Source organism: Humulus lupulus, chromosome 1 (assembly GCF_963169125.1).
Source record: "Humulus lupulus chromosome 1, drHumLupu1.1, whole genome shotgun sequence".
NCBI classification, from domain to species: Eukaryota; Viridiplantae; Streptophyta; class Magnoliopsida; order Rosales; family Cannabaceae; genus Humulus; species Humulus lupulus.
Window position 1 is genome coordinate 21,932,137 of NC_084793.1, and position 144,179 is coordinate 22,076,315.

At 38.6% G+C, this 144,179-nt stretch overlaps 5 protein-coding genes across 10 annotated transcripts; 4 read left to right on the forward strand and 1 right to left on the reverse strand.

The window, feature by feature from the left end:
* The first annotated feature begins 9,201 nt into the window (after positions 1-9,201).
* Positions 9,202-12,688, forward strand: LOC133788870 (receptor-like protein kinase 7). The gene is made up of 2 exons (XM_062226499.1): positions 9,202-11,965; positions 12,115-12,688. Exons 1-2 carry the CDS (start codon positions 9,376-9,378, stop codon positions 12,522-12,524), a joined length of 3,000 nt encoding a protein of 999 aa, XP_062082483.1. The 5' UTR covers positions 9,202-9,375; the 3' UTR covers positions 12,525-12,688.
* A 2,241-nt stretch (positions 12,689-14,929) lies between these two features.
* Positions 14,930-94,880, forward strand: LOC133788891 (proline iminopeptidase-like). Of its 4 annotated transcripts, XR_009873404.1 has the most exons (13): positions 14,931-15,228; positions 15,437-15,648; positions 16,156-16,254; positions 16,358-16,468; positions 16,573-16,635; positions 16,748-16,841; positions 17,199-17,296; positions 17,656-17,757; positions 17,959-18,072; positions 18,237-18,311; positions 18,456-18,624; positions 19,092-19,354; positions 19,786-20,471. XR_009873404.1 is itself a non-coding variant. In XM_062226548.1 (11 exons), exons 1-11 carry the CDS (start codon positions 15,102-15,104, stop codon positions 18,555-18,557), a joined length of 1,191 nt encoding a protein of 396 aa, XP_062082532.1. In that variant the 5' UTR covers positions 14,930-15,101; the 3' UTR covers positions 18,558-18,855. The 4 variants fall into 4 exon arrangements, 2 of the variants coding, with proteins under 2 accessions (XP_062082532.1, XP_062082518.1); XR_009873405.1 differs by lacking the exons at positions 19,092-19,354; positions 19,786-20,471 and adding an exon at positions 94,301-94,880; XM_062226548.1 differs by lacking the exons at positions 19,092-19,354; positions 19,786-20,471 and having other exon boundaries at positions 14,930-15,228; positions 15,443-15,648; positions 18,456-18,855.
* Positions 74,943-76,649, forward strand: LOC133796232 (uncharacterized). The gene is made up of 3 exons (XM_062233725.1): positions 74,943-75,716; positions 76,208-76,478; positions 76,549-76,649. The coding sequence occupies exons 1-3, from the start codon at positions 74,943-74,945 to the stop codon at positions 76,647-76,649; spliced, it is 1,146 nt and encodes a 381-aa protein (XP_062089709.1).
* Positions 87,496-94,032, forward strand: LOC133788908 (proline iminopeptidase). 2 transcript variants are annotated; one of them, XM_062226560.1, is made up of 11 exons: positions 87,496-87,684; positions 87,910-88,118; positions 88,603-88,701; positions 88,812-88,922; positions 89,020-89,082; positions 89,194-89,287; positions 89,636-89,733; positions 90,090-90,191; positions 90,391-90,504; positions 93,572-93,646; positions 93,790-94,032. In XM_062226560.1, the coding sequence occupies exons 1-11, from the start codon at positions 87,561-87,563 to the stop codon at positions 93,889-93,891; spliced, it is 1,191 nt and encodes a 396-aa protein (XP_062082544.1). In that variant the 5' UTR covers positions 87,496-87,560; the 3' UTR covers positions 93,892-94,032. The 2 variants fall into 2 exon arrangements, with proteins under 2 accessions (XP_062082544.1, XP_062082553.1); XM_062226569.1 differs by having other exon boundaries at positions 87,543-87,565.
* LOC133788876 (uncharacterized) lies at positions 94,154-98,324 on the reverse strand. 2 transcript variants are annotated; one of them, XM_062226521.1, is made up of 10 exons: positions 97,657-98,324; positions 97,051-97,115; positions 96,899-96,963; positions 95,562-96,809; positions 95,419-95,473; positions 95,213-95,332; positions 94,995-95,114; positions 94,828-94,920; positions 94,626-94,729; positions 94,154-94,513 (listed from the first exon to the last, which is right to left on the reverse strand). In XM_062226521.1, exons 1-10 carry the CDS (start codon positions 97,802-97,804, stop codon positions 94,276-94,278), a joined length of 2,256 nt encoding a protein of 751 aa, XP_062082505.1. In that variant the 5' UTR covers positions 97,805-98,324; the 3' UTR covers positions 94,154-94,275. The 2 variants fall into 2 exon arrangements, with proteins under 2 accessions (XP_062082505.1, XP_062082496.1); XM_062226512.1 differs by having other exon boundaries at positions 94,154-94,528; positions 97,657-98,319.
* Positions 98,325-144,179: the final 45,855 nt, after the last annotated feature.

Here is a 144,179-nt window from a genome sequence, read left to right on the forward strand (position 1 = left end):
AAACCTAATTAATACAAAATTAATTTTTAGAACCTAAATATTACAAATAGGAATTGCAACTGAAAAAAAAACTTTATTTTGTTCAAAAATATATTTAGGGAACTATTTCAATATTTATGAAAACTACAAGACATAATTAGTATTTTGTATAAACCTAGGAGAGCAAAAATAGTGTATTCTCTTTTTCTTTTAATATTATTGTTGAACTGATAAGATGCACTGCATTTGTAATAGACCTTCAACGTCAAGCATGCCCTCAGCTTTGACTCCAGGATTATCATCACATATGCAATTCAGTGTGCTCTAATTTATCCTTTTTTTTTTAATTCTCTTCAAAATCTTTGTAAAATATATATATATAGAGAAATATATTAGACTATTGTGTCTCACATGGAATAAGTGTAAGAATATTAAACCATTAATAAGAACATGTGTAACTCCACTAATCACTAACTAATTTTTAGATGGATTTTTATAATTCTTGTCAAAGTACAGATAAAATTGATATTTGTTTGAGGCTCGAATGTTAGAAGTGGCAAAAGTAAATTATTTTTAAAAATGAGTATGAACACGTACAATAATATATTTATATAAGATCTCACACTGTTAATAGGAATATAATTGAGTGGAAATGATACAATAGCACAAGGTAACATAAATACGACATGCGATTCATGTACGTAAATATAGAACACAACACATGATTTATATATTGGAATAAGCTTTAACTTTGAATTTATAAAGTTCAATCATTTTGAAAATTTACATTTTAAATTATCAAATTTCTAAATTTTATTAAATACTTAAAGTTTAATGATTATAATTTAATTATTACATGTTAAATGATTAAATTTTTAACGTTTGTTACTTAGTGTCCATACATTTCAAAATTATATATATGTTAAATCATCAAAATTTTAATTTTAGGTGTTTAAAGTTAAAAAAAAACACAAACAAAAAAATTGTTAAATGCTAAATTGATAATTTTGGGTGTTTAAATTGGCATTTCAATCCATAACTATCTGTGTTGTCACCACTAACGCCAGCCTCACAAATTAAAATTAATTTTTAAAGTTAAAAAAATTTGCATTGTTGAATGTTATAATATTTATTTTTCAAGCTAAATTTTTCTAATTGAAATTATTCATACAATAATAATCTTTTAAAAAAACACATACAAATTAGTTTGCTTGAACTTATTTATGTATTTATAGATAAATTTAATTGAAATAAAATAAAATAAAAAGTTGATGGGGGGCTTGACACATGCCTACTTATATGCGGAATAATATATTATTTGGACATGACTAATTATTGAACAATGATTCAATGAAAGTCATTTGTACATCATTAAGTTATTAATAATAATGTATACAATTATTATAATGCCCCTCAAGTGATTTGTATATACTTACTTTTTTTATGTACCCTTTTCCTAATTATATAATTAAATTCTTGACTTGAATGAATGCAGCTGCCCAAAAAGAAGAAAAAAATTGCTGATTAGTGCTGTACAGCTGAGTCCCAGTACTATATATGGAATATATTGATAGAGTTAGTACTGGTATTTTAAAGAAGAATCGTAATCTTTCTAGATGTTAATTATATATATATACATATATTTATACTATAGATGAATTCATTCTACAATTTTGAGAACCATAGACAATATCCTACAAATCAATAATGACCTTATAATCCAAAAAAAATAAAAAAATAATCACCTTATAATTTGTCAATATATGATTGGGTTTTTTTCAGCTGAAGTCTTTATTCTTTACACTTTGTAATACTTAAGTTTCGAAAGTTTATGTTGTATTAGTTGGGTCCTCAACTTATTCAAATGGTATCATTTAGGTCCCTAAATGCTATTTTTATATATTTTTTCTTTCAAAATACATAAATAAAATATAAAAAAAGGTGAATCATTCTTAAAAAAAAATGAACCACTTAATTTTTGACAAAACCAAACATGACATTGAAAAAAAAAATTATTTTCATGACATTTCAAAAAATATTTAATAGTTTTACAAATTAAATTAATTTTTCATTAAAAAAATCTTACCTATATTTTTTTAATATTAATAACTGAACTAACTTGATATTATCAATATTTATCATGTACATATTTATTTTTATTTTGTAATTTTTTTCTATAATGTAACTTATAACAAATCATATATATATTGGATACAAACAACGTTCAATGCACGTTTGCTTAGTTTTATTTATAGAATATATTAATTGTATTTATTAAATTTATATAATTTTCATATAAATTTCAAATGAATCTATTAATTGTATTATAAGAATCGCAATGAGTGTCTTAAAAAGTCCAAAAGTTGTTTTTAAGACTCGCATCTAGGTGAGTGCTTTAAAAAAGTATCATAAAATGGTGTTTTTGTAATAGTATAACTACCTGCGAGAAGAAAGAGATATTTCCCTATCAATTATGCTCAGGCATAACCCGGGGGCAAGGGGGACAGTATAAATACAATCCCTCCACCACAGTGGAGGGGGTTCAGAAGAATAGCCTACCGAACAACATTAGGGGTATACCGAGCAGTTTCACTCAGTATTTAGCAGGGACTCTGCCACATTGTATTTCTTTTTACACATAGAAATCTACTTGTAATCTCTAGTGATCTTGTGTAAGCCTTCAAGATTAATGTAAAACTAAGAGGACGTAGGTCTTTACCGATCTTTGGGGCCGAACTTCTATAAATCATGTTGCTCTTCATTATTTATTGCCCACCATTACTAGGTTCTTTGCTCATTTATTGCTCATTAATTGTCTAATTGAAAACTCTCTAATTAATTATTTGACTCTGCGTCAGTTGGCTAAAAAACAAGTCAACATATATATAATATAATAACTTTTTTAAACATAAATGATAATTTTTTTAAATCAAAATTAAGATTATGTATTATATATTAGGATTTTTACCGGGAAAATACCCAATGTTTATACGTTGTTCCACTTTTACACCAAATCTTTATTTTTCGCGGTGAATATACCCAAACTCACATGAACTGTGTCTCTGTCACTACTTAACCCCTAACAGCGTTAAAAACGCTTACGTGGTCAATTGTGTGTACAAACCCAGACACAAATACGTGTTATTAGACATTGAAGTGAACCAAAGCTATAAGTTGACAAGGGTATAACTATCCAAACTAACACAAATAGCAGCACTATTATTATTTGGCTACTTGAGAGACTGAGAAAAACAAATCAATGGAAGTCAGTGGCTGTGGTTGGTGGTGGCTCAGCCTCATCATTATCCTTCTCTTCCTTCTCAAATTCATTTCTGGAAGAAGCCCAACCCTCCCTCCGGGACCCTTCACCCTTCCCATAATCGGCACCATCTTATCCCTCCGCAAATTCATCTCTGACCTCGAGCTCATCCTCTGCAACCTCCACGCCAAGTACGGCCCCATTGTCTCTCTCCGCATCGGCTCCCACCCCGCTGTCTTCATCGCCGACCATCACCTTGCCCACCAAGCCCTCATCCACAACGGCGCCATATTCGCCGACCGCGCTTCCGCTCTCCCCACCACTAAAATCTTCAACAGCAACCAACACAACATCAGCTCCGCCAGGTACGACCCAACCTGGCGCCTCCTTCGCCGCAGCATCACTTCCGAGATCCTCCACCCTTCGCGGGTCTAGCTCGCAAATGGGTTCTCGATATTCTCCTCAAACGCCTCAAATCCGATGCTCAAAGCGCCGCCGTTGGTGTTCGCCTTCAAGATTAATGTAAAACTAAGAGGACATAGGTCTTTACCGATCTTTGGGGCCGAACTTCTATAAATCATGTTGTTCTTCATTATTTATTGCCCACTATTACTAAGTTCTTTGCTCATTTATTGCTCATTGATTGTCTAATTGAAAACTCCCTAATTAATTATTTGACTCTGCGTCAGTTGGCTAAAAAACCAGTCAACATATATATAATATAATAACTTTTTTAAACATAAATGATAATTTTTTTAAATAAAAATTAAGATTATGTATATTATTATTATTATTATTATAATGATATTTTATAATATTTAAATATATATTAATATAGGTATTAAATATCTAGTTTTGTATTAAATATTATTATAATAATAATATTTTATAGTATTTAAATTTATATTAATATAATTAGTAAAAAATTAGGATTATAATAATATTTTATAACATTTAAATTTATATTAATATAATTATTAAATATCTAGTTTTGCATTATATATTATTATAATAATGATATTTTATAACATTCGAATTTGAAATTAAATTTAAATTTATATTAATATACTTATTGTATATGTAGTCTTAAATTAAATATTAATATACTAATAATATTTTATAATATTTGAATTTATATTAATATAATTAATAAATATCTATTTTTAGTTAGTTTTAAAAGTATATTCTGTTAAATATTTAGAGTATTCTATTAAAGTTAACAAAATAAATCGTTAAAACCAAGAATTTATGTTATTTACACATTTTTTATATAGATGAGATATGCACATAAATAACTTTATATACACTATTAAGTTAAAAAAAAAAATGAAATAAACAAGAATAAACTATATAGAAATTGATAATATCATGATAATCGAGATAATATAGTTATTAGTATTAATTATAAAACAAAAATGCAGGTAATAATATTTTTTTAATGAAACTTTAATTTAATTTTAAAAAATATTGTGTAATTTTAAAAATGTCATGAAAATATATTTTTTCTCATGTTATGTTTGATTTTGTCATAAATTAATTGTCTAAATATTTTAAGAATAATTCATTATTTATTTTGTATTTTTTATATATTTAAAAAAATATATTTATATTTAAGGATTCAAACGATACAATTTAAAAAATTTAGAAAGATACAAAATTAATATTTGAAACTTAAGTATTACGAAGTGTAAAACATAAGTGCTGCAAAAACCCCATTATGAAATTACTTTAGAGAATAAAATCCCGAGAAGCAATTTGCTTCCAATAGACAAAACCATCGTCAAAATCGTCTATATCGGTAGCATAAGATAGGTTTGATCAAATATTATATATATTATACCTTCCAATTTCTAAGTTCCAACCTCATTAATACTTATAATAATTACACGAATCTAAAAACAAAGATTCTCATTAACATGGATGCCAGTTTGTGATATAACTTATTAATTATATATATATATATTCATAAATAATTATTTACAACCTCAACACAGCTACTATATGTACTTTCTATTTTATTTTAATATGGTTGGTTTGTGAAAACCTTGTGTAAACACGACATAAATATATACTTACGAGTAAAAAAAAAACAAATTAACAAAATCGTGGCATTACTTTTCATTATTGTGTAATTTTGTCTTCTTCTCATCATCTTACCAAATAATACTAATAGTATTCATAGATTATATTGCAAAATCATAATACATATATATTGCAAACTATTTTTTTAATATAAAAATGTTTTGCAATAGTACATTCTTGTTAAAGTATATGACAACACACAATTGAATATCATATATGAAGAGAATATTATTTTAGTAAAATTTATTAAGATGATATTTTAAATAGTTTATTTTCATTAATAACTTTAATCTGATCAATAGAATTAAACTAAATAACAATTTTCCATTAATAATATTATGTTGGTAAATTTTAATTTGGTGTAATTTGGAATTTTTTTTTTAGCATTTCTCACTAATCAAACAATTATATGTACTATATGATTTGTAAAATATGTCATTTTCAAATTAATTACATCAAACTACTAAAATTTAAATACATTATTTAACATTGCAATGAAAAGGTATTTAAAAAAGTTGTATCTTTTCTTCTTTTTTTTTTTTCTCTTTGTGTCAAATTTTTTTTATGCAAACTTTATAAATGGATACAATTTATGACAATATTATCTTTTGGGAAAAGGAAAAAAAAGAGCATTCATGATATCATGATTTATAACATAATGCGGACTTTTTTTTAAGGATAAAATTAGTTGGAAACTTGGAATAGCAACAAGAGTATAAATAATTTATTATTATTTTTTAATGATATAAACCACTCTAAGCAACAATAAAGTTATAAATTAATTTAAAGTTATTTATGATTTTTATCTTTGAATTAAGATATATATATTTCCGTCTAATTTATCTAATGTGACTAACGATATACTCACGTAACTCTTTGTTTATTAATGTGTCTTACCATATCAGCATTACATGAGTATTTTTTTTTAATTAATTTAAAAATATTAAAAATATTTCTTTCTTAATTAAAATTAATAAATTTAAAATAAAATATTACACTAAAAATGAAACATAGTTTATAAAAAGAATTAATTTGTAAAATTTGATTTAATTTAAATTATTTTTAGTATAATATTTTATTTTAAATTTATTCATTTTTAATTAGAAATAAATTTTTAATTATACATCGTAACTAATACACATTAATAACTAAAGAATCATGTCAATATACTATTAGCCACGTTAGATAAAATTGTACAGAAATCTTATTTATATGAATAATTTAAGGAGAAATTTTATCTGCTTGAAAAAAAGAGTAATCAAAATAATATAATATCTTGGTCACAGGCACAAAAATCATAAATAGCTTTAATTTAATGGTACAAAATCGCAATAAGAGTGTTCACACGTAAGTGAGGAACATAAGAGGCCGCCGGTCTTGTCACAGAGTTTCGTGGCAAATACCGCTTTTGTTCTTTGATGACGTGGCAAGAGTGGATGTAAACGTGGCATCCTGAGAAGCCTTAGTCAAAGTAGGCGGCTCAATCCTGGTCTCTGATTGGATGAACCTAGTCAACTCTCATGCTGTAAAATACGACCACCTGCATTTAAATTAAATAACACTGTATCAGTCTCATTATAACTTTGGGATTGGGGTGGTGAGATTCTGACTCAAAAGCTCTATTTTTCTTTGCTTTCTTTTTGGACTCTGAATCTGATTGTGGAAAAAGCTGTTCCAGTTGTTTTGTCTCAATGTGAAACGACACATTTATGTCGTCGTTTATGGGCCATTGAAAGAAACATGTGGCTTGAAATTGATATCGAAAAGAGAATGATGTACACATTTATGTCGTCCTTTACGAGCTGCTGCAGCAAAATATTTGTATTGAAAGCACTGTACACTTACGTGGATTTGATATTAAAAAAACAAAGTGATGAATCATGAATGCATTATATTGATACGTGCATATAAATTATAAATAATTATATTCATTTAAAGTGAGCGTAAAAAGACATGTTATCTTATTGTTTATGCTTGATGAATGTGATTATGTGATACTTTTTTAATATATGATTTTTTTTTTAAGATAAGACAATTTTTTTTTTTTTTGGCTAAATAGAAAGCTTAAACTAGTTGGAAGGAGGGTTTTCTTTCTGTGACCTTATGTTATTTCATTTGATTGACCTCTTCATTATTTTTTATTGTTTTGTGGTGTTTGTAATCTTCCTAAAAAAATATCATATGAATGTATGTGTTTGGATTATTAGTATTAGAAAACAAAATTTTTATAATAAATATTGAAAACTTTGATTGAAAATGATCAACTTAATAAGAAAAAATATCATTTTAACCCTTATATTTTTCTCAAATACGTAATCGACTCTTGTGTTTTGTTCAATGACAATTCGAATTTTGTATTTTACAAAATTGATCAAAATAGTACCCTAAACTCAATTTTTGCTAAAATGTTTTTAATTATAAAATCAATTCTTAAATCGTTGGATATGAGATAGATTCACAATAATAGAGAAAGTAGTTAAATGAGCTAAAAAAAAAATATTATATTTGAAAATATTTTGATCAAAATCGGGTCTAAGGTATTATTTTGATCTGTTTTGTAAAACACATACTTTGAATTATTATTTAGCAAAACATAATAGCCGATCGCAGTAAAAATACAATGACTAAATTAATATTTTTCCACTTAATAATAATAATAAAAATAATATTGTAAAGTTCTGACTTTCATGTTAAAATCTATATTTATATGAGAAATGATATTATGAAAAAAGTTTATAATAATTCTCATATTTTATAAAAGTATTTTATTTTTTATTTTTTACTTTTGCTTAATATATTTCCATATATATAATTAAAATAAAATAAAAAAGTGTAAGAGGAAGGAAGAGATAAAATAAGCTACAGTTGGTAGTGACCGCGACATGAGAGTCCTAAGTGGACTATACGAGTACAAAACATTGGCTCAATTGAAAATACTTCATTCTCACCTTCGCCGTCTGACGTTTGAGTTCCACAATTTCACAACTTTTTATGACCTTTTTACATTCAACAATTTTGACTTGTATTGCATGAAATCAATTCAAGGAATAATAATTATAGAGAATCTAGCACACACTCTTTATCACTCGTTTACCAATTTTTTTTTTTTTTTAAGAGTAATGTTATTTGATATTTTAAGATGTCATTTTATAACGATGGGTTAGCGATATTTTATAATATTTATTAAATTTAAATAAGTAGGACCTAATATTGGATTGCACCAATAGCAGTATAACACATACTTGTGGTATTGGGCACCAATAATGTTCTTTAGCGATTCTCTTTTTTCAACTTATTATTTTTACAAAAATAATTATTTATCACATGTTTATTTCTCAAAAAGTCCAATATTGGCATAATTACAAGAACATTAATATAATTAAAAAATCATAATTTACTTCCCATCACTAACCATAAATTAGCTCCAAGATTTAGCTAAAATAAGCAATTAATCTTGATGAAATGGTCAATATTGTTGTAACGGTTTCTTTATTATTTATTTGTACTTGAACATCAGTATAAGTTTGTTTTCACTGTTATTATATTTTAAGAATTAGCTTCTCTTACTTTGTTCATAATATAATATGTACTCTATAAATATTCAATAATACCAATGAAAACGATACATGCAATATAATTCATGTATGCATCTCTATCACTCCATAGGTTTTCTTTTTCTTAATCCAAGAATTTCTTTCTTTCTTTTTTTATTTTGAAAAATTACCATTATTTAACAACTTTACAACAATTTTAAACAAATTATTTCTCCCACTTAACACATATATAGTATTTTTTATTTATTTATTTATTTTTAAAATGAAGCAAATATAGGCGCACACCACCACCATGCATATTTGCATGACTGTGTGTGAAAGAGCTCAACAACCTTGCGTGGCTCAATTTTCTTTCTCTCTTTTTCTCCTCAAACACGTGAAATTTCAAAACCATAATGTGAATTCATGAACTCACATTCATAGCCGCCATATCAACACTACTACTCTTCTCCTTCTTCTTCTTCATCTCACAAAACTTGGGCTCAAGAGCTCAGTCTTGACATGTCTTTAGCCCAACTGGGTTGCCGATCATGGCTCGAGAGGTCACCAATGGTGGTGACGATGACGATGACTCTGTTCTATCTTTCGTTATTAGTCTCTCTTACTAAGGGAGCTGACTATAACGAGCTTCAGCCACTCTTGAAATTCAAATCCGTATTCGAAAAATCAAACACTGCCCTTTTCAGTTCTTGGATTGAAGATGCTAATTCCATCTGTAACTTCACCGGAATTCGGTGCAACTCGAATGGACTCGTCTCTGAAATCAATCTCCCTGCTAAAAACCTTTCTGGGGTTCTTCCTTTCGACTCGATATGTTCGCTTCGATCGTTGGAAAAGATTTCTCTCGGCTCAAACTCTCTGCATGGAATTGTCAGCGATGCTTTGAAGAACTGTACTCGTTTGAAGCACTTGGACTTGGGTGTGAACTCGTTTTCTGGTAAAGTTCCTGACTTGTCCACTTTAAAAGAGCTAACGTACTTGAATTTGAATCTTAGTGGGTTTTCGGGGCTATTTCCATGGAAGTCACTTGAAAATCTTACCAATCTAAGTTTTTTGAGCATTGGTGATAATCCATTTGATTCAACTCCTTTCCCTTCAGAGATTCTAAAGCTTGAAAAATTGTACTTTTTATATCTCACAAATTCAAGTCTTTATGGTAAGTTTCCTGAGGACATTGGCAATCTAACTCTGCTTATAAATCTCGAGCTTTCTGATAATAGAATCAGTGGTGAAATCCCAGCTAGTATTTCAAAGCTTCAAAATCTATGGCAACTCGAGCTTTACAACAACTCATTGAGTGGGAAACTACCGAAAGGTTTTGGAAACCTTACGAATCTTGTGAATTTCGATGCTTCAACGAACATGCTCGAAGGTGATCTTTCTGAGCTGAGATCTTTGACCAAGCTTGAGTCTCTTCAACTTTTCGAAAACCAATTGGAGGGAACGATTCCTGAGGAGCTTGGGGAGTTCAAGAACCTTCATGGACTGTCATTATACCGAAACAAGTTGACGGGAATGATTCCTCAAAAGATTGGCTCTTGGTCAGGAATGGACTTCATCGATGTGTCTGAGAATTCTCTCACGGGTCCGATTCCACCTGACATGTGCAAAAATGGGTATATGTTCGATCTTCTTGTTTTACAGAACAAACTCACAGGTGGGATTCCTGAAAGTTACGGGAATTGCAAGTCTTTAAGTCGATTGCTCGTAAATAACAATTCGCTTTCGGGAATGATTCCGGATGGAATATGGAGTTTGCCGAACCTTGAAAGAATTGACCTTTCCATGAATCAGTTTGAAGGCTCTATGGGATCGGGTATAGCTCAGGCAAAGTCTTTGGGGCAGTTAGTTTTGGCGAATAATCGATTTTCAGGTGAATTACCTGATGAGATCTCTGAAGCTTCTTCCCTGGTAGAAATTCAGCTGAGTGGGAATCAGTTTTCCGGGAAAATCCCGGAACCAATCGGAAAATTGAGTAAGTTGAGCAATCTTTATTTAGACAACAACCATTTTTCTGGTTCTATTCCCGAATCATTAGGCTCATGTCGTTTCATCTCTCAAATAAACCTTGCCCATAATTCACTTTCCGGGAATATCCCAGATAGTATTGGCTATTTACCTAATCTAAACGCCTTAAACCTCTCGGAGAATCAACTCTCCGGTGAAATCCCAAATACTCTGTCTTCGCTTAAGCTCAGCCTTCTTGACCTGTCAAATAACAAATTGACCGGTCAAGTTCCGGAATCCCTCTCCGTCGGAGCCTTTAAAGACAGTTTTAACGGAAACCCAGGTTTGTGCTTCGATAATTGTTCGTCGAACCATAGAGATTCCGGCCATTTCCGTACGTACATGACATGTTTAATCGCCGTAGTACTAGTCCTGCTCATATCGTTAGCTTGTTTTTTGGTCCACAAGCTAAGAAAGAACCAAAAAACCCTTTCGCGCCCATTAAAGCAGAACTCATGGAACATGAAGCCGTACCACGTTCTGAGCTTCACGGAGAAAGAAATCATCGACTCAGTCAAGCCGGAGAATCTGATCGGAAAAGGAGGGTCAGGAACGGTGTACAAGGTTTCTTTAAAGGATGGGAAAGAAGTCGCAGTGAAGCACATATGGGCTGCCACGTCTGATCCCAACGAACGGAGGAGCTACCGGAGCACGGCTGCGATGTTGAAGAAGAGTAAGTCCCGGTCGCCGGAGTACGACGCCGAGGTGGCGGCGCTGAGCTCGGTGAGGCATGTGAACGTGGTGAAGCTGTACTGTAGCATCAGTAGTGAGGACAGTAACTTGCTGGTGTACGAGTACTTGCCTAATGGGAGCTTGTGGGACCGGCTGCACACGTGTCAGAAGATGAAGATGGAGATGGGTTGGGAGGTTCGGTACGAGGTGGCGGTCGGAGCTGCCAAAGGGTTGGAGTATCTCCACCATGGCTGTCAGAGGCCAGTTATTCATAGAGATGTTAAGAGCAGTAACATTCTGTTGGACCAGAATTGGAAGCCTAGGATTGCTGATTTTGGACTGGCTAAGATTGTTCAAACCGGTGGGGATTGGACTCATGTCATTGCTGGGACACTTGGCTACATTGCTCCAGGTACTAATTAACTTTTTTTTTTTCTATTGAATTGGGGAAAATAAATTATTTTGCAGAGTCCATTTTTACCAATTGTTTTATATATACAAGTGTAGAAGTATGTTATGTTATGTCATTGATAAGTTTGTTTTTATTTTGGTGTTTTTCAGAGTACGCATACACCTACAAAATCAACGAGAAGAGTGATGTTTATAGCTTTGGAGTGGTATTAATGGAGTTGGTCACAGGAAAGAGGCCAGTGGAGCCAGAGTTTGGAGAGAACAAGGACATAGTTCATTGGGTTTATAGCAAATTCAAGAGCCAAGAGAGTGTGATTGATTTGGTGGACTCAACCATATCAGATGCTCAAAAAGAAGATGCCCTTAAAGTGCTGAAAATTGCAGTGCATTGTGCATCACAGGTTCCAACTCTAAGGCCCTCCATGAGAGCGGTAGTTCAAATGTTGGAAGAGGCCCAACCTTGCCAACTCACTTCCATAAGTGTTGTTAAAGAAGGTGAAAATAGTCATGGCCAATTGAACAATGGCACCAAGATGATGTTAGAGAAGCCAAACTACTAATCAGCTTTGGATTTTTTTCTTCTCAATTAGAGAGTTTGTATGTACCATTATGCAACGGCTTAAACAATAGGTATCATAGTCGTTTGCCCTGTTTTTATAGGCTCAGCTGTATATGAACTATTTTGGAAGATGATAATAATATTTGTAGCAAAGCATTCTATGAACTTGTTTCTATGAACAGCACAAGGCTTACTAGTCTTTTTTTGATCTGTTGAATAAAGGGTCTACAAGAGATAAAAATTACGGGCAAAGAAAATGCCTTAAAAACAGAAGGCCAACAAGTTAATTTGCAAGAGTTTTTGGGCCTTTTAGATAGGTCAACAATTTCAAGTGTATGAGAGAATATAATTACTTTGTATTGAATGTCTGTTGAATATCCAAATCAGTAGTCACGAGAGTTTTATTTTGGTTTAATTAGAACTTATTATTATCTTAATTAAAGTCACTTAATTAATCGAGTATTCAATTGTGTTAGTTCATAGATATTCTTGTGATCATGACACGAGTCACGGAGTAAGTAAGATAAGCTAATAATATATGTAAAACTAAAACTATTAAGATTCATTTTTTATGTCTCTTATTATTCGTTATTTGATAAGTGTTTTTATAATGATTTATGTTGCTACTATTTCTTTATTCTTTTTTATAATTTTCTAGTTTACTGGTTGATATGCATTTTCCTAAAATGTTTAAATGTATTATCATATGTACTTGTGAAATAATAAAAATTTGAAATGAAATTAAAATGTGAGATAAATTTGGTATGAGATCAAAATGGCATGCAAAGAGAATTGAACAACACTAGAATGAACAGAAGTAACTTACTAAAATGTTATACATAATAACATAATATATATTTTAATATAGTGCATTCTATTTAAAACAAATATAATTAATTGAAAAAATATATTATGGGTAATATTTTTGTACATATTTTGAATGCATATCATTAGACATTTATATTATGTGCTAAGATTTATAAATTGAAAACTTACTGCTTAACTAGTGGAAGTTGTAAAAATCATGTAGATGTGTAATTATATTTTATTTAGTCATTCATAAAGAATAAGAAGTTTGCAACTTTCTGTTATAGCAATGCCGGCATTTTTAAGAGCAAGGAAGAGCTACTCGAAACTTAGAAAATAAGAGCTAAAAAAGAATAAACAATTTGAGAGATAAAACTATATTTGAGCTGAATTATTATATTGACCATAAGTCTGCATGTTCATCACATTTGATTAATCACATACTTTGTTTAACTAACATCCAATTATTACCTCAGAAGTTGTTTCACTCATACATACTTTTATTCTGTTAAAAAAATTTATGTACACAAACACCACTACAAAAAAAAAAAAGCTTTCTCGTTACTTTGTAAGTTGAATTTCTCGTTACTTTCTGTGATTTTCACAAGTGACATCTATTTGAATAATGAGAAAAGATCTATAAAAAACAACGAGAAATGAGAAAACTCCTTCAAGAAAAGAGAGAAGAACTTTCTTGTCACTTTTCATATTGAAGATTACCACCACTTATCGAATACCCAAAATCTATCATACATATCCAATATAAGAGATCTTGAGTTTCTATTTGTGTTTGCAAGAAAGATTCAAGAATTTCAAGCAAAAAAATAATAGAGAAATATTCAAAATCACTCTTCAAAAACTTGGAATGGGCAGTATGGAGATTTTGGAAAAAAAAAAAAAAGAATTGTAAATGATTATCATTGGTGCCCAACACTACAAGGAAGTGACATACTAATATTGGTGCAATTCAATATCGGGTCTCACTTATTTAAATTTAATAAATATTATAAGATATCGCTAACCAATCATGAATAACTAACTTATTTGGTGTTGAACATTTTAAAGTACTGTATCAACACTAAAACAATTGTGAGAAAGAGATTTTAACTTCCCGTTTTTAGAAAGGAGGAGAAAATCTCGCGCGACCTCTCTTGTAAGCAACACCAGAGGCTGGCCCCTTCTGGGAAGGAACGAGAGAGTGGCCTCTCTGCCTCTCCTTGGGAATTCTTTGGTGACCAGAAACATTCTATGTTTTTTATTATGTCAAATTTTTTTCTTATACTCATTATAAAGAGTGACAGGATAACTCCCTTTTGTAAAAGTGAAATCCAATAAAGATTAACAATAAAAAAATTATCTGTTAACATTAGATTCCTAATTTTCGAGGACAAGTACTCTCTCATTTGGTTATCAATTTCATATATAAATAATTTGTGTGTCTATATATATAGATAAATATTTATATATTTAAATAACAACATAAATAATTTATACATAATTATAATCATAAGACTAAATTATCATCTTGTCACTCTTTATAATAGACATTTTGAATATTTTTATTTTCAATTATAGTGTGTCTTTGATTCTTGTCTTTTTTGTGGAGAGAATATCATATAGTTTTGAATAGACATTTTGTCGTTGTGATAAGAGAGAATCAATCCATTGATCGAAAGAGAATCAGTAACCTTATAAGAAGAAAAATAATGACCCGAATAGATTTCCTAGTACGATGATTAAGAATCATGAGTAGTGTAGCTTAGTGAGAAGAATGAGGTGCTTCACTTCTTGTTCTAGCTCCTTAATACCCCTATTCTCTTCTACCATTTCCATCCCCACATCTTCTTCGTCTTCCTACGCTCTCTCTCTGCTTACTAATTCAACCTTCGCTGCTTCTGGTATCTCTCTCTCTCTCTCTCTCTCTCTCTCTTGTTACCATCTGGGTTTTAGTTTTTGTATATTTTTTTTCCAATTTTGTATTCAAATTTTAGTTGGGTATTCACCTATTTAATTCTACATTATTAAAGTTTTGATTTTTAGGATTATTAAGCCAATATTTCATTTGTATTTACATAAAGTTTTGGGTTTTCCGCTTTTGTTTCGAAGTGCCAGAGAAAAGGTGTCCAGTTTTACGTGCCCAATATCTCGATTACAAGAGCACTGAGCGGAAATTAATCGATTCGATGGAGTCGGGAAAGGAAGGTTCGGGTTTGAAAAGAGAGCTTTACTCAGTTATAGAGCCTTACAGTTCAGGGTTTTTGAAGGTTTCGGATCTTCATACTATTTATTGGGAGCAATCTGGGAATCCAGATGGGCATGTGAGTAGCTTTAAACCATAAGGTTTATTTGTTAATTTAAGTCATGTCTGGAATATATAATTAAATTAGATTAGATTGGATTGAAAAATATATGAGAAAAATAAGTGAGTTGATCATTTCCTCCTTACCATTGATATTGATATACATTAGATGAAGATGGAGATTGATACTGATCATTTCCTCCATACCATTGATATGATATACATTAGATGAAGATGGAGATTAAAGATGATAAAATTATACTAAAATTATCAATTGGGTTAATTTATCTTATGCCAGAGGATTAATTGGGTTTTTGGATTAAGCTTTTAATATTCTTTCTAATTTATAACAAAATCACATTATAAGAAACATCCAATTCTACTTTCCAAATACAATCTAAAGACATTGTTTTTTTTTTGTTAAATTAGCTAAAGGGTTTTATGTTACTACTCGATAAACTATCTTTTTCTTATATTTATTAGTTTGTTGTTTAAGATTAATGATTATATGAACCTTACTTTGCAGCCTGTTGTATTTCTTCATGGGGGTCCTGGAGGAGGAACTTCACCTACCAATAGAAGATTTTTTGATCCTGAGTTTTATCGAATCATTTTGTTTGATCAAGTTAGTATTTGAATCATTGTATTTGTAATAACTAAGATGATTATTAACTTATTTCTCCATTTTAATAAGAAATAGCTAAAATTTCCTTTTCTTTTTTCTTCAGCGTGGTGCAGGAAAGAGTACACCCCATGCTTGTCTGAAAGAAAACACCACATGGGATCTCATTGATGATATTGAAAAGCTTAGGGAACACTTGAAAATCCCAGAATGGCAGGTTACAATATGATGTTTGAAGTGAAGAATTCGTCATTATTATTATTGTTATTTTTAAAAAAATGGTTCTTTTTGTAAGGGAATATCTTCTCTGTGTTTATGCAGGTTTTTGGTGGGTCATGGGGAAGCACACTTGCCCTTGCTTATAGTCAATCACACCCGGACAAGGTGCATAACATATTTCAGCTAATAGATCCTTGGATGAGGTTTTTGATTGTATTTTATTTTCACCTTCTATTGTAGATTTGGTTTTTGACAGTATTGCATGTTCTGATTTAAGATTACTGGACTGGTCCTTAGAGGGATTTTTCTTCTGAGAAAGAAAGAGATTGATTGGTTTTATGAGGGTGGTACTGCTGCTATTTATCCTGAAGGTGAGTACTGCTTAGTGAATACTTTGCTGTAACTGCAATAGCTGTAATTTCACAATACATTCTGAGTTCACATTTCATCTTGCGTTATTTTGTTTGTTCTGATTTTGCTTATAAAATTTTACATTTGATGTAAAATTCTTGAGTTTTGATGTTAGGATGCTCAAAATAACTGATGGATCACTTTTATACAAATGATTTTCTTGTCTGCACTATTTGATCGAATCATCAAAGCCAGACGATGTTGTGAAATTGTGTTTGGCATGTTTTATTGTGTTACCAATACAAACTACCTTGTGCTGTTTAATTGCACAATTGAATTTAAAGTGTCTAATATTGCGAATATCTTCTTGATTGTAGCTTGGGAACCATTTAGAGATCTTATTCCAGAGAACGAGAGAGAATGTTTTATAGATGCTTACAGCAAGAGACTAAACTCTGATGACTTGGAAACACAAGTAAGACATGGCTGGTTTTGTACATTAGCCATTGTTTTTCACTTCACCTTCAAACATAATGATTTCTTCGATCTTTCTTGCATGATTCTTTTTAGGGTACAGATTTTACACGAAGTCACAATTTTTTAGAACGATGCCCTTATATTATCGATCAGAATAAAAATTTTATAAGTGATGATGCAAACACTTGAAGCACGATTTTAGGTTTATGATATAAAGAAGGCAGTTTGTGGTTTATTATTAGTCTCTTAAAGTTGGAAATAATAAGTCCATTGCAAAAATAATAATTGTGTTTAGGATGGCATTTACTTTTAAATTTGAGTTTACATGATTTTCATTACACGCTTCCAATTTCATAGTATGCAGCTGCTAGGGCATGGACCAAATGGGAAATGATGACTGCCCATCTTATTCCAAATGATGACAACATCAAGAAAGGAGATGATGATTATTTTTCATTGGTAAATCATTTTTAAACCTGTTATCTTTTCATGATCTTTGATCCCTTTTAGTTGGGAAATCTTTTCTGTTCTAGATAGCTATAGATTCAAGTTTTCATATGTATGCTGTTGCTTCCGTTTCTGATTATAGGTTTTGTAATTTAATTTGGTCTGATGACTGAAGTTACTCATGGTTTTATATGTTTGATTTGCTCTATCCAGGCATTTGCAAGGATTGAAAATCATTATTTTACCAACAAGGGATTCTTTCCTTCAGATTCATACCTGTTGGATAACATTGATAAGATACGGCATATAGATGCCACAATTGTTCAGGTTCATGTTTACTTTTTTCATCCATGCACTGTTGACATGCTCTTCTGAAATTTTCAAGATTATTGTTTTACTTAATACTTCTAATTATAATTTCAATTGTTGGTTCAAGTTTGTGTAATTTACCTCAGGCAAGGTAGTCTAACTAGTAACAATTATCTTTTCAGGGAAGATATGATGTGTGCTGTCCTATGATGTCAGCTTGGGATCTCCACAAAGTGTGGCCAGAGGCAGATTTTAAGGTAAATTGAACTAAAGGACATTTACCCTTTCTTTTTCAGACATGTGCAAAATCAACTTTAGACCGATCTGAGTACCCCGGTCAAAATGTGCTGTTATAATTAGATTGGACAAAACAAACTACTGAATTCTACTATTTTTAACAGGTTGTGCAAGATGCTGGTCACTCTGCTAATGAACCGGGAATAGCTGCAGAACTTGTAGCTGCCAACGAAAGGTTGAAAAATGCAATCAAGGGTGGAAGATGAAAGGATCAATGCCTTAATGCAAGTGCATCATGCCATGTCCGTCGAGTCAAGCTTTGACAACCCCAAGGTTGGAGGTTTCTTGTGAATAATAAGTTGAAGCTAGTTGTTATTGAGTATGTGATAATTTTGTCAATGGTTAGCTATAATCAACTTAGCTACTGCACCCTTTGGCTTTGGCTTTGGCTTTGGCTTTGGCAATGCCAATTGAAAAAACAATGCACTAAATGTCGTTTTTTATCGAAATTGTCGTTTCCTTTTCTTTGTGTCATTAGAAATGAAGTTTCTCATTGTGAACTCATCCTTTTCTCATGTATATAAATAAAAAACTGACTAATATTAACACATGATAATTGACTAAATCAAATACATGTGGGAAAAAAAAAGGCAACACTGAATTTTAATGGTACAATTGAAAAAGAATCAATGATATTATTGATAAAAAATAATAATTCGATGATATGATTGAACAAGAACAAGAAGATATATCTATCATTCAACGATCCAGGAACAACTTAAGCCACCTTCCTTGTGCAGCTCTTTGGAACATGAAGACTGAAAATTTGGCTCCTTGGGTATGGTACTCGGCCTTCTTCCTCTTGACACTGATCTTGGGGCGACAGGACCAGATGCCCCATGGCTGTCAAGGGCCAGTTATTCATAAATATGTTTAGAGAAATAACACTCAATTGGACCAGAATTGGAAGCCTAGGATTGCTGATTTTGAACTGGCTAAAATTGTTCAGGCTGGTGGGGATTGGACTCAGTCATTGCTGGGACACTTGGCTACATAACTCCAGGTAAATATTAACTTTTATTATTGAATTGGTTAAAATAATTTTTTGATAAAAATGGTAATCTATGACCGACATTTTTTACATCATGGTGAGTATGTTAAACAAAATATTGAGTGTTGACATCATGTTGACTATGTTAAGCAGAATATCGAGTGTGTACGTATTAAATAGATAGAAATAGAACATTTGACAAAATAATATAAAATTGTGTATTTTAAAAAAAAAAATAGGAGGTAGGTTTTTCTATATACTTAACATTTTGTCAAACACCACACATTTTGTCCAAAAAAGTTGCTTTTTAAAGAAGTATCAAAAAAATATATATGATTTTACAATGTGATACTAAAATATGTGTATTTTTACTGATTATTTTATATACAAGTGTAGAAGTATGTTATATCATTGATAAGTTTGTTTTGTCTTGGTGTTTTCAGAGCATGCATACACATACAAAATAAATTAGAAGAGTGATGTTTATAGCTCTGGAGTGGTGTTGATGGAGTTGGTCACAGGAAAGAGGCCAGTGGTGCCAGAGTTCGGAGAGAATAAGGACATAGTTTATTGGGTTTACAGCAAATTCAAGAGACGAGAATGTGATTGATTTGGTAGACTCAACCATATCAGAAGCTCTAAAAGAAGATAAGTGTTGAAAATTGCAGTGCATTGTACATCACAGGTTCCGGCTCTTAGCCCTCCATGAGAATGGTAGTTCCTATGTTGGAAGTGGCCGAGCCTTGCCAAAATTCACTTCCACAAGTGTTGTTAAAGAAGGTGAAAATAGCCATGGCCAATTGAACAATGGCACCATGATGATGTTAGAGAAGCCAAACTACTAGTCAGCTTTGGATTTTTTTCTTCTCAATTAGAGAGTTAGTATGTACCATTATGCAACGGCTTAAACAAAAGATAAAATAGTCATTTGCCCTTTTTTATAGGCTCATCTATATATGACTATTTTGGAAGAATTAGACCTTATTATTATCTTATTTAAAGTCACCTAATCAATCTAGTATTCGATTGTATTAGTTCATAGATATTCTTATGATCTCGAGTCACAGAGGCATTAAGATAAGCTAATAGTATATGTCAAACTAAAATTATTAAGATTCATTTTTGTCTAGTATTATTCGTTATTTGATTAGTGTTTTTATAATGATTTATGTTACCTACTATTTTGTTTTTCACAAATAGCATTTTTCCCTCTTGAATTTTTCCTTTGTAGAGTTTTGCCCTCTGAAATTTGGCGTAGCAAAAATCCCTAATGTGGCAAGATTCAAGAGTCTAGGTGGAAAATACATGCATAAATAGTGGTATAATGATAACTTTTTGGAACATGTTTCCACATTCTTAGAACTAATGTTGGTATGTTTGATACCAATAAACTTGATTTCGACTAACTTCAATGAGTCAATGGACTTTTATACTGCAACTATGCATGTGATTTGTTATCACATCAGCAAACCGTTCAAAAAATAAATAGAATGCAATAAAAGAGGCACATTTTTAATGGTTTCTATGGTTCGGAGGAGATTTTTGCTACGCAAAAAAGTTCGAGGGGCAAAATTCTACAAGGATCATAGTTTGGCATGGATCCTATTTGTCCATTTTTTTTATTCTATCATATTATTTTGAGATATTTGCAGTGAAAGTATCAAATTCATTACTTGTGTAGCACTTAATTTTTTTATGGCGAAATTACCTTTTGTCTATATTTTGATATAGATTGGTGTTGTCGTCTATTCCCACTATTAAGTTCGTTTGCGACACGTAGGTAAAAGTACTCAATTAAAGGGGTATTTGTAGTGAAAGTACACAAGTTATAAGCAAATTTGACGCCACATAGGAGGACTTAACGACATTATAGACTACTGCACCAAATTGCATCAAAACATGGACAAAAGGTACATTCGCCGCAAAAAAAAAACTTTGGTATTCAAGTACTGCATACATTAAAACTTAGGTATTTTTGCCACAAATATCTCTATAATTTTCTAGTTTAGTAGTAGATATGCATTTTACTAAAATGTTTTAATATATTATCATACATATTTATATTTATGATATAATAAAAATTTGAATGAAATTTAAATGTGCATTTTTAAGGGCAAGGAATAGCTCCTTGAAATTTATAAAATAAGAAAAATAGAGGTAAAAAGGATAAACAATTTGAGAGATAAAACTATGTTTGAGCTGAATTATTATGTTCACCATAACTTTACGTGTTCATTACTTTTGATTAATCACCTACTTTGTTACTTGAGAATTCGTATCTCTCATGCATACTTTTATTTCGTTAACAAAACTTCTGTGAACAAACAATACAACACAAATAGGCCTTTTAGCCACATTTTAAGTTGGTTTTTGGATTCTTATAACTTCTTGCGATTTTCACAAACGACATATATTCGAACATCGAGAAATGATCTATTAAAAGTGTTATCATTGATTAAATACATGATGAAATTGGTTAGACATGAAGAGGTGCAAAAATCATAATGGTTTCACTAAAGTCAATATGTGAGAGTTGACTTTTGGTATATTCATTTGAGGATAAGAGTACCCAAAAAATTTGGGAGCATTTGAGGATGTTTTAAGACAAGTTTTGAAGTGTCGAGTCAGAGGGACAGGCGTTGTGTCGCCTCTAAGAGGCAACGCGTCGTTCGTCTTTGAAGAGACTAACCAGGCAACGCATCGTCTCTAGGCGAAGCATCGCCTGGGTGTAGGCGACGTGTCGCTTGGGCCGTCCGTCCGGGTCTGTACAGTGACGTGTTTTGGCTTCAAAATTCAAATTAAAATGCTCTAATCTCATTGGTTGAGTCTAATGAGGGTTCCTATACTATATAAATGGGTCATTTGAGTTAATTGGTGAATTGATCATTCACATCTCTCTCTCTCTCTCTCTCTACCTTTCAAGATTACTAGTTTTCTCCAAGATCTTCATCAAGAAAGCTTGACTTGTATGAAGATTCAAGACTTGTAAAACCCATTCTCATTCCATTGTTGTAGCTTTAAGCACTCTCAATGAGGAGGCTAGGAATAGAGATTTTTGGACAAAAAATCTTCATTTGTGTCAAGTCTTGGTAATATTTTGTAGTTCACATATAATCATAGACTTATGATTTTATGTATCAAGGTTCTTCAACAACAAATGTCAATTCTACTACTTGTTTATTTGTGTTATGTACTTTGTAATCTTCTTCCATTAGAGTTTAGATTATCATTGTTTATTGCTTTGAGTTGTAACATACAAAACTAAGGTTGTAGCCTCAAATCCCCAACAAAAAGTGACGAGAAAAGGTTAACATTTTCCATCTATTATGTGAGGAAAGCGACGAGAAATCTCCTTCACGCGAAGAGGGAAGAGCATTCTCGTCAGTTTTGTGAGAAAAGTGATGAGAAATGTCTCTTTTCAACAATTTTCATATATAAGTGTAACACCACTTTTAAAATGTCCAAAACCAATCATAAAAATCCAATACAATATTTTTTGTAACGCCTCAATTCTGCTAATAAGGCTTAGTACCTTGATTAGTGTGCAGGGAGAGCAATAAATGATTTAATCATATTATTACATGATTAATTGTGATATATGTGTATTAGTACGTGATTAATCGAATTATATTATTATATGACTAGATATGCATGTTTAGGTGAATTAAATATGCATGTGGGTCCGTTCATGATAATAATGGCATATTTGTAATTTTAGCCCGTTGATGACATAAATGTAAATTTGTATGTGTTATGATTGAGACCACAGTATTGTGGAGATATATTTGAGATGTGTGATCCGAGGCGATCCTAGGGAGCAGATTAGCAGAATAGTCACAACGGGGTCAAATACCCGGCTCAGGGTGAGCCTAGGGGTATTTTGGGGAGCTAGTGTGTATTCTGTAATGACCTGACTAACTTAAAGACATCAGACCATTAAAAACTATTAAGCATAACTACTATTTTGGAATACATGTATTGTAATGCCCCGAATTCTCCGATGTGGTTTAATGGCGGGATTAGTAGGCTGGGAGGGCCATACTTGTTTAATTAAGCCATTAAATGATATTATGCATGTATGTGTGAATTATATTATAATATGATGTTAAATGCATGCATGTGGGTCCACATTTTTAATTACAGGGGTGTGATGGTAATTTGGCCCGTTGAGAGTATAATTGCATAATTGTATGCATGTCGATGATATGTGTTGAGACCACATTATAATGTGGGTTGGTTCGAGTTATTCGGCATGAGACGATATTAGATTATTGATTAGCGGTTTAGTCACAACAGGTTTAAGACCGGGGCTCAGGTTGAGTCTCGGGGTGACTTTAATGATTAGAGCGTTACCGGGAATTAAAGGGCAACGGGATGTGAATTATTGGTGTTTGAGATTATCAAGAACAACGGGAATTGGAGAGCGTTAATTATGATTAATGAGATATGAGGAAAATACCAATTTTGCCCTTGGGAACCTTTAGAAACTATTAATTGATCTAGGGGTAAAATGGACATTTCACCCCTAGGATAGATATATTTAGTGTTGGTTGAAAGAAGATAGTAAAAACAGAGTAAGTTTCTGAGTTCTCCCGTACCTTCTTCTCTTCACTTTTCTTTGTGATTTTTGAACCAATCTTGAGGATTCTAGATTGGGAAGCAAGCCTTGGGAGCTTAGGAGTGTGTTCCACCATTGAAGAGCATCATAAGCTGAGCTTTAGGTAAGTTTCTAACCATAGATTTCTCTGGTTTGCCCTGTTTTAGTTTTGTTTTGCAGCTGAGATTTCTAGGGTGAATTCTTGGTTTTGTTGGGAGTTTTGGCTAGGGTTCCCATGCTTGTGATGTTTGGGGTGTGTTAGGATGGTTTTTGGGTTCATTTGGCATCAAGAATGGGATTTGGAAGCTTGGGAATCAGGTTAGAATCGAAGGAGTTGAAGAAGGTCAGTTCAGGGCAGTGCTGGTCTGGAGGTAGCGCTATAGCGCCCACCCTAGGGCGCTATAGCGCTCCTCAGGAGGCTTTTTGGCATGTTGGTGGTTCTGAGTATAGCGCTGGGGCGCTAGGGGTTGAGCGCTGTAGTGCTACCTTGTTCCTTCAAAGTCCTGTTTTGAGTGTTTTAAGGGTTTTTGACTTGGGGTTTCAATCCTTAAGGCCCGGGATCGAATCTACTCACCGTGTGGGCATGTTTCAAGGTCCTGAGAGTGGTGCTTAGGTTAAGACCCTATTATTGTGGATTCTCATTAATGGAGGTTATAATTGGTTGTGATTAGGTAACCGCTAAGGAACTAAAAGATCGATCGTTCTCAGGGGTCGTCCTTATTATACTACTCACTCGAACCTGAGGTAAGAAAATTGCACCCTGTGTATATGTGACATGCGAGTTTGGTATTGAGGCATGTTGATTGATAAATGTGGACATGGATTGCATATTAAATGCTAGTGAATATCGATTATCTGTATGTGGCACTGACTTATTAGTCAGAATCGGCAACGGTGTTAGATCCATCTGTGAAGCTGTGATTTATTAGTCAAGTTCATAATGAATTGAACACTGGTCGTGTTTTACTAACCTAAGAGTCAGAAATGGCATAGCATCGTGAACGCCGAGCCAAATGAAGATTAGATCTAATCGATATCAGCGTTGAATGACTCATATGGGGTATTAACACTGGACTGACTCTAAGGTCGATGAACTTATAAGCGCTTGGCTAGTCTAAGACTAGTTATTCAGAGCCAGGGCATATGGCCCCTGTGACTGTTTGTCACATGGCTGGGAAATGCTGTTCCATAGTTATGGCTCTAGAGTCATGAGGAAGGTTATGTTGGTGACTAATCACCATGCACCTATCCTGTCAAAGCTAGTGAAATGCTCACTTATCTGTTAAGCCCTGGTGATCCTATTGTCACATGGCTAAAGGGTGTTGTCCCCACTTTTGTGACTTTTGCGATTGTCACCTATTTGTTTGGACCGTTGGTCCTGAACGAGTATTACGATCATTGTTGATATTATATCATGCTTTTCTTGCTGGGCCTTGCCTCATGGGTGCTATGTGGTACAGGTAAAGGGAAAGAAAAGCTCACCCAGCCTTGAGTGGAGAGCTTAGGTGGTGATGTGTACATATGTGGCCGCTTGACCACCACGACCAAGGCATTCTCAGAGGAACTAGGGGGTTTACCCTATTTTTGCCGCTTAGGTCGGCGAAGTTGTAAATTTGAAACAGTAATGACTATTTTGTACTGAGAACAACTTGTAAATGTTTTGAATAGCTCTGCAGAGCAGTTTGTAATGAAAAATATCCATTTCTTTTTGTTAGTTTTCTACTTTAACCTGTTAATCACATTTAGAGCACGTTTTTAACCAAAGGACTCGGGTTGCGGGCCAAATTTCTGGTTCACCGTAACTGTTCTGGGGTAACCACGGCGTTACATGTATAAAATAATAAAACTTTATTATAAAAAAAATCCAAAATACAGGATCCCATTGTTATTACATAAGGAAAACAAAACATTTAATTAATTGTTCAAATACTAAATGCGGAAATAAAACATACATACATAATTAAAAAGACTTGAAACAAAACGTCATCCTCGATCTTTCCCATCAATCCATTCATTCAGTTCTCGCCCAATACACATGCCAAAGCTGCCACGAATATGTCCCGCCTTCCAAGCTCATTTTCCTGCACCATCTAAAATAAAAAGGAATTAGCCTAATGCCCAGTAAGGAAAAACTACTAAAACATATCATAAATCATAAAACGTAAAACATAAATCATAAAACGTATGACGTAAAAACATAAATCATAAAACATAGGACTACAATATAATGGCCATTAACTCATTACCGTAGTATGTGATAGAATCCATCTAGGTCATCTTGCTACTATTTGAGGTAGGTTCACAATATAGTATATGATAAACCATCTAGGCCCTCTTGCTACTATTCGAGGTAGGTTAAATCATAACTATAGTCTACGATAATGATAAAAATCTTGGGATTTTCTTATTTGCTATCTAAGCAACTACATTTCCCAAGCGACTACAACATAAAATATATACATACATACTTACATACACATATACCACATAAACATAATCATAGCACATAAAATCTAACCTATTTTCCTTACTAAAAACTAGGATATTGGAGATAAGAATGGGATTGAAAACTCCTAAAACCAACTAGTAAAAATCATAAGTTTTCTAAAGAAAAGAAGATGAAAAGAAGATCTAAACCGTCAAGATAAGAACTTACTGAAAAACCTTAAGTTTCAAGAAACTCAAACACCTAACCAAAAGCCATTATAATAAGTTAGGATTTGGAAAAAAATGAAAAGAATAAGAGGAACTATAATGAACTAAACCCGAGGATAAAGAATACCTTGGATAGATTAGAACTTCGATCTACACCTCAATACCGAAATATCACTCTATCTTACTTCCCAAGTGTTTAGAAAAGCTTAGATTGGAAAGCTTTTAACCCCAAAACCCTAGTGTTTCTCTCTAGAATGAACTTAGCAGCTTGGATGCTCTGAATAATGCTTGAATGATGAAGCAAATGGCTGAGTGAAAGGTCTTATTTATAGAGTTCAAGGAGTGAAACTAACTCCTTTTAAAATGAATAAATAATTGAATTTTATGCTCAACAAATGCCCAAAACTCGGTCAAAAACGTTCAAGAGCAAGTCCAAGTTGTTGAGGGCTGTTTCTAGCTCGGATTCCACAGACTTTCAAAACATACAAGTGGAGCCGATATTTAGCCCCTATAGGCGATATATTGCCTGCCCCATATTCCCGAGCCTTCGTGGTTTCGTTCGTGTGAAGTCAACGGGTTTTCTATATCAATCATAGGCGATATATTGGCTCCGATAGCTGCGATATATCGGCATACGCTGATATATCAAACACGATTTTGCACACTTTCAACACACTTGAATTTGTTTAAACCACTTTGACTGAGTAAAACGTGATCCTAACAGCTGAGGGAAGGTTCTAGACTTCCTAGGTTTATCCTTTATTAAATTTATTCATCTAATATCCTTAATAAATCTACATGTGACAAATGTCACGTTCTTAATTGTTCTATATAAACCTTAGGTTATAGTAAATATCATTTCTAGGACCAGCTATATTAATCAAACCTTATGTTAAAATTAATATTTCTAAACTATAGGCTAAACTTATAAAACCCATAACTATCTCAATGAGTTTCCAACTAAATCCCAATTTGAACCAATAACCACGAAAACTAACATTCTACAACACTAGCTACTACTATCTAGCTAAGTAAAATTCCAAGATGCTAAAATTCTCCCCTACTTAAAAGAATTTCGTCCCTGAAATTTACTTACCAAACAATTCCGGATACTGTGTTGGATGTCTCCCTCCAACTCCCACGTTGCCTCCCGTTCTGTACTATTACTCCATAAGACCTTGACTACCGGAACACTCTTAGACCGTAATTCCTTCATCCCCTTCTCTAGGATGCTAAACGGTCGTTCCTCGTAACTCAGGTCTCTCTGCAGTGCTAACGTATCATACTTGAGAACGTGGGATGGGTCTGACACATATCTACGCAACATCGAAATGTGAAACACATTGTGGCTATTTGCTAGAGCTGGCGGTTGGGCTAATCTATACTCTACTGGTCCCACCTTGTCCAATATCTCAAAAGAACCTGTAAACCGAGGACTAAGTTTGCCTTTCTTCCCAAACCGCTTCACTCCTTTCATTGGAGATATTCTTAAGAAGACTTGATCTCCGACTTTAAATTCCACATCTCGTCGCTTGGCTTCCGCATAACTCTTTTGCCGACTCTGAGCTGCGAGCATATGTTTTCTAATCAGTTCCACTGCGTCTTAAGACTCTCTAATAGCTTCGGATCCAAGAAGTTGTCTTTCTCCTACCTCATCCCAATGTAACGGCGACCGGCACTTCCTTCCATAAAGTAGCTCATAGGGTGCCATACCGATAGTTTCCTGGTAGCTATTATTGTAGGGAAACTCTATAAGTGGCAAATACTTACTCCACGATCCTCCGAAGTCTAGTACACAAGTGCGCAACATATATTGTAAAATTTGTATGGTACGCTCGGACTGTCCGCTGGTCTGAGGATGAAATATTGTACTGAGACTTAGCTTGGTACCCATGGCTTGCTGTAAGCTTCCCCAAAATCTCGATGTAAACACCGATCCTCTATCAGATACTATGGTCTTAGGGATTCCATGCAGTCGTACAATTTCTCGAACATAAAAGTTTGCGTACTGGTCTGCAATGTACGTAGTATTGACAAGCATGAAGTGAGCTGACTTGGTGAGTCTATCTACCATAACCCAAGTTGAGTCGTGTTGATTATTTGTTCGTGGTAAACCTGTCACGAAGTCCATGGCTATGTCTTCCCACTTCCATTCCAGAATACTAAGCGGTTGCAATAAGCCTGCGGGTCGTTGATGTTCTGCCTTTACATGTTGGCATATTAGGCATTTGGATACATATTCTGCTACATCTTTCTTCATTCCCGGCCACCAATATAGTGCCTTTAGGTCGTGAGTCATCTTGGTAGACCCCGGGTGAACTAAGTATGGGGTAGTGTGTGCCTCTTCTAAAATCTTCATCTTAATTCCATAGTCATTCGGAATGCACACTTGGCCTTTATATCTCAAGAACCCATGTCCTGATATAGAGAAATATGTAGTCTTGCCTTCTTTGACTGTGTCCATATGCGATACTAACGTGTTGTCATGCTCTTGTCCGATTCGTATATCATCTAGTAAACTTGAATGGATGGACAAGTTAGCCAGTTGACCCATGACTATTTATATCCCGATATTAATCAGCTCTTGTTGTAGCGGCTTTTCAATTCTGGATAATACTGCCAAATTTCCGTAACTCTTCAGGCTTAACGCATATGCAACTACATTTGCCTTTCCTGGGTGGTATAGGATTTCACAGTCATAGTCCTTTACTAGTTATAACCACCTGCGCTGCCTTATGTTGAGCTCCTTCTGTGTGAAGAAATATTTTAAGCTCTTGTGGTCCGTATAAATCTCACACCATTCACCATAAAGATAGTGGCGCCAGATTTTCAATGCGAAGACCACTGCTTCGAACTCCATATCGTGTGTTGGATAGCATTGCTCATATTCCTTCAACTGCCTTGAGGCGTAGGCTATCACCTTGTCATTTTGCATCAACACAAAGCATAAACCTTGTTTGGACATGTTATCCCTGTTTTCCCCCTGGACATGTGGTGCGACGCAATGGGCTTATGGGCTCCCTTTAAGAGATTCGGGCCCATCCTGAGCTCGATGAACAAGGAAGTAGAAATTTATAAAGGCCCAATCATCAGTAAGCCCAACAACGTCTGACAGGCGCAACCATGACAAGGGAATCGGGACCAAGATGCAGGCCCAACTCATCTTCCCGGTCCCAATCTGTCCGCATCCTCCTGGATGCCAATAGAAGTGGCCGGCTCGCTAGTCTGCGGATAGACCATGCCGCGGATGAACCCATCCTGGTGAGCGAACCAGGACTCTAGCAAATGAACCGAGATATTAGTAAAGGAACCCGGACCAGACGTCCGAATAGGGCAAGATTGATCTTCCCTGACCCTGACATATCCCCAAGAAAGATGGAAGTTGGTCTCCTCAACTGACTTGCAGAAGAGGTTACATACGAAATGTACACTGCTACTAGGAAATAGTACTACCACTACTCTGACAGATCCTGTTCCCAGGATCCCCTTAGAAGCCCACGCGGACCAGTCTGAGGTTATGTACGATTGATAGTTGTAAGGCTTGGCCATGCCCAAGCTGGTCAATGGGCCTTGATTAATATGTATTATTTAGCAATATTCTTTGTATTAAGCCTCCATTAGCGAGTAAACCATGATTGCATCCTTATTGGGCCCGGATTAGTCTGGCCCAAGCCCATTGCACCTAACTGCCTATAAATAGGACCAATTGTGCACTATAGCGGGGATCCGAGATTTTCTCTTGTAAGCAATTACTCTACTCAAACTTGTAGAAAACTCTATTGTCAAAAGCTCGCTAAAAATCTAATACAATAGACTCATGGACTAAGGTTCATTAGCGGCCCAACCACGTAAAAATCCTGCTTGTTTATCTTCAATCCAATCTTTTTAGCTCTCTTTTCTTATTATATTTCTAGTTTCCAAAAAACTCAGTAAACATTTTGGTGCTTTCATTGAGAGCTGAAGGAAGCTTGAATCAATCTTGAATGTTTGCAATAATGGTGAACACCAGGCATAACATGTTTGATCCTGCTCACTAGCAATAACAAGGCAATGAAGAACCATTGCCCAATCAACCATCTCTTCAGGACCAACCTGAGGATACGCCTTATCATGGGCCATTGCCTGACGACTCCCAAAATTTTGGGGACGGGGCTTACTATGACGAAAGTTACTACGAAGAAGATGAAGAAGAGGAAGGGGAATATCATGATTACGAGGTTGAAAACCCTATTGACCCTGAAGAAGAAAATATGAACCCCAAATAGGAGGATCGAGAAGTGGTCTGCTTGAGACAACAAGTCCTGGATCAAGAAGCCAGGATAGCTGAACAAAAAAAGGCAACCCGCCAGATGCAAGAGTCCCTTCTGGCTCTTCAAGCCTTCATCGCTGCCCAAGGATTGGCAGCCAATCCTCCAACTGTTCCACCTCAAGGAACACAGCCGCCAGTCCCACCAATCAAGACTGGCGTACCTAAGAACACCAGCCCGATCCCTCTTCCGGGACCACATCCCGGAGCTGAACCGTCGAATCTTGCTCTGGAAAAAGGAAAAGCCAAATGGCTGATCTTGTGGGAAAAGCAAACCCCCAAAAGAAAGCTCATCCCGTTCCTAAAACTGGGGCTAACCCAGGGTAATTCCCTAGGAAAGAACGGATGCATCCTATCCCAGGACGGGATCATTCGAACGATCCACAGGGGAAGCACCCGCAGGGTGTCAGGCCCCAGAATGTCCCTAGACAGAATGAACGAGAATGACACTTCTATCCCAGTGCTTCCATGAACAAAGATTATGGAGGACACAAGCGCGAGGAATAGCCGGAAGCCATTAATTTGGGAGACAATACTTCCCGGATAGACTTGCGCGATGACCTTAATGCCCAGAAGGAACGATCCCGGAAGGAAAAGATTCACCCCCGAGGAGGCAACTTGAGGAATAACCTCAACGATAGGAGGAACGAGAGAGTCCCCTTGGATGATGGAATGGCCAAACAGTTCATGGAACAGTTGGTCGCTCTTAAGAAAGTGACAAACCGCATGGTCAGGAAACAAGAAGGTGGAGGCTCTGATTCCGAAGAGGAAGAAAATGAGCCATGCGCCAAGCACATACTGGATGTTGTACTACCGAAGGGGTTCAAGATGCCAAACCTCCCTGCCTATACTGGAAACGCAGACCCCATGAACCACTTGTCTCGCTATAACCACCTGATGACCATAGCTCACGTATGCGACAACGAAAAGTGCTTGTGTTTCTCGATCACTCTGGCCGGACCCGCGGAAGAATGGCGGAAGAGACTTAAACCGGGATCAATCCAATCCTGGTCTAGATTGCAATCATCATTCCGTAAAAAATTTGTGGCTGCCATGAAGATGGACATGCAAATCAGTGCGCTGGCCAATGTCAAACAGCATCCCACGGAGACCCTCAGAGCCTATATCCAGCGCTTCACGGAGGAAGCCTCGAAAACTAAGGTAGACGACGGACAGCGCCTGGTGGCTCTCTAGTCTAAGATCAGAGTTGGATCCCCTCTGTGGGACGACATGTAGCGCAGCAAGGCAGCCACCCTTGAATAGTATATCAGGAGGACACAAGGGTTTATCAACTGGAAGGAGGCCCGAATCCAAGCTTTTGGGTGGCAGCTGGCAACCCAGTCGAGTGCCCAAACCTTCCCCGGATACAGGATGCAGCATCTTGTGAGCCTCTATCCGGCAACCCCGGCGACGTCCGGATCGGCTAGTACCCATGGGATAATGTTCATGACCCCGATGGTCTATGGTCTCACTTCAACGGGGTATGCTCCGGCTCAGTCAGCTCCATTTTCTGGGTACGGGGTGGCACCAGTCGGGTATAGTGTCGCCACCAGTGGAGCCCAACCGTCTCAAGCTAGAGGAACTAAAGCAAGCGTGAATCCCTCCCGAGGAAAGAGATCGGGCAAGGGACAGGACTGATCCGAACTCTCCAAAAAGGGAAAAAGGGGTTACGAAGCCCAATACACAGAATATACCAACCTGGTGGACACCAGGGAGAATATCTATCTGGCGACGAGCAATACGGTCCATTACCAGAAGCCAACCCCCATGTTCAAAGGGGGAAAGAATTCGAGGGACACCAGCAAAAGGTGCGTCTATCACAAGGATGTGGGTCATACGACCGAAGAGTGTCATCAACTGAAGGATGAGATCGAAAACCTAATTGTAATGCCCCAAATTTCCTAATAAGGTTTAGGACCTTGATTAGGAGGGCGGGAGGGCCATAATTGCTTTATTATGCTATTTAATGATAATATGCATGTTTAGGTGTATTAAATATGCATGTGAACCCATTTGTGATTGATTGGGTGATTTTCATATTTTGGCCATTTCGGGCATTTTTGGCATATATGTGAAATGGGCGTGGTGCTTTGTTATTATCTGGTTATGCCAGGGTTACCCATCACAAGACGATCCTAGGAGGTAAGCTAGTGGGAAAGTCACAACGGGATTTAAGCTTGACTTGGAGTAAGTCAAGGGGTATTTATAGCATTACCGGGTTATTGGGTAATGGGAATTAACATTTGGTGATAAATTGGGAGTTAGTAAGACCAGGGGGAAGTTCTGGAAGTTTTGACTATAATGTCCCCGGGGGTGTTTTCGGGACCCCGAGCATTAGGTTTTATTGGAAGCTACTTAAGCTTGAAGTAACCTTTTAAGGAAATAAAAAGAACGATCTGTACGTTCTCTCTCCCTAAAGTTCCCTTTTCGTTCCCGATCGCATTTTCGAAGGTATCTTGAGTTCTAGGACTCGGAATCAAGCGAGGATCGAGGCATAGCAATCCTAAGGAGAATTAGAAGCTTATTAGCCGGAGGATTTAGTTGGAAACAACTCAATCGGAGGTAATTCAAGTTTAAGTTTTAATTTTTTAAAAGTTTTTAAGCTTGAATTGAGCTTTGTGAATCGTTGAGCTTTTAGGTTGTTTGAACCTCGGGTTTTGGTGGTTTTGGACCATTGGGGAGTTTGGGAACTTTGATTTGATGATTTGGGAATGTTTAGACATGTTTTTGGGAGGTTTTAACAGGTTAAAACGAAGGAAAAATGGCTGCCCCGAAGTTGGGCCGCGGCCCTTGCTCGAAGAAGCAGGTGTCAGAATTTGGCCTTGCTGGGCGCCGCGGCCCTTGATGGAGGGCGTCGTGGCCCTTGCCTCAGAGAACCCTGGGGGCCGTGGCCCAAGGTGCTAGGGCTGCAGCCCTTGCCCTCTTTTGACCCCGTTTGCTCGTTTTGACCCCGGAAACATGGTTTTAGGCCTCGGGATCATTCCTACTACCCGGATTAGTGAGGATTGATGTCTTGGAGGCTAAGTTTTAGTTCAAGGGTTGGTTTTAGAACTTGAACTCATTGGATCATCATTTGTGGTTGTGACTAGGTTATCACTAGAGGCTTGGATCAGGATCGTGCTTGTGGCTCATTTGTTGGTAACCTGTGCTTGGACCCAAGGTAAGAAAACTGCACCCCATATGTGACATGCATGGTTATGATTGATGCATGTTGAATGTTTAAATGTAAACATTGATAGCATAATGAATGCTTGGCAATCTTGCCCATTTGCATATGATTATTGTTGAGGCATGCTGGATGGTTAAGTGTGATGCATGTGATGCACGAGAAACATGTGATTAGGGCATGCCATGAATGATGAATATGGGATTGGTCAGAGCTTGAGTCTCTGTGTTTGTGCATGATCATTATTATGCTCGCAACTGTTAAGTAAGCATGTTGAATGCCTCATCTTTGGATAATTGGCATATGATACACATTGATAGCATTGCTTACTTGTGCATGGTACTGACTAATTAGTCAGATTTGGCAAAGGTGCTGGTATCAGCTGCGAAGCTGTGACTCATTAGTCAGGTTCGGCAGTGGTACTGGGCACTGGTCACACAGGGCTGACTCATTAGTCAGAATTGGCAAAGGTGTTAGTATCAACTGTGAAGCTGTGACTCATTAGTCAGGTTCGGCAGTGGTACTGGGCACTGGTCACATTGTGCTAACTCACTAGTCATGACAACCCTAGTGTGTAGTGCAAGCTTTGTCGATTGGATCTAATCGACCCTCTGCATTTAATGACTCAAAGAGCATTAATGCAGGACCGAACTCAAGTTCGATGAATATAAACAAGCATTTATCTAGCCAAGGGCTAGCCATGTAGAGCCATTGCGGGAAATGGGCACTGGGCCCCTAGTGACCTGGTTGTCAGTCACTCAGTATGGTTTACCAGAACCTCAAGTGATATTCACTCATCTGATCAGAGCTATGGGCTCTGCATGATCATTTCGATCATCATATGCATGGCTTGGGCACTGAGGCCCTAGTGGCTTGCTTGTTGGGAAATGGGCACTGGGCCCCTAGTGACCTGGTTGTCAGTCACTCAGCATGGTTTATCGGAACCTTTAGTGTTACGACACTCATCTGATTAGGATTGACTTGATAGTCCTCCAATCAGAAGGCCAGGATTTCTTATCCTGGATACCCCAGCATCTGTTTGAATTCATTTGCATGCTGAGTAGAGCTATGAATGCTAGGCATGCCAGATATGATTTGATATCATGATATGACTGTTTATGAGCATATGAGTTTTCTTGCTGGGCTTCGGCTCACGGGTGCTCTGTGGTGCAGGTAAAGGCAAAAGGAAGCTGGACCATCCTTGAGTTGGAGAGCTTAGGTGATGATGTGTACATATGCAGCTGCTCGACCAATACTTGGGCGAGGTTTGAAAGTGGAACTAGGACTGAACCCTGTTTTGCCGCTTAGTACGGCTTGTTGTAAATAATCTTTTGTAATAAACTCTGAAATTATATTTTTGGGATCCCAATGTATACACTAAACGTTCTAGTGAAACGTTACATCTTAACCAAAGTTTTTAACCCCTAAACCGCTAATCACACTTAGTTACACGTTTATGGCCAAATGACTCGATTAGCGAGTTTAGCACTGTTTGCAATGTGCACTGTAGCGATCCCTGGAGTTGGGGTGTTACACTAATTAAGCTAGGGCATCTCCACCAATGGGTCAGAATGCCAGTGGGGGTTCTGGAACTGCCAATAGTTCCCAGACAACCTACGGCCCCAAGTGCACCTGGATTGTACCGACCTCCCTAGGGAGGGTACGCACAGGCCCCTCACGGGGCCCCAATTGTGCAGTCATTTGGACCCGGAATGCCTTATCCTCCCAGAACCGCGCCTCTGTGAGTAGATGATCACGTGGGCACCATATCAGGAGGCCCGCATCTGGAAGGACCATCCCAGAACGATCAGAAATGCTACCTCAGCGAACTCGATCACGACCACGAGGTATGCGCCTTGGTCCAAACTCTGGCCCAACGCTAGTAGTTAATGAACCTACCCATCATGTTCATGGAAGAGGATGCCTAGAACGTTCATTTCCCGCATCATGATCCCTTGGTCATCGATGCCCAAATCGCCAACAAAATGGTATCCAGAGTGTTGGTGGATGACAGCACCGTCAATGTGCTGTTCAAGCTGGCCTTCACCACAATCGGTTTGACCGAGGAAAATTTGGCCTCATGCCCAACGCAGATTATGACTTTAATGGGGATTCATTGCTCCCGATGGGTAAGATTCAACTACCCGTGATGTTGGGGAATGAGGTTCAGGGCTCGTTCAAATTTTGCACGTTTGTAGTGGTGGATTGCCCCATCGTTTACAACATTATCTTTGGCCGGCCCAAGTTGGTCAATTTCAGCGCCATCACCTCCATCTGCCACCTCTGCATGAAATTCCCATGCGATAATGGAGGGGTGGGGACTGTCCGGGGAGATCAGAAGAGCACCCAAAAGTGCTATCATATCTCTGCCCGACCAATTTAGATGGTCCGTGAAGAGCCTTTTGAAGAGGAGATTGCTGATCCAACTCTACCCCCACATCCAACACAGAGGGTAATCCGGGAGGAGGATGAGTTGGATACGCTTGTAGGAGCAGACAGGGCATTAGAACCCATGGAGGAGGTGGAAGAGGTGTGCATTTGTGACAGCGATCCGACCAGAGTAATCCGGGTCAGGAGGAACCTGAATTCGGAGGTTAGGGCTGCCATAATTGCCCAGGTAAAAGAGAACCAAGATGTCTTGGCCTGGTCTCACTCGGATATGACCGGAATCGACTGCAACATCATATGTCACTCCTTGATCATTGATGTAAATGAAACTCCAATCTGGCAGAAGCGGAGACCTCTAGGGGCAGAGAGGGCAGAGGCCCTCAAATTAGAAGTTGAGAAGTTGTCCTCAATCAACTTCATTCGGGAGGCCTTGTATCCTGTCTAGCTGGCCAATCTGGTGTTGGTCCCAAAGCCGAACGGGATGTGGAAAACTTGCATCGACTTCACCAACCTTAACAAGGCTTGTCCGAAAGATTGCTTCCCTCTGCTCTGAATCAACAAGATGGTAGATGCTACATCCGGGTACAAGATATTGAGTTTCATAGATGCCTACTCTGGCTACGACCAGATCTCAATGCACGTAGCAGATTAGGAACACACTAGCTTCCAGACAGACAACGGTGTGTACTGCTACATTTTCGTGCCCTTCGGGATTAAAAACGTCAGAGCCACTTATCAGAGGTTGGTCAACAGGATGCTCCGGATCCAAGTGGGAAGGAACATGGAGGTCTACATAGACGACATGCTGGTCAAATCCAAGACCTCGGAGGGACACGCAGATGATCTAGCAGAAGCCTTCGCCATCATTCGGAAATATGGGATGAAGCTGAACCCCAAAAAAATGCACCTTTCGTGTGGCATCCGGGAAGTTCCTAGGCTTCATAGTAAGCTCAAGGGGAATAGAAGCCAACTTGGACAAGATCAAAGCGTTGATCGAGATACCTTCGCCACGGAAGCACAAAGACGTTCAAAGATTGACGAGAAGAATTGTAACGCTCTACTACCCAGGGAGCGTTACGTTGTGCATTTTAGCAGTGCTAAACTCACTGTAATGCCCCAAAATCCCTAATGTGGTTTAATGGTTGGATTAGTAGGCCGGGAGGGATATACTTGTTTTATTATGCTATTAAACTATTATATGCATGTTTATGTGAATTATATTATAATATGATGTTAAATGCATGCATGTGGGTCCATATTTCATCATAGGGGTATTTTGGTAATTTGGCCTGTTGAGGGCGTAATTGTATATTTGTGTGCATGTCGGTGACCTATTTTGAGGCCACATTATAATGTGGATTTGTTCGAGCCATTCGGCATGAGACGATCTTTGAGTGCAGATTAGCGGTTTGGTCATAACGGGATTAAGTTCGAGGCTCGGGGTGAGTCTCGAGGTAATTTGGAGATTAAAGCGTTGTCGGGAATTAAGGGTAACGGGATATGAATTATTGGTATATGAGAATATCGAGAATAACAAAAATTGGAGGGTGTTAATTATGATTAATGAAATAGGCGGGAAATGACGGTTTTACCCTTGGGAGTCCTTAGAAACCTTTATTTGACCTAGGGGCAAAAAGGTCTTTTCACCTTAAGATTGATATAAGCCATTGAAGGTTGTTCCATCAGATTCCTGTTTTGGGCATTGTTAAGGGTTTTTGGCTCAGGGTTTCAATCCTTAAGGCTCGGGATCGAATCTACTCACCGTTTGGGTACAATTTGAGGTCTCGGGAGTGAGGTGTAGGTCAAGACCCTTTCATTGTTGATTTTCATTAATGGAGGTTATAATTGGTTATGATTAGGTAACCACTAAGGAATCAAAAGGTCGATCGTTCTCAAGGGTCGTTCTGTTATTATCTCTCGCTCGAACCAGAGGTAAGAAAACTGTACCCCATATGTGACATGCATGGTTATTCTTGAGGCATGTTAAATGTTTAAATGTGGACATTGATTGCATATTGAATGCTTAGAAAATCTTGCTCACTTGTGCATGGCACTGACTAAATAGTCAGATTTGGCAATGGTGTTAGTATTAACTGTGAAGCTGTGACTCATTAGTCAAGTTCGGCAGTAGTATTGAGCACTGATCATATGGTATTGACTAATAAGTCAAGATCAGTCTTAGTGTGTTTAACGCAAGCCGATAAAGATTAGATTTAATTGACATCTGCATTGAATGACTCAAATGAGCATTAATGTCGGACCGACCTCAAGTTCGATGAAAACTAAAAAGCGCTTGTCTAGCCAAAGGCTAGTCACTTAGAGTCAGGGCCAGAGAGCCCCAGTGACTGTTTAGTCACATGGCTGTGGGTGCCGAGCCCGTAGTGACTACCCATCAGTCACTCATTTGATTAGAGTCAGGGCCAGAGAGCCCCAGTGACTGTTTAGTCACATGGCTATGGATACTGTGCCCCGTAGTGACTTGCTTGTCAGTCACTCATTATGGTTTACCAGAACCTCAAGTGTTAAATCACTCATCTGATTAGAGCTATACGCTCCTTCATGGTTAACGTAACCACAAAGTGATATTCACTCATCTGTAAGGGCTATAAGCTGTGTATGATTATAATGATAATTATTTGATAATATTTATATGCAGTAATGAGTTTTCTTGCTGGGCTTTGGCTCATGGGTGCTATGTGGTGCAGGTAAAGGGAAAGAAAAGCTCACACAGCCATGAGTGGAGAGCTTAGGTGGTGATGTGTACATATGTGGCCGCTTGACCACCACGGCCAAGGAGTTTCTCAGAGGAACTAGGGGGTTTGTCCTATTTTTGCCGCTTAGGTCGGCGGGTTGTAAATTTAAACTGTAATGACCATTTTGGATTGTAAATAACTTGTAAACGTTTGTATGGGCCCATGAACAATTTTATGTTTTAAATAAAATATATCATTTCCTTTTGATTGGTTTTACACCTTAACCTATTAATAACACCTAGAAGCACGTTTATAACCAAAGAACTCAATTAGCGAGTTAAGCACGGTTCAAAGTTCACAGTAACTGCCTTGGGGTAACTAGGGCTTTACACTCACTAACCGAACCATTTGGCCATAATTGTGTAACTAAGTGCGAATACAGTTTAGGGTTAATTTTTTTTGGTTAAGATACAATGTTTCACTAAAACGTTTATTGTATATATTGGGATCCCAAAAATATAATTTAAAGGTTAATTATAATAAAATATTTACAACCAGCCGACCTAAGCGGCAAAATAGGGTTTAACCCTAGTTCCTCTTTAAACCCTCGGCCATGGTGGTCGAGCAGTCGCATATGTACACATCGTCACCTAAGATCTCCAACTCAAGGATGGTCCAGTCCAACTTTCTTTTGCCTTTACCTGCACCACATAACACTCGTGAGCCGAAGCTCAGCAAGAAAACTCAATATGATCATGAACAGTAATAATATGTTACTAAATCATAATAGGCATGCCTAGCAGTAATAACCCTGCTCATGCATGCAAGCAAGTCCAAATAGGTGATTGGGGCCTTGCCCTCCTGTGTGGATGACTATCAAGTCAATCTGGGAATAGATGGCTAATGCGTCCATCTTAAAATAGGTGACCAATGGGTCACACACTTGGGCTCTGCACCATAATCAGATAAGTGACTATGGAGTCACGAACTTGGGCTATGCACCCTAATTAGATGAGTGACTATGGAGTCACACACTGTGCAGGTGACTAATAATTCAACCTCTAAGGATCTGTTCCCTGTATAGATGAATAATAAGTCCATCTCTAGGGTTCTGTTCCTTAAATAGATGGCTAACAAGTCCATCTCTGGGGATCCGCTCCCTAAGCCATGTGACATGTCAGTCACCTTAGCCTTTTGGCTCTGGCTCTAAGTAACTAGCCTTTAGACTAGACAAGCACTTTTGTTTTCATCGAACTTAAGGTCGGTCAAGCATTCACCCTAAGTATATGAGTGACTATGGAGTCACGAACTTGGGCTCTGCACCCTAAGCAGATGAGTGACTATGGAGTCACGAACTTGGGCTCTGCACCCTAATTAGATGAGTGACTATGGAGTCACACACTGTGCAGGTGACTAATAAGTCAACCTCTAAGATTTTGTTCCCTGTATAGATGACTAATAAGTCCATCTCTAGGGTTCTGATCCTTAAATAGATGGCTAATAAGTCCATCTCTGGGGATCCGCTCCCTAAGCCATGTGACATGTTGGTCACCTTAGCCTTTTGGCTCTGGCTCTAAGTAACTAGCCTTTAGACTAGACAAGCGCTTTTGTTTTCATCGAACTTAAGGTCGATCAAGCATTTCATGCTTATGATGACAATGCTCATGTCAATTAGATCTAATCTTTTCGTCTTGCGTTAAACACGCTAATACCGTTCTTGACTCATAGGTCAATTCCATACGACCAGTGCTCAATACTATTGTCGAACTTGACTAATAAGTCACAGCTTCACAATCAATACTGACACCATTGTCGTTTCCTGACTCATAGGTTAGTGCCATACATAGATAAGAAAATTGCTAAGCATTTAATATGCATTCCATATATACAAATAGAGCATTCAACATGCCTCATCAATAACCATGCATGTCACATATTGGGTGCAGTTTTCTTACCTTTTGTTCGAGCGAGAAATAAGTTAAAAACGACCCTTGAGAACGATCAATCATTGATTCCTTAGTGGTCACCTAGTCATAACCAAATATGGAATTCCATTAATAAAATAAATGATAAAAGGGTTTATGATCTAAAACCCCGCTCCCGGGACCACTCCCGAGCTCTCGGGACTTCCAATTCACCTAAACGGGGTAGTGGAACCATCCCTCGAGCCCCCAAAGTCATCCCGAGCCCTAAAAATAGGTCTTGTTGAAAATGACCTAGCACTGGGGCATTGCTGGGTAGCGTTGGGGCGCTGCCCCAAGTCAGAGAGCACCCTTGCTCTCCTCTGCCTAGCGCTGGGGCGCCAGAAGTGGCGCTGGGGTGCCACTGACAAACCAGAAAAATTCTGGTCTTTCTGCCCCGCATTTTCCCTTGAATACCAAGCTTCAAAACCAACCCAAATACCATCCAAACCTATAATTTAACCCCAAAACCTCAACAACACCTCAACCTCATCAAAACCCAAGTCCAAACACAATCAAAACACCAACACATACCCAAATCCACAATCAAACTTCAAGCTAAGAAATAACTCAAAAACATAGCAATAAACCAGAAAATCAAGCTAAAACCTTACCAAGTCAGGATTGAATCCTCTCCACTGGCTAAACATAAGCCTAGAACCTCAAACTTTGATTCCCTAGCTTGAATCCTCAAACTAAGCTTAAAAATTTCAAAGGGAGAAGAGAGAAGAAGATGATCGTTGGGGAGGGAAAGGAGTGCTCTTTTTTGCTTCTAAGGTTTCTACAGCCATCCTTAAGTTAACATATATCCCTTGGTCAAATGACCAAAATGCCCCCAAGCCTATCTTCTTTTCTTAACAGCCCTAAGGGAAAAATTGTCATTTCCCGTCTATCTCGTTAATTATAATTAAAGTCCTCCAATTCCCATTATTCCCAATATTCTCAAATACTAATAAATCATATCCCATCACCATTTAATTTCTGGTAATGTACTAATTATCAAATTACCCCGAGACTCACCCCGAGCCCGATAAATTAACCCCGTTATAACCAAACCGCTAACTTACATTCAAAGATCGTCTCATGCCGAATAGCTCTAACAAATCCACATTATAATGTGGCATCATTCATAATTCAATAACATGCATGAAAACATACAAATATGCCATCAACGGGCTAAATTACCAAATTTCCCTTATAATGAAAAGTGGACCCATATGCATGCATTTATCATCATATAATAATATAACTCACATAATCATGCATATAATCATTTAATGGCATAATAAATCAATTATGGCCCTCCCAGCCTCCTAATCAAGGTCCTAAGCCTTATTAGGAAATTTGAGTCATTACAAGAATAGCGGCTTTGAGCCGCTTCGTCTCGAAGTCCACAGACAAGTATATCCCTTTCTTCAATATACTTCGCGGAAGCCAGAGGTTGGAATGGACGACCAAATGTGAGGAGGCCTTCCAAAAGTTGAAGGAACATCTGGCCCAAGCGCCAATCTTGTCGAAGCCAGTGGATGGGGAACCGTTATACCTATATTTGGTCGTGTCGGAACATGCCATCAGCGCTGCTTTAGTGCGAGAAGAAAGAAAAGTCCAGCTCCCGGTCTATTACGTGAGCAAAAGGTTGTTGGGCGCAAAGTCCGTATACCCATTAATCGAAAAGCTGACATTTTGCTTACTGACCGACTCCAAGAAGGTGAGACCTTACTTTCACGCCTACTCCATTAAGGTATTGATGAACCATCCCTTATGAAAAGTATTACAGAAACCCGAATCGTCGGGAAGACTCTTGAAGTGGGCCATGGAGCTTAGTCAGTTTGACATAGCATATGTCCCCAGGATATTTATCAAGGGACAGGCCTTGGCCGACTTCATCTTAGAATGCACCAGGATTACTGAAGATGAAGAACTTGTCGACCCCGTAATGCCTCTATGGAAAGTCTTCGTAGATAGAGCCTCGAATGACAATGGGGTCGGGGTCGGGATCATCTTAATATCTCCCCAAGGTCATTAGTTGTAGAGCGCCCTACGCTTCCAGTTCGAAGTGTTGAACAACAAAGCCGAACACGAGGCCATGCTAGCTGGATTACGCTTGGCCCGAGAGGTAGGAACAACAAATATAGAGGTCCACAACAACTCCCAACTAGTGGTCAGGCAGATTTCGGGGGAATACCAAACAAAGGGAGAAAAGATGGCTGCCTACGTGATGCGAACCCGAGAGTTACTCCAATCCTTCAAGAAATACTTCATCCGCCAGATCCCCAGGGAAGAGAATGTGTTTGTAAACACATTAGCGAAATTGGCCACGGATGTTGAAGCATAACTTTCTGGGCTCATCCCGATCGACCATTTTCCCGCACCCAGTATTCAAGCCCCCGCAATCATCAACGCCATAGATTACTCCACGTCCTGGATGGGCCCTCTCATCCACTACTTAACCACAGGGGGGTTCCCCGCGGATAGGGCTGCAGCCAGGAAACTTCAGTACCAGGCTCCCAGATACGTCATGATGGATGACAAAACCTATCGCAGAGGGTTGTCCATGCCATATCTTCGATGCGTATCTGGGACAAAAATGAGCGCAATCATGCACGAAGGATTTTGTGGAGATCACACGGCCATACTTAGATTGTAACGCCCTACTTCCTTAGAGCCGTTACTAAGTGAGTTTAAAATGTGCTTTTAACTCGCTAATCGAGGTTTTAAGACAAACGTGTAAATAAACCATAAACAGAGTCATAAACTCTGATAAAATAGTTCCAATTACCGAAAATCATAAAGTGTTAAACATTTGGGATCCCAAAATACTGTTTAAAATATTTACAACTCAAAATTTTAACTAAAGTCCTCTAAACGATAAAATCTAGGTTTAGTACAATCATTTCCCAAAATACCCCTGGCCGAGCAGCCAGGCAGGCCAAACATGTACGCGCTGCTTCATACTCTCTGTACTCATGGTTGGTCGACTTTCCCCTTGCCTTTACCTGCACCACAGAGCACCCGTGAGCCGAAGCCCAGGAAGAAAACCCTCACAAGCAGATAACACATGCATATCAAACACTTAACATATAAATAAGCCATCATTAGGCTAACCACATACGACCATGTCGTCCCAGGTGCTTTACCAGGCCTTGGGTTCGCGGTCCGCACCGTGAGGATATCCCAGGTATCCTATAGGGTCTCGCCCTGGCAATTCATACTTTGCCTGCTAAACGTTGCTCCCGGCCCCTTGCCATACTCGGCCTTGCCACTCTCAGCCTTCGCCGTTCCCGGCCTTCACCGTTCTCGGCCCTCGCCGTTCCCGACTCTAGCCGTTCATTCACATATATGCACACATAGCATAACTAAGTATATACTTAAACAGGAATAAACTCAATTAAATGGCTACGCCCTGCAACACAATCATATAGGGCAGTGCCCTGCAACACAATCATATAGGGTCGTGCCCTGCAACACAAGCTCTACGGGTACAGCAGTTTTCTTACCTGTGTGCCGAGCTTTCCAAGCACCGATGTCCTGAGCACAGTCCTCTAGTTTGAGCCTCGCTAAAACCCTAGTCACAACGCACCAACAATATCCATCCATAAAGTTATAATCCCTTAAATAACTTTGGGTCATAATTCTAATCCCTGGGAGCTTGAATTCTATCAATCCGGGTGATAAAATCCATCCCGAGCCTTAACCTTTGAGTTCCCAAGCCTAAACACACTTTAAAGCCCAAAATTGCACTAAAACAGGGCAAGCGCGCCGCGACCCAAGCTAGGGCATGCCACGGCCTGCCCTCCTTCCTGACCACCAAAAAGCTTCGGAGGGCCGCGGCTCAGAAAGAACAATGCCACGGCCCGACCCCTCGAACCCAGAAAAATCCTCCATTTTTTCCACGGAAACCCATCCAATTAACCCCAAAATCAACCCAACAACTCAAGCTAATCATCACATAAGTTATACTATAGATTCAGCAACAAAACCCAACAAGAATTCAAGCTCAAAACCTCATCAAACTCCAAGTCAATTCTTCCCTCCACACAGATGCAATACTCTAGAATTTCAGCTTAAAACCAGTATAATTTACTAAGATTAAAGCTTACCTTGAGATGGGTTGAGTCTCTAAATTAGGTCCTTAAGCTTCAAGCTTCTAGCTCTCAAGATTTCCCAACCCAATTCCTTAGTTTTGATTAGCTTCCACCAAAATTTCCCTTGGTATGACTTAGAGAAAATAAAGAGAGAGAAGAGAAAGTGCTTGGGTCGGTTTCTCCAAGTTTCTAAGTGTTTCTTGAATTCTGTTTTATTTAACTTAAGCTTTTAAGGTTACCTCAAAGCTCGAGGTGCCAAAAACGTCCCCGAGGGCAAAATGGTAAATTTCCCCCATATTCCCTCCTAAACATTCTAACCTCAAATATATCTCCAAATATTTATTTCCATAACCCGATAACCCCATAAAGAGTCTAATTCCCAAAATATCCCTCGACTCGCCCCGAGTCGTATTTTCGACCCCGTTGTGACTTTTTGACTAACAGCTCCCTAAGACTGTCTCGGATCGTGCAACACAGATATAACACAAGTATATTGCATTTATCACATTTATGCCCCTCAACGGGCTAAAATTACAAACATGCCCCTAATATCCAAACGAGGCCCACATGCATATTTAATTCAACTAAACATGCATCTCTAATCACATATTCACATAAGTTCAAATATTATGACAATAATTCACTTATTGCCCTCCAGGCACGCTAATCAAGGCCCTAAGCCTTATTAGCAAATTTGGGTCTCGTCCAAGAAAATCCTAAGGCAAGGATATTTTTGGCCAACAATGATGAAGGATTGTGTTGATTACGTCCGCAAATGTGAATAGTGCCAAAGGTACGTGAAGATCCCGCAAGCCCCTCTAATGGAAATAACCCTAATGACCAGTCCCTGGCCTTTAGTAGTATAGGGAATCGATTAAGTAGGATTGCTCCCAACCGGGAAAGGTGGTGTAAAATATGCTATCGTGGCCGTAAACTATTACACCAAGTGGGTCGAAGCGGAACCAATGAGCACCATCACCTCCAAAAAGGCCCTGGAATTTGTCATCAATAACATTATGTGCCGATACGTCCTCCCTCACAAAATCGTGTCCGACAACGGGAAGCAATTTGATAGCGTCCACTTTACTAACTTCTGTGAAAGACATATTCGATTATTTTAGAAGTACATGGCCTAGATTATTTTAGAAGCAAGCAACAACATATTCTATCAGAGTTGTATCAAGGTATTGTTGATACAACTACGCTTGGGGAAACAAATCCTTCTAATGTTGGGAAACATATTATACTCTGTAACGACCTAAAATTGTTAATAGGGCTTAGGGCCTTGATTAGTGTGCCGGGAGGGAATAATTGGTTTATATGTATGTTTAATTGGTTAAATGCGTGATTACGTGACATGCGTGATTAATATGATTATATGAGTATGATATAAGCATGTTTATGAGTACTAAATATGCGCTTGGGCCATTTATAGCTTATAAGGACATATTTGTAATTTTGGCCTATTGAGGGTATAAATGTAATTATATGTGATAAATTGTTGACACCACATTATTATGTGGATATATTTGTAGTATATGACTCGAGACAGTCTTAGTGAGCAGATTAGTGAAATAGTCACAGCATGGTTTAATACCCGGCTCGGGGGAGCCTGGGGGTATTTTTGGGAATTTTAGAATATTTTGGGATATATTAAGTAATGAATCAGTATTTGGTAATTATTTGGACACGACGTGATTAATTGGTAAATGCTAGGAACACTTGAGGAATTAGCGAGAATCGAGAAGAATGACCACTTTACCCTTAGGAACCATTAGAAGATTGAATAGTTTAAGGGGCAAAAGGGTTTTTTTGGGATAATGATGTACTTAGACTAGACTTGGGGATATATCAAAATAAACTAGAAGTCCAAAAGTTCTAAAAAAAACGTTCTCTTCATCCCTCTAGAACTAAGAAGGAAAACTGAAGGAGAATTCAAGGATTAAGTTGGATTTGGGCTGGTTCAAGCTGAGGAAAAGCTAAGTTAAAGACAATCAAAGGTTTCTGAGGAGTTTAGATCATCAATTCAAGTAAGATTCCAACCTTAATTTACTGAATTGGGCTGAGTTATTGTAAAGCTTAGAAGTTGTGTAAAATTCTGGGTTTTGATTGGAATTTGGGTGTGCAATAGGAGTAAGGATTGATTATGGGCTAGATATGATATTTATACCAAAAGGATGGGGATTCAAGGCTTGAATATGGGATTGGTTGCTGAATTGGGATGAGAATTTGGGGTTGGACTCGTGGGAACGTCCTGAGCAAACCCAAAAGATCTGGGTTCCTAGGGGAGCGTTGCGACCCACCTCTGGGGCGACGTGGCTTGCATGCCCAAATGGCCCTGGGTGGCTCTTTGACTTAAAGGTGTGCCGCGACCCTAGGGGGCAAGTCGCGGCCCACCTCCCCCTGAAGCTTGAGGATTGAGCCTCTGACTTGGGGGCGCGCCGCGACCCTTAGGGCCAGGTCGCGGCCTACCTAGGGGTTTTTACCTTAGGTTGGTTTCTAGAATTGGTGAGGCTTGGGGTTCGAACCTAGGCGCTCGGGACAATTTCTACAACCCGGTTTAGTAGAAATTGAGGTCCCAGAGGCTAGTTTTTGTCTCCTAAGTATTTATTTTGATTAGAAGTTGATGATTACTGTAATGCCCTACTACCCAGGGACTGTTACGCTGTGTATTTTAAACAGTGCTAAACTCGCTAACCGAATCATTTAGCCATAATCATGTAACTAAATGTGATTGATGGTTTAGGGTTAAAAATTTTGGTCAAAGATATAATGTTTCACTAAAAATTTTACTGTATACGTTGGGATCCCAAAATATATTTTAAGGGTTAATTACAATAAAAGATTTACAACCAGCCGACCTAAGCGGAAAAATAGGGTTTAACCCTAGTTCCTCTTTAAATCCTCGACCGTGGTGGTCGAGCAACCGCACATGTACACAACGTCACCTAAGCTCTCCAACTCAAGGATGGTCCAACTTTCTTTTACCTTTACCTGCACCACATAGCACCCGTGAGCCGAGGCTCAGCAAGAAAACTCAAACACATGCTAATAAGCATATAATAATATGCCATCAAATCATAATAAGCATGTCTAATAGTAATAAACCTATTCATGCATGCATGCAAGTCCAAATAAATGATTAGAGGGTCCTTCGCCCTGTGTAGATGACTGTCAAGTCAATCTGGGGTCCTGCGCCCTAAATAGATGACTATTAAGTCTCTTTGGGGACCTGCGCCCTGAATAGATGACTAATGAGTCTTTCTTTGGGGACCTGCGCCCTGAATAGATGACTAATGAGTCTATATTTGGGGACCTGCCCCGTAAGCCACGTGACTTTCCAGTCACTTGAGCCTTTTAGCCCTAGCTCTAAGTAACTAGCCTTAGACTAGCCAAGCGCTTTAGTTTTCTTCGACTAATGGGTCGGTCAAGCATTTAATGCTCATGTTGATTAGATTTAATCATTTCGGCTCTGCATTCAATTCGCTAATGACGCTCTTGACTCATAGGTCAATTCCACACAACCAACGCTCAGTACTATTGCCGATCATGACTGAGAAGTCAGAGCTTCACGACCAATACTAAACACCATTGTCGTTTTTGACTGATAAGGCAGTGCCATTCACAAGTAAGCAATGCAACCATGCATATATCATATGTCAAATATCCAAATATAAGGCATTCAACATGCTTACTCAACGATCACATACGTAATCATAATCCTGCACATCTATAGAGACACAAGCTCTAATTAGTTCCATATTTCACATTCATGCCATGCCATAATCACATATATCACATGCATCACATACTAGGTGCAGTTTTCTTACCTATGGTCCAAGCACAGGTTGCCAATAAATGACCCTCAAGCACGATCATGTTCCAAGTCCCTAGCGACAACCTAGTCACAACCATAATATAAAATCCCATAAATACGAGTAAATAAATACTTTCGGACCGAGCCCTAGCCTCTGGGACGTCGAATTCTACCAAGCTGGGTGGTAGGATTGATCTCAAGCCCTTAGAGTTAAGTTCCCACGACTAAAAACCAAATTTGGGCAAAACTACACAGGCGCGACATGGCCCTGAAGATCGCGACCTGCCCCCCAAACAAAGAGCCTCTGCCTAGGCTTCAGGGTGCAGGCCGCGACTTAGCCCCCCTTGAGTCACATTGTGCCCCCCAGGTAACCTTCTCCTGGTTCTGGCTTCATCCAAGTCGTGACTTTCTAGAACAAGGTCGCGACTTGAAAACAAAATCAACCATTTCCTACGTTTTTCCCATTTAAATCCTTCCAAAAACCTTCCTAAAACTCGAGTTTCCTTCGAAAATGTGAACGAGTGTCGAAAAGGGAATGGGAAAGAGAGAGAACGTTCTAAATGTTCTTTTATAATCCTGCACATCTACAGAGACTCAAGCTCTGATTAGTTCCATATTTCACATTCATGCCTTGTGTAATGCCCTGGTTACCCCAAGATAGTTACGGTGAACTTTGAACCGTGATTTAACCTGCTAACCGAGTTCTTTGGTTAAAAACGTGCTTCTAGGTGTCATTAGTAGGTTAAGGTGGAAAACCAATTAAAAGGAAATGATATGTCTTTCATTTAAAACATAAAACTGTTCATGGGCCCATAAAAATGTTTACAAGTTATTTACAGTGCAAAATGGTCATTACTGTGTAAAATTTACAACCTGCCGATCTAAGTGACAAAAGATAGGATAAACCCCCTAGTTCCCCTGAGAACTCATTGGCCATGGTGGTCAAGCGGCCGCATATGTACACATCGCCACCTAAGCTCTCCACTCAAGGCTGGGTGAGCTTTTCCTTCCCTTTACCTGCACCACATAGCACCCATGAGCCAAAGCCCAGCAAGAAAACTAAATATTGCATGAATATAATATCAACAATGATCATAATAATCATTCTAGTTGCATTCTCTCGCCAGATCTTGTTCTCTGCACTATCAGCTGTGAGTGCCTTCTTGACCACCTGTGCATAGGTAGTAACTCCTGCCACAGTGGTAATACGCACATCTCGGGCTAATCTAGGTTGTAGCCCCTGGAGAAATCTCTCCCTCCTAGTCCCATCAGTGGGCACCAAATCCATGGAAAACTTTGCCAATCGATCAAACTTCAGGGCATACTCAGTCACATATAAACTTCCCTGAAGTAACCTGATGAACTCATCAGCTTTTGCTGCCTTGATGGCACCATTGTAGTACTTTTCATTGAACAGAGTCTGAAACTCTTCCCAACTCAGGGCATTAACATTTCTGGTCTGGGATATAACCTCCCACCAAATTCGGGCATCCTCCTGAAACATATATGTGGCACAAGCCACCCTCTCACTACCAGTCACCTTCATGAAGTCTAGGATGGTGGTAATCATGCTCATCCACTGCTCTGCTTTTGCAGGATCCGCACTGCCCTCAAATACTAGAGGTTGATGCTTCCTGAACCTTTCATAGAAAGGCTTCCATTTGTTACCAACCTCTGGCAGCTGCTCAGCTACTGGCACCGATGCAGGAGGTGCCTCAGATGCACTGGCCACTGCAAGAACCTGTTGTTGTCTCAGGAGGCGAAGTTCTTCTCCCTGCCTCAGTACTGTAGCATGCAACTCATTAAATAACTGCTGCCAGTTCGTAGGAGCTGGCTGTGGAATCTTTCCTTGGTCATTCTCCTTACCCTGATTATTATTCTGGCCTTGATTACTCTGGCCAGCTGATGTATCTATCTATCCTTGATTCATTCTTATCAACTTATACTGTGCTGCAATAGTTAATACGGCCAGTCAGGTAGTAATAAATAAACTTCTTGCCGCCTTACGGTCCAAGAACAAGCAGATAATTATCATATTCCACAGTCATACAAATATACAAATCGATACATGATCATAGCATTTAGCACTTAGCATGTATCAGATAATAGTTCACAATCAACAATACTAATAAGTACGTGCCAGCAATATCAGTACTAATTAGCACATTGTTGCTGAAGATGCAGTATTCAGGGCACAAGTTTAACATGGTGTCTCATGTATACAGGTAAAACATTTATAATATATTTAAGCAGTTAAATATACAACCACATAAATAGTTACCAAACCATGAGTCGAGCTTAACTTCAGTGACGAGTGTACATGCCTAGCCAGTCTATAGGAACCCTTAACCTTGGCATGCTCTGATACCAAGTTGTAACGCCCTGGTTACCCCAAGACAGTTACGGTGAACTTTGAACCATTATTGAACCCGCTAACCGAGTTCTTTGGTTAAAAACGTGCTTCTAGGTGTCATTAGTAGGTTAAGGTGGAAAACTAATTAAAAGGAAATGATATTTCTTTCATTTAAAACATAAAACTGTTCATGGGCCCATAAAAATGTTTACAAGTTATTTACAGTGCAAAATGGTCATTACTGTGTAAAATTTACAACACGCCGATCTAAGCGGCAAAAGATAGGGTAAACCCCCTAGTTCCCTTGAGAACTCTTTGGCCATGGTAGTCAAGCGGCCGCATATGTACACATCGCCACCTAAGCTCTCCACTCAAGGATGGGTGAGCCTTTCCTTCCCTTTACCTGCACCACATAGCACCCATGAGCCAAAGCCCAGCAAGAAAATTCAATACTGCATGAATATAATATCAACAATGATCATAATAATCATTTAGGACTTCTAGTCCAAAATAAAGGAGTGACTGTTGTAAAAGTCACTAAGGTGGGTTCCGTACCCTTTACAGATAAGTGATCATTTCACTAGCTTAAACGAGGTAGGTATCTGGTGAAATAGTCACCAGCATAAACCTACCGAGTGACCATAGAGTCACAACTGTGGGATTCCGTTCCCTTAGCCATGTGACAAACAGTCACCTAGGCCTTTGGCCCTGGCTCTGAGTAACTAGTCATAGACTAGACAAGCGCTTATAGTTTTCATCGAACTTAGGGTCAGTCTGGCATTAATGCTCCATATGAGTCATTCAATGCAGATATCGATTAGATCTAATCTTTTATCGACTCTGCGTTCATGACGCTTATGTCGTTTCTGACTCTTAGGTCAGTAACACGCAACCAATGTCGATTCAGACTAGTCAATGCCATACACAAGTAAGCAAGATTTGCTAAGTATTTAATATGCAATCAATGTCCACATTTAACAATCAACATGCCTCTATAATAACCACGCATGTCATATACATAGGGTGCAGTTTTCTTACCTCAGGTTCGAGCGAGAAATAATATAAGAACGACCCTTGAGAACGATCGACCTTTTAGTTCCTTATCGGTCACCTAATCATAACCAATTAGAACCCATTAATAAAGTAAATCAATAAATGGTTCACAATCTAAAACCTCACTCCCGGGATCAATCCCGCACTCTCGGGACTCCCAAACCACCCAAACAGGGTAAAGGAACCCATCCCCGAGCCTTAAAAGTCATTCTGAGCCCTAAAATAGGCTTGCTGGAAAATGGACCAGCACTGGGGCGCTGCTATGTGGCGCTGGGGCGCTGTTCCAAGTAAGAGAGACCTAGCTCTTTGCCCTACCTAGCGCTGGGGTGCCATTTGCAGACCAAAATTTTTTCTGGTTTCCTTCCTTGCGACTTCCCCTGAAAACTAAGCTTCCAAACCAATCCCAAACATCACCCCAAACATCAAATTCAACCCTTAAACTTCATTCACATCACAACCTTATCAAAATCCAATCAAACTTACTCACAAACTTCCATTGATTCCCAACTAACCACTTCAAATTCTCTTGACTAAAAACCAATAGAAAAACAGGGTATAGCTTAAGTTCATGGATGAATTCTTACCTCAAGTTGGATTTGAGTCCTCTTCAATGGATGAACCAAGCTTCTAAGCTCCAACCTTTGATTTCCTAGCTTGTTTCTTCAAATTGGGGTTCAAAAATTGAAAGGAGGAAGGAGGAGAAATGGTGTACGGGAGAGGTGTTTTGATACTCTGTTTCTTGCAAGTTCTATAGCCTTCAATGGCTTATATCAATCCTAGGGGTAAAAAGACTAAAATGCCCCTAGGTCAAATAAAGGTTTCTAAAGGCTCCCAAAGGTAAAGCCGTTATTTTCCACCTATTTCGTTAATCATAATTAACACCCTCCAATTCCCGTTATTCTCGATATTCTCAAATACCAATAATTCACATCCTGTTACCCTTTAATTCCCGCCAATGCTCTAATCATTAAATCACCCCGAGACTCACCCCGAGCCTCGAACTTAATCCCGATATGACCAAACCGCTAATTTGCACTCAAAGATCGTCTCATGCCGAATAGCTCGAACAAATTCACATTATAATGTGGCCTCAATAATAAATCACCGACATGCATACAAATATACAATTACGCCTCAACGGGCCAAATTACCAAAGTACCCCTGTGATGAAATGTGGACCCACATGCATGCATTTAACATCATATTATAATATAATTCACATAAACATGCGTATAATAGTTTAATGGCATAATAACTCAATTATGGCCCTCCCGACCTACTAATCCAACCATTAAACCACATTAGGGATTTTGGGGCATTACACCATGCCATATCCAAATCCCAAAATCAAAGTTCCCAAACATCCTAATTTCCCAAAACCATCAAAACCCAAGTCTCAATCAAATCAAAAACTCATCAAAACATAAAATCAAATTCAAGCTTAAAAACTCAAAAACTCAAAACTTAAAACTCGGATTACCTCTGATTGAGTCATTTCCCAACTAAATCCTCCAGCTAATAAGCTTCTAATCTTCCCTAGAATCGTTATGCCTCGATCCTTGCTTGAATCCGAGTCCTAAAACTCGAGTTTCCTTCGAAAATGCGAACGGGTGTCGAAAAGGGAACGAGAAAGAGAGAGACTGTTCTGAATGTTCTTTTACAATTATGATAGGTTACTTCGAGCTTAAGTAACCTCAAGAAAATCCTAATGCTCGGGGTCCCAAAAACGCTCCCCGGGGTAAAATAGCCAAAATTCCCTCATGATCTCACTAACTCCCAATATATCATTGATAACTTTACAAAATAGAGTTATTTTACCATATTTTATATGTTAATTATTGCTTAGTTCTTGAGTTTTTAATTGATTTGTTAAGTTTTTAAGTAATTTTGAATTTATTAGTCTTATTGTAATTTTATAGATTTTTGTGTAATTTTATAGATATTTTATTATAATATGTTGTAGTTTAATTATTTGTATTATTATTGTTAAGTTAGAAGTAAAAAGATGCAGTTTTGAGGTTAATTGTTTAAATAAATTAAGTTGTAATTAATATTTTTCAAAGAATTAATATGATTTATTTTATAATTGAAAATATTTAATTATGATTTAATTTATGTTTATTTTGTAGAGAATTTGTTGCATTTTTACTCTTGAAAAGAAATAAAAATGAAGGAAAATGTGGCATTTTCAAGGAAAAGAAAAGAAAAAATGGCATTTCTTCAAGTGCCCAACACCCCTTCAGTAGCCCAGGCTCACCACCGAACTGCCCCAGCCAGCCCCCACGGGCCTGCCCCCTTCACCAGCCCGCCTGGCTCACCAAGGCCCAACCCCCTTCCTTCAGCCCACACGCCTAGCTACACCCTCCAGGCCCGCCTACTAGCCAGCCCACTCGGGCCTCCTGCCCAGCAGCCCAGCCACTCAGCCCACCCGAGCCTTCTGCCTCTAGCCCAGCCGAAGCCCACCTGCCACCAGCCCCCCTTTTCCTGTCATTTCCCTTCTTGAGCCCATCAAATGCACCTTGTCCCCTTGTCCCTAAAATGTCATTTTTACCCAATTTTTCTACAACATTTTTCCCAAAAATCATCATCACTCCTACAATTTACCCTTATTTTCCATAATATTATTAATTTAATTAATCTAATCAATTTAATTAATTTAAATTGATTATTTTAATAATCTCATTTTGGCTACAAATATGGAATTTCAAGACCATTTTTGGAGTGCTTAATTTTTTGGTTACCATCTTCTTTTCTACAATTTTCTCTCTACCATTCTCTCTTCCATTTTGATGTTTTTCAAGAGCTTCAAGTATGTATTTTATTTATTTTGTAATTTCTATTCTAGTTATGTGCTTCTAATCTTTTTCATAAGATTATTAAGATCATGTTGAAGCAACTTGTAATTAGATAATATTTATGTTGTATGTTGATTTCCCTTGTAATGCAACAAAGTTTATGGATTTTTCTTCTTCATGTATGTCTTTCATCTTTACTATCTCATATTTTGGATTGTTAGATAATATTGCACTTTGTTCTTCATTTTGCAAAACATAATATTCTTTGTGTAAGATGTATCATTAAATTGTACACATCCAATGCTTAGAACAAAAATACTATGTTTTGCCTTATAAATAATGTTATTTGTTTTTTTTTCAGTAAATTGATTCACATTAAATTCTTTGAAATTATATTTTTTTGAAAAGTGAAGAAAAATCCTATCTTTTTAGAAATAGTTTGTGCATAAAATTATAAATCTATTTGGAAAATGATAGTTTGACTTATTTTAACTATCACTAAAACTTGGAAATCAATATACTAATAAGTATCATTAAACTTACATTTTGTGGATTCTAGTATCTTAATAATCTTTCTTTTACAACTTATTTTCAAATCATAATTGGTTTATTTTTATTATCTTAAATAGCTTTACTTTAAATCTTTTATTTTATGTTCATGACATTAAATATCATCAATCTTTGGAGTTAGGTTAGAATTTATTAATTTTGATTTAAAATATTTTTCTTTTTTATTTTAGACAACTCATTTGGGTTCGATCTCGTGCTTACACGAACACTATACTTCATATACGATTCATGCGCTTGCGAGTTGTAAATATTTAAAACATACCCGTTTTAGGTCCATCAATCATCAAATAGTCATTCCCATTACCCAATATCCCAATAATGTGCTATATACCTAATATACCCCTTGACTCCGAGTCAAGTATGGATCCCGTTGTGACTTTCCCACTAGCTTGCTCCCTAGAATCGTCTTGTGCTGAGTAACCCAAACATAACCATACAATAATGTAGTACCACACACATACCACATATAAGACAACTATACCCATAACAGGCCAAATTATGAAAATTGCCAAATTAAACAAAAATGGGCCCACATGCATATTTAATACACCTAAACATGCATATCAAGTCATATTATAATATTATTCTCATAATCACACGATAATACACATAAATATCATATAATCACATAATTCCATAATTTTCCATCCTGGCCCCCTAATCAAGACCCTAAGCCTTATTAGGAAATTTGAGATGTTACAATTACCCATTGGCCACTGTGACTAGGTTTATCGCCAAGGTTCAGGACTGAGGATCGTGCTCGGGACCGTTCTGTATCTTCCGCTTGGAATTCAAGGTAAGAAAATTGTACCCTTGTGTGGCTGTGTTGGGAATGAGATTCTTTGTATCTAAGTATATGTGTTGTATAACTATGATATTGTTATGCGAAATATGAAATGATCGGCCTAAGAGACTCAGGGTTGATACATGCACACAGGACACGGCTCGGCCACTGTGAGCTGGGGTCAGCTAAATAAACACTGGACTTGGCCTAAGCGAGCCAGAGTCAATTGAGTAAACAGAGGGCTCGGCCTAAGGGCGCTGGTCCTGAGCATTTGCATATTGATTGAGATCTATTGCTGAACGTACATGTTTACCGTTAATAGTTTGATGCTTATGACTTGTTGAATTTCTAGATAACTGTCTTTTGATTGATTAGTTGCAATAACTGATTATGTATTTGCTGTTATGGTTTTCTTGCTGGGCCTTGGCTCACAGATGTTATGTGGTGCAGGTAAAGGCAAGGCTAAGCTGGATCAACCATGAGTTGGAGAGCTCTGAGGGTGAGGTGTACATCGTATGTTGCTCATCCGCCACGACCGAGGGAAAGTACAGGGACAGAGCCTAAAATTTGTGTCTTGCCATTAGAGTGGCTACAGGTTGTATATAATTTTTTAGAATTGTAAATTTGTCTCTTAAACCCTATTTTTGGGATCCCGTGTACCAAACGTCTATTTTAATGAAAATTAACCATTTATGTTCAAAATCTTTTAAACCTAACATGGTAATTGACTTTAGGATCACATTACTGTTCAAACGACTTGATTCGCAAGTCTTGCACTATTTTAAAATACTCAGTGTTATACCCAGATTTCGAGCCATAGTAAATATGACCTCGAAAGCTGAGTTCGCATTAAATGGTCTCGTGAGGGTTAGGGTACGTTCTACGATTGTAAGTCGAGCCTGCAAAGTATGATACATGACCTCGAGTGTAGTGACCTCGAAATGATCTCGATCTCGAAAGATAGCTCTGAGAGCCCCTCATCTTCAGGAACAACTTCGGAGCAGGGATCTCGAGCTCGATATGCTATCTCGAAAGCAATGTTAGCTCGGGAGATGTCAGTGGCTCGCACAATGACGTGAAACCTGAGATGCTGAAGCCTTGGAGATACGCTATGATCACCTTGAATATCTACAAGTATTGTAGATATAGGATGTAATCCCCATTTATTGATGTAAATCCCCAAGAATCGTGGGATATTATTTAGTCAGTTATGTGTTTCCTGGTCTTTGGGGAACGTTTCCTTTTATATCTGATTATTGGCATTTAAAGCCATTTATTTTTATTCACAAAAGAGTAACTACCCAAAATATGTGGGATAGTATTCTGCATCCTTCTCTATAAATAGAGAAGTCATGCACCATTGTAGAGGACCAAAATCCTGATCCTTGAGAGAAAACTCTGGAGAATTCATGCTAAAGAATTGTTCAGAGATAATCTTGAGATTAATAACAGAGACTCGTGGACTAGGCAGATTTAACTGCTGAACCACGTAAAAACCGTGTGTCTGATTCGTTTGTTTCTTTTAGCCATTGTCTTTAATTGTTTACGTGCTCTCTTCTTTTATCTGCTGACGAAAAACGGCGTCAACAGTTTGGTGCTTTCATTGAGAGCCTCAAGCATCCATCCCAGAGAGATTCATGGCTGCAAACAATCAGAACACTCCTGAAGAAAATTACCCAAGGCGTCCTGGAAAACAACCAATGGAGAACCCGGACGCTGAAGAAAGGAGTGGGTCCTCTGATTCCCGGGGACCACCTCCACAACCAAGGGATGAGGACATGTATTATAACCCTGAGCATTATGTCCCTATTATAGAATTGGAGAATCGGCAGCTGAAACAGCTGCTGGCAGATGCCAACAAACGTAACGAGGAGTTGACTAGGATAGCCGCGGAGGCGCAGGTGGCTCAGCCCCCGCTTCCGCGCGAAGACCAAGTCCCTCCTCCAAGGGACGTGCACGTTCCTCCCCGGAGGCCCCGTGGGCGTCCACGAAAAAATGCTACCACAAGGAGGCCAGCACAACCTCCAGCACCAACAGAGCCATCTGCTCCTTCTAGGCCTCAGAGGAGTACCCGAGCTCGGGTCCCGCCTAATCCACCTGTGGAAGTGCCTGCAGGAACTGAGAACAACCGAGCTCCTGCCAAAGCTCAGACTCAGGTTCCTGGTAGTGCACCGAACGCAACTGGCCCATCTCGGGCAAATTCTGGACCCTCCAGGCCGAGGCAAGGACGGCAACCACCGTCACCTATACGGTTTCCTCCGTCTCCCATAAGATATCCTTCACCTCCCCGCAGGAACGCTCAACCTGGTCGAGATCAGGATCAAGGGCGTACAGGGGAAAGACAAGGAGACAGGGAGACGTTCCAGGGGCGGAAAGGCGCGCCATCCGAGAGAAGTCAGACGTCCCGATCTCGCACTGCAGAGACAAGGCGACGTAGAAAGGATCCACCACGAAATGACCGATCGATGAGTTTCACCAGTGATGAGTCCGGAGAAACTAGGTCTGTCAGTAAACACGACCGGGGTCGTAAAAATACTGGAAATCACAAGAGCCATCCCGACCTGCGCAATCATCTGAATCAGAGCAGGGGAAAGGAAGATCAGACAAATCCGGATCTTAGGAATCATCTGAATGGGCGTAGAGATCCCTCACGGAGACGCGAGCCTGGGATCGCGATTAATGACTATCAATTCCAAACACCGCCTAAGGACCCAGTACAAGAGAGGATCGATCAGCTCAAAAAAGCCTTTAGGCTTTTGAAGAATGAACGAGGGAACGGTCGATATGAGGACTCTGATGAGGAGCTCGAGCCGTTTGCTCCCAATATTTCTAACACTCAGTTCCCCCAAGGGTTCCGGATTCCTCACGTCCCAGCGTTTGAAGGAAAAACCGACCCATGCAGCCACCTGAGTACATTCAACACTATCATGAGAGCTAGTAACGTGGGTTACGAGCTCAGATGTATGTTGTTTCCGACATCATTGGCCGGACCTGCCAAGAGTTGGTTCGAGAAGTACAAGAGACATTCTATAACTTCGTGGGATCAATTGTCTAGAGACTTCAAGAAGCAGTTCCGAGCTATGATGGGAGTCAGACCCGAAGCATCCACTTTGACTAACGTCCGACAACAACCGGGCGAAACACTGAAGAACTACCTGACAAGATTTAATCTAGAGGTCGCCCGAGCTCGAGACGTGGATGACAGTGGGCATTTGATGGCCATCCGAGCTGGTGTTTTACCCGGGAGTGCCCTTTGGGATGACATGCAAGGGAAACCGGTGAGGTCGATAACCGAGTTTAACAGACGGGCGCAGAGATTTGTCAATGTAGAGGAGGCGAGGTCAACACTCAAGGCGACCTCGCAGACCGAAACTACAACGATAAACATTAACTCCGCCTCAACCTCGGTTGACCCAGCAGCTACACAGCCTACCTCGGAGAATCCCTCCAAGAGGAAAAAGAGCGAGGGAAATAATCCCGAGGTTGATGGAGGAAAGAAGAAAAAAGGAGAAAGGTATTTCTCCGTATATAAAGTGCACACCGAGCTCAACGAGTCTCGGGAAAACATATACCTGGCTAATGAAAATCAGGTCCCCTTCAGGCGTCCGGACCCTATGAGGAATCAAAAGTCCAAGAGGGACTCCAGCAAGTATTGTCGATTTCATAGGGACACCGGCCACACAACTGATGAGTGCCGACAGCTGAAGGACGAGATCGAAGGGTTGATCTCGAGAGGTTATTTCCGGCAGTATGTCAAAAACCAGAATACTGGACAGGCTACTGCCAGCCAGAGAGTAGCCGCGCTTCCGGCAACACAGAATAATAACTCCCGATCTCGGGATGAAGACAGGCCTCCGCCGATAGATGGAGAGGACGTAATAACCATCTCGGGAGGTCCTCATCTCGCAGGAGGGGGCAGAAATGCTCAAAAACGATATGTGAATGAGCTGAAGACAGGGGACGGGTCTCCATATGAACCCGAACCAAGGGCACCAAAAAGCCAAAGGGTTGAGACTCAGCCTATAACCTTCACCGAGGAGGATGCCTCCCATGTCCAATTCCCTCATCATGATCCACTCGTCATCACCCTACAGCTTGCCAACAAAAGAGTGCGCCGAGTTCTCATAGACAATGGGAGCTCAGTTAACATTCTTTATAAAGCAACTCTAGAAAAAATGGGACTCTCCCTTCGCGACCTGAAGGCTTGTGCAACCACTTTGTACGGCTTTTCTGGAGAAGGAACCGCCTGCATGGGGTCCATTGAACTCCCTGTGACCTTGGGAGACTATCCAGTCTCGGTGACCAAGATGATGGAGTTCGTGGTTGTAGAGTTACCATCTGCCTACAATGTATTGCTCGGGAGACCCGCCCTGGTCGGGCTGGGGGCAGTTTCATCTGTAAGGCATCTAGCCCTTAAGTTCCCAACTCCAAGTGGAGTCGGAACATTGAAGGGAGATCAATTGGCAGGAAGGGAGTGCTACAGCATTTCCTTAAGGGGAAAGAAACAAACAAGCGCGCAAGCACTCGTTGTCATACAGAATAAAGATGGGACAGTTTTAGAAATTGATGAGGAGATCGATCCAAGGATTGAAGAGAAGGTTGACCTCCAACCTTTGGAGGAGCTCGATGAATCTGATCCCTCAAAGAAGGTGAAGGTCGGGAAACACCTCCAAGACGAATCAAAATAGCAATTAATTTGCTTTCTGAAGAAAAACCAGGATGTCTTCGCGTGGTCACACTCTGACATGGTGGGAATAAGCCCTAATGTAGCGAGCCACGCATTGAATATAGACAAAAGCTTTCCCTCGAAGCAGCAAAAGCGAAGGCAGCTGGATGAAGACAGAAAGAAAGCACTAAAGGAGGAGGTGGACAGGCTGAAAGCAAATAATTTTATAAGGGACGCTTTTTACCCTGATTGGGTGGCCAATCCAGTGTTGGTCCCGAAACCCAATGGGACATGGAGGACGTGCATTGACTACTCGGACCTCAACAAGGCCTGCCCGAAAGACTGTTTTCCCCTGCCAAGAATTGATCAGCTCGTAGATGCCACGGCAGGGCATGGTCTGATGTCGTTCATGGATGCCTATTCTGGATATAACCAGATTCCCATGCATGCCCCTGACCAAGAGCATACGAGCTTCATTACAGACAAAGGGCTCTACTGCTACAATGTCATGCCATTCGGACTCAAGAATGCCGGAGCCACGTACCAGCGGCTCGTAAACATGATGTTCTCAGAGAAAATAGGGAACAACATGGAAGTTTATGTTGACGACATGCTTGTAAAGTCTCAACTTAACAAGAACCATGTTGATGACCTCGAAGAGTGCTTTGGCGTGCTCAGAAAGTACAACATGAAGTTGAATCCTCAGAAGTGCACTTTTGGGGTGTCTTCAGGAAAATTTCTGGGTTTCATTGTCAATTCTCGTGGGATCGAGGCTAATCCCGACAAGATAAAGGCCCTCATCGATATGCCTTCACCTCGGAAGCATAAAGATGTTCAAAGCCTGACTGGCAGGATGGCAGCTCTGAGCAGGTTCATCTCGAAGTCAACAGACCGCGGTCTCCCATTCTTCAACTTATTGAAAGGAAGTAAGAAGTTCGAATGGACAGATGAGTGCGAGCTAGCCTTTCAGGAGCTCAAAAAGCACCTAGCCGAACCGCCCATCCTATCAAAGCCTGAGACGGGAGAAGTACTGTTCCTGTACCTTTCAACTACCGAACACACGATAAGCGCGGTGCTCGTCCGAGAGGAAGAGAGAATACAGAAACCCGTCTACTATATCAGTAAAAGATTACTGGGGGCAGAGTCAAGGTATCCACTGATGGAGAAGCTCGCCCTCAGTCTGATCCACTCATCTCGAAAGCTCCGCCCTTACTTTCAGGCACATCCTATCCATGTATTAACAGATCAACCACTAAGGCAAGTCTTGTCTAAACCAGAGGCGTCTGGTCGACTCCTAAAGTGGGCTGTTGAACTCGGACAATTCGAGATCACCTACCATCCGAGGACGACCATCAAGGCACAAGCGTTGGCGGATTTCATAGTGGAGTGCACCGGCATCGCTGATGACGAGGTAACAACCACGGCCCACGAGCTGTGGAAACTTTACGTCGACGGGTCGTCAAATGAAAATGGAGCGGGGGCAGGAGTTATTTTGATCACTCCTGCAGGGAGCAAATTTCACTCTGCATTAAGGTTCGGCTTTAAAGCATCTAATAATGAAGCTGAGTACGAGGCTTTACTGGCGGGACTACGAATAGCAAAAGAGCTCAAGGCCAAAGCTATACATTGCTACAGCGACTCCCAGCTCGTAGTTAATCAAATCTTGGGAGAATACCAGGCTCGTGGCACAAAAATGGCAGCTTATCTGGAGAAGGCAAAATCCGCATTGGAGTTTTTTGAGTTTTATGCGATCGAACAGGTTCCCCGAGAACAAAACTCAAATGCAGATGCCTTAGCTCGGCTCGCCACTTCCACTGAAAATGAGGAGCTGAATGTTGTACCCGTAGAACACTTGTCAGCCCCCAGCATTACTGAACCAAACAAGGAAGATGTGTGCATGATCGAGACAGAACCGACCTGGATGTGCCCGATCATTGAATACCTCGAAAATGGAATTCTTCCAAAAGATCGAAGTCAGGCTCGGAAACTAATGTATCAACTTCCTCATTACACCATCTTGGATGGAAGGCTATACAGAAGAGGGTATTCCATGCCATTGCTCAGATGTGTGACTCCCCCCGAGGCAAAGAAGATTATTGAAGAAATTCATGAAGGATTCTGCGGAGATCATACCGGGGGGCATAGCCTATCCAAGAAGATCATACGCCAAGGATATTTCTGGCCAACCATTAAAACGGATTCTTTCGAGTTCGTGAAAAAATGCGACAAGTGCCAGAGATTCGCCACGATACCCCGAGCTCCACCTTCCGAACTAACCATGTTGACGTCCCCATGGCCTTTTGCGGTATAGGGCATCGACCTCATAGGCTCACTCCCAACTGGCAAAGGAGGAGTAAAATATGCTGTGGTCGCGGTTGATTACTTCACAAAATGGACGGAGGCTGAACCATTGGCGACCATAACTTCGAAGAAGATCCTAGATTTCGTGGTAAAGAACATCGTATGCCGATATGGAGTGCCAAGAAAGATTGTGTCTGACAACGGAACCCAGTTTGACTGCGACTTATTTACCAACTTTTGTAATAAGAACGGTATAATCAAGAGCTTTTCGTCAGTGGCTCACCCTCAGGCGAACGGTCAGGTCGAAGCCGTTAATAAAACTCTCAAGAGTTCATTGAAGAAAAAGTTGGAAGAAGCAAAGGGACGATGGCCTGAGGAATTACCCCAAGTCCTTTGGGGATATAGAACTACAGCTCGGACATCAACTGGGCATACCCCGTTTTCTCTAGCATACGGCTGCGAGGCAATGTTGCCCATTGAGGTCGAAATTCCAACGATTCGAACTCAGATTTACGACCAAAGTTCCAATCATACTCAGCTCGAAGAAACCCTAGACTTGATCGAAGAAAAAAGGGAAGAGGCTCAGCTGAAAAATGCTGCTTACCAGCAACGGACCACGAGATATTTCAATAAGAGGGTTCGAGACCGAAAGTTCGGAGTGGGAGACCTGATTCTGAGACGAGTATTCTTAGCAACCCGAGATCCAGCAGCTGGGGTGCTCGGGTCGAACTGGGAAGGACCATACCAGATAGAGTCAATCATCCGACCGGGCGTATACAAACTTGCGAGATTAGATGGGAGCCTGATACCTCGAGCATGGAATGGCGAACACCTTAGACCATATTATCAATAGTGTAGGAAGTGTCGCCCGTAACCATGATTTTCTGTACTTAGTTTGTTTTTGAATTTCAAATAAAGGGTCTACTTTGTTTCACATGTAATTTATTTTTATTTTTGCAATCTCTCTTAATTTAATAACCTATGATCACACTCATAGGATATTAAGGGGGCATCATTGGTATACATACCACCAGCTTAAAAAATAAAAAATATACATAAAGTATTTGGGTATAACCAAGTACGCGATATTAGATAATTCGGACATAACCGAATTATCAAACAAAGTATTTGGACATGACCAAATGCGCGAGCTTAGATAGTTCGGATATAACCGAACCATCGCGAGCTAAGATAGTTCGGATATAACCGAACCATCAAAACCTAAATATCTGGAGTTAACCAGATATGTAGGCACAACAGGTTTGGAACAAACCAGCCAAATTATCGATCGACGATAAATGGGAGCCTAAACCCATTGCGAGATAAGTCAAAGTCGAGGCTGGAATATCTTAGAAATATAGTTTCGAACTCTTAACCTCGGAGCTAAAATACTGAGGATGAGGAAAAGTAACTAAAAAAAAAAAAAAGATATAACCAAATCATTCATATTACATACCATATAAGTACTTTCGAGTTCATGGTTGGAGTAATATCCGACCTTGATAAATAACGAGGTCGGAAACGGATAATCCGAATAAACTATGCATGAATGCATCGAATTTCGAGCCTAAAATCCAAACTATGTTTGTATGCATAAATAAACATAAACGAGTTCATCAATTATAAGAATGTGCAAAATATTTCGAGCAAAGAAATGTAAAGCATGTAAAAATTAAATAAAAATAAATAAAAAAAAATTGTATCAGCCCCATGGGCGTAATTCACAATAAACATAAACGGTTTCATCAATTATAAGAGGACACAACCCCAATGACCAATCTCCCCGAGGTCAGACTCAATGAAGAGGAACCTCCTTGGCCTTCTCAGCGGCACCGGACCCCTCAGGACGAATAGCATGACTATCCTCCTGAGCTCCCTCCGAAACGGTACTCGGAGCAGCTTTATCCTTCTCGAGCTGCTCAGCCTCTTCCTTCTCGAGCCGAGCATTCCATCGTTCGAGGAAGGACGCCTCGAGGGGACCCAAAAAACTGGTGTCCAGTTCTTCGTTATAGGCCCACATCTGGTACATGGCTGAATCGACCGCCGTTTCCTTCTTTTCTTTGAACTCGGCAGTAAGGCGGGTTTTGATATCCTCCATGAGGTCGAGGGTGACGGCCTTGTCTTCCTCGAGCTTCTTATTGGTCTCCCGAAGCTGGATGTTGTCTTTCTTCTGCTCCTCGAGTTCGTTTTTCAGCTTTCCAAGCTCCTTGGCCATTTCCTCATGCTCCTTAACCACTGCCTCGAGCTTAGTATTCACTGCCTTCAGGTCATCATTTGCTTTAAGGTGGAGGTCCCTCTCCTCTTGGGCGAGGGTCCTGCTCGAATGGACTTCGTTGTTCAGCTCGTAATTGAGCTGGGCAGTGAAAGCAAGAGCCTAAAAAAAGGAAGAAACCATCATTAGCCTCGAGACAGTATGAATGTAAGCAAAGGGAATATAGAAGGATACTTACCGCGGCAGTGTGCTCGATACTCTTCTCGTACAGGACAGTGCGGTCTCGAGTGCCAGTTAGACACTGCCACTGAGGGGCCTCGAAACTGCTGTAGCTCTGGCCGATCCGGGACATTACATCCGAGATCAGTGTAGATCCGTGAGGACCGGCCGCATTTTCCACCACATACGAATCCATATGGGTGGAGATGGTCAGCTTCTGAGCTCGGGAAGCAGAAGGTCTTTTGGCGAGCTGAGTAGAAGGCATTTGACCCGCCACGGGAGGTTGGGATTCGACCACGGCAGCGATACCAGTCTGCGAGGCCGGCGCCACCACAGAGACGACGGCCTGCGAGGGTGGTATCTTCGTGGGGGCGTTAGTCTGGCCAGTCGACGCAGCAGCAGAGCTCGAAGCCGGCGGGGGAGGAGGAGGCGTTTTCCTAGATCTCTTGGAGCTTTTCCCAGGCTGGCTGGTTTTCAGTCCCCCTGCCCTGGGGCGTTTGCTCCTCTTGGCACCCGCATTGTCGATAAGGGCGTCGAGGTCGGAGTCCATATCGCCTGCACAAGTCATCACAGTGAGTCAGTAAAAGAAATACAAGTTACTTCAACACTATTTATAGAGTGGTGGAAGAAAAAACCTAACTGGAACTTTCCCCCGAGCTTGAGCTTGGGGACCATGAAATTCCCCCGAGCTTGAGCTTGGGGACCATGAAATTCCCCCGTCTTCAGAAGAGGCGGGGGGAGGGCCTTCCCTATAAGTTGGTGATAACCTCGAAAGGTCCCTATAATCATTGGTCCCATACTGCACAGCTATCCCATTCCACATCTCGTCCGTGGTATACATAGTGTCGTATTTCCCGAGCCCACTATCAAACCTATGGACACAGTCATCTACCCAACTCCATATGTAGAAGTGGTATCTATCCTGTGGGCACGAGACTAGTCTATTGGGCCTGTGTTTTAATAAAGTGGGGGACCACATTCGCGAAGTAGGAAGGGTTTTACCTCCATCGGAGTCCGAACTCGAGGCTTCATCATTGGCCTCGTTCCCCGACCGCGGACTTCTCGAGCGAATTGGGAGAGATGCTTTCTTTTCCCTCCTCGGAGGAAGGATGCCTGTGGGCAGAGGCACTTCCTCCCAGCGTTCATATTTGTTACTGGACCAGTCAGAGGTTGACTGGCCCTGTCCCAACAACCCACAAGCTCGTAGCTTGTCCTCATGTAGCAGAAATGAGAGAGACCTCCTGCCATAAGGGAGTCGGAGCAGGCTCTCTCTGTGCTCCTTCATTGTCTCGTCAGGGGTGGGACGCTGAAAGTTAGCTGAAAGGCGAGATACACTTCAACTAAACATGGATTCAAGGGCTAAAGATTCGAGCTCAAAAATAGAAAGTAACGAGAATACTTAGGAATTCGCCTAAACGAACGATGTCGAGACGGGAACAGACCGTCTGTCCAGAAAAAAGCCCTCTTGAAGTCAGGGGGATGGTTCGGAAGGTCTTCAAAGATTTTTGTCTCTTTGGGGTAGCTCGAAAGATAGTAGAAACCATCTCCTCCCCGAGCTCGGGAGGGATTACTCTTCAAACAAAAGAGATATAAAATCTCTTGGGGTGAAGGTCCTATCCACCCCAGCTCGTGGAATAAGGACCTCAGGGCAGACAGCACCCTATATGAGTTGGTGTTGAGTTGGAATGGAGCCAACCCAACGAAATCGGTGAAGTCTCTGAAAAAGGACTTCAGGGGCAGCAAAGCTCCTGCCTTTAGGTGTTCCTGGCTCCAGGCCGCGTATTTCACACTGGAATCGCGGCCCCCAGGAGCGAAACAGCTCCGTTCATGCCTTGTCGGAGCCCGACACTTCAGCGTGTCTAGCGAGCTAAGGCCATGAATGGCCAGGATGTCAATTATCTGGTCGGAGGTGGTAACCGAGCTCTGGTAGAATTCGGCTTCAAACATCTCCCTCCTAGGCTGCGAAGACGAAGGCTCTGCCATTAAGGAAAACTGAAGTTCCCCCGGGTGGTATGCTACCGTGACTTTTAACGCGGGGTCGAGGGGAACTGGCCTAGGTCCGGGGTTAGGCTCCGGATAGATGGCTTCCCGAAGGACCCTTCTCTTCTTTTCGATGACCTCGTCAATCTGGCGGCGATAGTGGGCTCGAATATCTTCTTGCTCGCGTGCGATCTCGTACTCTTTAATCCGACGCTGGTTCCGGACAAAGACCGATTCCGGGCTCGGAGATTTGGGCTCGTAAGGGATTGCTCGTAATGACCCCCACCGTCTTTCTAGATTCTGTGACATCTAACGAGAAAGAAAAAATGGTGAGGGCCATGCATGCAAAGATCACGAACTCGATAGGATGAGCTCGGATATCTAAGGACAAGAAATTAAGTATTTAGACCCTTGCTAAAGAGTCAGAGCGTGGCTTCCACAGGAAAGGAAAAGGAGCGTGGATGATTTCTTTTTGAAAATCCCAAAATTCAAGGGAAAGGAGAGTGGCGGTTAGCCAGGAAAAGCGTTTTTGGTTTTCGTGTATTTGTCAAAACCCATGTTTTTATCCAAAAGCTTAATGAACAAGAAACGCCGCCTAAGAACTTCAAAACCCAGAAAATGGGAACCACATTCAAACGTCGAAACTGGGTATAAACCAGAGACGAACATCCAGAGTGGAAGTCCAGAAAGCCTAAAACCCTATCGGTTCAAAACCTCCTATCGCATTATGCTAAGAATACATACTAACGTACACAGCAAGCACAGTATAAAAAGAACAACGAAAATGGCGTACTTACACAGTGATGGTGGGTGCAGCGAAATCGTCGAGTGGAGAAGAGGTTGCAAGAAAGAACTCACTGACTCGAACAGACCAGGGTTCCTTTGTCTTTTGGGTCGAGAAAACATGCACAGGATGGAAGCTTCTTAAGAAAGTTTCTGGCTTTCTTGTTTTTTCTTTTCTTTCTGGTTTACAATGAACAAACGTAAAGAAGAAGACGAAGAGGAGATCTTATATATATAGGTGGGAAAACTGAAATCGATCAGGAGCGTTGGTTAAAATCCTCAACATATCTAATGGAGGGGAATCGGTGATAAGATGGCGCCGAAAAGTTGTCAGACGAACGATCGTGGGCGTGTTCCCAAGGTACTCAAGTACCTAAAGTGAGCAATACCCATCTGGCACGTGTCCGTTTTTAAGAGTGTGACGGTATGGTTCCCAGAAAGAGTAGTTCAAAAGTTTCCTTCTCTTAGGACTCGAACAAATACTTTTGAGGGGGCAAAATGTTATACCCAGATTTCGAGCCATAGTAAATATGACCTCGAAAGCTGAGTTCGCATTAAATGGTCTCGTGAGGGTTAGGGTACGTTCTACGATTGTAAGTCGAGCCTGCAAAGTATGATACATGACCTCGAGTGTAGTGACCTCGAAATGATCTCGATCTCGAAAGATAGCTCTGAGAGCCCCTCATCTTCAGGAACAACTTCGGAGCAGGGATCTCGAGCTCGATATGCTATCTCGAAAGCAATGTTAGCTCGGGAGATGTCAGTGGCTCGCACAATGACGTGAAACCTGAGATGCTGAAGCCTTGGAGATACGCTATGATCACCTTGAATATCTACAAGTATTGTAGATATGGGATGTAATCCCCATTTATTGATGTAAATCCCCAAGAATCGTGGGATATTATTTAGTCAGTTATGCGTTTCCTGGTCTTTGGGGAACGTTTCCTTTTATATCTGATTATTGGCATTTAAAGCCATTTATTTTTATTCACAAAAGAGTAACTACCCAAAATATGTGGGATAGTATTCTGCATCCTTCTCTATAAATAGAGAAGTCATGCACCATTGTAGAGGACCGAAATCCTGATCCTTGAGAGAAAACTCTGGAGAATTCATGCTAAAGAATTGTTCAGAGATAATCTTGAGATTAATAACAGAGACTCGTGGACTAGGCAGATTTAACTGCTGAACCACGTAAAAACCGTGTGTCTGATTCGTTTGTTTCTTTTAGCCATTGTCTTTAATTGTTTACGTGCTCTCTTCTTTTATCTGCTGACGAAAAACGGCATCAACACTCAGTGTAATGGTCTTGGTTATCCAGGGCATTACATACTCCCATCTTCTTTTATTGGAGGTCCAATAGACATGAGAAAAAGATATATGGAAGCAATGGCTTTAGTTCAACGTTATGGCAAACTTGAAATTTTCTTAATGATGACATGCAATCCAAACTGGTGAGAAATTACAAATGAACTAAGTCCACACAAGGAGAGTCAAAATCAGCCTGATTTGGTTGCTCGAGTCTTTCATGCAAAATTGGAAGAATTAAAGGACCAGTTATTCAAAAGACAAATATTCAGAAAAGTGTCAGCATATGTTTATGTTATTGAGAACCGAAAAAGGGGTCTTCCGCGTGCCCACTTTTTAATTATCTTACAAAATGAGTGGAATCTCCATGCACCAGAATCTTTTGATGAGATCGTATCAGCAGAGATACCTGATAAAAATACAAACATCCACCTCCATAATGTTGTTGTGAAGCATATGATGCATGGACCATGTGGAGTATTGAATCCATCAAATGTTTGCATGAAAGGAAATTGTGGATGCAAAAGTAATTACCCAAAGAATTATGCATCTACAACAACTGTTGGAAATGATTGCTTCCCAATATATAGGCACTCAAACAATGGACTGATTGTGAAGGTCCGAGGACAAAATCTAGACAATCGTTGGGTTGTTCCATACAACCCGTATCTCCTTGAACCATTTGACTCGCATATTAATGTAGAGATTTGTTCTACAATAAAAGCAGTGAAATATCTTTACAAGTACATTTAAAAAGGTCATGATCGTGTCGCTTTCAAATTGGTTTCTGAAACAAACAATCAACAAGTTGATGAAATCCAATAATTTCAGCCAGCCCGATGGATTTCTCCCCTAGAAGCATTGTGGAGAATATATGGATTTATTATCAATGAGATGTCCCCAACAATGTATAGTTTGCATTACAGTTGGAGGATAAACACCCGGTCACTTTCTGAGCAAACGACGATCTAATTAATATTCTCAATTTAGACAGTTCTAGAAAATCTATGCTAACACAATTCCTTGCATTAAATCGAGTAAATGAAAATGCAAATAAATTAATATATAAACAAATTCCTGAATATTATGTTTGGAACTATCAACACAAAGAGTGGACTCCCCAAAAAATGAAAACAGTCATAGGTCATATTGTTACAACAAATCCATTTGAGGGTGAGCGTTATTTTATGTGGATATTGCTAAACCATGTAAGGGGACCGCTGTCCTTTGAAGATCTTAGAACAGCCGAGGGCATTTTGGCCCTAACATTTCGTGAGGTAGCAACAATGCATGGTTTGTTAAAAAGAGACATTAGCTTGAAAGACTGTTTACATGAAACATCTCTATATCAAATGCCATCCAATTTGAGGCGACTGTTCACAACGATATTGGTATATTGTAATCCAACCAATCCAAGAGCCCTTTGGGAATGTTTTGAGGAAGATATGTCAATTGATTTCAAATCATCAGAAGATTCTACATCGATTGCAAGATATCACGTATTAAGGTAAATATCTTCTATGATTAAATCAATGGGGAAAAACATTAACTCTTACCATCTTCTTGATGAAGACATTTCTTTCGATGGAAATGAATTTCAATCTAGAGAAATCAATGATGAATTGCGTGTTCAAATTACATCTTCAAGATCACTTAATAGCGAACAACAACAAGTGTATAATGTAGTGTTGGAAAAAGTTTTATCAAACAAAAATGTTGCATTCTTTGTAGATGGCCCAGGTGGGACAGATAGGGATGTCAATTTAACCCGCGGGGTAGGGTCCCCATGGGGACCCGCCCCTAATGGGGCGGGGGCGGGGGACATGACCCCCGTCCTGGACCCGGCCCGTTTACATTGTAATTTATATTTTTAATATAAATATTATTAAAAATTTATAATATAATAATTTATATAAAAATATATAATTATTAATGGTATAATTTATTTATTTTTAATTATTGTATATTAAAAAATATTAATTTTTTAATTTATTTTATCAATTTTAGAAAAAAAATTAAATATTTTTATTAAACGGGTACCCGATGGGGCCCGACCCCGAGACAGGGTGGGGATGGGGGAGCCATCCCCGACCCCACCCCACCCTGTTTACATCCCTAGGGACAGGGAAAACATTCCTATACAGGGCAATTCTAGCAACAGTACGATCAAGAAACTTGGTAGCACTTGCAACTGCTTCATCAAGTGTGGCTGTATCTATACTTCTAGGAGGTCGAACAACTCACTCACGCTTTAAACTTCCACTTGATACTGACAAAAAAACCACATGTTGTGTGAGCAAACAAAGTGCACTTGCAAACCTACTTCGTGCAGCAAAATTAATAATATGGGATGAGGCACCGATGACAAGAAAACAACACATAGAGGCATTAGACAAAATGCTACGAGACATCAATGATTCTGATGTAGCCTTCAGTGGAAAGGTTGTTGTTTTCAGGGGAGATTTTTGACAAGTATTACATGTGGTTCATAAAGGGACTAGACAAGAGCATGTTAATTCTAGTCTGGTTCATTCTTACTTGTGGCCTACATTGACTAAATGATGCAGCGAATTGGATTGTTGAGCAAAGCTCATGCCAAATCCATGGCAAACATGGGGAATACCCCAAATACGAGTGACTCTCAAAATTCTATTTCAAAATATTAATTCCAAAAGTTCCCATTACACTAAATGAAGATGAGTATTTATAGAGCTCTCACAAAGATGACAACATAAAGTAAATAAACAAAATGACAAATTAATAAACCTAATACATTCTAGAATAAGAACACCTCATAATATTCTAGATTACTCTTACTACACCATTCACCCTCTCTATGAAAGAACTCGACCTCGAGTTCAAATTGAGCACATAAAAGGGACACATAAGGATTGAAGGAAGCTCGAACCAAATAAAACTCTTGTAGATCTTGTGAGAGTGGTAAACCCCAAGAGAAAAGTCTCTTCAAATCTCATTCCAAAGCCATAATGGTATCAAAGAGATAGCCAAACTAAATGATAAAGAATTCCAAGCTATCCACCATTGTTGTCACCTTGCCATTTTAGTCTTGAAGTCCCTAAAATCAATACCAAGATTATCAACCAATTGGTCAATTACAAGCTTTGGCTTCACCGCTAATTTGTCAAAAATTAATTTCTCTATTGGATCTTAAATTTTGATGATATCAACATTTGTCATAAGATCATCTTGAGCATTCTTGCTTTCATCACCAATCTTTTATTCCAAATCAACACCAAAAGAATTATTAACTTCCTCAAAATGAAACCAGTGTTCTAAAAATACCATCATATTAGCTAAAAGTGGTGGGTCTATCTTTTGGCAAAGTGGGCCTGGACTTTGAATGAAGTAGTGGTGGCATTTTTTGTATGGAATTGGCTCTTAAAAATGGTTGGGCAATAAAAATTGGCCTGGTTGCTACGTGGTCTTGTTTTGGGACAATAAAGAGATGGGCTTGACTTAGATCAACACAATTTTGGCCCAGTTCAATTTCTGAACCCAGTTCGTCAATGTCCTTTGCACGAAGAGATGCAAAGGTTCGTGAAGCTTCTATTGCTTCTGCCCGTTGGAGAGTATGACCAGCTATGCCGCCTCCTCTTGTACTTCCACGATCGTCCATGCCTCCATGATTTTCAGGGACAATGTATCCAGAACATGCCAAAAATGTGATGAAGGACTCGTGGCCTATCAGTTGAGGCATTGTCGTGAATTTGTTGACTTGTAGTTCTATATCGACACATCGCCTATCTCTGCTATCCTCCGGTGACAACATTCTGTCGAGGTTGGTGGAGGTCGTGTAAGTCTCGTTGCTGGGCCGTCGATGTGGTGGGTGGGTGACTGGGTTGCTTTCTTTTCCCAAGTAGAAGCTTTGGTCCACTGAGTTCTCATAGGATCCTTGAATATATGGAATGTGGGTATGCAATCGTGTATGATGATAATGGTTTTTGAGTAGATTATTTTCTGAATCTAGTGTTTGATATGATGAGGGAGGAAATATGTACTCAATGGATGGATTATTTGGGATGATGTGCACCTTGGGGATCTTGGATTCATGACCATGTTATGGCAAGGGAGATTAATCATGAGACTCAAAGTTTGTATGGATTTGTTTGTGGGGATGGTTGTTTGATGGAGGTTTATGGGTATAGGAAATTTGATGGCTACGGGTGTGGGGAAATTTGGAATTGGGTGATAGTTTTATGGGTTTTATGTAGTGGGTGTGTGATGAAGAAGAAGATTGTGGTAGAGAAGGGCCACAGTGTTGTGGTGGTGGTTGGTTATTGTATTGCAATGGTGGTGGGTTGTGGTGGTACTGAGAATAAGATGAATATGAAGATGAAAATGGAGGTGAAAGTGATGATGAATAGTACCTGTAAGATAAAGGTGGGGAAGAAGATTGTTGGTGGGCACTCCACCGTCAAAATCGCCATTCTCCGTCGCTTGAATCTCTAACTCTCTCGGATCGACATTGAGCTAAATCTCTTCTTCGCATCTGTTGAAGTTTTTGATCCGCCCAAAAGGCTTCCGCTTCATGTTCATCAATATCGAAACAACTCCAAACGCCATCCATGACCATCGTACCTCTCAGGAAAGAACCCAGGCTTTGAGTATCAAATGATGCAGTGGATTGGATTGTTGAGCAAAGCTCATGACAAACATGGGGAATACCCCAAATATAAGTGACTCTCAAAATTTTATTTCAGAATATTAATTCCAAAAGTTCCCATTACACTAAATGAAGAGGAGTATTTATAGAACTATCACAAAGATGACAACATAAAGTAAATAAACAAAATGACAAATTAATAAACCTAATAAATTCTAGAATAAGAACACCTAATTATTCTAGATTATTCTTACTACACCACTAAGTTTCGACTAACTGAAAATATGCGAGCAAGATTAGATCCAATGTTTTCAAATTATGTGTTGGCAGTAGACAATGGATTGTCACCCAACACAAAAGATGAAATCATAAAAATACCAAATGGGATGCTTGTTCCCTATGATGATGACAAGACTTCATTAGATCACTTAATAAAATACGTTTTCCACAACATTCAAGAATATTCAGGAAATATGTCAACTATGATGAACCAGGCCATACTAACACCAAAGAATAGTTTTTTCAATGAAATATATGCATTGTTAATTCAGAGGTTTCCAGGTGAATACCAGCGATATTACAGTGTAGACGAGACAATAGATAAAACTGAGCAATTAGTTATGGAAGATTTCTTAAACACATTAACGCCTAATAGAATTCCGCCTCATGAATTATTACTAAAGAAAAATTGTCCCATGATGCTCCTAAAAAACATTAATCCTTCAAAGAGACTATGCAATGGAACCCTTTTGATTTGTCGAGCTTTCGATCAAAATATCATAGACGCTAAAATTGTCGTTGGACATCATATGAGAAAAAGAGTCTTCATAGCAAGGATACCATTCTTACCAAATGTAGATGGTAATAGTGGGTCTCCGTTTAAGCGAACTCAATTTTCTATAACATTAAGTTTTGTAATGACCATAAATAAGTCACAAGGTCAAACATTGGATTATGTTGGGATTTATTTACCACAACCAGCATTTTCTCATGGTCAATTATACGTGGCTTTATCAAGGGCAAAGACAGGATCTGCAGTGAAGATTTTAATTCGACCGGTAACCACTAATAAACTTGACAAAAACTACACCAAAAATATTGTGTACACAGAGTTATTATCATTATCATGTTTAAATTAATGTCTACGTAGGTAACATTCACTAATTTTATTAATTTATTTTCAATCCATTATTCTATTATTTCATAAATTAATAATTCAAATACATTATATCTATGTGTGTAATATTCTTCTATCTTTACAGGAAAAAAATGCCGACAATTTGTACCTCGATCAACGAGATCACCCCAAATACAAAACCTTGGAAAATCAAGATGATTGTGGCAGACAAATCTCCAAAGCAAACAAGTCGTAACTCAGCAGTCAAATACCAAAATCTGATATTAATCGACCAACATGTTTTTAATTTATTAGAATATATATTACTTTGAAAATTATTAATTCTCCTACATGAATGTAGCATACCTCTATTTATCTTTTACAACGTATATAATACAATGTTAATCATTTTTTCTTTAAATTTTGGTTCAGGGGAATCGAGTCCAATCAGTAATTTTTGAAACGGATACTAACTCTAGGGAGGACACTTTAAAACTGTTTCACTCTTATTATATCAGTGACGCCCTTGTCAAAAATGCCAACCCAAGGTACAAGATTGGAACATATGAATATGATTGGACCCTCAACACAAGAACACTAATAGAAGATGTAGAAGAACACGACAATCAAATAGAGGCACCAAAATATAACATCGTTCCATTTACATACTTGCACTCTTACAAATACTCAACTCAACGAATATGTATTTCAAATTTAATTGTTGTACAAATTGATTATCATCAAAATAACCATTTTCTTATTTCAATATGTAGATTTCTTAGCTGTTGCAATCCAAATAAAACCAACAAAAGAGATCACCACAGAATTTCAACAACAAACAATCCAAGAGATATATCTTATTGATGAAAGGTAAAAATACAAAAACATACTTTCAATTAAATTTAGTATTGATATTACTTTACAAAATGTACACTAACATTTTTTATACAATCTAATTTGTCAATTTCAACCCAATACAATTGACTATGTGGGGTCGGTTGTTAGAATTATTGTTATGGACTAATATAATCATAAACATTATTCCATAATAACAATCATTAACTAAAGTGCCTACTAATTACCAATAACCATAATGGGATGGTTTACACTTACTAATTGCATTAGAGGCACATGGTAGCACCCTAATGACTATAGGTTGAGTCATGTAAACATCTTCAAATAAATCTCCATTCAAGAAGGCAGTCCTCACATCCATTTGATTGAGTTCTAGATCAAAATGAGCAACTATAGCCATAATGATTCGCAACGAATCTTTGGTGGAAACAGGTGAAAAGGTTTCTTTGAAATCAATACCTTCTCTCTGGCTATAGCCTTTAGCCACAAGCCTAGCCTTATACCTTTCCACTTGCCTATTCGAGTCACGTTTGATCTTATACACCCATTTGCATCCAATGGGTCTGCAACCTTTGGGTAATTCAACCAACTCCCAAACTTCATTTTGTGACATAGAATTCAACTCATCTTTCATTGCATCCATCCACAATACAGATCGAGGACTATTCATAGCTTCTTGATAGGTAACTAGCTCAAAAGTGTCTCCCACATCAAACTCATGTTCCTGTAAATAGACAAGGTAGTCATTAGGAATAGCAGACCTGCGGGTTCTCTGTGATCTTCTCACCATAGCTTCATCATCCCCAATATCAAGATTTTCACCTTGTTCTTGATTTTGAGGTTCATCATGAGTTTCTACCGGAATCTGTTCAATCACGGGGTCATCAATAGGAGCGGAAGCGACAGGTACAGGGACAAAAATGTGTTCTTCCCTGACAACAATTTCTCTTGACCCTTGACTTGAACCAAATTCATCCTCAAAATAGACAGCCCTATCTGATTCTATAACCCTAGTGGTGTGAGATGGGCAATAAAATATGGAACCCCTTGATCCAATGGTGTAGCCCACAAAATAGTCACTAATGGTCTTCGGATCAAGTTTCTTAGACTGTGGATTATAGGGCCTCACTTCTGCTTTGCAACCCCAAACATGAAAATGACGCAAGCTTGGTTTCTTACTTGACCATAGCTCATAAGGCGTCTTTGGGACAGACTTGGTGGGCACTTGATTCAAGATATAAGCTGCAGTCTTTAATGCCTCACCCCATAAAAACTCTGGCAAACTAGAATGAATCAACATACATCGCACCATGTCAAGAAGAGTGCGATTTCTCCTTTCAGCAATTCCATTCTGTTGGGGTGTTCCTGGCATTGTATATCTTGCATCAATGCCACATTCCTATAAGTACCTAGCGAAAGGCCCGGGGTTCCTTCCACTTTCATCATAACGTCCATAATACTCTCCACCTCTATCAGAATTAACTGCCTTGATCTTCTTCCCCTTTTGAAGCTCAACTTTCGTCTTAAAAATCTTAAACGCATCTAAAGATTCAGATTTTTCACGAATGAGCTCAACATGGCCATACCGGGAAAAGTCATCAATGAAGGTGATAAAGTATTTATAACCACCCATAGCAGGTGGAACAAAAGGCCCATAAATATCAGTATGAATAAGCTCCAATACATCTGTGCACCTGTCTGACTTGCTCTTTCTAACCTTGGCAGTTAACTTTCCTTTAATACAATCAATGCAGGTAGTGAAATATGAAAAATCCAGATCTTGAAGTACCCCATCTTTGATCAACCTTTCCATTCTGTCTTTCGAGATATGACCTAAACGTTTGTGCCACAACATAGAAGATTTCAAATCTAATCTTGCACGTTTAGAGCCTACAACAACATTAAGACAAGAAGTAGAAGAAACAGAAGCAACATCATGCAAATCAAGTTTATATAAATTTCCACATAAAGTTCCATTTCCAACCAAAAGAGAGTCACGATACAAAGTGAGTTTTCCAGTTCCAAAAAGAAAACTATATCCAAGCCTATCCAAAATAGATACAGAAATCAAATTCCTCCTAAAAGAGGGTATGTAAGCAACATCATGTAACTCCAAAAAATGTCATGTATTCAACTGCAATCTAACTGTCCCCAAAAATTCGATTTGGACTTTTGTATCGTCTCCCATGTACACATTCTGCTCCAGACTACTCGATCTTTTTCGACTTGTCACTGCCTTTCTTCTCTAGGTGAGCTCTGAGCTTTCTACAATCAACTTTCTTGTGCCCAAAATTCTGGCAAAAGTTGCACTTCCCTTTGAAAAACTCATTCTTATGACCATTAGAGGATGAGCTAGACTGTCCATTCCCTTTAGGACTAAGTGCCTTTTTCTTGGGAGGTCTTTGGTTACCATAGTTATTGGAAGTGAACTTTCTCTTGTGAGGATTGTTTGCGTTTGTCACCATGGAGATACTTCTTGCCCTACCTTTTCTCATGTCCTCCTCTTCCTTGGCAAGAATAGCAGACATCTCCCAAATAGTCCATTGCTCTTTCTGAGCATTATAGCTTGATCTGATCGCATCAAACTGAGATGGAATAGTCTCCATCACCAACCACACCATGTAATCCTCACCAAGGTCCATATCCATGGCCTTAATTTTATGATAGTGGCCCATGAGCTTGTCAATGTGAGCCCTAATGTCACCTGAACCATCATAAATAGTGTGATGTAGCATGTTCAAGTGTTCATTCTTCTCATTCTTTGAGAATTTCTTATACTTTTCCTTAATGGCAGCAAGAAAATCCTTTGCATTTTCAGACTTGGGAATACTATCACGAATGGATTCGTCCATATGATATCTCATAAGCATCAAGCAACAACGATTGGAGTGTTCCCAGTCCTCGTAAGATTTCTTATCCTTCTCAGTAGCATCATCAGCAGGCTTAGATGGTTCATTAATTCTCAAGGCCAAGTCCATTTTCATGAAGGTCAAGTTCATCGTGATATTTTCAATCAACTGCTTGTGGTTGGTTGCATTCAGCGTCAAGACGGGAGGAGATCTAGGAATGCTTACAGCTGAATGAGAAACAAGAGCAATAACTATTAAATACATGTTATGATAAACCATGTCATTTGTGCTCTTTTCTCATCAATATATGATCGCAAAATAACAAATGATAATTATTTATGCTAGAGTTCTTAGACAAACACACAAAATAGAACTCATACACAGGTAAGAACAATCTATTAAACATTATAATCAAATACATTAATTTACTATCGAAAGGATAGATAAATTGTGATTCATAATGTTTAATAAATTTTCTTCACCATATTAAGCATCCTTACCAAGCAATTATTATCGATAGGATAATTAATTACTTATATAGATCTTAATGTAATTTTGGAGGAAAAAACACAAAATTTTAAAAAATAATTATTTAAATGATCCTCTTCACCAGACAATTTACATGTTTATTCTTACGATAGGCAAGAAAATAAACAATAATTGTTGATAATATATAATTAGATTTATGCCACAAAAAATTAAATATAAATACATTTATGAAACCAAATTCATGAATTAATCTTGTGCATAAACATATACAAAATATGGTATCAAAAAATGAGTGAAAATGGTCAAAATTGGCCCAAAAACGATCACACACGTGCCCCCATGCGCCCAAAATGGTGTCTAGTTTTTTTTTTTTTTTAAAGGCCGTACGACATGTAGTTTTTGAAAAACAACATGTCGTTTTTCGTCATCCCTGACCTCTGATAAATGGGCATCCGGGTCGCGTTTGACCCGGTTCGGCCCGCGGGTCCGACCCGACTGAAACCAACGTCTCCGGCCACCAAATCCGACTCCGTTTTAGGGGTTTTGTTCCACCTGCTATGGGTGGTTATAAATACTTTATCACCTTCATTGATGACCTTTCCCGGTATGGCCATGTTGAGCTCATTCGTGAAAAATCTGAATCTTTAGATGCGTTTAAGATTTTTAAGACGAAAGTTGAGCTTCAAAAGGGGAAGAAGATCAAGGCAGTTAATTCTGATAGAGGTGGAGAGTATTATGGACGTTATGATGAAAGTGGAAGGAACCCCGGGCCTTTCGCTAGGTACTTATAGGAATGTGGCATTAATGCAAGATATACAATGCCAGGAACACCCCAACAGAATGGAATTGCTGAAAGGAGAAATCGCACTCTTCTTGACATGGTGTGATGTATGTTGATTCATTCTAGTTTGCCAGAGTTTTTATGGGGTGAGGCATTAAAGACTGCAGCTTATATCTTGAATCAAGTGCCCAACAAGTCTGTCCCAAAGACGCCTTATGAGCTATGGTCAAGTAAGAAACCAAGCTTGCGTCATTTTCATGTTTGGGGTTGCAAAGCAGAAGTGAGGCCCTATAATCCACAGTCTAAGAAACTTGATCCGAAGACCATTAGTGGCTATTTTGTGGGCTACACCATTGGATCAAGGGGTTCCATATTTTATTGCCCATCTCACACCACCAGGGTTATAAAATCAGATAGGGCTGTCTATTTTGAGGATGAATTTGGTTCAAGTCAAGGGTCAAGAGAAATTGTTTTCAGGGAAGAACACATTTTTGTCCCTGTACCTGTCGCTTCCGCTCCTATTGATGACCCCGTGATTGAACAGATTCCAGTAGAAACTCATGATGAACCTCAAAATCAAGAACAAGATGAAAATCTTGATATTGGGGATGATGAAGCTATGGTGAGAAGATCACAGAGAACCCGCAGGTCTGCTTTTCCTAATGACTACCTTGTCTATTTACAGGAACATGAGTTTGATGTGGGAGACACTTTTGAGCTAGTTACCTATCAAGAAGCTATGAATAGTCCTCAATCTGTATTGTGGATGGATGCAATGAAAGATGAGTTGAATTCTATGTCACAAAATGAAGTTTGGGAGTTGGTTGAATTACCCAAAGGTTGACGACCCATTGGATGCAAATGGGTGTATAAGATCAAACGTGACTCGAATGGGCAAGTGGAAAGGTATAAGGCTAGGCTTGTGGCTAAAGGCTATAGCCAGAGAGAAGGTATTGATTTCAAAGAAACCTTCTCACCTGTTTCCACCAAAGATTCGTTGCGAATCATTATGGCTATAGTTGCTCATTTTGATCTAGAACTCAATCAAATGGATGTGAGGACTGCCTTCTTGAATGGAGATTTATTTGAAGATGTTTACATGACTCAACCTATTGGTTTTGAGAAGTCTGGCAAAGAACACATGGTTTGCAAGCTCAAAAAGTCTATCTATGGGCTTAAACAAGCATCAAGGTAGTGGTATCTCAAGTTCGATATGATTGTCACTGCAAATGGCTTCAAGGAGAATGTAGTAGATCAATGTATATACATGAAGGTCAGTGGGAGCAGCTTTATTTTTCTAGTATTGTATGTTGATGACATCCTACTTGCATCTAATAATTCTGATCTGTTGTCTGAGACGAAACAACTTTTGTTTAGCCCTTTTGATATGAAGGATCTTGGTAAGGCTTCCTATGTGCTTGGGATTCAGATTCTTCGGGATAGGGCTAATGGTATTCTTCGTTTGTCTCAGAAGACTTACATTGATCAAATCTTTAAAAGATTCAATATGCATGCATGTTCTCATGGGAAGGCACCAATAGTGAAGGGTGACAAGTTCTCAAAGGCTCAATGTCCACAAAATGATAAAGAAAGAGATGAAATGAAAGTCGTTCCTTATGCGTCACTGGTTGGTAGCTTGATGTATGCTCAAGTATGCACACGCCATGATATTGCTTTTGTTGTCGGCGTGTTGGGTAGATACTTGAGTGATCCTGGTCTTAGCCATTGGAAAGCGGCTAAGAAAGTCATGAGGTATCTTCAGGGTACAAAGGATCATATGTTGACTTATCGGCGAGCTGACACTCTTGATATAGTTGGGTTCAGTGACGCCGTTTATGCAGGATGTGTGGATGATAAAAAGTCCACTTCAGGCTACATTTATATGATGACTGGAGGAGCTGTTTCATGGAAAAGTGTCAAGCAGACACTCACAGCTTCTTCTACGATGGAGGCGGAATATATGGTGTGTTATGAGGCTACTTGTCAAGCAATATGGCTGCGGAATTTCATTTCAGCATTGAATGTTGCAGACTCTATTTCGAGGCCGCTTAAATTGTATTGTGACAACTTCGCAGCAGTAGCTTTCTCTAAGAACACTAGGAGTACTTCTCGCTCAAAGCATATTGATATAAAGTACTATTTTGTTAAAGAGAAAGTCGATGAGTCCCTCATTTCTATTGAGTACACGCCTACCACTAGCATGTTAGCAGACCCACTAACGAAAGGCTTACCTGTATGTGTGTTTTTAGAGCACGTTGCCCGAATGGGATTGTCAGGAGCCTAGCTTGTTGAGCTCAGTGGGAGTTTTGTTATTTATGTATTGAACATGCTAGTATTTTGTATGGATTGCTTATAGCTTGTGTTTTATTCTGAACATGCATAATGATAATTGAAGCCACTTCTTCTTGTTGCTATTACGTATATATGTTTATATATGTATATAATATTGTTCAACGAAGTGACATGTACAAAAGAAGATGAATGCGCATAGTCTCAATCAATTGTACCTCATGCATGTTTGGTTTGATAGTTAATGGTTGTTATGATATTTAAATGTCTACAGGGCCAAGTCATATGTAATATTTGTATCCTATCGGTATAATATTATGTATTATTTATTTGATTGCCATATATGTGTTAGACAATATTATGGTGGTTTGATTATATTGTCCAAGTGGGAGAATGTTAGAATTATTGTTATGGACTAATATAATCATAGACATTATTCCATAATCACAATCATTAACTAAAGTGCCTACTAATTACCGATAACCATAATGGGATGGTTTACACTTACTAATTGCATTAGAGGCACATGGTAGCACCCTAATTGTAACGCCCTGACTACCCCAGAACAGTTACGGTGAACGGTGGACCGGAAATTTGACTCATTGCCTGAGTCCTTTGGTCAAAAACGTGCTCTAAGTATGATTAACAGGTTAAGGTACAAAACCAATAAAAAGGAAATGGAGATTTTATTACAAACTGCTCTGCAGAGCTAAACAAAACATTTACAAGTGGTTCTCAGTACAAAATGGTCAATACAGTTTTAAATTTACAATCCCGCCGACCTAAGCGGCAAAAATAGGGTAAACCCCCTAGTTCCTGGAATCTCATTCACAAATCACATCATGCACCCAAATACACAAATTACCCTCAACGGGCCAAATTATCATCATACCCCTGTAATTGTAAATATGGACTCATATGCATGCATTTCACATCATATCATAATATAATCAACATATACATGCATTTAATCGATTAATAACATAATTAAGCAAGTATGGCCCTCCCGGCCTACTATTCATGCCGCTAAACTCATCGGAGAATTCGGGGCATTACACTAATGACTATAGGTTGGCTCATTGAACCATAGTGCACCATATCTAATAATATAAGCCCAATAGGCCCAATATACCCTTTAGGGTAAGAAGGCATACGAGACATATATATATATAACATATATGTTGTTGGGTGAAGATATGTATGTGGTTTTGGTAAGGGTTGCTCTCCATAAGTTCTCTCTTGTATTGCGATTTTCTAATTTTGTTTGTGTAGATTGTGAGAGATTCAAAGATGAGCATTGAAGACTCAATGTCAGGTATGTTTTATCTCTATATATTTAAATCAATGCTCTAAATAAAATGTGTTCTTGGATTGTTGCATGAGCATATAATGTTGTTTTGAATCTGATTTATGGATTTAATGCTCATAATATTGTTTACAATTTATCACCGGTTTGTCTAAGAAGAATACCAAACAATAACAAAAATTATTGAAGAATACCCAATAATTCTGGGAACACAAATAGTTGTTCGAACATATAGAGGTACTTAGAAGTTCACAACTTATATATTCTTCTATCTTCGATATACTTTCATTAATATAAATCTCAATTTGAACAAATGATTGTCTCTATCATCACGTTCATCAAGTACCTTCACAATCAATCCTCAAATTCCAGAGGCAACTGCATTGAAGCAATGGTAACACTCGATATTAAAATACACATATTGCTCAAATTACATTACATTTAATTATATTATTTTCATATAATCTTCCTATATTTATTATCTTGTATCACTATTCATTTTTTATTCTAAAGTGCCGATAATAATACACTGAAAATCAAACGTATCATTGAAACATCGTTAACACATCCATCTACTACTCTATCATCTGTTGAACTTCAAAAAACCATGAAGATTTGTGATATTCCCTGTGCGATGAAGGTTTTGCAACCTATGGAGGTAAATATTACTTTTTTTTATTTAAATTTAATAACAAAATATAATTTTAAACTTTCTAAAGAACAATTTTTATTTGATGTAGAAAGCATACTTTTGGATAGAAGCAAAGATAAGTAGAATTGATTCTGCCTAAAAGTACTAATACATGTCGTGTGCGACATGCCATATAAAAATACGACATAAGTATGATGAGATAATTGTTTGCGAAAATCCAAATTGCAAATAGCGAGGGACCCCCACACCACAATGAGTACTTTTTATTTAAATTTGTAAATAAATTATAAATTTTTAAAAAATTACTAATATTCACATTAAAACTAATATATTTAAATACATTTTAAGTGCTAGGGCATATGTGCAACTAGAAGATGATACTGAAAAACTCGATGCTGTTATGTTCGGAGAAGTAGTAGAAGAGACATTTGGTTGTTCTGCAGTCTAGTTGATGGAAAATTCTACGGAGGTAAGAATAAATATGACTACATTTCAAAATAATACATATGAAAAAAACCATAATTTATATAAATTAACTCTAAATTGTTCTAGCAGGAAAATCATCTATACATTGAAAGTGTTGCAAAGCAATTAACAAAAAAAAATGGACAATCAAAGTGTGTGCAGATGAAGAAAAAATAAAAAATGTAAAATACAAGCATTTCACTATTTTGTCCATTGAACCCACACAAGATGACAACAACAATGAATCATCATCCTAAATTACAAACACAAATTAACTCATTCTTTATTTATTTATTTTTTATTCAGAAAAAATCCCCTTCTTTATTAAACTATAAACAATTTTTAAATTTTTTTTTAATTTACGAAGGTCTAGCTTTTAAAACCCTTCACTAGCAAAATCACATGTTTGGAAAGAAAACTACCAAACACTTATCAATAATGTTATTATTTGAATTTCATCAATATTTTTAGTAATATCTCTATGTCATACATTATATTAAACTTTTTCTTTTAAAATATATAACATTGATTATATAATAAAATTTAATATAAAAGTTAAAAAATAAAACTAAATTCACACATTTTCTAAATACAACTAAAAAAACGTGCATTGCACGTCGCTTTCTGCTAGTATATATATATATGTATATAGATATATAGACATAAATTATTATATCACACTTATAAAGTGCAATAACACCTTAAGTTGATCGACACATTATAATTTCAAGTCTTATATATTTTATTTTAACTTAAAATAATATCACTTAATACTAAATTGTATTAATAAAAATATGCTAAGTGGTGTTAAGACCCTATTTTCCCCTAAGCATTAATCTTTATGAAAAGAATGTCATATATATTTGAAGAATGCTAACAACAATATCTTAGTCAACCTTCATCTCTAAAAATACATGTGAAAGTATTTTTTTTTCCAATTTTTGTTTACGATGATGTTTGTTGGAGTTACAATATATATTCCGTAAATTAAAAAAAAACTAAATAGTTTATCGTGTTTAAAACAAATTTATATTTTTTCAAACACACTTGATAAACTGGAATATAAAAAAATATCAAGAATTCTATTTTCAGCCGTCTAAACTATTCATAATTTTTTTAAAATTTATTAGAAAGATGTTACCCAACAACATCATGCAAAAAATTAGCAAAAAAAAAAAACTCCAAACATGTGTTTTTAATAACAGAGGCTGACTAAGTTCACCGTTAGGGGTGCTCGTGGTGTGGGTGGTGCAGTTTTTCTCTAATTTTTTGGACCGTACCGCATATGCGGTTTGAACAATTTTTCAAACCGCAACCCACACCGCATAGACCTCAAACTGCATAAACCATACTGCAAAAATGCGGTGTGGTGCGGTGCAGTGTAGGCAGTTTATACCTATCGCCAAATAATTTAACAATTAAATATTATAATTAAGAAAGATTCATAATAAATCTCATAACCATAGAGTGTTTAATAAAATAATTAAATGTACAACAATGTGATAAACTTTAAGTAAAATAATCAAAATATAACAAACTAATAACAAAGAAAAAATGTAATATAAAAGTAAATATTATTTTAATTAAGGATGAATATATTTAGTTTGAAATAGAATATGTGTTAGTATCTTATAAAATATTATATATATGTTTTTTTTAGATAATATGTATATTATATTATACTATATAAATATTTATGTAATAACTTTAAATGTAGTAAAATTGAAAAAAAATAATATAAAATGTTAATATATATAATGATGTGGTGCGAAATGGTTTGAACAGAATTTATAAAATTTAAAATTGCACCGCACCGCACAATTTGACAAAAATACAAACTGCAACCGAATTGCAAAGATTCTAATCTGCAAATTGTAGTATGGTGTAAGCGGTTTGTGCCGAACGGGCGGTTTCATGAACACCCTTGTTCACTGTAACAGTTCTATATATTTAGTTTTGGATTAGACATTTTGCTCCCTGTGATAAGCGCGAATCAATCCATTAAAAAAGAGAATCTTAAGATAATATAAAATAATGACACGAATAGATTTCCTAGTACGATGAATAAGAATCATGAGTAGTGTGACTTAGTGAGAAGGATGAGGTGCTTCACTTCTTCTTGTTCTCGCTCCTCAACACCCCTATTCTCTTCTACCATTCCCACATCTTCTTCATCTTCCTACTCTCTCTCTCTACTTTCCAATCCAACCTTCGCCGCTTCTGGTATTTCTCTCTCTTGTTACAATATGGGTTTTAGATTTTGTATATATTTTTTCAATTTTTATATTCAAATTTTAGTTGGGCATTTATCTATTCAATACAACATTATTAAAGTTTTGCTTTTTAGAATTTGTCAATTTTTTTTAATTTTTTTATTTTTAGAATCATTAAGCCAATATTTCATTTGTATTTATATAAAGTTTTGAGTTTTCCGTTTCTGTTTCGAAGTGCCAGAGAAAAAGTATCCAGTTTTACGTGCTCAATATCTCGATTACAAGAGCACTGAGCCAAAATTAATCGATTCGATGGAGTCGGGAGAAGATTCGGGTTTGAAAAGAGAGCCTTACTCAGTTATAGAGCCTTACAGTTCAGGGTTTTTGAAGGTTTCGGATCTTCATACTATTTATTGGGAACAATCTGGGAATCCAGATGGGCATGTGAGTAGCTTTAAATCATAAGGTTTCTTGTTAATTTAAGTCATGTCTGGAAAATTTAATTAGATTAGATTGGATTGAAAAATATATGAGAAAAATAAATGAGTTGATCATTTACTAGAAATTAGATTCAAAGATAGATACAAAGTTATAGTTTTTTCGGTTTTTTACCATTTAAATTGATACCATGGAGATTAAATATGATAAAATTATTCAAAATTTATCAATGGGTTTAAGTAATCCTATGGTAGGAGATTGCTTAGCTTGTTGGATTAATTTTTTAGTATTCTTTTTAATTTCATAACTAAATCACTTGAATTTTTTAATCCTACTTTCTAAACATAATCTAAAACTTTTTTTTTTGTTGAATTAGCTAATGGGTTTAATGTTACTACTCAATAAAGTATCTTTTTCTTATATTTATTAGTTTTTTGTTTTAAGTTTTGTTGTTTAAGGTTAATGATTATATGAACACCTTTCTTTGCAGCCTGTTGTATTTCTTCATGGTGGTCCTGGAGGAGGAACTTCACCTACCAATAGAAGATTTTTTGATCCCGAATTTTATCGAATCATTTTGTTTGATCAAGTTAGTATTTGATGGATCATTCTTTTTGTAATTACCATGATGATTATCAGCATATTTCTTCATTTTATTACGAAAGAAATATCTGAAAATTTCCTTCTTTTTTTCTTCAGCGTGGTGCAGGAAAGAGTACACCCCATGCTTGTTTGAAAGAAAACACCACGTGGGATCTCATTGATGATATTGAAAAGCTTAGGGAACACTTGAAAATCACAGAATGGCAGGTTAGAATATGATGTTTGAAGTGAAGAATTAGTCATTATTTTTGTTTTAAAAAAATAGTTCTTTTTGTAAGGGAATGTCTTCTATGTGCTTATGCAGGTTTTTGGTGGGTCATGGGGAAGTACACTTGCCCTTGCTTATAGTCAATCGCACCCAGATAAGGTGCATAACATATTTTAGCTTATGGTGGTTTTTCATTGTATTTTATTTTTCCCTTCTTTTATAGTTTTGCAAACTCTGGTTTCTGACAGTATGGCATGTTCTGATTTTAAGGTCACTGGACTGGTCCTTAGAGGGATCTTTCTTCTTAGAAACAAAGAGATTGATTGGTTTTATGAGGGTGGTGCTGCTGCTATTTATCCTGATGGTGAGTACTGCCTAGTGAATACTTTGCTGTAAGCCTGTAACTGAATTTCACAATACATTTTGAGTTTATATTTCATTGGTTTGTCCTGATGTTGCTTATGAGATTTTGCATATGATTGTGAAATTCTTGAGTTTTGATTCAGAATGCTCAAATTAATTACTAGCAGATCACCTTTATACAAACGATTTTCTTAGCTGCACTATTTAATCTAATTGTCAAAGCTGGATGATATTGTGAAATTGTGTTTAGCTTGTTTTATAGTGTTACCAATACAAAGTACCTTGTGCTGTTGTAATTGCAAAATTGGATTTGAAGTGGCTAATATTGTGAATATTTTCTTGATCACAGCTTGGGAACCATTTAGAGATCTTATTCCAGAGAACGAGAGAAAATGTTTTATAGATGCTTACGGCAAGAGACTAAATTCTGATGACTTGGAAACACAAGTAAGACTTGGCTGGTTTTGTACATTAACCTGTTTTTTTTTGCTTTAACCTTCAAATATAATGATTTCTTCGTTCTTTCGCGCATGATTCTTTGTAGGGTACAGATTTTACATGGTCACATTTTTCGGAACTATGTCCTTATAATATCACGATCAGAATAAAAGTTCAATAAATAATGATGTAAACATTTGAAGTACGATTTTAGGTTTATGATATTAAGAAGGCAGTTTGTGGTTTATTATTAGTCTCTTAAAATTGGAAATAATCCATTGCAAAAATAATAATTGTGTTTAGGATGGCATTTACTTTTAAATTTGAGTTTACATGATTTTCTTTACACTCTTCCAATTTCTTAGCATGCAGCTGCTAGGGCATGGACCAAATGGGAAATGATGACTGCCCATCTTATTCCAAATGATGACAACATCAAGAAAGGAGACGATGATAATTTTTCATTGGTATATCATTTTAATCCTGTTATCTTTTCATGATCTTTGATCCCTTTTAGTTGGGAAATCTTTTCTGTTTTGGATAGCTATAGGTTCAGTCTTTAAATGTATGCTATTGTTTTTGCTTCTGATTACAGATTGTGTACTTTAATTTGGTCTGAAGACTGAAGTTACTCATGATTTTATATGTTTGATTTGATCTATCCAGGCATTTGCAAGGATTGAAAATCATTATTTTTCCAACAAGGGATTCTTTCCTTCAGATTCATACCTGTTGGAAAACATTGATAAGATACGGCATATAGACGCCACAATTGTTCAGGTTCATCTATATTTTTCATCCATGCACTGTAGTGACATGCTCTTCTGAAATTTTCAAGATTATTGTTTTACTTGATGCTTCTTGAATCTGAATGTGGTAAAAGATTATTTTTCTATATCTCTGAAGAATAGCATTGAAGGAGGATCCTTAATACTCGAAACTAAGTACTCGGAACTAATTTACGTTATCCAAGACGGAAAACACATTAGTAAATACATTTAAATTCAAATCCCTAAGACTTAGAATTGGAAATTGATCGGTCCAACTTTCCTTAATCAGCCAACTCGACATTCTACACTCCCCTCAAGTTGGACGATATATACTTTTTAAACCAAGTTTATAACCCAGTTGTTGAAAATTAGGACGATGTAGAACCTTAGTAAGAATATCCGTTGTCTGAAACCGAGATGGAACATGCTTTAGTGAGATTACCTTGCCTTCTATCTTCTCGCTTATAAAATGTCTATCAATTTCCACATGTTTTGATCTATTACGACCGACTGGATTTTTGGCTATGGCACTAACAATATGATTATCACACATCATTTCTATGAGCCTTTCGCATTGATTCTGAGTCCATCAAACACCCTTTTCATCCAAACCCTTCTCATATTCCATGAGCGAAGGCATGAAATTCAACCCCTGCACTACTGCGAGCAACAACCTGTTGCTTTTTGCTCCGACAAGTAATTAAATTACCCCATACATAGGAACAAGAGCCAGAAGTTGATTTCCGATCAATAGGGAACCCTTCCCAGTCCACATCAATATAAATTTCAAGTAAGTGATTTGAGTGTTGTCTTAAACACAAGCCCTTTTCTAGGATCTTTTTGAGATATTTTAGGATTTGATAAGCGACTTCTATGTGCCCCTCCAAAGGATTGCTTGGGAATTGTCTCACCACATTGACAGCAAAGCTTATGTCTGGGTGAGTATGAGTTAGATCAACTTTCCTTCAAGACACTGGAATTTCCAAAATGAGTATGAGTTAGATCAACTTTCCTTCAAGACACTGGAATTTCCAAAAATCTACAACTACTGCTTCACCATGAACCTCCAATTTAATGTTAGGATCCATGGGTATCTCCTCTGGTTTGCACCCACTCATTCCAATCTCCCTTAGAAGGTCCAAAACATAAAGGTTGGTAAATTAAGATACCATGGCTGGAAACGAAGTACTTAAAGGGCTCATGATCCTTGATCTCAAACTCTTTAGAAAGCAAGCGCTTTAGATGGTAGATTTCCTCATGATTTCCAATAACTACTATATAATCAACATACACTATTAATATAGCAATTCTACCATCGATTGAGTTTTTAACAAATAAAGTATGGTCAGCTTGACACTGTGAGTAACCATCTATTTTAAGTACTTTAGCAAACCTTTCAAACCAGGCTCGGGGCGATTGTTCGAGCCCAATAAGGGATTTGCGAATTTTATATACCTTATGCTTTTAGTGGTTACTTTCAAAACCTAATGGGACATCCCCTCTTCCATAAGATCTTTGTTTAGGGATGCATTTTTCACATCTAACTGATGCAATGGCCAATCTTGATTCACTGCAATTGATAAGATGACCCAAACTATGTTTAATTTGGCTACAGGAGCAAAAGTCTCATGATAGTCAATTCCATAAGATTGAGTGAAACCTCTAGCCACCAAACGAGCGTTGAACCTTTCTATGCTCCCATCAGCCTTTTGTTTGACTGAAAAAATCCATTTTACTTCCCCGGTCTTCTTTCCAAGAGGTAAATCAGTAATAACCCATGTCCCATTCTTTTGAAGGGCTTGAATCTCCTCCAATGCAGCAGCCTTCCATTCAAGTACAATAAAGTTTCATGAATAGTCTTGGGAATCTGAATCTGATCTAGGGCTGAGATGAAAGCCCTAAAGTTTTGAGACAAACTTGAATGTAATATATAGTTTCGGAGTGGGTGTTGAGTGCATTATCAAACTCCTTTTCTTGGAGCAATTGGCTTGTTTAAGTCTGACTCACACTCAGTAGCAGAGTGAAGTTTAGTCTCTCTTCTTGTAATATCTTAAGATTGATTGGTCTCGAATTGGACTCATGGCGTTGCTAAATCGACACAGTTTGTTCATATGTTTGACTCTTTGTGTAGACCTTTCTATTATTGTTTGGAGTAAGAAGGGGTGTAGACTTAGGATTAGTTGATGATTGTTCCAGAGGCATTTGAAGTGAGACAACATTATAAGGAAGAGATTTTCCACATTGTCTTGACTAGAGTAGGTTTCTTGGGCTACCTCCTAGATTTCTTGTGCTGTTTTGTAGACCAGAATTCTCAAAGACTTCGATTGTCATTGAGTTGATAAGACATCACAAAGTTGTTTTCGGCACGCCAGCCCCGGGTCATCAGCACTTGGTTGAACGGCAGCCCCGGTTAGGTACTCGTCACTACCTCAACCACTGATGAACATCATAATGCACTGGGACCATTGGAGAAAATTGTGACGATTGAGTTTGTGACTGGTCACTGTATGGGGCCAGAGTGACTGGAGTTGAAGGATTTTGAGGATTAGTGGTTAAAGAAAAGTTGCCACTGTTTGGAGATGTGTTTTCGACGTCATCCATTGAAGCAAAGAGCAAGAAACAGTTGATGAGGATGAAAAATGATGAGGAAAAGCTTGACAGAGTGGCTGTATTTTTGAAGAGCAGGAGCTCTGTTTTGGTTAATGAAAAATAGAGGCAAGGATTGCTCTGGTATGAAGCTAATTGTGGTAAAGATTATTTTCTATGCCTCTGAAGAAAAGCGGACAAGGAGTATGTATATACAAGGAGGATCGTTAATAAGGTCCTTAATCCTAGGAGTTAATTTATGTTATCTAAGTAACGGAAAAATACAGTAGTAAATAGAAAATATATACAGCAGTTCATACATTTAAATTCAAATCCCCAAGACAGAGAAATTGGAAATCGATCAGTCCAATTTTCCTTAATCGTCCAACTTGACATTATATTTCAATGTTCGTTGAAGTCAATAATTTTTTTTTTCATTGAGTAATTCACCTCAGGCAAGGAATTCTAACTAGTAACAATTATATTTTCAGGGAAGATATGATGTTGTCTGTCCTATGATGTCAGCTTGGGATCTCCACAAAGTGTGGCCAGAGGCAGATTTTAAGGTAAATTGAACTAAGGCCATTTTACCTTTCTCTTTCAACATGTGCAAAATCAACATTAGTCCGTTCGAGTACCCTGCCAAAATGTGCTGCTATAATTAGATTGGACAAACAAACTACTACTGAATTCTACCTTTTCTTAACAGGTTGTGCCAGATGCTGGTCACTCTGCTAATGAATTGGGAATAGCGGCAGAACTTGTAGCTGCCAATGAAAGGCTGAAAAATGCAATCAAGGGTGAAAGATGAGAGGATTAACGCCATAATGCAAGCGCATATATGCTTTGAATAAGTTGAAGCTAGTTGTTATTGAGTATATATGCAACTACTGCAATGCCAATTTCTTTCTATGAATTGAACAATGCACCCTGATGCCGTTTTTCATCTAAATCGTCGCTTCTCATTCAATAAAAAAAATTGACTAATACTATTACTAACACATTAACAAGATTATAATCAAATACATGTGGGGGAAAAAGAAAAAGAAAAACAACGCTGAATTTTAATAGTACAATTCAAGAAGAATCAATGATATATTATTGAACAAAAAAATAATTCAATGATATGATTGAACAAGAACAACAGTACAACAAGATATATCTTATATCTATCATACAATAAACCAGGAGCAATTTAAGCCGCCACCTTCCTTGTGCAGCTCTTTGGTACATGAAGACAATGAAAATTCGGCTCCTTGGGTATGGTACTAGGCCTTCTTCCTCTTGACACTGATCTTGGGACAACAGGACCAGATGCCTCGGTTGCTGAAGACGCTTCATTTTTACACGGTTTTGAAGCTTCCTTGCGTCTGAGGATAGTAGATGAGTTTTCCTTTATCACGCCAAGTCCCCCAGTTGTTCTAACTGTCTTTCTGCTTGATGCAATCCTAAGAAGTTAAGGCTTGTTAGAGAGTTTGAAATTATTTTTACATTTTTTTTACCATAACTAAAATCTGAATTTTCATGAAGGAGCCATCTACTCACCCTTGAGGCCTCAATTTGGTTCTCTCTGAGCTTTTCTCTGGCGTTGTAACTGCTTCACCCTGAGCTTCATGTTTCGTAGATATATTAGTCCTCCTAGTTCTTCCCTGCACATATATTCAGATGAGTTCTATGTTGTGAAGAACCTTGTAGAGTAATGAAAACAGAACCATTTTAAATGTATTTTCTATGATGGGGAACTTACAAGTTGTAGTCCATGTGCTTTATTTATTCTTTTTTCAGAGTCTGCATGAGTAACATTATCACTTTCACTTCGATCTTGGCAGATTTTGTTTTTCTAGTCAGAAACAATGACTTGGTTTAGAATGGTGAGTCAGAATAAAAAAAAACTAGAAAGTTAAACATACCAACCTGGCTCAGGGTCTGATGTTTTCGCAATAACTTTACTCCCAATGGTTTTACTGATGTGAGTTCATTCAGAGGCGTGGCCTGTTTCTTCTCTAGATTTGCTTCCTTAAGAATACTCCTTTCCTAATGAATGAACATAACATGTAAATATGTAAGTTACAAGATTGAACTTATTATCAGTGTTCATAAATGAGTAGCTGGTGAGCAAAAAGTTCACGTACATCAGTTCTCAGCCTAAAAGGCTTGGGATTTGTCGGCTTTGGTTTCTTATACTTCGCTTCATGAGCACCTAAAGCAGGAACAGAACTCATTTTCAATGTCTTTTTCGTTACTTGATTGGCCTGCATCATTGTCAAAGTTGGACAACAGATAAATAAACTGAGATGTTACAAGTGCCAATTTCTTTCAAATGGAACTTCATATGTACCTTATTTGAATCGTGATTACTAACATTCTTCCCCTTGGAATGATTGTTCATTTCTCTGCAATAGTTTGATAAACAATTTGGTCAGTAACTATTTCAGTCCAATAAACTGACATGCAAAAAACTTGGAAAGAAACCCATCTCACCTGTTAACATTGCAAGAAGAATTTTCTTTTTCATCACTCTCAATGCTTTCACCTTCATTTTCTGTGTTATCAGAGGGTAAAGCATTTTCTTTATCTTCATTGTCAACATCCCGAAGGCTGTTTCTTTTATCTTCAGTTGATCTTGCTTTCTCTACAAACTCACTTGAGTCATTTGAAAATTTAACCAGTTTAGTATGATCTAGAGAATTTTGATGATCACTGTCCCCTGAAGCCCTCTCTTCAGAGGGTAAAGCATTTTCTTTATCTTCATTGTCAACATCCCGAGGGCTGTTTCTTTTGTCTTCAGTTGATCTTGCTTTCTCTGCAAACTCACTTGAGTCATTTGAAAATTGAACCAGTTGAGTATGATCTAGAGAATGTTGATGATCACTGTCCCCTGAAGCCCTCTCTTCAGAGCTAGACAAGGAGGAGACATCTCCTCTAGAGGTTTCTGATATAACTTCAATTGAATGTTCATCTGACCGTGCTTCTGATGTTTTCACAGTTTTCAAACACTCTTCATGATGATTTGTTTCACTGTTCTTAGAAGTACCTGATTCAGAACATTCTTCCAAAGAAGCACCCGTTGGTCTCTGATCAATCTCCATATCACTCGAATCATTTTCATCACCTCCGTGAGACAGTGGACCACAGGACTCCTTCAAATCTTTTTCCTTTTTCTTTCTCTTCAAATTTTTCAAAGGTTTCACTTCCCGCCCCTTTTGAGTATGAGATTGCAATGAGTCATAAACCCTACTTTTAACCTCTCTTCCTCTAAATAATTTCCTTGATGTTGTCTCTACAGGCAATGGCCTGCACCCCGTTGTCTGCTTCTTTCCACTTGCAATATCAAGCTTCGACATAGCTGTACATAATTTCCCCATTGGAGTTTTAAACTCTACTGAAATCTTTGCCCTGCAAGCCTTCTTTGGAGAGTGGAAAATCAAAGTTTTTGCTATAGCTCTGGTCTTTGGCACCACAATGTTGGTTGCCTTTGGATTCCGAACACTTTTAAATGTATCTGGATTTGATATTCGCTTTCTATTCCTTGGAGTGGTTAAAGCCTTGGTTGTTGCATTTGATTTCTTTAAATTGGCTTTTGGGGTGGCGGTGAGCTTTGAGAGTGGGTTGTTCTTATCTTTTGTGTCAAGTAGCCTGCGAGAAATTGAAGAAATGACTGCCAGTCTTGCTATTTTAGGCTTGGAAGATTTTGCAGGAGCTGTAAGTGGGCATTTGGGACTGGAGGAACTGACAAAACCAAAAGTAAAATGCATGGTATAAGCGAAAGATAGATGTTCAAGAAAATTTAAGTAAATATAGTCACTGAAGCTGCGTACCCCGGAGGTTTCCTGTTCAGTGCTTTCCGAAACCGTATAATATTAGGACTCCTCGCTGCCATAACCTGTAAACCTCAACAATTTGATGCCTAAATATCAGATTAGTTTGCTGATGAAAGCAACTCAAATCAAAAGAGAAACTTATAACTAACCCGAAGAATAAAATTCTTTTCTATTGTTTCAGGATCAAGTTCCTCTTCATGTTTCCTATCACATCCTATTAAAAAAAAACGTAAGAGAAGGGATTCGATGTCAAATGTATGCATGCTCAGATAAAGTAATCCAAATTTGGAAAGTAAAATGTATAATGAGAATTTTGGCACGAGAATTCCCAGTCAAATCATGGCATTCAAATATATTAAGGAAAGAAAAGAGTAATGAGCTAACAAAGTACAACAGAAACTCAACTCTTAAGAAAATCAAGTTCAAGTGATTTGAAGAACCATCCAAAATTACCAAATATAGCTAAAAGGTTTCAGTGAGCTGACAACAGAATATGCGAATTCCCATAATTCAATTTCATATTCTTCTACTCCAGTTTTCTTGGCTACCAAACAGAACTTCAACGACACAAACCCAAGAGACAAAAAACAAGTATCCAATCTAAAATTAAGTAAGAAAACAACACAACAAGCTCAAATCTAAGCAAATCAAGCAAGAATTGAAACTTTAAAAGAAAAAATTCAAGTCAAAGCTTAAAACCAAAAATAGAAACTAAGTCCAAAAAATGGTCACAAGAATTTAATTTCAACACGAACCGAAGCGCAAGCAGAACCAGTAACGATCGTCGGGACAGCACTGTTCGGGCACAGTGAAGTCGACGAACTTGGGTGCTTCAATCTTCTCATAAAAGTCGTCCCCTCCGCCATCTTCACCACTGATCTGCGACAAACGAGACTCCTCCATTGGTAGAGAAAAGCTAGACAAAGAAACTGGAGTTGGAAGAGGAAGAGGAAGATAACGGAGCGTCGTCTGGGTTTGGTATGTGATATGGTGATGATGAGAGTTTTTAAATTTGGGAGTTTGGGAAAGAAGAAAGAGGGTTTGGTTCCTTCTCTGTAAGTAGCCGTTGTGAAAGAGTTTTTATTATTATTATTATTATTAATTATTTATTTTCCTTTTACGGACAAGAAGGCCACGAAAACGGTATATTCAGGGGGTTTTAGGTAATTTCATGCAATTTCTCGCGGCTCTCGATCTCTGGAACAGTTGGATCTATGTAACGGGAAGATCGGCCTTCTCTTCTTCTTCTAGTCCCTACTTAACTTAGTTACTTACTGGACGCACGTGGAACACATTAATGTCAAGCCCAAGCCCAAGCCCAAGCCCAAAATCAGGCCCAGATTTGACCCATTAACTTCTTTAGAAAAAAGTTGATAAATATCCATTTTATCATCAAGTTAATCATAAATAGCTACAGAAGTAGTTTCATTGAGCTTTTACCTAATTTTAAATGTACATTGATTTAACTACCCTCATTTACATTGATTAGGATATAAATTATCTTTTCTTTTTCTTCCAAGAATAAAATGTTTGTTATATTTAAACATATTTGTAGCATATTTTGAAGTTTTTAGAGATTTTATGTTGTAAAAAAATTGTATAATCCGTATTTTCATTATATATTTGGGTATGTATTTGATGATTTAAAAGTATGAGTAAAACTTAAATGAATACTCCAAAATTTGGTATAAAACTTAATTTGCACACTTTTTTTTTATCTTAAAAGACTAATATATATATATATACATATATATATATAAATATTGGTGAAATCAAGTATTTTTATTTGGTTGTTGCTTTTACTTATTTTTATTTTGATGAATTATTTTAAGGGAATTTTTAAAAAATATGGTTTTTATACCATCAATGTGTAAAAATATGATAATTATATTTTTCTTAATTTGTATTAGAAAATTTATTAAAGAAAAAATTAAAGTGTGGGAAACACAATTAGTAGCTAACTAAAATATGAAAATGCCACATTTTTTATCATAGTATGTTTTCTTTGATTTTGAAAGTAATTTTTTTTTTCATTCATTTTTTAATTATTTTTTAAGTTATTTTTTTATTTACTTATTTTTTCTTCCATTTTTTCTTCATCTTTTTTTTCTTTCTATTTTTCTATTTTTCTTCTTCTTCTTCTCGTTTTAATTCATTTATCTATTTTTTTTTTCATTTGTATTATTTTGTTTTTTTTCATATTTTTTCAGTTTTTTTTCCTTATTTTTTTTCTTTTTTTTTCCTTTTACTTTTTCTTCATTTTTGTATTTATTATTTTCTCATTTTATTTTTTTTCTTTTTTCACACATATGAACTTTTTTTCTTCTAATGAATCAAGATAACCGTTCGTTCCGGTATAAATAGTGATTATCTTTTTTCTTTTTTTTTTCTTCATTTTTTTCTACCAATTTTTTCTTTCCATTTTTCTATTATTTTTCTTGTTCATCTTTTCATTTTATTCATTCATCGATTTTTTTCTTTCATTATTTCTTTTCTTTTGTTTTTTATTCATATTTTTTTAGTTTTCTTTCCTAAGTTTTTTTTCCTTCATTTCTTCAGTTTTTTGTACTTATTATTTTCTCATTTCATTTTCTTTTTTTTTTCTTTCCTTTTTTCACACATATTTTAACATTACATAATTATTTTACTATTTTTTTATTTACTATCTTTTATTATTGTAATTTTTTTTTATAGTTTCTCCACTATATGTAAAAAAAATCAAATAAATTTTTTTCAGCATTTTCTTTTTACTGTAACCCTTATGGGAACACCAAAATTTTAAAAGAAAACTAATAAAAATATGAAAACGTGAATGGGTAATCAATTACCTGATGAGAACATTAAAATCTAGGAAAAAAAATTATATGAAGAAGATGGGAGAGAAGGGAAAGGGGTTGAATCTGATTTTTTTTTAATCTTCAGATATGTGGTAACTGGTTACCTTCCCGTTCTTTGTGTGTATATTTCTGGGAGTAACTGGTTATCTTCACGTTCTGATATGTGTGTGTATTTCTAGGTACTATATGGTAACTAGTTACCTATGTTACTAAAATCATAGTTACTTCTTATTCATTTTTTAATGAAGTGGTCTTCCTTTTTTTCCTTCAAATTTGGTGTTTCTTTTCATATTTAATATGAGCAACTCATTAACCCTCTTATTGTAACTGGTTACCCCTCTTATAGCAGAAAATTACTCCTCTCAGGATAGCTAGTTACCCCTCCTGGTACATGTTATTTAACCTAGCTCTATGATTTTTTTTTTACATAACTGTTAAAGATCAATCAAGTAACTGGTTACCTTACCCAGTAATTGAAAAAATAAATCTAAAATCTAAAAAAAAATGTTTATAATAAATAAAAAATAATTTTAAACACAATTCATATTAAAAAAAATTGCAAAACAGCAAAAAAAAAAATTAATATAAAAATAATATATAAAAAAACAAATAAGCTAAAACAAGAATCCCCATACTACTACTTATGTTTTTATTTTATTTTTATACATAAATTGTTTTTTATTCTTAAAGTTATTGGAAAATAAATGTTCAATCGATTTTTTAACAACTAATTAATTAGAACAGTAAGACTTTTGTGCATATAACCTAGACAGAATATGTGAGAAATAACTATAAAGGACAACAAAGAGATTAACACTACTATTCTCTTTTAGCGTCGGTTTAGAACTGAAGCTGATGCTTTTAACGTCGGTTTTGGAACGCCAAAATCGACGCTTATTTTGGCCATGTGTTTGGTGTAGTTAGAGACAATAATTTAAAACCAACGCTATTGAAATCAATTGCATCAGCTCTCCACTGTCGCTAAACAAACAAAAAAATTAATTTACATTACCATTTACAAATCCAGTTCCAAATATTCCAAAATCTCAGCCTCAAACCCAGAAATCAAACTCAGAAATCAATACAAGAAAAAATAAACAAAAAATCCCCAGAACCAGTTGCCACTGACATCCTCAAGCTCTCTGCCAATGTCCCTGAGCCCAGAAACACCAAACCCCCCAGCTCTCAGGATCTTAATATCTTTTGTCTAGATGCTTCCTATTTATATTAATATTAATAGTGTGTGGTGTATATATGTAAATAATATATGGACAATTTTTATAGGGCTTCATTTTAAGCCCTACTGGTAGGGCTCTCAGTATTTTTTGACCCGTAAACAGTTTTCAGTGCGACTTTTTTTTATGACCGTGTATATTGTAGCTATTTAGAGCATCCTGCAAATTTTCAGAAAATTTCGAATAGTTTACAGTACCGAAAACTAGGTTCAAACATGTTGTTTTCCACGCGCATAAAAAAAAAATTAGTTACACGTGCAACAACATGTTTGAACCTAGTTTTCGGTACTGTAAACTATTCGGAATTTTCTGAAAATTTGCAGGATGCTCTAAATAGCTACAATATACACGGTCAAAAAAAATCGCGCCGAAAACTGTTCACGGGTCGAGAACACTGAGAGTCCTACCGGTAGGGCTTAAAGTGAAGCCTCTATAGAAGAATTATTGATGGACAATTCTCCTATAGGGGCTTCACTTTAAGCCCTACCGGTAGGACTCTCAGTGTTCTCGACCCGTGAACAGTTTTCGGCGCGATTTTTTTTGACCGTGTATATTGTAGCTATTTAGAGCATCCTGCAAATTTTCAGAAAATTCCGAATAGTTTACAGTACCGAAAACTAGGTTCAAACATGTTGTTTTCCACGCGCATAAAAAAAATTAGTCACGCGTGCAACAACATGTTTGAACCTAGTTTTCAGTACTGTAAACTATTCGGAATTTTTTGAAAATTTGCAGGATGCTCTAAATAGCTACAATATACACGGTCATAAAAAAAATCGCGCTGAAAACTGTTCACGGGTTATAAACACTGAGAGCCCTACCGGTAGGGCTTAAAGTGAAGCCCATATAAGAGGGAATATATATATATATAGGGCAATTCTTCTATATGGGCTTCACTTTAAGTCCTACCGGTAGGGCTCTCAGTGTTTCTCGACCCGTGAACAGTTTTCGGCGCGACTTTTTTTTATGACCGTGTATATTGTAGCTATTTAGAGCATTCTGCAAATTTTCAGAAAATTCTGAATAGTTTACAGTACCGAAAACTAGGTTCAAACATGTTGTTTTCCACGCGCATAAAAAAAATTAGTCACTCGTGCAACATGTTTGAACTTAGTTTTTGGTATTGTAAACTATTCGAAATTTTCTGAAAATTTGCAGGATGCTCTAAATAGCTACAATATACACGGTCATAAAAAAAAATCGCGTCGAAAACTGTTCACGTATTGTAAACATTGAGAGTCCTACCAATAAGGCTTAAAGTGAAGCCCCTATAGAAAAATTCCTATATATATAATTAACATTCCTCAGTCAGAATTGGCACACTACGGCAGCAGACCATCTTGTTATTTCTCTATTTTTTTCTTCTCCAAAAAGACAAAATAAAAATATACGTGTAAATATATAATTGATTGTTTTAAAAAAATATATATATATAATTGATTTTATGTATACAAAGTCAACAAATTCATACAACTTTCCATTCTTTTTTGTGTGAATTAGTCAGTCACAACACACGTTAACTAAATATGCTCAAAAATTGAATAAATATATACCATACAAGCTAATTAAATGGGATTAAGTAAAAATGGGAACATCAATCTTGCAAGTTTTAATTTTCAACCACTCTCTCTTTATCAAATTTAGTTTATACAAATTAAACATATCGACACACTTTCATAATAACGACGTGATGAGTATTAATAGAGTGACACGTAGATTTTCTTTTTTCTAGTGACAAATTTTAAATCAAAATCAATGATACAATTGTATAAAAACTAGGAAAAATTAATGATATTGTGATCTTAATTACCTCGCAAAAGCAAAGTTTATATAATGAAGGAACACATATACATGATGGAATGGAATTGACTAATTAAGTACTTTCAAGGCAAAAAATAATGCTATATACATAAAAATAATTATTTATATGTTTTTTTTTTTAAGATGAGAACATACATTGGTAGAGGAATTAATTGTTATGTTTATGATACCACGTTGGTAACTTGGTCAAATAGCATCTATATGTAACTATCTTTTTATAGTGGTATATATATATATTTATATATATGGATGGCTAGATAACATAAATTTTTTATTTTAATAGTTATTTTTTGTTAAATTAAATAGAATATTTTAAATATTTAACGCAATATACTTTTAAAATAAATTAAAAATAAATATTTATTAATTATATTAGTATAAATTCAAATATTTTAAAATATCATTATTATAATAATATATAATACAAAACTAAATATTTATTAATTATATTAATATAAATTAAAAAACTTTAAATGTTATTATTATAATAATATATAACATATAATATAGGAAAAATATCAGTTTGGTCTTTGTGTTTTGCTCGAATACTTGATCGGCCCCTGTGTTTTAATAAATGACAAATCAGACCATGCGTTTTATAAGATGGAACAAAATGATACCTTGAGCCCGATTTTAGTCAAACAATTTTCCAATATGACCAATATGCCCTTAAATATTAAATTAATCTCAATTTTAAAAAAAATACAATGCCATTTGTCCAACTTATAATTTAATAAAATGGTAAATACTATTTTGGACCATGTGTTTTGCAAAAGTTACCGATCGGACCCTCTGTTTTGTTAAATGACAATTCAGACCCTGTGTTTTGCAAAATGGAACAAAATGATACCCTCAGTTCGATTTTGGTCAAACTTTTTCTAAATATGATCAAAATACCCCTATTTTTATAGATAAGTTAATTTAATAAATTACAAACTAATATAAAAATTAAAAAAATTATAAAGAAAATCATATTTTGATTAATAAATAATTTAAAATAGTTATATGAAAAATTTAAACCTAAACACTAAACTTAAAACCTAAATTTCATCATTAACTTATAACATTAAAAAATTAATCAAAAATCTAATAAGAAAAAAACAAAACAAAAAAAAACTTAAAATTCAACCAAATAATTATAACATAACCTCTTCTTCATCCTTGAAACCCATAAATTCATCAAAATCAAAATCAAAACCAAAAATATGTTCTTGAGTTCATCCTCCAAATCCATAATTAGCATCAATACAACAAACCCAGTTTTATAAACAAAATCTAAATATAAAAAATCAATCTCTAACTTAAACATTACATCTAAAAATCAATATCAAAACTAACTTTTTTCTTTTTCTTATTCTTCTTCAAAATTAAAACTTCGTGCCTTGGACTCAGCCATCCCCGTCGACTTCAGACCTCAGCATTTCTTGGACTTCAGATTTGGCTTCACCTGTAATGTCTCAAATTTCCTAATAAGGTTTAGGATCTTGATTAGGAGGTTGGGAGGGTCATAATTGATTTAATATGTTATTAAATGATAATATGCATGTTTAGGTGTATTAAATATGCATGTGAACCAATTTTTGATTAATTGGGTGATTTTCATATTTTGGTCATTTCGGGCATATTTGGCATATATGTGATATGTGTGTGGTGCTTTTTATTATTATTTGGTTATGCTAGGGTTACTCAGTGCGAGACGATCCTAGGAGGTAAGCTAGTGGGAAAGTCGCAACAGGATTTATTATTGACTTGGAGTGATTCCAGCATTACCGGTTTATTAGGTAATGAGAATAAATATTTGGTAATAAATTGGGAGTTAGTAAGATCAGGGGGAAATTCTGGAGGTTTTGACTATTTTGTCCCCGATGGGTGTTTTCGGGACCCCGAGCGTTAGGATTTGGTTGAGGCTACTTAAGCTTGAAGTAACCTTTTAAGAAATAAAAGAACGTTTAGGAAGTTCTCGCTCCCTCTAAGTTCCATTTTCGTCTCCCGATCACATTTTCGAAGGACACTTGAGTTCTAGGACTCGGATTCAAGCGAGGATCGAGGCATAGCGATCCTAGGGAAGTTTGGAAGCTTATTAGCCGGAGGATTTAGTTGGAAACAACTCAATCAGAGGTAATTCAAGTTTTAAGTTTTGAGTTTTAGAGTTTTTAAGCTTTGATTTGGATTTTATGTGTCGATGAGTTTTTGATTTGTTTGAGCCTTAGGATTTGATGATTTTTGTAACACCCTAAACTCCAGGGACCGTTAAGGTGTGCCTTGTAAACAGTGCTAAACTCGCTAATCAAGTCATTTGGCCAAACTCGTGTAACTAAGTATGATTAGCGGTTTAGGGATTAAATTTTTTGGTTAAGATATAACGTTTCACTAAAACGTTTACTGTATACATTGGGATCCCAAAAATATAATTTAAAGATCTATTACAAGAAAATATTTACAACCAGCCGATCTAAGCAGCAAAACAGGGTTTAACCCTAGTTCCTCTTTCAACCTTCGGCCGTGCCGATCGAGCAGCTGCATATGTACACATCGTCACCTAAGTTCTCCAACTCAAGGATGGTACAACTTTCTTTTGCCTTTACCTGCACCACATTGCACCCGTAAGCCGAAGCCCACCAAGAAAACCCTATATGCTCATGAACAGTAATAACATGTCATCAAGTCATAAGGCACATGCCTAGCAAATGCAACCCTATCCAAGCAGACAAATAAGTTCAAACAATGAACGAGTGACTGATCAACAAGTCACTAACAGGGGGTCTGTACCTTTTAACAAGTGACTAATTCCCCAGTCACTAACAGGGGGTTTGTACCTTTTAACAAGTGACTAATTACCAAGTCACTAACAGGGGTCTGTACCTTTTAACAAGTGACTAATTACCAAGTCACTAATAGGGGATTCCGCTCCCTCAGCCATGTGACAAAACAATTACCTAGACCTTTGGCCCTGGCTCTGAGTAACTAGTCCTAGACTAGTCAAGCGCTTATAATTTTCATCGAACTTAGGGTCGGTCCAGCATTAATACCCCATATGAGTCATTCAATGCTGATATCAATTAGATCTAATCTTTTATCGGCTCTGCGTTCATGACACTTATGCCGTTTCTGACTCTCAGGTCAGTGATATGCAACCAATGCCGATCCTGAATAGTTGGTGCCACACACAAGCAAGCAATGCTACCAAACATATATCATATGTCAAATATCCAAATATAGGGCATTCAACATGCTTACTTAACAGCTGCTAGCATAATTAGGACCATGCATAAACACAGAGGCTCAAGCTCTGAACAATCTCGTATTCAATATTCATAACATGCCCTAACCACATGTTTCTCGTGCAACACATGCATCACATTTAATCACTTGACATGCCTCAACAATAACCATGCATATCACATTTAAACATCCAGCATGCATCAAGAATAACCATGCACGTCCCATTTAAGCATCCAACATGCATTAAGAATAGCCATGCATCTCACATATACACAGGGTGCAGTTTTCTTACCTCTGATTCGAGCGAGAATGAATAAAAGAACGACCATTGAGAACGGTCAACCTTTAAGTTCCTTAACGGTCACCTAGTCATAACCAAATATGGGACACCATCAATAAAATGAATAACAAAGGTTCCCTGTAATGCCCCAACTCCAGGGACCGTTACGGTGTGCCTTGTAAACAGTGCTAAACTCGCTAATCGAGTCATTTGGCCAAAATCGTGAACTAAGTATGATTAGCGGTTTAGGGATTAAAATTTTTGGTTAAGATGTAACGTTTCAGTAGAACGTTTAATATATACATTAGGATCCCAAAAATATAATTTCAAAGTCTATTACAGAAAACTATTTACAACACGCCGATCTAAGCAGCAAAACAGGGTTTAACCCTAGTTCCTTCTCAACCTCGGCCGTGGTGGACGAGCAGCTGCATATGTACACCTCATCACCTAAGCTCTTCAACTCAAGGATGGTCCAGCTTTCTTTTGCCTTTACCTGCACCACATAGCACTCGTGAGCCGAAGCCCAGCAAGAAAACACCATATAACATGATATAATATCAACAGAGATTGTATTACTTATTCAGGACCAACAATCCAAGCAAATAGGCGACTATCACAAAAGTCACAAATATGGGGACAGCACCCTTCGGCCATGTGATGATAGGATCACCAGGGCTTAATAAATAAGTGAACATCTCACTAGCTTCAACAAGATAAGTGCATGGTGATTAGTCACCAACATAACCTTCCTCCCGACTCTAGAGTCGTAACTATGGAACAACGTTCCCCAGCCATGTGACAGACAGTCACCGGGGCCATATTCCCTGGCGCTGAATAACTAGTCTCAGACTAGCCAAGCGCTTATAAGTTTCGTCGACCTTCTGGTCGGTCCAGCGTTAATACCCCATATGAGTCATTCTTGCTGATATAGATTAGATCTAATCTCCCGACTCTAGAGTCGTAACTATGGACAGCGTCCCCTAGCCATGTGACAAACAGTCACCGGGGCCATATGCCCTGGCTATGAACATCTGGTCTTAGACCAGGCAAGCGCTTATGGTTTTCATTGACCTTCCGGTCGGTCCAGCATTGATACCCCATATGAGTCATTCAATGCCGACCTCGATTAGATCCAATCTTCATTTGGCTCAGGGTTCACAACGCTCTGCCACTTCTGACTCTTGGGTCAGTGAAACACGACCAGTGCTCAGCCTGTTGTAAACTTAACTAATAAGTCACAGCTTCATAGACGGATCTGACACCATTGCCGATTCTGACTAATAAGTCAGCGCCATACACATGTAAGTCATGCCACCACACATATGTCACATATCCAATATCCATAAACAAGGTATTCAACATGCTTACTTAACAAGTATTAATACAATTAGGACCATGCACAAACCCAGAGGCACAAGCTCTGAACAATATCATAATCAGTACTCAAAGCATGTCCTAATCACATGTTTCTCATGCATCACATGCATTATACTTAACAATCCAACATGCATCGACCATAGCCATGCATGTCACGTTCAATACTCAACCAACATGCATCAAGAATAGCCATGCATGTCATACTCAATAATCAACCAACATGCATCAATAATAGCCATGCATGTCACACTCAATAATCAACCAACATGCACCAATAATAGCCATGCATGTCACATATACACAGGCTGTAGTTTTCTTACCTCAGATTCAAGCTATAATGATTTAAAGAACGACCCTTGAGAACGATCAACTTTTAGTCCTTTAGCGGTCACCTAGTCATGACCAAATATAGGACATCATCAATAAAAGTAATCAATACAAGTTCCCAAACCAATATCTAGCCTCCGGGACATCAATCCACACTTAACTGGGTAGTAGGATCAACCCCGAGGCCTATGGGTAGCATCCCCAAGCTAAAAACACATTTCTGGCCAAAAATGTCCTGATGGGCCGTGGCTCACCAGAGCCATGCCGCGGCTCACCCCTCTGACAGAACCATTTACTTCACAAAAACGCACGTAGGCCGCGACTCACCATAGCCGTGCCGCGGCCCATTACCAAAACTAGCAAGCACCAGCTTGCTTTCCCCTGCGTTTTCCCTCGGAACCAACCCTTCAAACCGGTTCCAAACCTCAACCTAACACCCAATTCAACCACTAAACATTATCAACAACTCACCCACATCAAAACCCAAGTTAAACATCAACTAAACTTCCATTAATTCCAACTATTTACCATGAAATCACAAGCTGAAAGTTTAAACCCAAAACAGAGTATACCATGAAACTAATGGCTGGAACTTACCTCAAACTCGATTTTGAATCCCCTTTAGTGGCTGAATCAAGTTCCTAAGCTCCCACCTTTGATCTCCTGGCTTAACACCTCAATTTGGGCTCTCAAAATTCAAAGAAAAGTGAAGGGGAAAACATGTACGGGAGAAGAAGAAGAAGAAGAGATGAGGATGGGCTCTATTTTTGGTTCTGTTTTCCACGGCCTTAAAGTCATATAAATCCAATCCAAATTACCTAAATGCCCCTAGGTCATTTAAGGTTCCTAAAGCCACCCCAAGGGCAAAATTGTCCTTTCCAACCTATACCGTTAATTATAATTAACGCTCTCCAATTCCCGCTAATCTCAAAATTATCAAATACCAATAAATCATATCCCATTACCCTTTAATTCCCGGTAATGTTCTAGTCATCAACATGACCCCGAGACTCACCCCGAGCCCCAAACTTAAACCCGTTATGACTAGACCAAACACTTACACCTCATGATCGTCTCATGCCGATTAGCTCGAACCAATCCACCTTATAATGTGGCTATATTAATTAATCACAACCATGCACCCAAGATACACAATTACGCCCACAACGACCAAATTACCAAAATACCCTTATAATTATAAATACTCTCATATGCATGCATTTACCATCATATAATAATATAATTCACATGAACATGCATATGATCATTAAATAACACAATAAATCATTTATGGCCCTCCCGGCCTCCTAATCAAGGTCCTAAACCTTATTAGGAAATTTGGGGCATTACATTCCCGAACCAAGATCTAGTCTCCGGGACATCAATCCCCACTAATTCGGGTAGTAGGAACAATCCCGATGCCTAAAACCAAGTTCCCAAGGTCAAAACACCCAAACGGCCTCAAAACCCTGCCTGAGTCGCGACCCTAGAACCTTGAGCCACGGCCCCCAGCCACACCAGAAGCAAGGGCCGCGACGCCCACTACCCAGGACCGCGGCACCCAGCACACCCAATTGCCTCCAGCTGCTTCTTCGAGCTTGGGCCGCGGCGCCCAAGAACAGGGCCGCGACCCCCACCCAGAAACCAGCCATGAACTCGATTTTCTTCATCCCAAACCTTCCAAAAGCATACCTAAACACTTCCAAATCCAAAAATCAAAGTTTCCAAACTTCCAAATGATCCAAAATCATCAAATCCCGAGGCTTAAACGAACCAAAAACTCAACGATTCACAAAACCCAATTCTAAGCTTAGAAACTCTAAAAACTCAAAACTTAAGACTTAGATTACCTTTGATTAGGTTGTTTCTCGTTAAATCCTTCGGTCAAGGAGCATCTAATATTTCCTAGGATCGCTATGCCTCGATCCTCACTTGATTCCGACTCCTAGAACTTGAGATTCCTTCGAAATTGCCTCGAACGGTAAAAGGAACTGACGGGAAGAGAGAAAGTATTTTCTAACGTACGGTTCTATCTGACAAGCTACTTCAAGCTTAAGTAACCTCAAATAAAACCTAGTGCTCGGGGTCCCGAAAATACCCCCAGGAACATTATAGTCAAAACTTCCAGAATTTCCTCCTGATCTCAATAACTCCCAATTTATCATCAAATAAACATTCCCATTACTCAATATCCCAATAAATGATCCCGTTATGACAAAACTGCTAATTCACAATATAAGACCGTCTCATGACGAATAGCTCGAATATATCTCCATAATAATGAGATCTCATTCATAACTCACAATATGCACCAAAATACACAAATATGCCATCAACGGGCCAAATTACCAAAACACCCCAATAATCAAATGTGGACCCACATGCATGCATTTAACATCATATTATAATATAATTCACAAAAACATGCATATAATCATTTAATGGCATAGTTAAATATTTATGGCCCTCCCGGCCTACTAATCCAGCCATTAAACCGCATCAGGGATTTCAGGGCATTACAACTAACCCCTCCTTACAGAAATTTCATCCTCGAATTTTACCTGAACTGCTTGGAATATAAATTCCGCTCAACTGATTCCAGTTTCCCAGGTCGTTCCCTCGACCTCACTGTTTCTGCAACATACAAGGTACAACTTTGTTCCTCAGAACCTTATTCTTTCTGTTTCATATCTGGACTGGTTATTCCTTACATGATAACTTAGCCTCAAATCCCCAGATTCTCATAACTCGACTCATGAGTTTCTTTTAACCCATGTCCTCAACATGTAAATACATAATACACTGTGTACAGCTGACAATGCCAAAGATAAGGTCGATCCAAAGTCAACCTAACCAGTCCTATCCAGGACTCAAACTTTCATAACAATCTAGGGATCAACTTGCCCTTAACTCTGCATCCCTTTCCATGGTGATACTTTTAAGGAAGATACAACCTTCTACCTGGAACTCTATGTTCCTGCTTTTCAATTCAGTAAAACTTTTCCATTTACTCTGAGAAGTGAGCATCAAAGCTTCAACCTCTAATAATATCAATAGTCCCCCGAACTACCTCAGGATCCAAATATAACATCCTATCCTTCTCATTTCAATGAATTGGTGATAAACATTCTCTATCATACCTTATCTCATAAGGTACCTTTCCAACACTGGATAACTCTCTTTCATTCCCTCTTCGATTTACCATCAGTCTGAGAATAAAAAAATTGTATTGAATCCCATCGATATACTTATCGCCTTTCTTAACCCTTCCAAAACCTGGAAGTCACAATAAAGTCTCTATCTGATAAGATATACCTTGAATTTGATGAAGGCGTACTACCTCTTTCTCATAGAGATCTGATTACTAATCAGCTGCATTATTCACCATTGCTGATAAAGATGAACTCACTTGAAACACCGGTCTATAAAGACCCAATGCCAACTCACGCTGACCCACTAACCTAGGCAATCCCACCATGAAACCCATCGTGATGCTTTCTTATTTCCATTATAAAATACTCAAAGGCTACAATGGCCCTGGTGATTCTAATACTTTGACTTGACTTGCTAACAGGTTAAAATTTTTACCACGTATTCCATTATGTCCCTCCCCATCTTAGGCCATCAATATTAAACTTTCAAACTTTGGAACACTGTCATGATGCCTGAATGAAGAGAAAACAAAAGTAGCACGAGATTCATCCAGAATCTCCCAAGTAATCCCAGTGCCCATCGGATCCAAAATCTGATCCTTATATCACAATAAACTCATACCTGACACTGCAAAACCTTTAGCTAATCTAGCTAAGACTTTCCACTCAATCTTTCTTATCTGTGGTTCACTTAATCGTCTTTCCTTTTGATCTTCTCTAAGATAGTAATCTCAAGCATAAAACTGGCCACCCGGTCCACCAGAAACTCTACTCTAGTTCTGGTCAGATCCGTTAACCAACATGTTGCATAAGCAATCCATTTCCCTATCACTGAGGTGTCATAACCATCTACAAACTGATTCTGATCTACAAAAAGACTCAGAACTCTTTCCCAAGGCACCTGTAATATCCTGCCCATCCAAGGAAACTCTTGCCTACCGAGGCAATCCTTGACCTTGGCAAATCTCCGCAGAGAAAACACCACAATACCATCGTCCAAGACGATCACAAATCCCATTCAAATAAACCTTTGAATGCTCTATTCATCTAATTCATCAGGAAAACTTAACATTAGTCACACTCTCAAATCATAGCTCAGCATTCCCAGTGCCCTTATCTGATATAAAACAGTCTTCTACATATCCTTCTCCCTGATCTCTAGCTGGTAATAACCAGATCCAAGATTCACCTTAGAGAATACCATCTTACTCACTAGCTGAACCTTTAATTCTTACAACTCTGCCGAGCCATTCAAAATAGTGCCCTAAACCTGCTTTCATTCCTAGCACTAATCCAATCACCATTCTGTCCTTTTTATGCAAACACCACCCCGACCCCTGGAAGCACATCTAGAAACTCACAGACTAATCCAGTCTGTCTTGATCCTACTGACACAATCTAAGTGGTATCCACCACACTAGCTAAGAGTTCTATGCACCCCCTGCAATAAAACTCTAGCTCTCAATACAGATGTCATAAGCATACCAAATCCATGCACAGTGTCAACTGTCACAAGGCTTTCCACTCTCAAGCCCAAGGGATACTATTCTTTCCTTGCCATTTTTAACATTGCCCCATAATCACTTAACCAATCCATATCCTAGATCATACCAAAGCCAGTCATAACCAGCTCCATCAAAACCACTGCTGAGTCATTTTCATCGTAATCCAACTCATCTCTTAAATCACCAATACAGTATTGCCTTCCCATCACAACGTAACCATGTGATTTGCATAACATCTTTATGCTTCTATATATGCAACAAACAAGGGAACAACATGGCACCAAAACCAATCAGCATAACTCAAAAATCAGAACTAGAAAACTGACCTGCCACCCCTGAGGAACTAGTCTCCATCTTAGACTCAGACTGCCTCGGAATAAGCACTCGAGCTGGAGTCGAGCTTTCCATCCCCTTTTGCTCATCCTTCCTCAGCATTGGGCAATCCTTCTTACGATGTCCAAACATTTTACATGAGAAACATGCCCTTGCTCGGCATTCTCCTAGATGATGTCTCTTATACCGAGCGCATACTGGATATGTTTTTTGGCTTTCCTTCTTACTTGCTCCAATCAGTGGAGGTACCACTATCTGAGCTCCATGCTCTCTAACATTCTTCTGCCCAATCTGATGTCCTGTGCTCTCAACAGCAAGAGCCTTCCCTACCACTTGAGCACAGGTAGAGACTTCATGCACTGGGGCAACTCTAATGCCTTGAACTATTCTGGGATTCAACCCTTGAATAAACCTTTCCTTCTGAGCTACATTAGTGGGTACCATGTCAAAAGAAAACTTGGCCAACCTATCAAATCTGTTAACATACTCGGCTACTGTTGCATTACCCTGAACGAGATTCAGAAACTCATTCATCTTAGCAGTCTTGGCTACGTCACAATAATACTTCTCATTAAACAGCTGCCTAAATTCTTTCAAGTCCATCACAACTGTGTCTCGTGTCTAGGATACTACTTCCCACCATGCCCGGGAATCATCCCGCAGCACACATGTAGCCCAGATCACCCTATCGTGACCCACTAGCCCCATACTGTCCAGAATGGAACTGATCATGCCCATCCATTGCTCAGGTCTGAATGGATCTACGCCTCCCTCAAAGACTAGAGGGTAGTACTCCTGGAATCTTCCACAGAGAAATTCCCATATGTTCTCAACCCTAGGCTGAGCCAAAGCTGGTGCCACTCTTGGCACAACAAAGGAAGATGTGCTCCCCAACAGATTCTGTTGTTGCTTCAAACACCTAATCTCTTCCTCATGCCTCTGCAATCTTGATTGCAAATCTGTAAACATCTGCTGAAAATTCATAGGAGCAGATGAAGAACTAATACCCTGGCTGTAACTCCCAGCCTCCGTGTAACCACCACCAGGCCTCATTATCTGCCTTGACTATAAACCTGCTAATTGAATCTGCAGTCAATAACTTGACCCATTAAACATGATGAGCATATCAAGAGCTTTCCCCATGGGAACAATCTTACCACACCACATTCACAAATCACTTACAGTGCTATAAACATGCCCATGGCATACATACATCAATCATAATCCTTCCTCTTCCAACATTCACACCATGCCTCCAACTCCAGCATGCAATTATCACAATTATATATTCATGGAGCAGGTAATCAGATGATCACATTCATATATATATATATATATATTCACGGAGCATATAATCATATAGTCAAGAGCCAGGCTCTATCAGAATCTCATTGTAACGCCCTACTACCTTAGAGTCGTTACTAAGTGGGTTTAAAATGTGCAATCAACTCGCTAAACGAGGTTTTTAGAACAAAAGTGTGATTAAATAGAAGTCTAGGCTGTAATCATTAAAAAGTACTATATTTCATTAAAAGTTCAATAGTTTAACATCCGGGATCCCAGAACTCGGTTTATAAAATATTTACAACTCAAAACAAGTTTATAAGTAATTAACCATCAAAACTAGGGTTTGTACAGCCATTTCTCAAAAAATATCCCCAACCAAAGCAGTCGGGCAGACCAAACATGTATGTGCCGCCCCCACGCTCTCCGTACTCATGGCTAGTTGACTTTCCCTTTGCCCTTACCTACAACACAGAGCACCCGTGAGCCGAAGCCCAGCAAGAAAACTCATACAACACATAACATATGCATATCATACGATCACTATAGTAGATATAACTCATATTTAATCAGACAATCCACAAGATTTAAACACATACACGGCCATGCCGTCCCAGACGCGTTACCAAAACCTGGGATCTCGGTCTACACCGTAAGGATATCCCATGTATCCATTGGGGTCTCACCCTAACCACGAGCACTCCATGTGCTAGGTGGTATTCCTGGCCCCACTGCCGTTCTCGACCCCTCGTCGTTCTCGGCCCCTTTGCCGTTCACCCTGCTATTACCACGTTTAGCATTCTCAAATAATAATCAAATATATAATCATTCATTTAATGCTACATCCTAGCAATAATACAATCTAGGGCCGCGCCCTGCAACAAAACTATGGGCCCAAGCCCTGCTCTACGGGTGCTACAGTTTTCTTACCTGTATCCCGAGCTTTCCGATGCACCAAGGCCGCGAGCACGGTCCTCTAACCTGAGCCTCTCCAAAGACCTAGTCACAACACATATAAACACCCTTTAATGCTAACCAATCCAAAACCACTTCCCGGGGCCAATCCCACACTCTCGGAATCCCCAAATTCCTAAAACAATACATCGGAAACATCCCCCGAACCCCCGGAGCAAAAGCTCAAAATTGCAAAATTCCATGTTCTGAGAGAGGGCCGCGGCGTCCAACAAGTCAGAGAGCCTTCCCCTATCCTGAAGCAGCCTCGCGCCGCGGCGCCCAAGAATAGAGCCGCGGCGCTCCTTCGCGAACCCAGAAATCTGGGTTTTCCCCGAGCCAGAACACTCCCAATTCACTCCCAACACATACCCAAACCCCAAAATCAGTTTAAGACCCCAAACAAACCATTTAACAAAATATAAACCTCAACAACAAGCTCAATTACTCACTTACACTCAAAATCCTCACTTGAGTTTAAGATTTCAGAAATTTAACATTAGCTCTCCAAACTCAAATCAGAATTTGAGTAGGATGTAAATCAGACCTCCAAATTCCTAAACCTTAATAGATACGAAGATTCAAACATATTTAAAATCCTTACCTCAATCAAGAATTAAACTTTGAGCTGCTCTTCCCAATCAAGTCCCAAGCTTAAACCACAACCTCCTGCTGAACCTAACCTCAATTTATCCCAAAAGTTCCAAGCAAAGCACATAACTCAGTTCCAATTCCATGATACTCTTAGCTGAATCTCACAACACATACACAGAATTTTACTTACCTCAATTCACTGAGCAATCCTCCAAGTTCCCTTAGCTTAAGTTTTCTTCTTGATCCCAAGAGGTTTGCCCTTAATTTTCCCTTTCCTCCTCTAGGTTTCCTTTCAATTTCAGCAAGAACAAGATAATGCCTAAGTGTAAAATGTGGATGACTCTTTTCCCTCAGCTGAAGGTTCTTTACCTTGCCAAATTACTATCCTATCCTCCCATAGTTATCTTCTCCTAACTAAACCTCAAGGGCACTCTTGTCTTTTCCCCTATATTACAATTCTACTATTTCTTCCACCTAATCTTATTACTCCCAGCAGTTACTAATGGTTACCCAGGTTACTCAATCACCAATAACCATGAACCACAAATCCTCAACTCAACTCACAAAATTCCCCAAAGTACCCCTAGGCTCCTCCCGAGTCGGGTATAAAATCCCGTTGTGACTTTTGAGTTATCTAGCTCTCTAGGACCGTCTCGGCACGTGCATCGCATTAATATCACCACACCCACGTGGTACAAACCACATAATACAATTATCACATTTATGCCCTCAACGGGCTAAAATTACCAATTTACCCCTATCATGCAAACGGGGCCCACATGCATATTTATACCACCTAAACATGCATTCTAATCACATATTCATTTAAATTCATATATTATCATATTAATTCACTTATTTCCCTCCAGGCAAGCTAATCAAGGTCCTAAACCTTATTAGCAACTTGGGGTGTTACACTCATGCTCCCTAATACAATGTGCAGGTAAAGCATTTACATTCTACTTAAGCAGTTAAGCACATAACTACAGAAATAGTTACCATTCCTTGAGTGAAGCTATCTTCAGTGACGAGTGTACATGCCCAGCTTGTCTTTAGGAACCATAAACCTTGGCTTGCTCTGATACCAAGTTGTAACACCCTAAACTCCAGGGACCGTTACGGTGTGCCTTGTAAACAGTGCTAAACTCTCTAATCGAGTCATTTGGCCAAAATTGTGTAACTAAGTATGATTAGCAGTTTAGGGATTAAGATTTTGGTTAAGATATAACGTTTCACTAAAACGTATACTGTATACATTGGGATCCCAAAAATATAATTTAAAGATCTATTACAAGAAAATATTTACAACCAGCCGATCTAAGGGGCAAAACATGGTTTAACCCTAGTTCCTCTTTCAACCCTCGGCCGTGGTGTTAGGAGTATGTCCTAAAAGCATATAAAGACATTTGTTTTTCTGTGAATAAATAAATACAATGGTTTATTGTTATTGTTATATTTAGATTGTTAAATTATTGTTTGAATAATTTTGTAAATATCAGAAAAAAATTCCATATTCATTATTGAGGATGTGATCTTGTATTAGTACGAGAGAATTAAGATCACATGAATGAATAAAAATAGTCAACAACAAAAAATTAAAGTTATGGAATTCTTTAATTGGAGTTGTAAGTACGGTTTACTGAGTATCATAATGATACAAATAATCTAGATTCGGATTATTGATGTGGAAAGACATCTCGGTAAATGTGCTTTATATAATATGATTATATATGACATGGACCAATATGAATTAAAGTCTTTATCCGAAAACCATTTAACAATAAAGACTTGTAATTCATATCATAACTGATGATCATTTATAGATCAACCTAAATCCTGAGTGTTCATGAACTCCTGTTCATGTTTATTAAATCTTTTGATTCATTCGTTAAGGTCTCTTCAAAGAATGAGGCTAATGACTTTTGTTTTGGAGATTTAATATCATGGATGGCTGGGAACATGTCTCAACAATACGGAATCTATTCTTTCCTAACGGAACGTATATTAGTTCCCTTAAGGGTTAATTCTGGAACTGAATGATTTTGAGCTCAAATCTATAATTAGATTATAGATTAATTATTCACTAGTGAATTAATGGTACTTAAGGAATAAGAAGTAAATTAGAAAGGTAAAATGGTAATTCTTCCATTCTAATTTATGAACTAATTAATTAGAGGGTTGAACTATTATAAGATGGTTATATCAATGGACGACTTAAGAAAAGATTTCTGTAAAAGTATATCTATAACATAAAGAGTGCAATTCTGAATTTATAGTGGAGTAATATCAGAATTAATAAATTAACTATTATAATTAAAGAGTTTAATTATTTCATTTATTTATTGGAGCTTAATGTTATAGGTCCATGGTCCCCGAAATGGCTCAAACAAACACTGACAAAGGTAAACACAAAAATGGGCAAAAATGACTTATGTAATAAGTAAAATATTTTTCTATGTATCAAACATAATTATTGTTTAATTATGTGCAATTAATTAATTAAGAATTAATTAATTATTTGATTTAACAAAAATATAATTAATTTTGAATTAATTTATTTTTGGGATTTTTGGTATTTAAATAATAATAAAAATTGGGAAAAATCACATGCCATCACATGCATGTGGTACACGTGTAGCATAGTGCACAGTCACTGTGCTACACGCATAAGAGAGTGTGTTCAATTTCTTGATTCCACAATTTTAGTTATTTAAATATTAAATAAATAATGAGATATTTTAATATGATTAAAATATTATTATTTAAACAAAAATCTGATAACTGATCAGTTATTTTGAATTTGTTTAAAATAACAAATATTTTAATATATTGGATATATTAAATATAGGATATCAGTTTTATAGAACGTAACTTTTCAAGGATAGAAAAATATCTAGGAATCTCTCTCAGAGAAAGAGAACAGTGATACAAACAAAAGTTACTGTTCTTCACAAAACCTAGGTCCAAACTTTATCAGATCTCATGTGTTGAGAACATCTGATAAATAGTTTTTTGCCTATTTTTTGTACAGCGAGCCCACACTCGTTCTTTGTGTGCTGAGAAAATTTTGGAAGATCTTGGTGTGAGATCTCAAGGATTTAGCCATACAAAAAGATAGCAGCAAGGAAGGACCTGAGGTCATTTTTCTATTCTTGTCTTTGATTCAATATATATATATATATGCATGTGAAGAAGTAGATCTAGAAGTCTTTTGGGATTAAACTGACAATTTGATTGTTGTTCTGCTGCGTATAATCTTTGATTTTATCAATAAAAACCAACACGTGGTGGTTGAGCAGCCGCATATGTACACATCATCACCTAAGTTCTCCAACTCAAGGATGGTCCAACTTTCTTTTGCCTTTACCTGCACCACATTGCACCCGTGAGCCGAAGCCCACCAAGAAAACCCTATATGCTCATGAACAGTAATAACATGTCATCAAGTCATAAGGCACATGCCTAGCAAATGCAACCCTATCCAAGTAGACAAATAAGTTCAAACAATGAACGAGTGACTAATCAACAAGTCACTAACAGGGGGTCTGTACCTTTTAACAAGTGACTAATTCCCAAGTCACTAACAGGGGGTTTGTACCTTTTAACAAGTGACTAATTACCAAGTCACTAACATGGGTCTGTACCTTTTAACAAGTGACTAATTACCAAGTCACTAACAAGGGATTCTGCTCCCATAGCCATGTGACAAAACAATCACCTAGACCTTTGGCCCTGACTCTGAGTAACTAGTCCTAGACTAGTCAAGGGCTTATAATTTTCATCGAACTTAGGGTCGGTCCAGCATTAATACCCCATATGAGTCATTCAATGTTGATATCAATTAGATCTAATCTTGTATCGCCTCTGCGTTCATGACGCTTATGCCGTTTTTGACTCTCAAGTCAGTGATATGCGACAAGTGCCGATCCTGAATAGTTGGTGCCACACACAAGCAAACAATGCTACCAAACATATATCATATGTCAAATATCTGAATATAGGGCATTCAGCATGCTTACTTAACAGCTGATAGCATAATTAGGACCATGCATAAACATAGAGGCTCAAGCTCTGAACAATCTCATATTCAATATTCATAACATGCCCTATGTGATGCCCCAAATTTCCTAATAAGGTTGAGGACCTTGATTAGGAGGCCGGGAGGGCCATAATTGCTTTACTATGCTATTTAATGATAATATGCATGTTTAGGTGTATTAAATATGCATGTGAACCTATTTGTGATTAATTTGGTGATTTTCATATTTTGGCCATTTCAGGCATTTTTGGCATATATGTGTGAAATGGGCGTGGTGCTTTGTTATTATTTGGTTATGCCAGGGTTACCCAGCACAAGACGATCCTAGGAGGTAAGCTAGTGGGAAAGTCACAATGGGATTTAAGCTTGACTTGGAGTAAGTCAAGGGGTATTTAGAGCATTACCGGGTTATCGGGTAATGGGAATTAATATTTGGTGATAAATTGAGAGTTAGTAAGACCAAGGGGAAATTCTGGAAGTTTTGACTATAATGTCCCCGGGGATGTTTTTGGGACCCCGAGCATTAGGTTTTATTGGAAGCTACTTAAGCTTGAAGTAACCTTTTAAGAAAATAAAAAGAACGTTATGTACGTTCTCTCACCCTAAAGTTCCCTTTTCGTCTCTCGATCGCGTTTTCAAAGATAACTTGAGTTCTAGGACTCGGACTCAAGCGAGGATCAAGGCATAGCAATCCTAAGGAGAATTAGAAGCTTATTAGACGGAGGATTTAGTTGGAAACAACTCAATCGGAGGTAATTCAAGTTTAAGTTTTAAGTTTTTAAAAGTTTTTAAGCTTGAATTGGATTTTGTGAATCGTTGAGTTTTTAGGTTGTTTGAGCCTCAGGTTTTGGTGGTTTTGGACCATTGGGGAGTTTGGGAACTTTGATTTGATGATTGGGAATGTTTAGACATGTTTTTGGGAGGTTTTAAAAGGTTAAAAACGAAGAAAAATGGCTACCCCGAAGTTGGGCCGCAGCCCTGTTCTTGGGCGCCGCGGCCCTTGCTCGATGAAGCAGACGCCCTGTTTTGCTCTCGCTGGGCGCCGCGGCCCTTGGTGTTGGGCGCCGCGGCGCTTGCCTCTGGTTGTGCTGGGGGCCGTGGCTCAAGATTCTAGGGCCGCGGCTCAGGCAGGCTTTTGAGCCCGTTTGGGTGTTTTGACCCCGGGAACATGGTTTTAGGCCTCGGGATTATTCCTACTACCCGGATTAGTGAGGATTGATGTCTTGGAGGCTAATTTTTAGTTCAAGGATTGGTTTTAGAACTTGAACTCATTGGATCACCATTTGTGGTTGTGACTAGGGTTTCACTAGAGGCTTGGGATCAGGATCGTGCTTGTGGCTCATTTGTTGGTAACCTGTGCTTGGACCCAAGGTAAGAAAACTGCACCCCATGTGTGACATGCATGGCTATTTATGATGCATGTTGGATGTTTAAATGTAAACATTGATAGCATAATGAATTCTTGGCAACTTTTCCCATTTGCATATGATTATTGTTGAGGCATGCTGGATGGTTAAATGTGATGCACGAGAAACATGTGATTAGGGCATGCCATGAATGATGAATATGAGATTGGTCAGAGCTTGAGTCTCTGTGTTTGTGCATGATCATTATTATGCTCGCAATTGTTTAGTAAGCATGCTGAATGCCTATCTTTGGATGTTTGACATATGATACATATTGATAGCATTGCTTACTTGTGCATGGCTCTGACTAACTAGTCAGAATTGGCAAAGGTGTTAGTATCAACTGTGAAGCTGTGACTTATTAGTCAGGTTCGGCAGTGGTGCTGGGCACTGGTCACATTGGGCTGACTCACTAGTCAGAACGGCCTTAGCGTGTTCCACGCAAGCCATGTCGATCAGATCAAATCGACATCTGCATTGAATGACTCAAAGAGCATTAATGCAGGATCGACCTCAAGTTCGATGAATATAAACAAGCGCTTATCTAGCCAAAGGCTAGTCATTTAGAGCCAGGGCTAGCGAGCCCCGTGACTGTTAGGTCACATGGCTATGGGCACCGACCCTCAGTGACATGCTTGTCAGTCACTCATTTGATAAGAGCCATTGTAGAAAAGCCTAAGTAACGGTGTCGTTACACGGCTATGGGCACCAGGCCCCTAGTGACTTGTTTGTCGGTCACTCAGTATGGTTTAACAGGACCTCAAAGTGATATTCACTCATCTGATCAGAGCTATGAGCTCTGTATGATCATTTTGATCATCATATGCATGGCTTTGGGCACTGAGGCCCTAGTGACTTGCTTGTTGGTCACTCAGCATGGATTACCAGAACCTCAAGTGTTGAGACACTCATCTAATTAGGATTGACTTGATAGTCATCCAATCAGAAGGGCAGGATTTCTTATCTAAGCCCCTAGTGACTTGTTTGGCAGTCACTCATCTGATTAAGTGACTTGAGGGTCCTCCAATCAAAAGGGCAGGATTTCTCATCCTGGATACCCCAACATTGTTTGAAGTCATTTGCATGCTTGAATTAAGCTATGTTTGCTAGGCATGCCAGATATGATTTGATATCATGATATGACTGTTTATGAGCATATGAGTTTTCTTGCTAGGCTTCGGCTCACGGGTGCTTTGTGGTGCAGGTAAAGGCATAAGGAAGCTGGACCATCCTTGAGTTGGAGAGCTTAGGTGATGACGTGTACATATGCGGCTGCTCGACCAATACTTAGGTGAGGTTTGAAAGAGGAACTAGGATTAAACCATGTTTTGCCGCTTAGAATGGCCTGTTGTAAATATTCTCTTGTAATAGACTCTGAAATTATATTTTTTTTGGATCCCAATGTATACAATAAACGTTCTAGTGAAACGTTATACCTTAACCAAAATTTTAATCCCTAAACCGCTAGTCATACTTAGTTACACGTTTATGGCCAAACGACTCGATTAGCGAGTTTAGCACTGTTTGCAATGTGCACTGTAGCGGTCCCTGGAGTTGGGGCGTTACACCCTAACCACATGTTTCTCGTGCAACACATGCATCACATTTAATCACTTGACATGCCTCAACAATAACCATGCATGTCGCATTTAAACATCCAACATGCATCAAGAATAACCATGCACGTCCCATTTAAGCATCCAACATGCATTAAAAATAACCATGCATGTAAAATATACATAGGGTGCAGTTTTCTTACCTTTGATTCGAGCGAGAATGAATAAAAGAACGACCATTGAGAATTGTAAACCTTTAAGTTCCTTAACGGTCACCTAGTCATAACCAAATACGGGACACCATCAATAAAATGAATAACAAAGGTTCCCAAACCTTGATCTAGCCTCTGGGACATCAATCCCCACTAATCCGGGTAGTAAGAACAATCGCGAGGCCTAAAACCAAGTTCCCGAGGTCAAAACACTGCCTGAGCCGCGACCCCAGCCACACCAGGAGGAAGGGCCGCGACGCCCACTACCCAGGGCAGCGTAGCCCAGCACGCCCAATTGCCTCCAGCTTCTTCTTCGAGCTTGGGCCGTAGCGCCCAAGAACAGGGTCGCGGCTCCCACCCAGAAACCAGCCATGAACTCGATTTTCTTCATCCCAAACCTTCCAAAAACATACCTAAACACTTCCAGATCCAAAAATCAAAGTTCCCCAACTTCCCAATGATCCAAAATCATCAAATCCCGAGGCTCAAACGAACCAAACACTCAATAATTCACAAAACCCAATTCTAAGCTTAAAACACTCTAAAAACTCAAAACTTAAGACTTAGATTACCTTTGATTGGGTTGTTTCTCATTAAATCCTTCGGTCAAGAAGCTTCTAATCTTTCTTAGGATCGCTATGCCTCGATCCTCGCTTGATTCCGACTCCTAGAACTCGAGATTCCTTCGAAATTGCCTCGAACGGTAAAAGGAACTGACAGGAAGAGAGAAAGTATTTTCTAACGTACGGTTTTATCTGACAAGCTACTTCAAGCTTAAGTAACCTCAAATAAAATCTAGTGCTCGGGGTCCTGAAACACCCCCGGGAACATTATAGTCAAAACTTCCAGAATTTCCTTCTGATCTCAATAACTCTCAATTTATCATCAAATAAACATTCCCATTACTCAATATCCCAATAAATGATCCCGTTATGACAAAACCGCTAATTCACAATATAAGACCGTCTCATGCCGAATATATCTCCATAATAATGGGATCTCATCCATAACTCACAATATGCACCAAAATACACAACTATGCCATCAACGGGCCAAATTACCAAAACACCCCAATAATCAAATGTGGACCCACATGCATGAATTTAACATCATATTATAATATAATTCACAAAAACATGCATATAATCATTTAATGGCATAGTTAAACAGTTATGGGCCTCCCCGCCTACTAATCCAGCCATTAAACTGCATCAGGGATTTCAGGGCATTATAATTTTGGATCATTGGGATGTTTGGGAACTTTGATTTTTGGATTTGGAGATGTTTAGGTATGTTTTTGGAGGGATTTAAAAGTGAGAAATCAGAGTTATGGCAGGTTTCCCAGGTGGGGCCGCGGCCCTGTTCTTGGGCGCCGCGGCCCAAGCTCGAAGCTGAAGATGGTGGGTTTTGTGTGTGCTGGGGGCCGCTGCACTGGGTATAGTGGGATGCAGTGCTTGTTCCTAGTTTGGCTGGGGGCCACGACTCATGAAGGTTTTTGAGGCCAAATGGTTGTTTTGATCATGGGAACTCAATCTTAGGCCTCGGGATCGTTCATACTACTCGGTTTAGTGGGATTCGATGTCCCGGAGGATAGGTCTTGGTTCGGGAACCTTTGTTATTCATTTTATTGATGGAATCCCATATTTGGTTATGACTAGGTGACCGCTAAGGAACTTAAAGGTTGATCATTCTCAAGGGTCGTTCTTATACTAATTCTCGCTCGAACCAGAGGTAAGAAAATTGCACCCTATGTATATGACATGCGTGGTTGTTATAGAGGCATGTTGGCTGTTAAATGTGGACATTGATTGCATATTAAATGCTTAGAAAATATTGCTTATTTGTGTATGGCACTGACTATTCAGAATCGTCATTGGTCGCGTATTATTGACCTAAGAGTCAGGAACGGCATAAGCGTCATGAACGCAGAGCCGATAAAAGATTAGATCTAATCAATATCAGCGTTGAATGACTATAGGAGCATTAATGCTAGACCGACACTAAGGTCGATGAAAATTATAAGCGCTTGACTAGTCTAAGACTAGTTACTCAGAGCCAAGGCCTAAGGCCTAGGTGACTGTTTTGTCACGTGGCTAGGAAGCGGAATCCCATGGTTGTGACTCTATGGTCATGCGGTAGGTTATGTTGGTGACTAGTTCATCAAACACCTATCTTGATAAGCTAGTGAAAGGATCACTTATTTGTAAAGTCCAGGAGACCCTATCGTCACATGAAGGGATGCACATTTTCCCCATGGGGACGGAGCCCCGTGGGGACTCGCCCCTAATGGGGTGGGGAATCCCCGTCTAAATGGGGAACGGGGCGGGGATGGGGATAACTTTCAATCCCCGAATGTTAAATGGGACGGGGACGGAGATAGCACTCCCCGCCCTGACGGGGCCCCGTTTAAAGTTTTATATATATTTTTGTCATATTTTATATGTATTTTATATATTTCTTTATGTGATTTTGTAGTATAGTAGTAACTTTTTTAATATTTTAAATTTTATTTAGGATAGTGTTTAATATTTTAAATAATAAATATTGTGCAATATTTTAATTTACATATAATTTTCGATTTTAATTTTAAAATTTTAATTTAAAATTTATTTTTTAAATAAATGAGTTCCCCGTGGGGATTCCCCGCCCCAATAGGGGATTCGCCACCCTGTCCCCGATGGGGAATAAGCGGGGACAAGGATTAGAAATATAAATGGGGACGGGGACAGGGGGAGCAATCCCCGCCAATTCCCTGCCCCGTGTGCATCACTAGTCACATGGCTAATGGGAATGGAACCCACCTTAGTGACTTTTACAACTGTCACTCCTCTATTTTGGACTGAAAGTCCTGAATGATTATTACGATCATTGTTGATATTATATTCATGCAATATTGTGTTTTCTTGCTAGGCTTTGGCTCATGGGTGTTATGTGGTGCAGGTAAAGGGAAAGAAAAACTCACCCAACTTTGAGTGGAGAGCTTAGGTGGTGATGTGTACATATGCGGCTACTTGACCACCACGGCCAAGGAGTTCTCAGGGGAACTAGGGGGTTTACCCTATTTTTGCCGCTTAGATCGGCGGGTTGTAAATTTCAAACTGTAGTGACCATTTTGTATTGTAAACAACTTGTAAACGTTTTTATGGGCCCATGAACAGTTTTATGTTTTAAATAAAATATATCATTTCCTTTTGATTGGTTTTCCACCTTAACCTGTTAATAACACCTAGAAACATGTTTTTAACCAAAAATCTCAGGTAGCGAGTTAAATTCACGGTTCAACGTTCACCGTAACGGTCCTGGGGTAACAAGGACGTTACAACTTGGTATCAGAGCGAGCCAAAGTTTATGGTTCCTGAAGACAAGCTAGGCATGTACACTCGTCACTGAAGATAGCTTCACTCAGGGAATGGTAATTATTTCTGTAGCTATGTGATTAACTACTTAAATAGAATGTAAATGATTTACCTGCACATTGTATTAGGGAGCATGAGATTCTGATAGAGCTTGGCTCTTGACCATATGATTATATGCTCCGTGAATATATATATGAATGTGATCATATGATTACCTGCTCCATGAATATATAATTGTGATATTTGCATACTGGAATTAGAGGCATGATGTGAATGTTGGAAGAGTAGGGATTATGATTGATGTATGAATGCCATGGGCATGTTTATAGCACTGCAAGTGGTTTGTGATTGTGGTGTGGTAAGATTGTTCCCATGGGGAAAGCTCTTGATATGCTCATCATATTTAATGGGTCAAGTTATTGACTGCGAATTCAATCAGCAAGTTTATATCCAAGGCAGATAATGAGGCCTGCTGGTGGATATACAGAGGCTAGGAGTTTCAGCCAGGGGTTGAGTTCTTCATGTGCTTCTATAAATTTTCAGCAGATGTTCACAGATTTGCAATCAAGATTGCAGAGGCATGAGGAAGAGATCAGGTGTCTGAAGCAACATCAAAATTTGTTGGGGAGGAGCACTTCTTCCTTGGTTATGCCAGGAGTGGCATCATCTTTGGCTCAGCCTAGGGTTGAGAACAGATGAGAATTTCTTTGTGGAAGATTCAAGGAGTATTACCCTCCAGTCTTCGAGGGAGGCCTAGATCCATTCAGAGTTGAGCAATGGATGGGCATGATAAGTTCTATTCTGGATAGTATGGGGCTAGTGGGTCACGATAGGGTGATCTGTGCTACATTTGTACTGCGGGATGATGCCCGGATGTGGTGGGAAGTAGTATCCCAGACACGAGACACAACTGTGATGGATTGTAAAGAATTTAGGCAGCTGTTTAATGAGAAATATTATTGTGATGTAGCCAAGACTGCTAAGGTGAATGAATTTCTGAATCTCGTTCAGGGAAATGCAACAGTAACCGAGTATGTTAATAGATTTGATGGGTTGGCCAAGTTCGGTTTTGACATGGTACCCACAAATGTAGCTAGGGAGGAAAGGTTTATTCAGGGGTTGATTCCCATAATAGTCCAGGGCATTAGAGTTGCTCCAGTGCATGAAATCTCTACCTATGCTCAGGTGGTAGGAAAGGCTCTTGCTGTTGAGAGCGCATGACATCAGATGAGAAGAAGAGTGCTAGGGAGCACAGAGCTCAGATAGTGGTACCTCCACTTATTGGAGCAAGCAAGAATGAAAGCTGGAAGAAAATTTATCCAATCAGCACTCTGTGCAAGAAGCGTCATTTAGGAGAATGTCGAGCAAGAGCATGTTTCTCATGTAAAATGTTTGGACATCGTAAGAAGCATTTCCCAATGCGAAGGAAGGATGAGCAAAAGGGGATGAACAGCTCGACTCCAGATCGAGTGTTCGTTACGATGCAGTCAACATTTGAGACTGAGACTAGTTCCTTAGGGGTGGCAGGTCAGTTTTCTAATTCTGATTTTTGAGTTATGCTGGCTGGTTTTGGTGCCATGTTATTTCTTTGTTTGTTGCATATAGAGAAACATGGAGTTGTTATGCATATAACATGGTTATGTTGTGATGGGAATGTGATATTTTATTGGTAATTTAAGAGATGAGTTGGGTTATGATAAAAAGAACTCATCAGTTGACATGATAAAGTTGGTTATGACTGGCTTTGGTATGACCCGGGATATGGATTGGTTAAGTAATTATGGGGCAATGCTAAATTGTAAATAAATGATAGTAACTCTTGGGCTTGAGAGTGGGAAGCCTATGACAGTTGGCACGGTGTATGGATTTTGTATGCTTATGACATCTGTATTGAGAGCTAGAGTTTTATTGCAGGGGATGCATAGAACTCTTAGCTAGTGTGGTGGATACCACTTAGATTGTGCCAGCGGGATCAGGACAGACTGGAGTAGTTTGTGAGTTTCTGGATGTACTTCCAAGGGACTAGTCGGGGTTGTGTTTGCATGAAAAGGATAGAATGGTGATTGGATTAGTGCCAGGAATGGAATCAGATTTAGGGCACTGTATTGAATGGCTCGACAGAGTTGTAAGATTTAAAGGCTCAGCTAGTGAGTAAGATGGTATTCTCTAAGGTGGATCTTGGATCTGGGTAGTACCTGCTAGAGATCAGGGAGAAGGATATGAAAAAGATTGTTTCTAACAGATAAGAGCACTGAGAGTGCTGAGTATGTTTTGAGAATTTGTTTAATGCTAAGTGTTTGTGAGTCAGATGAACAGAGCATTCAAATGTTTATTTGAATGGGAATTATGATCGTCTTGGACGATGGTATAGTGGTGTATTATTTGCAAAGATTTTCCAAGGTCAAGGAACGCCTGGGTAGGCAAGAGTTTCCTTGGATGGGCAGGATATTACATGTACTTTGTGAAAGAGTTCTGAGTCTTCTTGCAGATCAGAATCAGTTTGTAAGTTGTTATGACACCTCAGTCGCAGGGAGAAGTGACTGCCTATGCATCGTGTTGGATAAAGTATCTGACCAGAACTAGAGTAGAGTTTTTGGTGGGCCAGGTGGCCAGATTTATGTTTGAGATTATCATTTCAGAAATGATCAAAAGGAAAGCAATTAAGTGAACCACAGATAAGAAAGATTGAGTGAAAAGTCTTAGCTGGATTAGCTAAGGGTTTTGCAGTGTTAGGTATGAATTTGTCGTGGTATAGTGATCGGATTTGGAATCTGATGGACACTGAGATTAATTGGGAGATTCTGGATGAATCTCATGCTTATCTTTTATTCTCTTCATTTAGGCATCATGACAGTGTACTAGAGTTTGAAAGCTTTTTATTGATGGCTTGGGATGGAGAGGGACATAATGGAATACGTGGTAGAGTTCTTAACCTGTTAGCAGGTCAAGACAGAGTATCAAGAATCAGTGGGGTCATTGTAGCCTTTGAGTATTTTGTAATGGGAATAAGGAAGCATCGCGATGGGGCTGCCCAGGATAGTGGGCCAGTATGAGTTGGCATTGGGTTATTATGGACCAGTTTTCCAAGTGAGTTTATTTTTGTCAGCAAGGACGAATAATACAGGTGATTAGTACTTAGATCTCTATGTGAGAGAGATAGTGCGCCTTCATGGAATTCAAGGTCTATCTTATCAGATGATGACTCTGTTGTTACTTTCAGACTTTGGAAGGGTTAAGGAAGGCGATGAGTATATAGATGGAATTTAGTACAGTTTATTATCCTCAGACTGATGTTAATCAGAGAGAGAGTTATCCAGTGTTGGAAAGGTACCTTATGAGATAAGGTATGGTAGAGCATGTTTGTCACCCGTTTATTGGAATGAGATGGGTGAGATGTTGATTCTAGATCCTGAGGTGGTTCAGGGGACCATTGAGATTATTGGAGGTTAGAGCTTGGATGCTCACTTCTCAGAGTAAATGGAAAAGTTTTACTGAATTGAAAATTAGGAACATGGAGTTCCAAGTAGAGGATTGTATCTTCCTTAAAAGTATCACCATGGAAAGGGGTGAGGAGTTAAGAGCAAGTTGAGCCCTAGAGTAGTATAACAGTTTGAGTCATGGATAGGCCTGGACAGGTTGACTTTGGTTCGACCTTATCTTTGGCACTGTCAGTTGTGAACAATGTATTTTGTATTTCCATGCTGAGGAAGTGGGTTGAAAGAAACTCATGAGTTGAGTTATGAGAATCTGGAGATTGAGGCTAAGGTATCATGTAAAGAATAGCTAGTCTAGATATGAGACAGAAAGAATAAAGTTTTGAGGAACAAAGTTATACCTTGAGTCAAGGTAAAGTTACAGAAACAGTGAGGTCGAGGGAACGACCTAGGAAACTGGAATCAGTTGTGCGAAATTGATATTCCGGGTAGTTCAGATAAATTTCAAGGACGAAATTTCTGTAAGGAAGGGATAGTTGTAATGTCTCAAATTTCCTAATAAGGTTTAGGACCTTGATTAGGAGGCCGGGAGGGCAATAATTGATTTAATATGCTATTAAATGATAATATGCATATTTAGGTGTATTAAATATGCATGTGAACCCATTTATGATTAATTGGGTGATTTTCATATTTTGGCCATTTCGGGCATATTTGGCATATATGTGATATGTGTGTGGTGCTTTATTATTATTTGGTTATGCTAGGGTTACTCAGCGCGAGACGATCCTAGGAGGTAAGCTAGTGGGAAAGTCACAACGGGATTTATTCTTGACTCGGAGTGAGTCAAAGGGTATTTAGAGGATTACCGGGTTATTAGGTAATGGGAATAAATATTTGGTGATAAATTGGGAGTTAGTAAGATCAGGGGGAAATTCTGGAGGTTTTGACTATTTTGTCCCCGGGGGGTGTTTTCGGGACCCCGAGCGTTAGGATTTGGTTGAGGCTACTTAAGCTTGAAGTAACCTTTTAAGAAATAAAAGAACGTTTAGGAAGTTCTCTCTCCCTCTAAGTTCCATTTTCGTCTCCCGATCGCATTTTCGAAGGAAACTTAAGTTCTAGGACTCGAATTCAAGCGAGGATCGAGGCATAGCGATCCTAGGGAAGATTAGAAGCTTATTAGCGAGAGGATTTAGTTGGAAACAACTCAATCGAAGGTAATTCAAGTTTTAAGTTTTGAGTTTTAGAGTTTTTAAGCTTTGATTTGGATTTTGTGTGTCGATGATTTTTTGATTTGTTTGAGCCTCGGGATCTGATGATTTTGGATCATTGGGATGTTTGGGAACTTTGATTTTTAGATTTGGAGATGTTTAGGTATGTTTTTGGAGGGATTTAAAAGTGAGAAATCGGAGTTATGGCAGGTTTCCCAGGTGGGGTCGCGGCGCCCAAGAACAGGGCCCAAGCTCGAAGCTGAAGATGGTGGGTTTTGTGTGTGCTGGGAGCAGCGGCACTGGGTATAGTACGCCGTAGCAGTTGCTCCTAGTTTGGCTGAGGGTCGCGGCCCATGAAGGTTTTTGAGGCCAAATGGGTGTTTTGATCATGGGAACTCAATCTTAGGCCTCGGGATCGTTCCTACTACCCAGTTTAGTGGGATTCGATGTTCCGGAGGCTAGGTCTTGGTTTGGGAACCTTTGTTATTCATTTTATTGATGGAATCCCATATTTGGGTATGACTAGGTGACCGCTAAGGAACTTAAAGGTTGATCGTTCTCAAGGGTCGTTCTTACACTAATTCTCATTCGAACTAGAGGTAAGAAAATTGCACCCTGTGTATATGACATGCGTGGTTGTTATAGAGGCATGTTGGCTGTTAAATGTGGACATTGATTGCATATTAAATGCTTAGCAAATCTTGCTTATTTGTGTATGGCACTGACTATTCAGAATCGGCATTGGTCGCGTATTACTGACCTAAGAGTCAGGAACGACATAAGCGTCATGAACGCAGAGCCGATAAAAGATTAGATCTAATCGATATCAGCGTTGAATGACTCTAGGAGGATTAATGCTGGACCGACCCTAAGGTCGATGAAAATTATAAGCGCTTGACTAGACTAAGACTAGTTACTCAGAGTCAGGGCCTAAGGCCTAGGTGACTGTTTTGTCACGTGGCAAGGGAGCGGAATCCCATGGTTGTGACTCTATGGTCATGCGGTAGGTTATGTTGGTGACTAGTTCATCAAACACCTATCTTGATAAGCTAGTGAAATGATCACTTATTTGTAAAGCCCAGGTGACCCTATCGTCACATGGCTAATGGGAATGGAACCCACCTTAGTGACTTTTACAATTGTCGCTCCTCTATTTTGGATTGAAAGTCCTGAATGATTATTACGATCATTGTTGATATTATATTCATGCAATATTGTGTTTTCTTGTTGAGCTTTGGCTCATGGGTGCTATGTGGTGCAGGTAAAGGGAAAGAAAAGCTCACCCAGCTTTGTGATTAGTGCCCAAAAATACACATTTATTGATTTTAATAGTCAAAATAAATTAAGTTTTAATTAATATTTTCATGGAATTAATATGATTTAATTTATAAATGAAAATATTTAATTTTAACTTAGTTTGTTTTATTTTGTAGGATTTAATTGATATTTTTGGCACTTGAAAACAAAGAAAAAGAAAGAAAGAAGAAAGAAGCAAATAAAATTGAAGAAACAAAGAAAATGTGGCATTTTTGGGGTCAAAAGGCCCAATCCGGAGGCCTAAGCCCAACATCAACAACCCTTTCCTCCTTGCCAGCCGCAAGGTGTCATTGAAACAGCCCGCCACGCGTCACCTAGGATGCCCAGCTGTTGCCTCCTTCAGCATTCAACATTCAACAACCCAGTCAGTTGCCCACCTGTCAATTGCCCAGCAGCTTGCCTCCTTCAGCATTCAACAACCCAGTCCAACGACCCAAACAGTCTCCCTGCCTTTGATCAGCTGAAGCTCCAACGTGACCACCAGCCCAATAAAGGCCCAGCACCCCAACGTAGTTTCAACACAACTCCAGCGGGCCAACGTAGCCCTCCAAGCCCAGTCCAAAACCTTTGACCCACGTTAGCCTCAGCAGCCCAAATTTGACCCAGCCAGCCGCATCACGTGTCTTCTTCCCATTGGTTGCACCTGGTCAAAGCTCACTTCTACCACCAGCCACTTTCAACCCAATTTTGTGGGTATTGGGCTTTGCAAAATTGCTATTTTGAGCTTTAAAGCTCATGTTTTTGTGGTATTTTAGAAAAGAGAAAAATGACCATACACCAAAATAGCTAGGTTAATATTAAAAATAAGATTTGATTTTTCAAAATCATATTTTATTATTAATATTTCATATCTATTTTGTAAACCCCATTTTGTTATTTAATTTCTTTTTAGTCATTTTCTCCCTCTATAAATAGGGACTCCTTCACACTTAGTATGTAATTTTTAGAGTAAAGAAACTATAGCAAAATTTCTACTCACTTTCTTCTCATATTTTCTTCTTACAATTTTGTGAGAATCATGAGCATAATGGCCTAATCTTCCTAGGAAGGTTAGGGATGATTCCATATGCTAGTAATGTTATTTTGCTACTTTGATTTACTATGCTCTTAATGTAATGTATTTGAGTTATTTATGTTCTTTCATGTCCATCTCTATTTTGTTATCTTTATTTACTTATGCTAATAGTATATAGGATTAGTCATGCTCTTTCTATGTGCTTCTAATTAGTATAAGTAATATTGATATATAATTTTATGTCTAATCTTCTATTGCATTATTTTCCTTGTATATTTTGTCATTTTTAGATTTTTCATAAGATTTATATTGTGCTTTTAAAGTAAAGAACTTTATAACTCAAATGGATTTTTGTTGGAAAAGAATATGGACTTTAATGTTAGATTTTCCAAGTAAATGTTGGGATGTGCACTATTTACTTGTGTATTTTTGTAAATCAAGTAACCAAGTAGCTAAACAAGCATATGGATGATTCTTGAAACCTTTCCATTTCTCAAACTCTTGATTACATCTTACCTTTATTTCATCTATCTCATTTTACCATTTCATCAAAAAGAAAACACCAAAATCTCAAATCTCTTTTCATTTCCATTTCTTATTTATTTCTTGTTACTAACTTTTTGTGTTATTTTCTACTAATCTTTTGATTTTAGGTTACTTCCTTGTGGATTGACCGCCCGATTACACTACAACCACCGCTTAGTGGTTGTCACGATTTGGGCGTTAAACACTTTGAGTGGAGAGCTTAGGTGGTGATGTGTACATATGCGGCCGCTTGACCACCACGGCCAAGGAGTTCTCAGGGGAACTAGGGGGTTTACCCTATTTTTACCGCTTAGATCGGTGGGTTGTAAATTTCAAACTGTAGTGATCATTTTGTATCGTAAACAACTTGTAAACGTTTTTATGGGCCCATGAACAGTTTTATGTTTTAAATAAAATATATCATTTCCTTTTGATTGGTTTTCCACCTTAACCTGTTAATAACACCTAGAAGCACGTTTTTAACCAAAGAACTCGGGTAGCGAGTTAAATTCATGGTTCAACGTTCATTGTAACGGTCTTGGGGTAACCAGGGCGTTACATCACCAGTCGCACAAGTGCACCAGATCTCGGTCGTGGGGGATGTGGAGGGATGAAGCTCATCGACACCAACCTAGATCAAAGTTTGTGGGGTCCGACCGAGCATGAAATCATCATCTGGGTTCGTAGGCCAATTTCTGAAGAAGATTAAGAGCTCCCCTAATGTTTTTTAGATCCACGTCCTAAGAATTCCTCGACATTTTCATGTCCTTACTAAGCTTCTCAACCCTAGATCAAAAGTCGCGATCTGTTCGCGAGGCCTGCCACATGCCCAACCTTTGTTTGTGGTGACCCACATTGATCCGTTCGTGAGGTCCGCCACACTCCAGTTTGCAGTCAATTCGCAAGCTTCGACAGAGGTTGTAGAGTTCTTCCCAATGGTTGAAAATAAGTAGTAGCAGAGAAGAAGGAAAGAAGAAGGTGGAAGAACGAGATGAAGAAGATTAAGATTTGGGTTTTTCTGCACTCCTCCTCTCTTCGAAATCGATCTTTTTTTTTTATATTAAGTTTGATTTGTATGGAATTTTGTTTAAAGTTCAATTTTAGCTTTGGTTTTAATTTTATTTAATTTATTAAATATATATATTTTATTTTGAAATTTATATATTTTTTATTATTTTTAATTTAATAATATTTTATATTTAATTAAATAATTCATTAATTAATAAAACCTAGGTGTATTTTGGTCATATTTAAAAAAAAGTTTGACCAAAATCAGACTCAGAGTATTATTTTATTCCATTTTGCAAAACACACGGTCTGAATTGTCATTTAACAAAACAAAGGGTCTGATCGGTAACTTTTGCAAAACACTGAGTCCAAAATAGTATTTACCCTTAATAAAATTAATTTATTTAAGACAAATTTTGAAAATTAATTTTAAAACTATAAATAAAACATATAAAAAAACATTAATACAAATAAAGATTTGTTTTCTCTCTCCTTTCCCTCTCTCTTCCTCCCTTCGTCTCTCTTGTTCGTCATATTCTCAAAGAATTCAGAAAAACAAATGCAAAAATTGACATCCAAAACTTTATAACTCAAATTAAAATCAAAGTCTACAAGAATCAAACAATAATCATAAATTATTATTCCTCTTCTTTTAAGCCAATCTCAACAGAACAAAACTACTATACCAATCTTAATTAAACAAAACAAACAAATTGATTGGGTCTTCCCTTCATCCCCGAACGATTACCCTGAAACCCGGCATCTTCACCATTATCTTTTCTACCTAGAAGAAAACCTTTTGTATTTATTCCAAAATGCTCATCTCTCTCTCTGTCAGTCAACGACAATGGTTGGACGAAGACCACACAGTTGACCTCGTGGACTGGATTTGGGTGAGGAGATGATGACGACAAGGGGTTGGTGAGGACCACGTAGTCGACGTCGTGGGTTGGATCTAGGCGAGGAGGCAAGGATGACAAGGGCTGGGCAAGGTGTTGGAAAGTCATTCAGAGCACGCAACGAAAACTTTGCGTGGTGGGCCCATTGTTCAAGATTTATTAGGAACGACAACAATCATATTTTTTTATTAATCATATAAACGATTTTATAACCAAGAAAACATTCTAGAAACATTATCATACAATACTATTAACCATGCAACAAATATATGTATATAAATATACAATATATTTAAATACAACATATAAATACAAAAATTCAAGAGCATGAACTTTTACCTCTTGAAGCCTATCAAGTGTCCTTGAGTCTTTTCGTATTATAAACGATCTTCCTATCCAAAGCTTTGAGTATTCAAACCATGATCTTCCAGAGTGTTCTCTACTCCTCAAGATGTGTGTGGGCACATAGAGAACATGGGCTTGTATATTAAGAATCACAAGTATTTCTCAACACATGAGAGCTCGGATTATGTTCTGAGAATGGCTAGAATAAAGAAGAAGAAGAAAAAGAGTTTTGTCTGACAAAAACTCTGAGAACTATCATGAATTGTGTATTGTTGTGTTTTTTCTTTCTATCTGTGTAAATGTGTATATTTTTATGTATATTCTCTTCTTCTTCTATATCATATATATATAAAGATTCACATTACTTTATTATTCTCAATAATAATAGTAATATAAATATATTATAATAATGATGATATGATTTGATTTTAGGTAAATATCTAACTTACCAAATTTGAAAAATAATTAAATAAATAAAATAAAAACAATACAGATACATTATTTGTATAGTGGTACACACATGGCACAGTCCTTGGACTGTGTCAGGTGTGTAATATTATTCCCTTTTCAGGGATTTTGTATTTTTCTTTTATTTAATTAAAATCAATTTCCCACCAAATAATGTGTTAGTCTTTTTAAGGAAAAAGATAACAACCATATTTCAAAATTTAAATTTTAAATCCAAAATTCAAAATTCAAATTGATGATCATCATTATCATCATCTTTTTTAAAATTAAATAAATCAAAAACTATTTTTTAACTTACCAATTTTATTTTCTCCCACTCAAATAAAATAAATAATTTATTTATTTATATATATAAATTTCGAAATTTACATATTTAAATTAATAAACATATTTTCAAAAATTAATAATTAATTCTAAATTAATTATTCAACATCAATTATCATATAATTGCATGCTAGACCTGAAGAATAAAATTCTTCTCAAATTCTCAAATTACAGTTATACCATTGTATCAACTCTTACCTTGAAATGATGTTGATAGAGTCACCCTAGGGACCTATAATATCAAGCTCCAATAAATATTACATTATTAATCAAAGCTCTTAGATTAAATAATCATATTTTATTAATCTCATGATTACTCCCCTAAAAATATGAGATTGAACTCTTGATTATTATAGACATATATTTAATGAGTACTTTATTAAAGAATAAAGTTTCAATTGATATAATTACCCTTTTAGCTATATTTTGTTCCTAGAGTACCATTGACTTTATAGTGAAGGTTGTGTCACAACAAGTTTGCGACGTGAGCGCCCATAACATTTTCAGTTCCAAAAGTCAACCCAATAGGGAACCATTATTCAATCTATAAGAAGGTATAGATTCCATATCTGCTAAACTACGTCCCCAACCATATATATCATTGAGTCCCCAAATTAATTGTTCTTAGCCTGATCATTCTGACAAACCTTAACGCATGAATCAAAGGATCAGATGACATATATAAGAGTTCATAACAACCTCAGGATTAAGATCATCGTGTATATGATCATCGATTGATGTGTTTGATTAATACTATGAAATGATGTTTACACAAGTATTAACAAATCACATCTGGCCCAGTTCTACATACTCTCAGCATGCAAAGCACCTCCACTAAAGTGTCCTACTGCACTAGTAACCTGGATCTAGGTCACATGTATACATAATACTAGCGGACTGTATTAACAGTAATTAATCTAAAGATTTCATAACTTTATTTTACTGCGAACTATTTAAGTTTATTATCTTAATCTTGATCCTCTCATACCAATATGAGATTAAGAACACATAGATAAAATTTGGAATTTTCGGATATTCACTTAATATTATCATATAATATCGGACATAGTATATATATAATAATTCAATTCAATTATTTATTTCATTTAAAATATTTGTCAACTACAATTGCTTTAAGGGCACTATTGCCAACACGAGGACCTCGTGGGCTAGATCTGGGTTGCCTGAGCTAAGAAAGATGAGCAACCATAGTCCTTGGGGGTGGCTCGATCAACAATCGGAGCCAAATATGGTTACTATCTCCTAAGTCGAGTATTTGAGCCACAGTCCTTGGGGGTGGATGGATCCACAATCGGAGCCACTGTCCCAAGTAGGGCCAACTGGTTATTGCCGAAGAAAAGAAAAGGAGGACGAGAAGGAGAAGAGAAATATATATATATAGAGAGAGAGAGAGAGTGAGAGAGAAATAATTTTATATTATTTTTTATTAAAATTATTTGTTTTAATTATGAAAGTATTTATTTTTATTCTTATTAGAGTTTTAATTTATTTTTTATTTTTATATAATTAGCTAATGTGTAAAAGTAGGGGCATTTTAATCATATTAAAAAATTGTTTGACTAAAATCAGTCTTAAGATATCATTTTGTTCCAATTTACAAAACATAAGGTCCGATTTGTCATTTAACAAAATACATGGGCCGATCGAGTATTCGGGCAAAACACATGAGCCAAACTGATATTTTCTCTATCATATATAATCCTAATTTTTATAAAATTTTGTTAGAATAAATATTTAGAAATTATATTGAAACTACACTAATGAATATTAGCTAAGAATAATGATAAGGAATGTAGAAGATTAACACAAGATTTTTACATGGTTGGGGCGTTAATAAGCCTTAGTCCACGAGTCAATTGTATTAGAGCTTGGAAAATCTTTTACAATGGAGTTTCTCTCTATTTTTTGACAGAGTAACTGTATACAAGTCGAGAAAAGATCATTTTTTCAGTGCTCTATCGCCTATATTTATAGGCTCATAGGAACACTGGATCTGGGCCGGGTATGACCCAGGCCCATCAAAGATGTGGATACTCTCGGCTTCTCTGGTGGAAGCCTAATATAAAAGATAAAACATACATAGGTTCAAGACTAATTAAGGCCCAATAGGGCGGCCCAAGGACTATACTTTGCCCGACAAAACGGTGCTTTTAGTCTGGGCACTTCGAGTTACGAGGCAGATTCAGGGTCGCTAGGCCTAGGCTAGTGCGTCAGCACAGATCCCGAAGCATCCCATTCGCACGGGTTCCCTTCATTAATACCTCTGGGTTGATGTGGACCGTAGGATGGGGCGACCTTTGGCATTCGCCCCTCCTGGGTCGTTAGATCTGAGATGGCGAGAATCCAGCCTGAGAGGGCTCATAAATGCCCCTGCACGATTTTGGATCGTTCGATGGGGAGATACCTACCCGTTGGATCAGAGGCCAGGATTTGGGCCTTTATAAATACCCCATAGACAACAATTTGACATTTTTTACACGCTCGAGCCATTTCAAGAACTGACAAGATTTGCCTAAGCTTTGCATGTCCGATATCGCCGACGACATCCACCATCGTCTGCTAACTCTACGCCATCGTCTGTTTCCGACAGTCCCAACATCTGCCCATCCGCCTGAGAGCTCGTCCTGTGTCTGCCCTATCGACGAGTTGCTGAACCGGCTTCACCATTTCAAGAACGAAGTTTTGCCGTTCTTACCGTCGTACATCCATCATCTTCTACGGCCAACAACTCACAGTAAGTTCTTCCGACCTTCTTGATGAATATACGAACTTAGGCTGTTCTTTTAATTCATATGCTTAGGCTGCTAGAATATGATTACACTTAGGAGTTGCTAGAAAGGCCGCCTGGTTCGGGTTGCTCCGGGTCCGGATGCTTCCCAGACAGATGGTGGAGCCTTAGTAGCCCTTTTTCCATTCCCGATCTGGGTCTCGTGGTTCCTCAGTGATCCCAGACCCGATCCGGAGGGGACTCCAAGCAGTCCTTAGGAGACTCCCCATACCTTAACCGACTTTCTTGGGTTTAGGTACTGGCTGCTTGGCTTTCTTTCTTTGTTCTCAAATCACCAACTGTGGCAACGGGCGTCACCCTCCACTCCGAGGAAGAAGTAAACAGGGCCCCCGTCGTCATCTCCGGGTCCCGGACACCCAAGGTCAACAGGTGGGAAATGGACGTGGTGCCCAACCTATTCCAGAATTACCGGATGATGTACGTCCTGGAGAAGCGCCTGGGCATAGAGTCCACTCCTGGACTCTTCCACAACCGTATGGTCAGGATCGAGGAGCGGGCGCACACATCCGTAGAAGGGTTCGGGGCCTGGAGCGCCGGCCACATCAGCACGGGAGCCACACTCCTGCTCCATGAGTATTTCGTGCGGTTCCTGACGTATGTGGGAATCGCGCCATTCCAGCTCCTGCCGCAAGCGTACCGGCTACTCACAGGATGGTGAGTGTTCTGCATCGCGCAAGAGATCGCGGAGCTGACCCCTGCGGAAATCTTGTATTTCTACAAGATGGAGCCGCAGGTCAACGCTAAGGACAAGACCTTGGACGGCTTCTACAGACTGAAGCCGCGAGGAAGCTACCCCGCTCCTGGAAGCATCCCCCGGACGTCCGTCATTACTGGTTTATGACGTCCGGGTTCCTCGTGGAGAAGAACCCCACGCTGCTGCTGGACTTCCAGCGAGTGGGTAAGTGCTCCTCAGAACCTTGTCCCCTTTTTGTTTTATTTTTTCTTTCTTTTTCTTCGTTTCTCATCATATTCCTCTGGGTGGCAGGACCTTTCGGTCAAACTCCCCTCACCCCGTTCATCATGGAATGGAGGAAGTTCTACTCTGGGCTGAGCGCGGAGGACCTGGACGTAGGTGGCTACGTCAACACGGACAACCTCCGACTGGTCGGGATGCTCGCGGCCACCCAAACCATTGTCATCCTGAACCTTCAGGGCATCCAGTGCGAGAAGAGCGCCGCCATCCGGGAACAGCTGGCCTTGGACCACATTTCAGAAGTGGAGAAGGCGGCGCGGGCTGACGCAGCCAAGCAAAAGAAGGACCAGACCCAGACGGAGGCGGCCTCTTCGGAGGAGTTGGAGGAGCTCTTCGAGGACGCCCTGCCGAACACGGGGACTCCCGGGGCTAGCGTATCAGGGCGAGGTAACTCCCCTTTAATCTTGACTTATGCTCCCCAAGTCGGGGACTTAGCTAGGGATAGGCTAGTACTCCGAGGCCCCGCGTTCGGGGTTGACGGGGAGACGAGACCTTCGTCTCCCGTCCCCGTAGGCTCGAAGGTCCTTATGTTCTTATCCGAGTTCCTTCAGTACGGGAACTTCCTGAACCCGGATGACATGGGGGATCGAATCCATTCCTTCGCTTTAGAGGAGTTGAGTCGCGCCCGGGGCATAGATGAGGGTTTGTCTTGGGTCATTATTAGTTTTGATGTTGATTCCTTTGGTTTGCCATACTAATTCTCTTTTCTGTGCTTTTGCAGGAGACTCCAGCATGTCTACTCCCGCCAGCAAAATGAGGCAGCTCCTCAAGGACAGGGCGGCCAGGAAGGCAAACGAGGCGACGGGTCCGGAGCCCTGCCTCAACAAGGAAGTGTCCGGGATGGAACTTCGTCCCGGCGGGGGAGCCCTTGCCGTGGTCCCCATTCAAGTCGTGGACCCGGCTGTAGTCTCCAGCTCCGCCCGACACTCGGTGATAGACTTGGAGACGGGTGCAGCGGCCAGCCAAAGCTCTGGGAAAAGGGGCCGGGATGCTGGCGCTGAGGAGGCCAACACCGGGAAGAGGCCCCGAATGAGGCGGGACGCCTCGGCTGACGAGTCGCACGGCGAGATTCCCGCACTGCCGGTTCTCCCCATACATCCAGCACTACTCGAGGAGGGGGAGGCTGTTGTGTGGGATGAGCAGTCCCGGCTGTTCAACCGGACCTGGGAGAATGGTCGGGGCTGGAGGGACAACACATACAAGGCCCTTACGATCCGCCGTCAGGTCGAATTCGCGGAGCGTCTGGCGGCGTTCAGCGCCCCTCAGCCGATCGTGGATTGGCCAGCCGCCGAGTTAGGCTTCCGCCCTAAGCTTGGGCAGGACACGGCCCCCCTGGCGGCGAACCTATTGGACCAGGTGGGGAACACCATGTCCAACCTCCAACTCAAACGGTACGCCACCATAGCCAATCCAGACGTGCTGTTTATCTCTAAGGCACTCCGCCACCAGGCCACCACGGTAAGTTTTACTTGTCTTTCTTCCCTCTTCTCACTTTTTAATAAGGATTTCTCCTAACTTTTCTTTGCTCCAAGTTGATCTACTATCCCATCGGAGTGCTGATCTAGTGGCCGAGCTGGCCATGAAGATGGAGACGGCCAAGCTGGAGCTAGAGGCGGCCGTGAACCAAAGGGAGGCCGCCAAGGAGGCCCTTGCCAGGGAGACGGCCCAAGCTCGGGCGGGCCGTGATGAGTTAGACCGCGTCAAGGCTAGACTGGAAAAGGCTTTTTCCCAGAAAGGAAAAGAGTCTGACGAGAGGGCAACACTCCTGGAAGCGGCCGCGGCTCAGTCGGTCCGGGACAAGGAGGAGATCCAGGCCTTGACGGCACGGGTCCGCGAACTAGACGATTCTCTCCATGAGGAGAAGGTGGTGCACGAAGAATCCCACCGCGAGAAGGAGGAGGCGGAAGGAATGCTGGAGGTCACCTTCGATGAGGCCATTTACATGGCTTGGCGTAAGGACAAGAGTATGAACCTCCTGGTCTTCCCCGATTCGGAATCGAAGCGGGCCGAATTCGAGGCCAAGGAGAAGGAAGACGCGGAGCTCCTGGTGGATGAAGCCCAGGGCCGGATCCTCGCCTTGTCTCCTTTATCTCTTTTTTCTTTGTAATTTTGTAACTTTTTCGGACGCATACGCGTCCAAAACACTTTATGTTGCTTTCTCTGGTTTTTATATATATATTTTTGTTATTCCATGAGTAGAAATTTCATTTTATTGCCGTGCCTGATTGATTCTGAGGGTTTGGTCCTAGTTCCAACGGCCCGGACTAGACCAACTGACTAGTTTGTCGAGTTTTCAGACCTAACCGCCAAGTTTCTAATTCCGGCTCCAACGGCCAGGGCTAACGTGGCAGAGTTTATTTTTGGAACCTTGTTCTCCCTTTACCAGTCGTAGGCCACGACTTTGCCCTGGGGCATACCGGATGCTTCTCTCTCCCGGACATCGCTCGTCCAGAGTGGGACCAGCCTTGGGCTCGGTCCTTTTAACTTATATTCCCGGACATCGCTCGTCCGGGGTGGGACCGGCCTTGGGATCGGTCCTTTTAACTTTATACCCCCGGAAATCATTCGTCCGGGGCAGGACCAGCCTTGGGCTTAGTCCTCTTTAATTTATACCCCCAGACATCGCTCGTCCGGGGTGGGACCGGCCTTGGGCTCGGTCCTTTTTAATTTATACCCCCGGACATCGCTCGTCCGGGGTGGGACTGGCCTTGGGCTCGGTCCTTTTAACTTTATACCTCCGGACATCGTTCGTCCGGTGCGGGACCAGCCTTGGGCTTGGTCCTCTTTAATTTATACCCTCGGACATTGTTCGTCCGGGGTGGGACCAGGCTTAGGCTCGGTCCTTTTAACTTTATACCCCCGGACATCGCTCGTCCGGGGTGGGACTGGCCTTGGGCTCGGTCCTCTATAATTTATACCCCTGGACATCGTTCGTCTAGGGTGGGACCGGCCTTAGGCTCGATCCTTTTAAGTTCATACCCCCGGACATCGCTCGTCCGGGGTGGGACCGGCCTTGGGCTCGGTCCTCTTTAATTTTATACCCCTGGACATCGTTCGTCCGGGGTGGGACCGGCCTTAGGCTCGATCCTTTTAACTTTACACCCTCGGACATCGCTCATCCGGGGTGGGACCAGCCTTGGGCTCGGTCCGTTTTAATTTTATACCCCCGGACATCATTCGTCCGGGGTGGGACCGACCTTAGGCTCGGTCCTTTTAACTTTATACCCCCGGACATCGCTCGTCCGGGGTGGAACCGGCCTTGGGCTCGGTCCTCTTTAATTTTATACCCCCGGACATCGTTCGTCCGAGGCGGGACCAGCCTTAGGCTCAGTTCTTTTAACTTTATACCCCCAGACATCGCTTGTCCGGGGTGGGACCGGCCTTGGGCTCGGTCCTCTTTAATTTATACCCTCGGACATCGTTCGTCCGGGGTGGGACAGGCCTTAGGCTCGGTCCTTTT

Excerpts from the sequence above, each read along its gene's own strand:
- LOC133788876 (XM_062226512.1), bottom strand. The coding sequence starts at position 97,804 with ATGGAGGAGTCTCGTTTGTCGCAGATCAGTGGTGAAGATGGCGGAGGG. Across the intron at positions 95,474-95,561 it reads TCTTCTTGCAATGTTAACAG|AGAAATGAACAATCATTCCA; the intron begins GTGAGATGGGTT and ends AAACTATTGCAG. Across the intron at positions 94,730-94,827 it reads AAGCACATGGACTACAACTT|GGAAGAACTAGGAGGACTAA; the intron begins GTAAGTTCCCCA and ends ATATATGTGCAG.
- LOC133796232 (XM_062233725.1), top strand. The coding sequence starts at position 74,943 with ATGCGAGCAAGATTAGATCCAATGTTTTCAAATTATGTGTTGGCAGTA. Across the intron at positions 75,717-76,207 it reads TGAAGATTTTAATTCGACCG|GGGAATCGAGTCCAATCAGT; the intron begins GTAACCACTAAT and ends ATTTTGGTTCAG. Across the intron at positions 76,479-76,548 it reads ATACTCAACTCAACGAATAT|ATTTCTTAGCTGTTGCAATC; the intron begins GTATTTCAAATT and ends TTCAATATGTAG.
- LOC133788908 (XM_062226560.1), top strand. The coding sequence starts at position 87,561 with ATGAGGTGCTTCACTTCTTCTTGTTCTCGCTCCTCAACACCCCTATTC. Across the intron at positions 87,685-87,909 it reads TCCAACCTTCGCCGCTTCTG|TGCCAGAGAAAAAGTATCCA; the intron begins GTATTTCTCTCT and ends TCTGTTTCGAAG. Across the intron at positions 88,923-89,019 it reads TGAAAATCACAGAATGGCAG|GTTTTTGGTGGGTCATGGGG; the intron begins GTTAGAATATGA and ends GTGCTTATGCAG.
- LOC133788891 (XM_062226534.1), top strand. The coding sequence starts at position 15,102 with ATGAGGTGCTTCACTTCTTGTTCTAGCTCCTTAATACCCCTATTCTCT. Across the intron at positions 16,255-16,357 it reads GAATCATTTTGTTTGATCAA|CGTGGTGCAGGAAAGAGTAC; the intron begins GTTAGTATTTGA and ends TTTTTTCTTCAG. Across the intron at positions 17,297-17,655 it reads CTGATGACTTGGAAACACAA|TATGCAGCTGCTAGGGCATG; the intron begins GTAAGACATGGC and ends CCAATTTCATAG.
- LOC133788870 (XM_062226499.1), top strand. The coding sequence starts at position 9,376 with ATGTCTTTAGCCCAACTGGGTTGCCGATCATGGCTCGAGAGGTCACCA. Across the intron at positions 11,966-12,114 it reads ACTTGGCTACATTGCTCCAG|AGTACGCATACACCTACAAA; the intron begins GTACTAATTAAC and ends GGTGTTTTTCAG.